Below are 137022 nucleotides of genomic sequence, written 5' to 3' on the forward strand. Positions count from 1 at the left end.
TGCTACAGCATTTACAAAGACACCACCTTAAGTTAGTAGTATGTCACTGATGACTGCTACAGGTACAGACTACATTGGTGGGACTGTTTAGGCTTGGTCACATTTCGGGTGGAACCTCCATGTTTCTACACTTTGGTTTGGTATTTTACATTACAGCACTGTTTATGGGACATTGGTCAAGAAGGGGTTGGCAATGGCTCTTTGAAATCTGAAACCTTGATTTTTCCTTTTCACTCTTTAGGCAACGAAACTATTTCACAAGCCTCGTGTTGAACTCAGTAGCCATAACTGCACTGAGGTGGAGCAGATTTATACACGGTTTCAATTACCATTAGAAATATAAGCATATTTTGTCCCCTGCTCAATTAACAGCCTGTAAAAAAAATTCCAGCAGCTGAATCTAGCTGATGATCCCTGCCCTAGATGTTCCTTTCATTTCTACAGCAAAAGTAATCATTAAAGTAATCATGACAGACTGAACCAGGGCTGACCCCAGCCTTTTGGAGGCCCTAAGCGAGTGGCATGAAAGATTCACAAATGTCGTGGAACTATAACATTTCAAAGTTGTAAATTCTGCATTGATTATATTGTACACATAGGTCAATAGCGCAATTTTTTAATGCTATCATTTTTTCACAGGACCACCTGGGTATATTACATGTCAAATGAAGGTATACTGAACAAAGTTTCATGCTCTGAAATAAATGTCCCAGAAATTGTCCATACACACAAAAAAACTTATTAAGCTCATATTTTGAGCACAAATGTGTTTACATCCCTGTTAGTGAGCATATCTCCTTTGCCAAGATAATCCATCCACTTGACAGGTGTGGCATATCAAGAAGCTGATTAAACAGTATGATCATTACACAGGTGCACCTTGTGCTGGGGACAATAAAAAACATTTTTTTAAATATATTTCTGACCAACAGATGCATATCTGTATTCCCTGTCATGTGAAATCCATAGATTAGGGCCTAATGAATTTATTTCAATTGACTGATTTCCTCATATGGGGACTGTAACTCAGTAAAATCTTAGACATTGTTGCATGTTGCATTTATATTGTTCATTATAGTGTGCTTGATTCATCTTAGTTTGCTATTTGTGACAACTCCAATGTTTCCATTGTACTATAGATGGTATAAAATACAGTTGATGTCGGAAGTTTACATACACCTTAACCAAACCAAACTCAGTTTTTCACAATTCCTGACATTTAATCCAAGTAAAAGTTCCCCGTCTTAGGTCAGTTAGGATCACCACTTTATTTTAAGAATGTGAAATGTCAGGATAATAGTAGAGAGAATGATGTATTTAATCTTTTCTTTCTTTCATCACATTCCCAGGGTCAGAAGTTTACACACAAATTGTTTAATTAAAACTTCTTATGTCTGGGGGGCAGTATTGAGTAGCTTGGATGAATAAGGTGCCCAGAGTAAACTACCTGCTACTCAGGCCCAGAAGCTAAGATATGCATATTATTAGTAGGTTTGGATAGAAAACACTCTGAAGTTTCTAAAGCGGTTTGAATGATGTCTGTGAGTATAACAGAACTCATATGGCAGGCAAAAACCTGAGAAATAATCCAACCAGGAAGTGGGAAATCTGAGGTTTGTAGTTTTTCAACTCTTTGCCTGTCCAAGATACAGTGTAAATTTGGTCCGATTGCACTTCCTAAGGCTTCCACTAGATGTCAACAGTCTTTAGAACCTTGTTTGAGGCTTCTACTGTGAAGGAAGAGAGAATGAGAGCTTTCAACTAGAGGTCCGGCAGAAGGCCATGAGCTGATCACACATGCGCCCATGAGAGGTAACTGCGTTCCATTGCATTTCTAAAGACAAAGGAATTCTCCAGTTGGAACATTATTGAAGATTTATGATAAAAAACATCCTAAAGATTGATTCTATACATTGTTTGACATGTTTCTACGAACTGTAACGGAACCTTTTGACTTTTCGTCTGGACCTAGTACTCACGCCTCATGAATTTGGATTTGTGAACTAAACGTGCAAACAGAAAGGAGGTATTTGGACATAAATTATGGACTTTATCGAACAAAACAAACATTTATTGTGGAACTGGGATTCCTGGGAGTGCATTGTGATGAAGATCATCAAAGGTAAGTGAATGTTTATAATGCTATTTCTGACTTCTGTTGACTCCACAACATGGAGGGTATCTGTATGGCTTGTTTTTGTGTCTGAGCGCTGTACTCAGATTATTGCATGGTGTACTTTTTCCATAAAGTAGTAAAAAATCTGACACAATGGTTGCATTAAGGAGAAGTATGTCTATAATTCCACGCATAACACTTGTATCTTTTATCAATGTTTATTATGAGTATTTCTGTAAATTGATGTGGCTCTCCGGAAAATTACCGGATGTTTTGGAAGCAAAACATTACTGAGCATAACGCGCCAATGTAAACTCTGATTTTGGGATATAAATATGAACTTTATTGAAAAAACATACATGTATTGTGTAATATGAAGTCCTATGAGTGTCATCTGATGAAGACCATCAAAGGTTAGTGATTAATTCTATCTCTATTTCTGCTTATTGTGACTCCTCTCTTTGGCTGGAAAAATGGTGCTGACCTAACATAATCGTTTGGTGTGCTTGCTCTGTAAAGCCTTTTTGAAATCGGACACTGTGGTGGGATTAACAACACTTTTATCTTTAAAATTTTGTAAAATACTTGTATGTTTAAGGAATTTTTATTACGAGATTTCTTTGGTTTGAATTTGGCGCCCTAGAATTTCACTGGCTGTTGTCATATCGATTCCATTAAGCGGTATTTCAACCGTAAGAAGTTGGTCAAAAGTTTTGGGTAGCCTTCCACAAGCTTCCCACAATAAGTTGGGTGAATTTTGGCCCATTGCTCCTGACAGAGCAGGTGTAACTGAGTCAGGTTTGCAGGTCTTTTTCAGTTCGGCCCACAAATGTTCTATAGGATTGAGGTCAGGGCTTTGTGATGGCCACTCTAATACCTTGACTTTGTTATCCTTAAGCCATTTTGTCATAACTTTGGAAGTATGCTTGGGGTCATTGTCCACTTGGAAGACCCATTTGCGACCAAGCTCTAACTTCCTGACTGATTTTTTGAGATGATGCTTCAATATATCCACAATATATTCCTTTCCTCATGATGCCATCTATTTTGTGAAGTGCACCAGTCCCTCCTACAGCAAAGCACCCCCACGCTTCACGGTTGGGATGGTATTCTTCAGCTTGCAAGCTTCCCCGTTTTTCCTACAAACATAACAATGGTCATTATGGCCAAACTGTTCTATTTTTGTTTCATCAGACCAGAGGATATTTCTCCAAAAAATAAATTTGTACCTGTTTCCTCCAGCATCTTCACGAGGTCCTTTGCTGTTGTTCTGGGATTGATTTGCACTTTTCGCACCAAAGTAGTGGTACCTTCGGGCGTTTGGAAATTGCTCCCAAGGAAGGATGAACCAGACTTGTGGAGGTCTTGGCTTTTTTTAGGTCTTAGCTGATTTCTTTTGATTTCCCCATGATGTCAAGCAAAGAGGCATTGAGATTGAAGTTAGGCCTTGAAATACATTCACAGGTACACCTCCAATTGACTCAAATGATGTCAAATGATGTCAATTATCAGAAGCTTCTAAAGCCATGACATAATTTTCTGGAATTTTCCAAGCTGTTTAAAGGCACAATCAACTTAGTGTAAACTTTTGACCCACTGGAATTGTGATACAGTGAATTATAAATGAAAATATCTGTCTGTAAACAATTGTTGGAAAATTTACTTTTGTCATGCACAAAGCAGATGTCCTAACCGACTTACAAAAACTATAGTTTAACAAGAAATTTGTGGAGTGGTTAAAAATTTGTTTTAATGACTCCAACCTAGTGTATGTAAACTTCCGACTTCAACTGAATACGTGATATGAGTAATGTAAGATATGTAAACATTATTAAAGTGGCCTTCTGGATGGTAGCGGTGTGAACAGGCAGTGGCTCGGGTGGTTGATGTTGTTGATGATATTTTTGTCCTTCCTGTGACATTGGGTGCTGTAGATGTCATGGAGGGCAAGTAGTTTGCTCCCGGTGATGCGTTGTGCAGACCGCACCACCTTATGGAGAGCCTTGCGTCTGTAAAACCTTGTCAGGGTTTTGGGTGACAAGCCAAATTTCTTCAGCCTCCTGAGTTTGAAGAGGCGCTGTTGTGCCATCTTCACCACACTGTCTGTGTAGGTGGACCATTTCAGTTTGTCTGTGATGTGTACGCCGAGGAACTTATAACTTTCCACCTTCTCCACTGCTGCCCTTCGATGTGGTTAGGGTAGTGCTCCCTCTGCTGTTTTCTGAAGTCCACGATCATCTCCTTTGTTTTTTTGATGTTGAGTGAGATGTTGTTTTCCTGACACCACACTCTGAGTGCCCTCACTTCCTCCCTGTAGGCTGTCTCGTCGTTGTTGGTAATCAAGCCCACTATTGTTGTGTCATTTGCAAACTTGATGATTGAGTTGGAGGCATGCATGGCCACGCAGGCATGGGTTAACACGTTTAAATGTTTTTCTCACGTCAACCACGGAGAAGGAGGAGGGGCAGTCCATGTTAGCGGGCCGCGACGGTGGTACTATATTATCCTCAAAGCGGACAAAGAAGGTGTTTAGTTTGTCTGGAAGCGTGACGTCGGTGTTTGTGACGTGACTGGATTTCCTTTTGTAGTCCGTGTTTTCCTGTAGACCCTGCCGCATACGTCTCGTGCCTGAGCCCTTGAATTGCGAATCCACCTTGTCCCTGTACTTGCAGTCGCTTGTTTGATTGTATTGCAGAGGGAATAGCTACACTGTTTATATTCAGACATATTCCCAGACCTCGTTCCATGGTTAAATGCGGTGGATCGCGGCTTTCAGTTTTGCGCGAATGCCACCATCCATCCACAGTTTCTGGTTTTAATAGTCACAGTAAGTACAACATCTCAAATGCACTTCTTTATAAACGCACTCACCGAGTCGGCGTATAGGTCGATGTTGTTTCCTGAGGCTGACCGGAACATATTCCAGTCCGCGTGTTCAAAACAATTTTAAAGCGTGGCTTCCAATTGGTCGGACCAGCGTTGAATGGTTCTCGTCACTGGTACATTCTGTTTTAGATTCTGCCTATAAGACGGAAGGAGCAAGATGGCGTCGTGGTCAGATTTGCTGAAGGGAGGGCGGGGGAGGGCTTTGTATGCATCACAGAAGTTAGAGTAGTAGTGGTTGAGGGTGTTGCGCATGCGCGTAGTGCAATCAATATGCTGGAAGAATTTAGGTAGACTTGTTCTCAAATTTGCTTTGTTAAAATCCGCAGCTACAATAAATGCATCCGCAGGATGTATGGTTTCCAGTATGCATATAGTCCAGTGAAGTTCCTTGATGGCCGTCCTGTTGTCTGCTTGAGGGGGAAGGCACACAGCTGTGAGTGACGAGAATTCTCTTGGTTGGTAAAATGGCCGGCACTTGATTGTAAGGAATTCTAGATCGGGTGAGCAGAAGGACTTGTTCCTGTGTCTTTCTCTTTCTTGTCCTCACCCTCTCTACTTACATCTTCTCCTCCATATCCAGCTTCACACACTCCACCTCGTCATTCCATTTCTCAAATATCTCCACTTTGTTCTCTTTTCTCCCTCTCTTTTGCCTCTCATCATCTTCTTCAATCCCTCCAACTTCTTTCTTCACCTCCACCTTTGCCTTCTCTTCCACATCGGTTTTCATTCTGACCATCTCCTTTCATTTTCTTCTCTCTTATCCAGCCAACCTTTCCACTATTTTATTCCTCTTCAACTTCTCTTTCTCCTTGTCCGACTCAAACTTTTCTCCATTTTATCTTTGTCTATCCAGACCCTTGTCTTTCATAACGACCTCCTCCCGCTTCTTCTCCTCCTTCCTCACACTGTTTGTCTTTCTCTGCATTGCCTCCTCTTTCCTCTCAACCTCTTCCCTCCTAATTTCCTCCTTTGTGCTCTCCTATCCCTAATCCAACACCTCTTTTATTTCGATTTTCTCTCCCGCCTGGATTTTCTCCAGCAGTCCATAGAGAATTCAGTCTTTTTTCATCTCTGCATCCACTCTCAACACTCTCAATTTCTTTCCTCCAGCTCTCTCGTTCCATCTGAGGAGGTAGCTGGAAAAGCAATGAGCATGTGAATTAAGCTTTAAAAGGTAGAGGCACGCTAGTATCAGTGGGGTGATCTGGTTAGCTGATCTGAGGAATCCCAGGTCTGGGAGATGAATATCTAGTGAAATGTGATCTGCTCAATCAGAGGGCTGCAAGCAGGATTATATCTGAGGTGCCACCTGTTGTGTCCTGGAGCACTAAACCCAAAACACTGCCTATTATTTTTATATCACAAACTGCTTCTCAGTTGACCAAAGATGGTTATCTGCTACTACATATTTGGAACTTGCATTACAATGGAAGTATTTAGGACCTAGATTTGTATTCTGAATTGACAACTTAATTTTGGCTTTGTTATAGTTTGGGTTACCCTGCTGCCTTGAAAATAGGTTATGTCAACCGAGGAAATCAAGTTGAGTTTGCAAACTAGATAAACTTCATACCTCACACTATATCAGTGGGATACACTTTTTACAATAGGGTACTATGGGGTTCATAAACATAGAAACTGAGAACTGAACAAGGAGTGACACATCTGGCCACGGTTTTCCAAAAGCATCCCAAGACTAAATTCATCATTAGAACCTTTGTAGGAGCATTGTTCAATCTGAGCCATTTCCCAAAACCACAGTTCCTAAAAGTGCACTGAAACTCTCGATATTTACCAACTGCCTCATAAAACAGCTAAAGTGCATTGTAAGATGTGTTTTTTCCCCCTATGGCGTCACTTTATACACAGAAGATCTCCGCTAAACATAAACAGCTCTATTCTATCTGCCTCTCTGTGACCGTTAACATCAGAACAAAGTTGACCACAAATACAAAGTTGCCAATGTCTTTGCAATTGAACAAGCGAAGGTAAAAAAAAAAAAAAAAACTGTTCTTTCCATGACAGACTGACCAGGTGAATCTAGGTAAAAAGCTATGATCCCTTACTGTCACTTGTAAAAGCCACTTCAAATCAGTGTAGATGAAGGGGATAGATTTTTAAGCCTTGAGAAAGGGATTGTGTGTGCACCATTAAGGGTAAATGGGCAAGACAATATTTAAGTGCCTTTGAACGCGGTATGGCAGTTGGTGCCAAGGTGCAACGGTTTGTGTCAAGAACTGCAACGCTGCTGGGTTTTTCACGCTCAACGGTTTCCCGTGTGTGTCAAGAAAGGACATCCAGCCAACTTGACAACTGTGGGAAGCATTAGTCAATATGGGCCAGCATCCCTGTAGAACAATTGAGTTTGTAATCTATGCCCTGACAAATTTAGGCTTTTCTGAAGGCAAAAGGGGGTGGTGAAAGTCATTAGGACGGTGTTCTTAAGATATTGAAATCAACTTCCCGTTCAGTCAATTTAGTAGTTTGTAGGGTACTGTCTATATTTTGCCTGAATATTTTTCATCATATGTAAAGTGTGCAATGTGCCAAATGAATGAGTAAGCATTAGAATAAGCCGCCTCAATATTTGTAGTCATAAGGTGATGTCTCTCTAGGTGCCGATCCGTCATCAGGATTGTGAAATAATTACAACGTTAACATTAAGATTTGAATGGAGGAATCTGATCAGAGAGCAGCACTGCCTTTCGATCCTATCAGTATCTACATGCTCCAAACGACACTTGGCGAACGCTCTTTCTGCGTGGCGTTTTGGAAAACGCATGTTACATCGTCGGCCGTTGTAGGAACAATGCACGGTTAAAAACATTTGTAAGCCTACGTTGCGTCGCTAAATCAGGGAAATCTAACCCAGCATGTTCTCACTAACACATACCAATATGTGGACTATATTCTAGGTTGACAGAACAAAGTACAGAAACGGAGACAGAGCCTTAAGAAAGAGTAAACGAGACATGTTTATTATTTAAACTATCACTTAAATAAAAAAAGTGCATAGAAAATAAACATGATTAGAAACTTTTCTTTTTACAGTTATGTACAATTGTGTTTCCTAATTATACATTCAACCTTAAGTAGTTTGTGGTTTACTATTGTGGTTCAACTTTCCTTCATTTCTGTGACAGATGAGAGAACACTGATGTACAACTAATAGGGAAAAAATAGTATCATCATTAATCATCATTATTCTCATGGAGTTCAGGAGGAAGTGTTAACAAGACAAAGGTATATTCAAGGCATAAGAAGAGCCGTTTAACCGTTCCCAAGTCCTACCGCCAACTCCCCTTGATGCCACGTCCCTTCTCAGGCTGATAAGTTCTATACACAAGGAACAATTATAAAATTACAAAATACAGTTAAGTATTTTTTTTCAAACTTCTTTCAAGCAGGTTCCCGGCAACTACCTTGACCTGTAAATTCATGGATGTTCCAATACACAAAATAAATAAATAAAAACGGATCATTATCACTTTCTATAAAACAAGACATAAGTACAACCAAAGCTTCCAAAGAGAGAGGGGGGTGGTAAGGGAGACATGGAAGACTGTAAAATAACATTTTGGTGGGATTCGTTTTTTTCCCCCTGGTCTCCACAAACTCAACTCAATTATACCACCATCAAGTAAGCAGTCTAAAATCCCTGTTAAGAATTTACAAATAAAAAAAAAAAAAAAAAAAACATTCACTACAACAATCAAACACAAAAACAAAATGGCTGACTTCAAGAAGTTCACAACCACGTTATACATCTTATCACATAAATACTGTTTCTTTTCGCAAAAAAACAACAAAAAAAGTGAAAGAAACTGCAATGCTCCTGCCAATGGAACATACACAGGCACAGGAAAACTGGTACTGGACATCAATATACAAAGATGATGTACATTAGTTATTTTAAACTGATACTGTAACATAAAACCATTATAGAGTACATTGAACATTGCTATTAACCATTACAAACCTGCTGTTTGCTACTGTAACTAAGTTTGTCTGTTCATTCCGTATATTGTATAGATACTGAAGGTCATGTTACTATTTCTGTTTCGGTATATGTTTTTATGTATATATAGCATAATTACAAGTGAAGGAAAAGGGCCACTGGTGTGACATGGTATTATGGAGTCCAAGAAACAACGGAATCTATCTGCCATTTAAAAACACTTGACTAATGGGTTGTTGTTCACCAAGTACTGAAACGTCACACTTCTGCTATGGATCTGTAGAGGAGTCAGACGGAGCCTTTGGGATTAGTAAAAGGATTACCAAAGCGATCTTTGAAGTCTTAGTTTATTCAGTGTGACCTTCTGACGTTAAACTAGAAAGCCGTCCCTCAATCTTTTTCCCTCTGAAATGAAACAAACAAACTGTCCTGTGAGGTCATCTTCCCCAGTCTTTTTGTGGGTTCTATTTAACTCAAAAACAAAATGTGGTTGATACCAGAAATCACCACAATTCAGTTTTTGTATATACATTCATTAAAGACCTAGCAGCAGAATTCAGCATGACCCTGTGCCTCACCCTAAGGCTAGCCAGGATGGGAGGACAGCGAGAGCTGAACCAAAACTGTATCCCTGAATTAGCTGGCAAAACCCAGGCTGCAAGGAAGTTGAGGAGTGTTCACTGTTGGCCTCCAGAGTGGTCCCTGCACTCTGAACGTCCCTTACACACTTGGGAGAAGGTCGAGCAGAAGTGCACTTTCCTGGGGGCCACAATTCCTAAGGGAGCTTAAACAGCATCTGTGCTTGTGGTTTTTAAAACATAGGAACCCATTGTGTTTACAATGAGTAGAAAGTAATTTCCCATGTTAAGTCAGTGCCTGTCACAAGTGCAATGTGTTGGCAAAGTTATGGTTTTACTTCACAGCCTGGGCAGGGTAAGGGTTGGACAGATTCTGCGACGGCCTTACAAGATATAAAGTCAACAGACTACAAGGAAAAAACGGATTACAAACCAAAAACATAACCAAAAAAAGTCACTGGCCTGAAGTGGCTCGCTATAAGACAACTGGAGCCAGAGTTGCACAAAGCAGCAATTTGGTGAGCTTCGTTCGAGGAAATATATGCCGGTCATCAACCTATCCACTTTTTGTATCCAATGTCCCCATTCTCACCAAAACCGAGACTACTTCTGTCAATCTACTACTGTTACATTTACAAGTCACAGAGTTCTCTAAGCAAGGCGTGCTCAGTTACAACAAACGCAAAGCAAGAGATCAAGTGAGTTGATGAACTCTAACAGGGGTTGCATTGTGGTCAATGGTAAAACGGTGAGCCTCGTCCAACCTTTCCTAAACTTCATCAGCTTCTACAGAGCTTCTAAAAAGCTTTCCACGTGTAGCTTGTCTCATGTAAATGCCACAAACCAAATGCTGGACTTTACGAGGGAGTCGATTAGAAACATAAAACATTGACAGGTATTAACATGAAGGCAACACTACCATGGGGAATCTTGGAGCACTGATGTGGCTCTAGGCGTTAAACCGGGTTATGTCCTTACAGTTTGCGGATTATGGAACGCATTTGATCCCAAAAGGGAGATGTTGCAATTTGTAGAGACATTTTATTTTTTTTAAGCGTGAATTGAATTGCGCACGGTGAAACGCCCAGGTCTGAATGGCCTGGTTGGAGCCTCCGCGTGACGCGTTGAATTAAGGCTGGAAAAAGGTGATATCAGACAGCTATTCCAAAAGATGAGCACTAACAGACTCCAAGGGCATATAATAATGCCATGCTGCTAACATGCAGTCAATGGAAATGTCCTTGATTGACAAATAGAGCTACTGGTGGACTGGGCTCAGTGGGGAGCGACAGCTTCAGTCTTTGGAATCCAAAAAGAAACATTCAGGCTACAAAATGAAATTAACAGCAACGAAAAAACAGCTTTGAAAAACGGCAGCTCAAAAAAACAAAAAAAATGTAGAGACCAAGCATTAGTGTTTGTAAACCTCTATTTCCTACAAAAATGGCAATAAAATAAATAGGATTTCTTAAAAATATAAATACTATTTATAACATTAAGTGCTATTCACTAGTGAGTGCTTTTTAGTCGTTTGTATAGAAAAATATATATTATTTACATTCTCAAAGCAAGCATGATATTTTTCTGCCCATAAAAAAGAGCCAGAAGAGACAAGACTTCAAATGACCCGATTTGAAAAAAAAAAAAAATCCTTTGCAACAGTAATTCATGAAATAGGCCATAATTTCAAACGGGCATAAGGGGAAATCAGATTTAGGGGGATGACGTTTGGTTCTCGTCGCTGTAATTCCGGACTCTGTTCTAACCAAATTTCGAATAAGACGACATAAGGACTGCATACCTGCGACACAAATAGATGGCTCAGTCTATCATTTTTCCTACACAAAACCAACAATAACATTTACTACAGCAAAAAAAAAACAACGAAATAAAAGTTAGTCCCTCAACTGTCAGTCCACCAGAATCTCCGCCTAGCTTGCTAGTCACGGCCACGACAATCTAATGACCGCCGCCCGACTACGTGTCTGACAATGACTCTGTACAAGTACAGTCGCGCTTCACAATAACATACAACTAGAAAATAAATAATCTACAGGCTTCTTTCTTTCCTTCTGTCGTTTCGACCCCGGCTGCCTCTAGTGTTTCTCTTCCTAACACATCTTGCGACTTGTTGCTCTGGACAGGCATAAGAACTATTTACAGTGTCTTTGAATACACAGCGAAGCAGCCCAAGCAAAGCTTTATGTTATTGCGGCTACTCCGAAGGACACACAGGATGCACATTCCGACAGGCAGATGTGTATAAACAGATGAGGCCAAGAGAAAAGCGTCCTCTGATCGGTTCGAATACGTCCTCGTTCTATTTCTAAAATGCAGAGAAAATTCCCTTCCACAAATTGCACTTTGGTGTGTAAAAATGGAAATCTTACAAGGTGGCAATTCTTCTTTTTTTGTGTGTGCACATAATCAATGGATTCTATGCTCACACAGAATTGAGATATCATCTCTAGAAAAATAATGTGAGGTGATGTTAAAATTCAGAACAAACAAGGGAAATTAAAAAAAAAAAAATCTTTTTGAATCATTCAGAGACAGAAAACGTTGAAAATTGCTAATCTTACAGTTACCATTTCCTTTGACTTCTCAGAGTCTGAAAAGTAAACAAAAACAACCAGAGGCACAATAATATTTTTTTCTCTTTCAAAAACATAGCTTGTATCGAACTTAACCCGGTCTGTAACGCGCCTCTTTCTGCACAAGCCATACAGCAAAAAGAGGTCAGTACTGGAAGCATCACTTTGCACTCTAAGACCTGGCATTGCATGGATGGCGCCACGTTAGTCGAGGCGACTGCTTCGGCAGAGTGGGAGAAGGACCGCTAACGCCACTACCATCACACAGCAGCGTGGGGGGGGGGGCTAGTTGAGGAACTTGCGGCACTTCTTGGTTCCGCAGTTGCATGGAAGCTTATTGCCCGGCTCCTCGATGGGGAATTTGTAGTCGTAGGTGAGCTCCTCGCCGCGGTAGATCTTACGCGTGGCGAATATGACGATGTGCTTCTGCCCGTCCACGTTGATGACTCGCGAGTAGCAATTGGGCTCGCACGAGTGGTTGATGAAGCGGGCGGCGTTGCCGTGCACGGTGGCGTCCACCACTTCGTAGTCATCAATGCGGAACATGTAACAGCCAACGCCCTGTAGAGGGAGGGACGGGAGGAGAAGAGAGTGAGACGCCATTGGCTGAGGATTGCATTATCAAATGACGAAAAGATCCTGACTGGTTTAACGATGTTGACACATGAAAACCACATCCAGCAGGGCCCAACATTATAGAACATTCAGACAGAAAATACCTTCATTATGCAGAACGTCCCTCTCGTACAAGCAGAATAAGGACTAGCGCAAGTTCTTTTCATGACATTTCTATCTGCAACGTTCCACAACGTTTGCCCATCGAAAGGGGCCCTGTTCAGACTCGAAGCGAATGATCACAGAGGACTGTGTTCCATTGACGCCTGGCTTCTCTCCCTCACCTTGCCGTCGTAGTACTTCTCCCGTTTGTCGGTGAGGACAGAGCGGATGACGTTGCCCGAGTACTCGATCACCATCTCCCCCACATCGATGCTCCTCTTGCAGAACAGACCTCGGCCGTGTATGGCTGACCTGTGAGGGGAGGACACACAGGGGCTAAGTGACAACTGGTTCAACAAAAGGTTTCCCGCTTTTAAACCCCACTCTCTGGAACAAAGACGTAGCTACAGCAAAGCTAAGGTAGTAGTTCCTCTTCTTGTTAAAAACCATCCCACTGCATTTGGATTTGTATCAGGCGAAACGTCACGGAGCCAGCGTTTTCCTAACCTGAACACCCCCACCGCCTCCTTGGACGTTCTCTTCAGGTGTCGGAACCTCATGGGCATGGGGAGGTCCATGCTGGTGGCCCGGCTGGAAAACAACAGTAGCACAGTGTGTTACAATGAAGGAAGGATGGTCTACTACCACCGTGAAGCTCCAACCGGTGGATACGGGGTATGTGAACAGAAAACCAAGACGACAGACTACAAGTCCATTGTAATGATGATACGGAGAATAAAGAAATAGTCCTCCTGACTTTCTGAAGTAAAAAATAAACTAAAAACAGGAATTGTGTAACGGGGGCGGCGTGACTCACCGAGCAGACTTGAGCTGCACCTCCTCGTCCTCCTCGTGGGGGTTGTACTCGGGAGGCTGGCGGTGCTTGGAGGCCAGGAAGTTGAACATGTCAAACACAGACCTCCTGTGGCGAAGGCAGATGGAGCAGACACACAACTCAATGACGCAGTCTCTCTTAACCCTAGGAAGGACCTCTCCCATATAGGGACTTGAGATTTGTTAACGAAGATGCAGTTATCAGCTCCAAAACATCAGTTAAGAGAGCCTGTGTACAAACAGCTCACTACATTTTAATTGCTGAAGTAGAATGCATAGATCTGAATTTCTTCAACAATCAAAAGAAAACTAAGACTCTGGTCCAGCTAAATAATATAAAAACTTTAGAAGTGCTTCCTGAACTAATCAATAACTAGACATGATTCATCAGGGTCAAGGTCTCCGTCACATGGTCTTCATGACTCAGTGATGACATTAACTTCTTGGTGACAGGGGGGCAGTATTGAGTAGCTTGGATGAATAAGGTGCCCAGAGTAAACTGCCCGCTACTCTGTCCCAGATGCTAATATATGCATATTATTAGTAGTATTGGATAGAAAACACTGAAGTTTCTAAAACGGGTTGAATGATGTCTGTGAGTATAACAGAACTCATATGGCAGGCAAAACCCTGAGAAAAATCCAACCCGGAAGTGGGAAATCTGAGGTTTGTAGTTTTTCAACTCTTTGCCATTCCAATATACAGTGTAAATGGGGTCATATTGCACTTCCTACGGCAAATACTGTACATTTGTCTGCATCCTATGCCTTTATGTGTTGGAAAAGGGCTGTACCTCTGGTGGAGCTCGGCACGGGCCGAGCCATGGGGGTTGATCGGGGGCTTGTCGGCCTCCTCGGGCTTGTGGAAGCGGAAGCGGTAGCTGCGACAGTGCCTGGAACCATACAGCTGCTCCAGCAGGAACACCACGGCATCGTGGAGGACCCCCAGCATCCGCAGACCGTTCACTCCTGAGAGAGAAAGAGAGAAAGAATGAGAGAGAGAGAGAACAAAGGAAGGAGTCGAGTGGTACAGAGGATACAAAGTTAGTGATGAGTGATCATTTCATTCTTCGAAAGAAAAGAACCTGGAATAAACAAAATAAAAATCTGAAATGGTACCTTCAAAGGACAGCTCTTTGAGTCTGGCGTTGGAGCGGGCCTCCTGGACTTTATCTGTCAGGGACTTCCAGGCCTCTGTGGATGAGAGGGAGAAGACACGACAGGTCATTGAAGTACACATGTAGTTCTCTTAATCTGTGCGAGGATTTGGAAATGAGAGATCTTGACTGTTACACATTCACTTCAATAAATGTAGAGCTGTTTTCTACCATTGGGCTTCATAACCATGCTGCATGGAAACACTGAGCAAGAGGATAAGGTCAGGACTTCGGATACCTTCGATACTCTCGCAGCGGATCTGGAAGCCATCGTCGCTGCAGATCTCAAAGATGAGTCCCTTCTTGGGCTTGTGGTCCATGGAAGAGTCCCTGTGGCTGCCCTCCTGGTCAGGGGTGGCCACCAGTAGAGAGCCAGAGGTGGTCTCACCTTTCTCCTCAGGGAACTCACTGGTTTTACTGGTTAGAGCAGGAGAAACATTACTGGTTAGAGCAGGAGAAACATTACCTATTGACATTAATAGTATAGGGGAAAAAATGTAGATTTTTAAAAAACATTTTTTAAATTTTACTAGGCAAGTCAGTTAAGAACCAATTCTTATTTTCAATGACAGCCTAGGAACAGTGGGTTAACTGCCTGTTCAGGGGCAGAACGACAGATTTTGTACCTTGTCAGCTCGGGGATTCGAATTTGCAACCTTTCGGTTACTAGTCCAACACACCACTAGGCTACCCTGCTGCCCCAGATGACAAGCTTGCATGACTTACCTTTTGCAGGCGCCCCTGTCTCTGGGCTTGCCTGTGTCCATGGATTCAGGAGAGACTGGCTCTCTAGAGCTGCAGTGGTAGAGGGAATTCAAATATGGATATGTAGCAGATGCCAACCATAGTATCATAACACACACATGTTGTGAAATCAGTATAGTACTAGTTGATTATTTCATGAGTTCTCTTTTATGTGAGAATCTTACCCAGGAGTGGAGGGTGCTGCCCGGTCTCCTTTCGTCTCCCGAGGAGGCTCTGTCTGCCAACCCTTGTGTTTCTTCCCACTGGCTTTGTCTGGACTCTGCCTCGTCCGCTTGGCTTTCTGCTTCCCTTTCCCAGAGCCCGTAAATGCCGTTGCTGCAGCGCTACACCTCAGCTCTTGTTTCTGCTCTGATGAGGACCTGGATATAGGTATGGTGCTTGAGCTTTGAGAGCGGGAACTCTGGGAGAACACCCCAACTGGATGTCCCTTGCCGGAGTCTTGTGAGACCGGGCTGGGGGCCAGAGCCACAGGGTGTCCACTAGCATTTGGCGGGTGTTGCTGCCGCTGGAAAGCGCTGCTTTCCGGGTCCACCTGCTGGCTTAAGGACATGCTGATGGTCTGATGGGAGGGAATCACACAGATGCTGCTGGCGATGGAGGTCTGGGCGGGGCTGCACAGCTGAGACATCAGAGGTGCTCCAGACTGGAGGAGCATCTGTTGCTCCGGAAGGCCCAGGTTGTGCGGGGTAGCTTTGAAGAGGAGGCTGCTGATGGGTCCCGTGATTTCAGCAGAGCTGAGCACCGGAGTGCTGAGAGAGACAGAGCCTGGCGCAATGAGGCCTCCGGGCCCACTGGGCTGAGCCATGGACACCATGTTCAGCACTGCTGACTGGTTGGGGTTGAGCCCCGAGACAGTGCAGGGCAGCAGGTGGGTGGAGGAGTCGTGGCCCAGGATGCCAGGCTGCCCACTGGGAAGAGGCCTCCTCTGCTGGATGGGCTCAAAGTACATGACTCCTGATTTGGGTCTCTTGATAATGTTGGGGACATTGCGGTGAGAAGTGGCGGAGGCCGTGGTCAGTGTGCCCAGCTCGACCAGTCCGGACTGGGCTATCTGTGGCGAGGACAGGTTGATCAGAGTCATGTTGGGTCTCACCTCAGACGGGGCCAGGGTGGGCTGGCTCCTGGAGCGGGCTAGTTTCTTGGTCTTCCGCGGCTGGAGACGGGAAATGGGTCGCTTCTTGCCGTGTCCAGACACGAGCACGGCTGAGGACGTGGAGATGGAGGCGGCGCTGGACACGATGGTCACGTTGGGGGCCAAGTCGTGCCTCCGTCCGGCCTCGGTCACCAGGATCTGGGGATCATGGGAGGGCACCCCGATCAGGAGGCCGGAGGTGGTGCTGGGAATGCCAGGCTGGAAGCCCGTCTGGGTGGTGCCGGTGAAAGTATGGATCTGAGGGTGATGGGACATGGTGCCCAACACTTTACCCCCAGCAGGAAAGATGGGCTGGGAGGTGGTTATGCCGGTGGTGAGCCCTGTGGTTAGAGTCATGGTATCCATCACTCCTGTTGCGCTGACCGATGGGGTGATCTGGATCTTCTGAGTGACACCATTAGGGAGCGTCTGTAGGACGTAGAGGGGCTGCAGATGCTGGTTGACCACTATGAGTTTTTCCGGGCCTTGTTTTAAATGAGAGGTGGTCTGGACAGCCATGCTGGCCACCTGGGAGGGTCCGGGGCTGACTGAAGATGGAGCAGAGATGTACTTCTGTCCCTGGAGAGGCGGGGTGGGGGAGCTGGGTAGGACGGGGGTCCCAGAGCTCCTGGTCAGATCCTGGTTATCTGCGTCGACCACCTGGCCCAGGGAGGGACTCGTGATATGCTCAAACTGCTCCGGGGTCATGTGGCCTTCTCTTACCTGAGATTCTCTGCTACCTCCACTTCCTTCCTGCTGGCTCTCAGGGGACACACCGGCCCCTCCTCTCTGCTGCTTGTCCTCACCTCCTTTCTCTGCGATGGTTTCGTCAGAGGCTGCCAGGGACAGTATGGTGCGTTCTGAGCCATGGTTCTGGTTATTGACCGTGGGGCTGCGAGTGGTCAGAACAGAGAGGTCAGAGGGCAGCTCCAGAGGCAGACCATATGGCTCTTCGACCGAGATGGACGTGCTCACCCCACTCTCTGCGGGCTCAGCACTGGCCAGTGGCTGAGGGAAGTCCTCGAAGAGGATGTCTTTGCGGCGGTTGACACCCACCCCATAGCCCTCGTCCAGGGAGAGGAGCTCGGAGGAGGAGGCCTCAGGCTGCTGCCCGAGGGCCTGCATGGAGGGGGTGTTGAGGACAAACTCCATGATGTCCGACGGCAGGATGTTGCCGCAGTCGTCACTGTTGTTGTTGTCCGAGTCTGACTTGAGCAGATCAGTGCTAAGTGAGAGCTGGGCCTCCAGGGGGTCCTGTCTCTGGGACGACTTCACCCCACCCAGAGGGAGAGAGCTGTCCTTCTGGCTCTTCCTGCCTTCTCGGCTGTTGTTGCTACTGCTACCGCTGCTCCCACCCCCTCCGCTGCTGTTGTCCACCTCCTTCCCAGAGTCGTGCTCCAGCTTCTCCATGTGCCTCTCTCTGCCCTTCCTCTTTCCTGTGCTCTTGTGGGAAGAGGACGCTGCGGTGGCCGTGGTGGTGGTGTTGGTGGTGCTTGCGCTGGCGTCACTCTCTGAGCTGTCATCAATGCCGTCCAGCTGGCCAATCTGCTGGTGGCTCAGGAGGCTCCGGGTGGGAACTCCATCCACCGCAGCAACAACCCTCTCCTCCTTCTCATCCTTCAGGAAGCACTGCAGCTGAGAGCCCCTCCCCAGGCACTGGTCAATCCCCTCGATTGAGGGCATCACAGGGCCGGGGTTGATGATGGTGCGGGTGAAGTTGTAATAGTATGGATCCTTGTTGGAACACTGGCTGAATCCCCCTTCCTCTTCTTCTCCGCTGTCCCCTGAGGAGGAGTTACTCCTATCGTCTGCCCCGTCCACTTGGCCTTCGGCCGAGCACCTGCCGCCCCCAGCCTTCCTCTTCCCAGGCCCGTCCCCACTGCTGCTGTAGAAAGGGATATCCTCCTCTCCATAGGAGCGCACCCCGTAGAAAGGAGTCAGGCCAAAGAACATGTTGGAGCGGGCCCTGGCGCTGCGCCTTGGGTAACGTCGCTTGGCCGAGCCCGAGCAGTCACTGTCGTCCTCGTGGCGTTTGTCCCCGTCGCCGCCTTCCTCCTCCAGCAAGGCGTGGTCGTCCCTGTCGCTAGTCCCCTCGTCCTCGGTGCAGTGAGCCAGGAGTCGCTTCTCCTCGCGGTCCTCGGGGTGCAGTGGCGGGTTGTTCGACACTGAGCAGGCCGACGGGGAGAAGAGCATGGAGCAGGAGGACCTGCGGTGGGGGGGTCCCTCCAGGCCTACTGGACAGATGGAAGTGGTAGTGCAGGAGTCAGAGGAAGTGCTCACGGTGTTGGTCCCGTTCGGGTCGGTCTTCAGCGGCGTCAGGGACGCCTTGACTATAGCCCGCTTTTTGTCTCTAGCAGCCGCGACTTCGTTGGCTGTTACTCTTGCTTGAACCTGTGAAGCCCTCATGCTTCTCTCCGAGACTATCCTGGGCTGCTTAATGGCCTCTAGGCTGGAGCTGTTCTCAGGACTGGAGAATCTCTCCCTGCTCTTTGAAGATCGTCCTCTTCCCTGATTCTCCAGCTTTTCCACCTCCTGCTTGCCAATGGCTTTGGTGTTGTTACTGAGGTTTGCAGCTTTGCTGTTGCAGTTCTGCGAGGTCGGGGTTGGAGCGTTAGTGGTTTCACCGGTCTCTTTAGCATTGTTGTTGAGCGTGGGGTTCTTGTTGCTGTTCTGAGGGATCTTCTCCCTCTCTTTAGATGCCTCTCGGCTGTCGATTGTTCGGACTTTGGAGTGCTTGTCTTTGGTGGTGGCGGCCGAGTGGCTGGAGGGAACAGGCGGGGTGGCTTGGGAGCTCCGTTTGATGACGTCATCATCGGCCCCCGAAAACCACAGGGGCTTTGTGGCGGCGGCGGCAGGGGCTGGCCCCGACAGATAGTCCTGGGACTGCCTCCCAACGCTTTTGTGGAACAGGGGCTGGGGAGACCCCAATTTCACAGAATCTTTAGAGGCTTGCGCCAAGGTCACACTTCCCTCCTTAGCCGGGTTGCTACTACTACCACCACCACCTCTGTCCTTGGACAGGGTCGTGGTGACACAGTGGCGGGAGAGGAGCGTGACGCCAGCCGACAGGTCAGGGACCTTCCCGCCCTGCTTCCCCTTCTCCGCCTGGGATTTGCTGTTGCTGGCCCTTTGGTGCCCTGTCAGGACACCTGTACCTGGTGGTGGGGAGGTCTGGCTCGCTCCTGCCATCCCTGGGGCCATTGGGGAAAGTTTGGGGTTCTCCCCCACAGCCTGCTTGCAAGGCGCACTTTCTTTCCCACCGTCTGTCTTCATCTCAGAGATGCTGTGGTGGTGGTGTCGGTGTTGACCTCCAGGGCTGGGTGAGCTAGTCTCGCGGCTCTGCGTTCGGACTCCGCCGGCGGGCGGCTTCCCTGTATCCCTTAGACCCAGGTCTCTGGAAGCAGAGGAAGAGGAGAGCACAGGGGGTGGGGTGGAAGAAGAGAGCAGGGCCAATTGGTTCATGGCGGTAGCCACCCCGGCCTGTGGAGGGGAGACTACCTTCTGTCTGGGCTGGGGAGAGAGGGAAGAGGTGCTGTGGCGCCGGGAGCCGATGCTCCTTAGGCTGGAACTCAGAAGGGGGTCCCCCACCGTCACAATCTCATGGGCCGACTGAGAGGATCCGCCTGCAAAACAACATGGACATAAACACATTTTACCATACCGTATGTCTCCACATGTGAATGGGAGTTTACAATGACAGTTTGAGGTAAATGGGGTAAAGAGTTTGAAGATACCTGGGGATGGAAGTGGTCTGGAGCCAGGGGAGCGCTGGCACGGGGGGTAGCTGGGGTGCCTGTTTCGTGTGTAAACTTTAGGAGGATTGGGGCTGGAGGGCAGCAGGGACAGGCGGTTGGAGGGCTTCAGAGAGTCAAAAGGATCGGGCACCGGAGACAGCGCTTTGTCTGTCAATGAAAAGTTTAATGCAATCAATTCTTCAGAATACTGCATTTTGGAGGAAGAGCTTGCAAGTAAGCATTTCACTGTACAGTTTTCTGCCTGCTGTACCCTGTGCACGTGTCAAATAAACATATTGAATGCGTTTACACGCCGGCAACAATCTAGACCAAATGTAGTGCCGCATAAATTTGAATAATTAATAATGTAGTGATGCAGCATTCTGGCTCACACACACACACACACACCTAAAATGGGCGTAAAAGGGCTGTGGGAGATGGTGCGGTTCTCCTCTGGAAGAGCACTCTTCAGGTCAGGCTCCACCACAGTGGGACGACACACCAGGATCCTGCAGGTGTAGACACAACGCTTCCGGGCGTCTAGAGTGCTCCAGTACACCCTGGAACACCTGTGTTGACAGAAACCAGCAAATTGATCAGTCTTCTGTTGCACTGACTACTTCACATAAAAAGACAGGCGCAGCACTGTGTGTACTTACTGGTAGCCGATGGGGAAGAGTTTGCGCTCGCAATCCGAGAGCTCGGTCAGTATTCCAAGGCAATCGATGGTCATGGAGCCTGCGATGGAGGAAAAAAAGAGAAAAAAAAAAGTTAAAGCCCCTAATCCAAGGAGGCCATTCAGAAACATGTTTGTTGGGCCAGCTAGTGTCTCAAAACCCCACGGACGTCCCCTGGCCGTTTCACTACTTTTGGAAAGCCCTGAACTAGCACTGCTCATTCACCTAATTCAAGGACTTGATGATCATTTGAAAAATCAGGTGTGCTGCATAGCGCTGGAATATATGATCAGATAACCCCAGATAACAGCTGGGGGTCCCAGGGAGAGGTTACAGACAGAGTAAGCAGAGCCATATGTAGTGTACGTCGCAAACGGCACCCTAATCTCTATACAAGTACACTACTTTTGACCAGAGCCCTATGATTCCTGGTCAAAAGTAATGCCATAAATAGGAAATAGGGTGCCGTTTGGGACTAGTCCATAGAGATCTCTATATATGGCTGTGAAGGGGGATAATATAAACATACACACCTATCATCATGTGGATGTTCTCCGGCTGAAGGCCGGTCAGGAATTTCCTCCGCATGCTGATCCCTTCCAGGTCCACTAGGATCCTCCGCGTGACCTCGAAGCCAGACTCAGACACCACCTGGGCAAGGAAGTCATGCATTTCAAACGAAGTACCTACAAGTGCGCCCTTCTCCTCCCCATGACCACAGTTTGACCCATGCTGCAGTATGATTGATAGATACGGGCTAATTGCATGCATGTTGTTTTTACCTTTTACCGGTAAGCCAGAGCTTTAAAAAAACAAAACAAAACTGACATTGAATCAACATTTTCATCTGTAAAGTGTTGGTATCTTCTAGATGTTGGTTTGTGTGTGATGCTGCTGGTGGGTAAGGGAGGTGGGCTGGAGAAGATAAGGAAGGAGTTCAGCTTTGCGTCTCACCTCTCCTTTGATGAGGTCCCGGTGGCGCTGGCAGTAGACCTTCTTGTCCTCCAGGAAGACACACTGGCGCTGCCGGGCGCACATGAAGTGGTAGTTTCTGGTGCAGGAGGTCAGGCAGCAGCCCACTGTTGCGCCGGGACGTTGGCAGTTCTCGCAGCGCTGCCGAGAGAAAAACAAACATCACAGGACACTGCCATTAGACATAGATAATCAACAACAACAACTCAAGGTCATTTGAGTAATAATAATTATGATTTTTTTTTAAGACACTTTTGTACATTTAGTATCAAGAGCATGCGTAATTGAAGACAATGTCAAACCTGCTTGTCAAACCTCTCATCCCCAAATCATAGGCATTAATATGGATTTGGTCCCCCCCGTCGCTGCTATACCAGCCTCCACTCTTCTGGGAAGGTTTTCCTCTAAATGTTGGAACATTGCTGCGGGGACTTGCTTCCATTTAGTCACAAGAGCAATAGTGAGGTCAGGCACTGATGTTGGGCGACTAGGCCTGGATCGCAGCCGGTGTTCCAATTCATCCCAAAGGGTGCTTGATGGGGTTGAATTCAGGGCTCTGTCATGTTCAGGGCTCAGTCATGTTCTCCCAGACCAATCTCAACAAACCATTTCTATATGGACCTCGCTTTGTGCACAGGGGCGTTGTCATGTTGAAACAGGAAAGGGGCCTTCCCAAAAGTTGGAACAGAATCGTCTACAATATCATTGTATGCTGTATGCATTAAGATCGCCCTTCACTGGACCTAAGGGGCATAACCATGAACCACTCCTCCACCAAACCTTACAGTTGGCACTATGCATTGGGAAGGTAGTGTTCTCCTGGCATCTGCCAAACCCAGATTTATCCGTTGGACTGTCAGATGGTGAAGCACGATTTATCGCTCCAACTGACGAACTGATGAAAGGTGGCATCCTATGACGGTGCCACGTTGAAAGTCACTGAGCTCTTCAATAAGGCCATTCTACAGCTAATGTTGGTCTATGGAGATTGCATGGTTGTACATTCAATTTTACACACCTGTCAGCAACGCGTGGCTGAAACAGCCAAATCCACTAATTTTAAGGGGTGTCCACATACTAAATTAATACACACAAAAGATGGAATATCCATTTACTAAAAATAAACAGAGCTTTCGCAAAGTATTCAGACCCCTGGACTTTTCCCCCAAACAAATGTACGATAAAACGTAAATGTATTTAAAAAAATGGTTTTCCCCCCTCAATCTACACACAACACCCCATTATGACAAAGCAAAAATAGCTTTTTTTTTTACAAAAGTATTAAGACCCTTATTCAGTATTTTGTTGACGCACCTTTGGCAGCGATTCCAGCCTAGAGTCTTCTTGAGTATGACGCTACAAGCTTGGCACACCTGTACTTGGGGAGTTACTCACAGTCTTCTCTGCAGGTCCTCTCAAGCTCTGTCAGGTTGGATGGGGAGCATTGAAGCACAGCTATTTTCAGGTCTTACCAGGGATGTTTGATCGGGTTCAAGTCCGGGCTCCGGCTGAGCCACAAGAACATTCAAAGACTTGTCCAGAAGCTACTCCTGCGTTGTCTTGGCTGTGTGCTTAGGGTCATTGTCGTGTTGGAAGGTGAACCTTTGCCCCAGTCTGAGATCCTGAGCGCTCTGGAGCAGGTTTTCATTAAACATTTAAATGTTTTATTTTATTTAACCTTTATTAAATAAACTAGGCAAGTCAGTTAAGAAAAAAAATATTAATTTACAATGACTGCCTACTCCATCCAAACCCGGATGACACTGGACCAATTGTGCGCTGCCCTATGGGACTCCCAATCACGGCCGGATGTGATACAGCCTGGATTCGAATCAGGTACTATAGTGACGCCTCTTGCACAGAGTTGCAGTTTTTTAGACCGCTGCGCTACTCAGGAGCCCAAAATCCTTCAAGGATCTCGACATTGCACCGTTCATCTTCGCTGTGATCCTGACTAGCATGTCCCTGCTGCTGAAAAACATCCCCACAGCATGATACTGCCACCACCATGCTTCACCCTTAGGGATGGTGCCAGGTTTCCTCCAGACGTGACGCTTGACATTCAGGCCAAAGAGCTCAATCTTGGTTTCATCAGACCAGAGAATCTTGTTTCTCATGGTCGGAGATACCTTTAGGTGCTTTTTTGCAAACTCCAAATGGGCTGTGCCTTTTACTAAGGCCACTCTACCATAAAGGCCTGATTGGTGGAGAGCTACAGAGATGGTTGTCCTTCTGGAAGGTTCTCAAATCAAATCAAATAAATCAAATGTATTTGTCACATACACATGGTTAGCAGATGTTAATGCGAGTGTAGCGAAATGCTTGTGCTTCTAGTTCCCACAATGCAGTAATAACCAACAAGTAATCTAACTAACAATTCCAAAACTACTGTCTTATACACAAGAATAAAGAATATGTACATAAAGCTATATGAATGAGTGATGGTACAGAGCAGCATAGGCAAGATACAGTAGATGGTAGAGTACAGTATATACATATGAGATGAGTATGTAAACAAAGTGGCATAGTTAAAGTGGCTAGTGATACATGTATTACATAAGGATGCAGTCGATGATAGAGTACAGTATATACATTTACATTTAAGTATATATACGTATACATATGAGATGAATGATGTAGGGTATGTAAACATTATATTAGGTAGCATTGTTTAAAGTGGCTAGTGGTATATTTTACATAATTTCCCATTATTAAAGTGGCTGGAGTTGAGTCAGTGTGTTGGCAGCAGCCACTCAATGTTAGTGGTTGCTGTTTAACAGTCTGATGGCCTTGAGATAGAAGCTGTTTTTCAGTCTCTCGGTCCCAGCTTTGATGCACCTGTACTGACCTCACCTTCTGGATTATAGCGGGGTGAACAGGCAGTGGCTCGGGTGGTTGTTGTCCTTGATGATCTTTATGGCCTTCCTGTAACATCGGGTGGTGTAGGTGTCCTAGAGGGCAGGTAGTTTGCCCCCGGTGATGCGTTGTGCAGGTCTCACTACCCTCTGGAGAGCCTTACGGTTGTGGGCGGAGCAGTTGCCGTACCAGGCGGTGATACAGCCCGCCAGGATGCTCTCGATTGTGCATCTGTAGAAGTTTGTGAGTGCATTTGGTGACAAGCCGAATTTCTTCAGCCTCCTGAGGTTGAAGAGGCGCTGCTGCGCCTTCTTCACGATGCTGTCTGTGTGGGTGGACCAATTCAGTTTGTCTGTGATGTGTATGCCGAGGAACTTAAAACTTACTACCCTCTCCACTACTGTTCCATAGATGTGGATAGGGGGGTGTTCCCTCTGCTGTTTACTAAAGTCCACAATCATCTCCTTAGTTTTGTTGACGTTGAGTGTGAGGTTATGTTCCTGACAACACGCCGAGGGCCCTCACCTCCTCCCTGTAGGCCGTCTCATCGTTGTTGGTAATCAAGCCTACCACTGTTGTGTCGTCCGCAAACTTGATTGAGTTGGAGGCGTGCGTGGCCTCGCAGTCGTGGGTGAACAGGGAGTACAGGAGAGGGCTCAGAACGCACCCTTGTGGGGCCCCAGTGTTGCGGATCAGCGGGGTGGAGATGTTGTTGCCTACCCTCACCACCTGGGGGCGGCCCGTCAGGAAGTCCAGTACCCAGTTGCACAGGGCGGGGGTCGAGACCCAGAGTCTCGAGCTTGATGACGAGCTTGGAGGGTACTATGGTGTTAAATGCCGAGCTGTAGTCGATGAACAGCATTCTCACATAGGTATTCCTCTTGTCCAGATAGGTTAGGGCAGTGCGCAGTGTGGTTGAGATTGCATCGTCTGTGGACCTATTTGGGCGGTAAGCAAATTGGAGTGGGTCGAGGGTGTCAGGTAGGGTGGAGGTGATATGGTCCTTGACTAGTCTCTCAAAGCACTTCATGATGACGGAAGTGAGTGCTACGGGGCGGTAGTCGTTTAGCTCTGTTACCTTAGCTTTCTTGGGAACAGGAACAATGGTGGCCCTCTTGAAGCATCTGGGAACAGCAGACTGAGATAGGGATTGATTGAATATGTCCGTAAACACACCAGCCAGCTGGTCTGCGCATGCTCTGAGGGCGCGGCTGGGGATGCCGTCTGGGCCTGCAGCCTTGCGAGGGTTAACACGTTTAAATGTTTTACTCACCTCGGCTGCAGTGAATGAGAGTCCGCATGTTTTCGTTGCAGGCCGTGTCAGTGGCACTGTATTGTCCTCAAAGCGGGCAAAAAAGTTATTTAGTCTGCCTGGGAGCGAGACATCCTGGTCCGTGACTGGGCTGGTTTTCTTTTTGTAGTCCGTGATTGACTGTAGACCCTGCCACATACCTCGTGTCTGAGCCGTTGAATTGAGATTCTACTTTGTCTCTACTGACGCCTAGCTTGTTTGATAGCCTTGCGGAGGGAATAGCTGCACTGTTTGTATTCGGTCATGTTTCCAGTCACCTTGCCCCGATTAAAAGCAGTGGTTCGCGCTTTCAGTTTCACGCGAATGCTGCCATCAATCCACGGTTTCTGGTTTGGGAACGTTTTAATCGTTGCTATGGGAACGACATCTTCAACGCACGTTCTCATGAACTGGCACACCGAATCAGCGTATTCGTCAATGTTGTTGTCTGACGCAATACGAAACATGTCCCAGTCCACGTGGTGGAAGCAGTCTTGGAGTGTGGAATCAGCTTGGTCGGACAAGCGTTGGACAGACCTCAGCGTGGGAGCTTCTTGTTTTAGTTTCTGTCTGTAGGCAGGGATCAACAAAATGGAGTAGTGGTCAGCTTTTCCGAAAGGAGGGCGGGGCATGGCCTTATATGCGTCACGGAGGTTAGAATAACAATGATCCAAGGTTTTGCCAGCCCTGGTTGCGCAATCGATATGCTGATACAATTTAGGGAGTCTTGTTTTCAGATTAGCCTTGTTAAAATCCCCAGCTACAATGACTGCAGCCTCAGGATATATGGATTCCAGTTTGCAAAGAGTCAAATAAAGTTCGTTCAGTGCCATCGATGTGTCTGCTGGGGGGGGGATATATACGGCTCTGGAGCTCTGTCAGAGTGACCCTAGGGTTCTTGGTCACCTCCCTGACCAAATCCTTTCTCCCCCAATTTTGGCCAGGTGGTCTGCTCTGGGAAGGGTCTTGGTGGCTTCAAACTTATTCAATTTAAGAATGATGGAGGCCACTGTGTTTTTGGGGACCTTCAATACTGAATAAATGTTTTTGGTACCCATCCCCAGAGCTGTGCCTCCACACAATCCTGTCTCGGAGCTCTACGGACAATTCCTTCGACTTCATGGCTTGGTTTTTGCTCTAACCTGCACTGTCAACTGTGGGACCTTCTATAGACAGGTGTGTGCCTTTCCAAATCATGTCCAACCAATTGAGTTTACCATAGGTGGACGCCAATCAAGTTATCAACATCAAAGACGATCAATGCAAACAGGATGTACCCGAGCTCAATTGAGCCTCATAGCAAAGGGTCTGAATACTTTATAAAAGCAAAAGTTTCTAATAACCCGTTTTCGCTTTGTCATTATGGGGTATTGTGTGTAGATTGCAGAGGACTTTTTGTTGTTTTAATCAATTTTATACTAAGGCCGTAAAGTAAAAGAATGTGGAAAAAGCCAAGGGGTCTGAATATTTTCCAAAAGCACTGTACGTCTCGTACAAATAGGTATTTTCGTTTATTAGTCTTACCAACTGTTTCCCTCGGATCACAGCCATGTGGACGTTTTTCAGAGAGCCATCATCATCCTCGAACACCTCGGCTGACCACAGGGCACAGTTCACGTGGGTCCACTCGTTCTGCCCGATGTACAGCAGCCTGCCTCCCTCCTGAAACCAGCCACAAAGAACACGATCAAGAGCTGTACCACGACTAATCGCGACTGCTAAGGTGGTGTTTAGCCCAACTTTGACTTACGTTGGTGTTATCATCTCCGTACTTGAGACACAGCACACACTGGCGGTTGTCACTGACGCCAGGGGGTGGGAGCAGCTCAGGACTGTCTTCACAGCTCAGGTCTGAGAGAGAGACAAGAAAGCAAGCCACAAACACATCATTTCCTGCAACTGAAACAGTATCAAAAAGTGTATCCATTAAATACTTAGTGTAGGTGTGTAACCCAAATGGCACCATGTTCCCTATATAGTATATAGGGAACGGTGCACTACTTTTCTCCCTAGGTGTTGCCCTATAGTTGTGCTGAGCAGACTCACCGTGGAGCATAGGGGGTGTTTGAGGAAGTAGAGGCCGGGGCGGAGGGGGGGAGTAGGGCTCTCCGGGGGTCTTGGGGCAAGGGGCTGGGATAATCTTCTTCCTGAGGGGCTGCCCGGCGCGGGCTATCTCCTCGCGCTCCTGCCACTGGGCATAGTTGTGGTCCAGGGAGGGGGGCAACACAGCGTTGGGGAGGAGGCCACTGCTGCAAGAAAAACAGACCGGTATAGACTCAGACCCGATTTGAATCGTATATAAACGCATCCTTCCGGCCTTCCACTCTTTATTGTTGTTGAATTTTTACCCCTTTTTCATGCTAACCAATTAGTAGCTACTATCTTGTCTCATCGCTACAACTCCCGTACGGGCTCGGGAGAGACGAAGGTTGAAAGTCATGCGTCCTCCGATACACAACCCAACTAGCACTGACGCTAGGCCAATTGTGCGTCGCCCCACAGACCTCCCGGTCACGGCCGGTTACGACAGAGCGATCCCAGAGTCTCTGGTGGCACAGCTGGCGCTGCAGTACAGCGCCCTTAACCACTGCGCCACCCGGGAGGCCGGCCTTCCACTCTTGAAGGGTTAACATTGACTTGGTGAAAGCAAGTTCACACTGCATTGATTTCACCAATTATTGCAATTTAGATCAGTGAATACAGTACTTCAAGAAAGTACAGCAAGAAAATATGAACAGGGTATAACACAGATTGTAATAATTCTCAAACAACTATTATACCGAAAAGCCAGTGCATTTGGTACATTTTCAAGAGCGCAGACAATCCAAAATGTAAATTATAATCTTCTGAACAACTCACTAAAAACTGGGTTTACAACTTTAATTAGCCAAAACACAAAAAAAGACCAAGGTAGCAGATAATGGACCCTATCACATATTTATGTAGTTGGTTCTGTTTAGTAACTAATATATACATTGCATTCGGAAAGTATTCCGTTGCAGCCTTATTCTAAAACTGATTAAAATTGTTTTCCCCCCTTCAATCTACACACAACAACCCATAAAAAAAGTAAATATTACAGAAATATTCAGACCCTTCCCTCAGTACTTTGTTGCAGCACCTTTAGTTGCGCTCCACACTGCCCTTTCCCACCTGGACAAAAGGAACACCTACTTGAGAATGCTATTTATTGACAACAGCTCAGCGTTCAACACCGTAGTGCCTTCAAAGCTCATCACTAAGCTAAGGACCCTGGGACTAAACACCTCCCTCTGCAACTGGATCCTGGACTTCCTGACGACAGGAGAAGGAGGACCAAGCCCGGCCCCCAGTCTCATCGACGGGGCTGTAGTTGAGAGCTGGTTGAGAGCTTCAAGTTCCTTGGTGTCCACATCACCAACAAACTCTCATGGTACAAACACACCAAGACAGTCGTGAAGAGGGCACGACAAAGCCCATTCCCCCTCAGGAGACTGAAAAGATAGGCATGGGTCCTCAGAGCCTCAAAGGTTATACAGCTGCACCATCGAGAGCATCCTGGCTGGTTGCATCAACACCTGGTATGGCAACTGCTCGGACTCTGACCGCAAAGCACTAGAGGGTAGTACATACGGCTCAGTACATCACTGGGGCCAAGCTTCCTGCCATGCAGGCTGTGTCAGAGGAAGGCCCTAAAAATTGTCAAAGACTCCAGCTCCCTTAGTCAAAGATGGTTCTCTCTGCTACAGCACGGCAAGCGGTACCGGAGCGCCAAGTCTTAACAACTTCTACCCCCAAGCCATAAGACTCCTGCCAGCTAATCAAGTGGCTACCCAGACTATTTGCATTGTCCCCCCGCCCCCCCATCCCCTCTTTTAGCACTGCTGCTACTCTCTGGTTCTCTGCCTACATATTAGAGGTCGACCGATTATGATTTTTCAACGCCGATACAGATTATTGGAGGACCTAAAAAAGATACCGATTAGGCGGCCGATTAAAAAAAAAAAAAAAATGAATTTGGAATAATGACAATTACAACAATACTGAATGAACACTTATTTTAACTTAATATAAGTGGTTAAGGGCGCTGTACTGCAGCGCCAGCTGTGCCACCAGAGACTATGGGTTCCCGGCCAGGCTCTGTCGTAACCGGCCGCGACCGGGAGGTCCGTGGGGCGACGCACAATTGGCCTAGCATCGTCCAGGTTAGGAAGGGGTTGGCCGGTAGGGATATCCTTGTCTCATCGCGCACCAGCGACTCCTGTGGCAGGCCGGGCGCAGTGCGCGCTAACCAAGGTGCACAGTGTTTCTTCCGACACATTGGTGCGGCTGGCTTCCGGGTTGGATGCGCGCTGTGTTAAGAAGCAGTTGGGTTGTGTATCGGAGGACGCATGACTTTCAAACTTTGTCTCTCCCGAGCCCGTACGGGAGTTGGAGCAATGAGACAAGATAGTAGCTACTAAACAATTGGATACCACGTAATTGGGGAGAAAACAGGGTCAAATTTAAATAAATGAAGCATGTTCAAGTTGATTTAAATAATGCAAAAATAAAGTGTTGAAGAAAGTAAAAGTGCAATATGTGTCATGGAAGAAAGCTAACGTTTAAGTTCCTTGCTCAGAATACGAGAACATATGAAAGCTGGTGGTTACTTTTAACACAAGTCTTCAATATTCCCAGGTAAGAAGTTTTAGGTTGTAGTTATTATAGGAATTATAGGACTATTTCTCTCTATACCATTTGAATTTCATTGACCTTTGACTATTGGATGTTCTTAAAGGCACTTTAGTATTGCCAGTGGAACAGTATAGCTTTCGTCCCTCTCCTCGCTCCTCCCTGGGCTCGAACCAGGAACACAACGACAACAGCCACCCTTGAAGCAGCGTTACCCATGCAGAGCAAGGGGAATGAGTACTCAAAGCCTCAGAGCGATTGACGTTTGAAACGCTATTAGCCCGCACCCCGCTAACGAGCTTGCCATTTCACATGGTTACACTAGCCTAATCTCGGGAGTTGATAGGCTTGAAGTCATAAACAGCTCAATGTTTGACGCACAACGAAGAGCAGCTGGCAAAACGCACGAAAGTGCTGGTTGAATTAATGCTTACGAGCCTGCTGCTGCCTACCACCGCTCAGTCAGACTGCTCTATCAAATCATAGACTTAGTTATAATATAGTAACACAGAAATACGAGCCTTAGGTCATTAATATGGTCAAATCCGGAAACTATCATCTCGAAAACAAGACGTTTATTCTTTCAGTGAAACACGGAACCGTTCCGTATTTTATCTAAGGGGTGGCATCCATTAGTCTAAATATTCCTGTGACATTGAATGTTGTGTAATGTTATAATTACGTAAAATTCTGGAAAATTAGTTCGCAATGAGCCAGACAGCCCAAACTGTTGCATAGACTCTGCGTGCAATGAACGCAAGAGAAGTGACACAATTTCACCTGGTTAATATTGCCTGCTAACCTGGATTTATTTGAGCTAAATTTGCAGGTTTAAAAATATATACTTCGGTGTATTGATTTTAAGAAAGACTGATGTTCATGGTTAGGTACACATTGGAGCAACGATACGCACCGCATCGATGATATGCAACCCAGGACACGCTAGATAAACTAGTAATATTCACCATGTGTAGTTAACGAGTGATTATGGTTGATATCTTTAAAAAAAATCTAAGTTTAATGCCAGCCAGCTAGCAACTTAACTTGGGTTACTGCATTCGCATAACAGGCAGTCTCCTCGTGGAGTGCAATGAGAGGCAGGTGGTTTGAGCGTTGGACTAGTTAACTTTAAGGTTGCAAGATTGAATCCCCCGAGCTGACAAGGTGAAAATCTGTCGTTCTGCCCCTGAACGAGGCAGTTCACCCACCGTTCCAAGCAGTCATTGAAAATAAGAATGTGTTCTTAACTGACTTGCCGAGTTAAATAAAGATTAAATAAAAGGTGCAAATAAATTGGGGGCAAATCGGTGTCCAAAAACACAGATTTCTGATTGTTATGAAAAATTGAAATCGGCCCCAATTAAAATTGGCCATTCCGGTTAATCGGTCGGTCCGGTTAATCGGCACATCGACTCTGTACAGGTACCCCCAGTATATAGCCTCACTACTGTTATTTTACTCAAGTATTAAAGTAAAAAATATAATTTTTCTTAAAACGGCATTGTTGGTTAAGGGCTTGTACGTAAGCATTTCATTCTAAGGTCAACATCTGTTGTATTCGGCACATGTGAAATGCCATTAGATTAGATTTGATCCCTCCCCTGATTGGAGTAAACTAATGGACAACTACTAAGGCTTCTACATATTATATACATTTTACAGATGCAGTACAGTTTACAATAGTTATGCTGTGTTTGTTTTTAGTCCCATCCTTTTTTCAACTGTGCTGTTTCAAAAGTTCTGAAACTTTCTATTCTTATAGATTTTACATTTTGTGAATTCAAGTAACATCTTTGATAAGAGGGTTATCAGTCAATTGACTGACTTTAAAGAAATTAGCCAACAGGGCTATTTGCAGTTAGTTCCAGGTAAACATTGCAATTCTTCTTCCTGGACCTGCGACCAAAAAGAAGCTGCATACAGACAGTACCAAAACAAAGGATTCTGATCTGGGATGGCTATATCCCATATATCATTACTGCAAGAATTTTGTATAATAATTCAAACTGAAAAATGAAGTTTTGAATCCAGCATTGTTTTGTGTATCAGTTCCAAAACCATATGCCATGAAATCGAAAATCTCTTCAACTCTTTTGCAAACTGTATGGCGCAGCTGTCAATTTTTGGGTCCTTAAATTAAACTAGTATACTTTAATTATCACCATTTTCTTTAGCCAATTTTGGTCATTAATGCAGGGCTGACAGACAAGTTCCTTACTTTCTCCCCCTTCCACCTGCTGGAATTAGTTGGTTGTAATAAGCTAGCTCTTTTACTTACACGGTGAAGCCTTGAATAATGCCCGCTCTGCTGGCTGTTTTTAATACTTTATAAGCCAAGTTGTTGGTAGGGACAGCATCCACTTTGAAAAGCAATGCTTCCCTGAAGCCCTCCTTCCATTGGTGTGCCCCGCAGATTAACGAGTAGACGCCCAATTTGTCCGCCTCATTCTTACAAATGTATTGCACTTTTTCCAAAGTGTTTAATTTACGTTGCTATAGAGGCACACTGGCACGTGTTTATTCAAGCTGGCCAAGCTTTGTGTGGTAGGGTGCAGCAACACTTCCTATGCAACTGCATACTACTATGCCACAACTTGTTTCTTAAATAGTTTTTACCCCGAGTATATGAAGGGTGAGCATGGCTTTTTAATTCCTCACTGTGCAATGCTGACCGCGAGGCTTTGTCGGATTGTTTCCGTAGTTAGGTTTTTTCCCCCAAATCTGCTCTAAAAGTATTATTTAAAAAAATCAAGATGAGTTTTTGATTTGGAAATGTCTTCTTGGGGTGTTCCAAGTTACTATATGCGTTTCTGGCATTGAGAAATAGCTGCTACACGCACTTTAAATATTTAAAATCAACAAAATGGGGTTGGAAGGCAGGACTAAAATCGGTGCTGCTGAAACCGCAGGGCGACCACAGAGGAGTGTTCAAAGCTCATTATGACAAAAGGGACACGGGCTGGCCCCCTTCACACAATGGAAGTGGGAGCATGCACAATTCACGATCTATGGCAAGAAGAGAGCTAAACATTCAGGTGGACTTGGCTCCGAGTGGGTTAGTCAGTGTTTACACAGTCACATAGGGGCCTCCAACACATGGGAGTATCAGACAGTATATTGAAAAGTTAAGTTCACTTAGGATATAAGCTGTATCTTGAGTCATAATCTACTGTAACAATAATTCAGTGTGTCATTTCAACATGAATCATTAATGCGACAGGCAGCATGTGTACCGATCTATTAAGTCTCTTGTGTAATCTCATTGATATGTTGCTGTGCTAAACACTCACTTGGTGGCGAATTTGTGCGTTTCCCAGAATCTGGACTCCTTGACTTTGAACCAAGGGAATACGCGCTCCATTTGCTGCAACAGAGAAGGGGAAAATAGACGTTAAAGACCCACTGCAGTCAAAAACCTGAGTTGCATGTTTTCTACACATTTCTCCACTATGAGGTTGTAGTAATACTGTGAAAATTATGAAAATGCCCTTTTAGTGTAAGAGCAGTTTGAAAAGACCAGCTGAAATGTCAGCCTGTTTTGGTGGGATGGAGTTTTGGCCTTCCATGGTGACGTCGCCATGCGGTAAATTAGTTCATAGACCAATAAGCGTTCCAAACCGCTCTGCCAATAACAGCTCATTTTCAGTTTTCCCTTCCCCACTCAGACCACTGACATTGATAGCCAAATTCTTGCTTGAGAAATTGCCCTTTGCTAAGAGGCTATTTTTATTTCTTTTTTTTTAACCATTTTAATTGAAAAACACAGTAAGGAACTTCAATTGTTAAACAGAAATGATTTAATATGGAGATAAAAAACATACATTGGGCCCTTAAAAAAAAGAAGGTACAGTCTCAGACCTGGGCATTTTTTTTAAATAGTTTAAGAATATAAACTTAAACTGTGTCAAGAGCTTAGCACCACTGTCTTAACATAACCCAAAATGACTCAAATAGAAACAAACAGCTAGAGCTTCATCCCAAATGACACCTTACACCCGACATAGTGCACTACTTTTGAAATCAGGGTGAATACTAGTATACTGAAAAATATAAATGCAACATGTAGGTCCCATATTTCACGAGCTGAAATAAAAGATCAGAAATATTCCATATGCACAAAAAGCTTAATTCTCTCATTGTGCACAAATTTGTTTTTATCCCTGTTAATGAGCATCTCATTTTCAAAGATAATCCATCTACCTGACAGGTGTGGCATATCAAGAAGCTGATTAAAGAGCCATTATCATTACACAGGTGCACCTTGTGCTGGGGGCAATAAAAGGCCATTCTAAAAAATGTGCAATTGTGTCACACAACGCCACAGATGTCTCAAGTTGAGGGAGTGCGCAATCGGCATGCCGACTGCCAGAGAATGCCAGAGAATGGAATTTTTCCCTACTGACTCAAACGTCGTTTCGAAAATTTGGCAGTACGTCCGACTGGCCTCACAACCGCAGAGCAGGTGTATGGCGTCATGTGGTCGAGAGGTTTGCTGATGTCAGCGTTGTGAACAGGAGTGCACCATGGTGGCGGTGCGGTTATGGTACGGGCAGGCAAAAGCTACGGACAACGAACACAATTGCATTTTATCGATGGCAATTTGAATGCACAGAGATACCGTGGCGATATCCTATGGCCCATTGTCGTGCCACAATCAACAGCCTGATCAACTCTATGTGAAGGAGAGGTGTCGCACTGCATGAGGAAAATGGTGATCACACCATATGACTGGTTTTCTGATTCAAGCCCCTACCTTAAAAATAAAAAAAGGTAACTCTGACCAACAGATGCATATCTGTATTCCCAGTTATGTGAAATGTATAGATTAGGGCCTGATGAATTTATTTCAATTTAATGATTTCCTTGAGAGTTAAATAAAGGTTAAATAAAAATTAACTCAGTAAAATCTTAAATTGTTGCATGTTGCATTTATATATTTCTTCAGCATACTACTGAAGTGGAGCCTGAGCAAGCTCGCTGTAGGCCAATTCCTGTTGGCTCTCCTCACCCGGATAAAGAAGGACTTGACCATGCTATTGGCTTTCCTGTTCTCTGGCTGCCCGCCGTCTGAGTTGATGGCCATCTGGATGATCTTCACGACGTCGTCACTGAACTCAAGCTGAAAGGAAGGAGAAAACGCCGCACTGAGTGAGTGACACACTGCCCTCCATCTCATCCCTCTCTCTGACAGTGAACTGCATTTGAACTGAGTGAAGAGAGCTCCCCGGGGGATGAGCATTCATGCCACTACTCAGGTGTCTGTGGATAACGTGACTCTGCACTCATCCAAACATAGCTCCTGTTCTCACACAATGCTGGGCGGATGGGAAGAAAGGATTGAAACGGACTGCGACAACAGTCTGCAAATATAAAAAAAACACTTTTTCGGGGCAGTTGATTGATTGCGTTTTCAAAGTGCCAGGTTGTGAGATCACGTGAGTGGGATGTGATTTTAGACTCACCACAGACTTGTAGCGCCCGGTGGCCAACTTCTTCTCCACCGACTCCAGGTCGAGGGGGGAGTCGTTGGGGGGCTTGACCTCGGTCAGGACCGGGGGGTCGGGCCCCTCGGGGGAGCGACGTGTGGGTAGACTCTCCTCCGTCTCAGGGTTCAACTCAGGTGGCTTCATCACAGCCTAAAGAGAGCGAGAGATGGAGATATAGCGGGGTGGGGGGGGTGGGGACAGTCAAATGACAAAATACATCTGATCCATTTGTCCATTTGCTCTCCTAACACAGACATAGAAAGAAAATATGTACAGTGCCAAGAAAAAGTATGTAAACCCTTTAGAATGATCTGGATTTCTGCATAAATTGGGTCATACAATTTGATCTGATCGTCATCTAAGTCACAACAATAGTCTGCTTAAATTAAAAAACACACATTTTATTTTTCTGGTCTATATTGATTCTACATCATTTAAACATTCACAGTGTAGGTTGGGAAAAGTATGTGAACCCCTTGGCTAATGACCTCTCCAAAAGCTAATTAGAGTCAGGAGTCAGCTAACCTGGAGTCCAATCATTGAGCCGAGATTTGACATGTTGGTTTGAGCTGCCCTGCCATATAAAAAAACAAACAAAAATATTTAAGTTTGCTATTAACAAGAAGCATTGCCTATTGTGAACCATGCCCCGAACAAGAGATATCAGAAGACCTAAGTTTAAGAATTGTTGACTTGCATAAAGCTGGAAAGGGTTACAAAATCTCTAAAAGCCTTGCTGTTTATCAGTCCACAGTAAGACAACTTGTCTATAAATGGAGAAAGTTCAGCACTGTTGCTCCTCTCCCTAAGAGTGGCCGTCCTGATTACTGCAAGAGCACAGCGCAAAATGCTCAATGAAATTAAGAAGAATCCTAGAGTGTCAGCAAAAGACTTACAGAAATTTGTGGAACATGCTAACATCTCTGTTGACAAATCTATGTTATGTAAAACACTATACAAAAATGGTATTCATGGGAGGACACCACGGAAGAAGCCACTGCACGTCTGAAGTTCGCAAAAGAGCATCTGGCAAAATATTCTGTGGACAGATGAAACTAAAGTTGAGTTGTTTGGAAGGAAGGAAAACACTATGTGTGGAGAAAAAGGCACAGCACACCAACATCAAAACCTCATCCCAACTGTAAACTATGGTGGAGGGTGCATCATGGTTTGGGACTGCTTTGCTGCCTCAGCTTGCCATCGACAAAAAATGAATTCCCAAGTTTATCAAGACATTTTGCAGGAGAATGTAAGGCTATCTGTCCTCCAATTGAAGCTCAACAGAAGTTGGGTGATGCAACAGAACAACAACCCAGAACACAGAAGTAAATAAAAACAGAATAAAATACGACTTCTGAAGTGGCCCAGTCAGAGTCCTGACCTCAACCCGATTGAGATGCTGTGGCATGACCTCAAGAGAGGTTCACACCAGACACCCCAAGAATATTACAAAACTGCTTCGGTTCAGAAAAGAGGAATGGTCAAAAAAACCTGACTGTTGTGCAGGTCTGATCTGCAACTACAGAAAACGTTTGTTTGAGGTTATTGCTGCCAAAGGAGGGTCAACCAGTTATTAAATCCAATGGTTCACATACTTTCTCCAACCTGCACTGTGAATGTCTACACGGTGTGTTCAATAAAGACATGAAAACTTAGAAATGTTTGTGTTAATAGTTTAAGCAGACTATTTGTCTATCGTGGTGACTGAAATGTTATATGACCAATTTATGCAGAAGTCCAGGTAATTCCAAAGGGTTGACATACTTTTTGCCACTGTTTAATCTGTTGGGCCAGGTGTTTCTCCCTGGTCATGCGACCAATACAGGACAAACTCTAGGCCCTAGTTATAGCCGACATTCCAGTCCCCAGAGTTTTTCCTGACCCCTGTCACATAAGCAGGAAAAAAAAAAAAACTTGGCTAGGTTACACCCCATAACCAGAGCTTTAAGTCTTTCCCTGGCGAAGTTACATGGTCAGGAAAAACTCCTGGCCCTAAACATGCAACCCGATATCCCCTTCTCTCCTCACCTGTCTGTAGCGGAGCAGGTGCGTGGAGGTGCGGGAGTTGAGCAGCGCGGTGAGTACCCGGCGCACCAGGCCCTGCAGCTCCTTCTCCAGGGCCGTCCTCCACTCGGCCGGCTGGCGCTTCGTACAGCTGGTGCAGGTGTAGGCCACGCTCTCTGGCAGATTGGACAGCAGCTCGTACATCTCGTCTGGTCGTGGGAGACAAGGGAGCAGAGAGGGAGGTTGACTTTTTACACTCATTTATCGGTCAATTCTCAGTATCAAAAAGTGTTGACAACAGATCCATGCCGAGTATGACTGCATAAAGGAATTTTACAGGTGTTTTTGGGTATATCAACAGAAATTGAAATTGATATCAACACATTTAAATATAATAAACCTAAGTAATGAACATATAGCAGCCAAATGAGAGAACAATGCCGGGTTCAAATCTGTATGACATAACAGGGGAGGTGATAAAAAACAGACAGACTGAAAGATGCCATTGTTTCCAGTGAGTCGAGTTGTGAAACAAGAGTGCCCGCTAACCTGTGAGGTTCTCACACTTGGAGTGGACCCAGTGGTCGCACCTCCCACACTGCATCATCTTGCTGTCGTAGTCGTCGTCGTCATAGCACTTATCGCAAAGGGGGCAGAAGTTACCTGGAAAACACAAGTCGTTGGGTCTTAGAAAAAAGAATCTCTCCCCCCAAACCCTACTCAACCCTTCTCATAGTAGAGGAGACAGATGCCAGGGCCGTGTTCTTTAGGGACAAAACTGACTGAAACCAGAAGGGACTACCTGGACTTTGCCGACTAGAAACATTGTTTTCTGTAGCAAAACATTTTATATATCGGTGTGTCTCCTAATGAATGCTTTTGACATTTTCCTTGGTCAATTACAGATGTAGACAGTGAGGCAATAGCCAGAGTACTGTAGAGCTACATCCTTCTACATTACTTGAGACCAGAGGTCTCAATTTGGTCGCATTTGTGACAAAATATTTTGCTGTGCGACCATGAGTTTTATTTTGGGAGCACTGTGTGACTTATCATCTCCCAGAAAAATAGTTGTTGTAATGACAGGGCTTCGATGTATTGTTGTTTCCAAGTGCCCTAGAGAAACTAGCGAGTGCACATTCGTTAGCGTCCTGGTTGAAACACTACTACAGCGAAAACGGCTTGCCTCTAAGCCCAACCAGGTCAAGAGCTGACCCATATTAAATGGTGCAACATTTTTACGTTCCTGTCGCAGCTCGCCGAGACCGCATTACACATTCATAAACTATGTCTTGGGCAGTTCTAAAAGTAGTCACGGGTGGACGTGGTTAACCATTTGTTTACACTTTGGCTAACAACCTGGTTGAGGGGGAGGTGGGGGGAGGCACAGAAAGGAAAAGGGATAGCTTCTTCAGGACGACAATGATTGACAGATCTCTTGCATGTTGTCATCACAAACCTGACGTTTTAAAGAGACAGTACCATTTTCAACGTAATGCATCACAGTAGGAAGAGTTATTTTACACAATGTAGAAACCTAATATTCCACAAAAGACTACTTTCAATGACAGGTATTCATATCAATGTTTAAGCTTTTATAATAAACAAAATATGTATTTACAGTGTTACATATTCATTTCTGGGGCAAAAAAAAAAAAAAGTGCTTCAAAAGTATCTCAAATTTATATAGGCCCAACACAGGCTATCAATTGTGTAAAACAAGATTCTGGGTGTTCCTAAATTCCATGTGGTGCTCCGAACTTTAATTTGGGAGCACCAGTGTAACCAATATAAAATCATCATTTATGGTCCTGCTTGTGACTCACCTTTAGCGAAAAGTTTGGCACAGTCATGACATAGGGAGAAGTCATGTGACCACTGGGCGTCCCAGGCCTTCCCGGGTTTTGTGGCCCCGCAACTCTTACAGCGAACACACTTGGTGCAGATCTGGACACAACGAGGACACAGAGGGAGAATTCATGACAAACTCATTCAATGACAATTAATGGTTCAACAAAAAGGCAGGCAGTTAACCTTACCCTAAACTTCACCACTTTCAATCTATATGCCTCGCCCTAACCTTGTGGGTCTGCTGGCCAGATGTACACTAACAAAAAAACAAACAAATTTTACTGCTTGGATGAGGGAGCAGGAGAAGAATGGCGTGATGCATACCCAGACCCGTTTCTTCTTGGTGGGTCTGGTGGGATGGTTGGGTCCCAGGCACTCGGGGTGATAGCTGTTTCGGCACGTCTCACACTCCAGAAGTTGCTGCTTGGGGAAGAAGAGGTGGAGAGATGCAAGTTAGCAACCTAACTGCCAATCTTGCCTCACTTTGTAATTAGACAAACATTGAAGCTTGAAATGTAAATCTCTCTCTACCTCTTCGTGGAAGACATTGAATAGAGCCAGACATTACAGGGATAATGATATAGCAAGGCTAGACAAGGGGTGGGAAGTTTTCCTCCCAATAGTGCATACCGAAAGGCCTTCATCATGATATTGTTACGGTACGTGTCCCAAATGACATCTTATTCAACATTTAGAGCATTCCGTTTTGACCTGGTCTGGTCAAAACTAGTGCACTAAAAAGGGAACAATTTGGGACACATACTTTATTTGTATGGCTCAAAACCCTGATTAGAATGACAAAGAGGAGTAAAACAGCATGATTAAGTAACTAGTTCTGTAATGAATATTTTCTGAAAAGTCCCCGTGGGATATTGGAAAATACCCCCATCTCAATCTCATAACTCAGGAAGATGAGGGCGTGTCATTATGAGATTTCAAAATAACTTGTTGTTTTAGCTTCGTGAATTTACATTCATGCGTTTCTTTCCACAAGCTGGAGACGACACGTCGACTGACGCTACTGATCTACTTCCTAGAAAATGACCAAACAAACAAATACGCAATCTCAAACCGCTAAATAGCCTTTGTTACTCACTGAAATCATTTGAAAGGGAGAGCCTTACTTTAGTCTTCTGGTGCTGGAGGCCACAGGTGTGGCAGAAACGGCAGCGGCGACAACACCAGTTCTCCCACTGCTCCTCCAGAGGGCGCTCAGTCTCCCCCAAGCAGAAGAGATGGAAGGGCTCGCAGCACACCTGGCAGAAGACAAACTGGAGGAGAAGGAGAGGGAGGGAGGCGTGTCGGTGCAGTTCACAGTCAGTGGGGAGTTCAGTCGGTTCCAAATGAATAAAAATGGGTACTGAAGTGGGATGTGTGGATATAAAAAGGCTGTGTGTGAGAGAGGCATTATTCAGACACTTTGAACTGCCTGAAGACTACCACTATGGGTCTAAACCATGTGGCCTGTGTGCCATCTGAGTGTTTGTTGCTGTATACTACACAGTATATTAGGGTATTTAGATATTCCGACGGTATGATTATCAATACCCTCACTGGGGCGTTCTACACCACTGCTTATAACTAACTATAAGTTAACTAAGATGTGCCAAATAGATTCTATCTAGCTCAGGGCTCCAGCTATGCATTTGGTTTGCCAACTTGCTAGCCAAGTGGTTAGATGGCAAGATCAAGCTTCTTGGTTACAGCAGAGACAATCAATCCCCTCCTGGATCAAGAATCTCCTCCTACCTAAATTGTTTTGGTAATACCGTATACTGTATAGAATCTGTATGTAAATCTGAATACCTTCCAAACCCATTCGTAGCCTTTGATATGTCATAGTGGGCCCGCTGGTGCTGTCCGGTACAACCCTGTGATAGACTAGCAACCTGTCCAGGGGGTGTACCACCATGTTATGTTAGAGGACTAGCTCACTTTATTAAATTGTTCTTTTGAAATAAAGAAGCTCTCCTTTTCCCTCATTTTGAGAGTGAGGCCAACCGGTCCTCACCTTGAGAGAGAGAGAGCTTGCAAGAGGCGCCCGTGACTCACCTCGACGTTGCCACTGCTGGCACAGAGGAAGCAGACGACCCGCGGGGTGATTGGCACGGAGGTGAGGAGGCCGAGGCCGCCCGTGGCCCAGACGTTTTCCACGTCATGGTCCTTCTTAAAATCCACTCTGATTCTGTGCACTCCGTCGCAGGGCACTTTCTGCTTGGCGGTGCCCCCAGTCGAGGGAGTGCTCAGCAAGTTTAAAGTACTGCTCTCAGGTTTGTTGGCCAACGGCTTCTGCTGCTGGGGAGGTAGAGGAGAGGGGTCAGGGATGAAGGCCAAGTGACATGCATGGGACTTATGGAATATAATTGTATATCACTTAATTGCCCATCCAAAGATGGGACATTTATTTGCCTTTGGCAACGCCTTACAAAAACAAATCATGTCATAAAGGGAACTGCAGAATAGGGCTGTGGCGGTCATGGAATTTGGTCAACCGGTTCTTGTCATGCAAAAGATTGCCCGTACACAGTAACTGACCGTTAACAGAAACACATCTAACATTTCCAGGCCTCCACGCCACATACAAGCAGCTGATGCACATCTTTGGAACATCAACATTGAAGAAATTCTAATAAATGTATTTAAAAATGTACACCAAGACAATAAATCCATATTTCTTTTTTAGGCAGGTCTAAAAGAACCATTATGATATGAAGAAACTGCATTTCAGAAGAAGATGAGTTGGCCTACTGTATGTTTTCTGGCTACGCACCATACCGTAGGATGTAGGCTTGTTCATTTAGCAGACAATATATGCTTTCTGCCGGTTCTCATAACTACCTACCTGGTCAAAAGATTTAGAACACCTACTCATTCAAGGGTTTCTTTATTTATACTATTTTCTACATTGTAGAATAATAGTGAAGACATCAAAAACTATGAAATAACACGTATGGAATCATGTAGTAACCAAAAAAGTAAAAAGTTACCAGACTCAGAAATTGCAGCCCAAATAAATGCTTCACAGAGTTCAAGTAACAGACATCTCAACATTAACGGTTCAGGAGGCGGCTATGTGAAGCAGGTCTTCATGGTCTAAGAAGAGACTTGCTTGGGACAAGAAACACGAGCAACAGACATTAGACCGGTGGAATATATCCTTTGGTCTGAAGTCCAAATTTGAGATTTTTGCTTCCAACCGCCGTGTCGTTGTGAGATGCAGAGTAGGGGAACGAATGATCTCCACATGTGGTTCCCACCGTGAAGCATGGAGGTGGTGGTATGACGGTGTGCTTTGCTGATGACACTGTCAGCGATTTATTTAGAATTCAAGGCACACTTAACCAGCATGGCTACCACAGCATTCTGCAGCTAGTAACCAAAAAAAAAAAAAAGTGACAATCAAAATATATTGAACACTTTTTTGGTTACTACATGATTCCATGTGTTATTTCATAGTTGTTAAATTTTCACTATTATTCATCTACAGCGTAGAAAATAGTAAAAATAAAGAAGAATGAGCAGTTGTGTCCAAACTTTTGACTGGTACTGTGTGTGTGTGTGTGTGTGTGTTTTTTCACTCAGTTTCAATCGGCTGTTGAACTTCATCCTTCAAATGAATCATCCCCAGTGAGGTGAGTTTTAAAAGCATAATACTGTTTTGATGATAAGTGTTTGTGATTTTTGATTGCATTTGCATTGATGTCAGAGTGGTTAGATGGCCCCGAGTATCGGGCCATTAGCAACCTGATGGTTGTTAGCGAGTTATGCACTCAGGACTTGCGTTGGTAGTACCTAAGAGGAGATTACCGTGACTCAGGTGTCACATGGAATTTTACTGCGGTCATGACTCATGACTGCCGGTATGGCGGTAAGACAGTCACCGCAACAGCCCTAGTGCAGAACATACCTTCTCTTTTGGTTTGGTGGGTTTAGGTGGTGGTGGGACAGAGCGAGATGCCTGTTTCTTCATTTGTTTCCCTTCGGGTGCTGAGGGGACACAGGTTATAAGAGTACCAACGTTAGCTACTATCCCATTTAGAGCAAATCAGTGCTTTAGACCGCATCAAGAGAGAAACTTATATTATTTAATAGTGTTAACAGTTGGATATACTAACGTGCAAGGGAAAACAGCTATATTCTAGCCATTTCAGAAAGGGGTCATCATAACCATTACAATTGGAGATTTCATGCTATGGCTCCTCCTACCCGTGTCTGTGATGGGCGTGGCTAAGCTCTGCTGCTGGGGCTTCCTCTTGGTTTCTGTGGGCGGAGACTTAGAAGCCCCTGCGCCCTCCTTTTTTGCAGTCCCCTGGGTGGGCTGTGGCCTCTGATGCTGCTGTGGTGGCTGCTGGGGCTGGGGTGTTGGTGGGGAGGGGGAGCTCTGGAGTGAGGAGGACGATGAGGAAGAGAAGGAGGAAGGGGAGGAGGGAGGGGTGGGCTGCTGGGGCTTACGTTCCTTCCTACTAGCAGCACCCGTGGGTGCCGGTGCAGGATGTTTCTGGTCTTGCCCAGGGGCGGTGGTGCAGCTGGGGGCCTGGTCGTTTGGGGGGGTAGGGTTGTCGGCTGGGGGGGACTGCAACTGTGGCGGTGACTGTTTTTGCTTCTCCTCACCTGGCTTCGGGGGAGGGGTTACACTCTTTTTGCGAGGGGGCTCCTCCTTCAAAGGGGGCGGGACCTGTTTGAGACTGGGCTCAGTGCTTGTTGGGCCCTTGACGGGGTGTAATGCTTCCTTTTTGTCAGACAGTTTGTTCTTCTTCTTGTATTTTTTGCCTGAAAATAAAAAATTATACAATCCCATCAATTACACTGAGAACTGTGAATGACAGACAATGTGGCTTTATGCAGACACAGACCTTTCACTTGCTTCTTGAGAAAAATCTTGGAAGGCATCCACTGCAAGTTCTGACACTTTCGGACCCTGCGACAACATACAAGCATTACAGTCAGTCACATCAGTCAAACATTGTGGCGTGAAATGAGTGAGACTGGGATTATCGCTCAACTCAAGTCAACATAACAGGATTCTCAATTTCTCATACACACTTGCAACACTGCTTCTTGATATTGCGGCCCCCGAACTTGGGCTTGTCCAGGCAGTTGGTGCAGACTCCGCAGTCGTCGGGGACCTGGCAGCCGGGACACTGCCTGCAGCGCCGCGACCGCCGCCCTTTCCTGGGCGCCGCCCCTCCCTCCTGGATGATCTTGGTGTGCCTCATCACCGGCTTGATGGGAGGGGACTGGGGCTCCGCCTCCTCTGAGCCCGCCACTGAAGATTTGTCTGGGGGAGGGGGGGGATTCACAGCATAATATGGTGACGGATCGAAAAAAGGTCCCAAATCGAAACAGGTAATCACTCTTGTAATGGGGTGCCAGGCCAGGAACATATGAAACAGAATGAGATACGGCCCTTTATCATCAAACGCCACAACTTTGATTTGTCGGAGGAGCATTTGATTATGCGAGCGGGTCATACGTCATTACAAATATTCAAAAGGGGGCGTGCCCGTTTAACACGGATCTCACCATCATTCCCCATGGAAGACAGGATCTTCTCCCTCTCCTCCCACGGCAAGGCACTGAGAGTGGGCATGTCGTCGGGGAACACGGCCCGGTTGCGGCCCAGGGCCACAGCGGCGCGCCGACACACGTGCTTGATGCGTGGCCCTCGCACCGACGTCTCCGAAGAGTCGCTCTCATGACTCTGGTGGAGTAAAGCCAAAACAAATCTGCACAGTTAAAAGTCACTTCACTGGCTCGAGATAAAGTGGCCGTATTCTGGGTCTGTGTTTCAATTATTATTAAAAAAAAAACACAAAACATCTATGTTAACTCTAAATCAGTCTCTGAAAGGGGCTACTCTGTAATAGGGCTGTCCCAATACCAGTATTGAGAAGCTATGCAGATTCGTGGAAAGGAAGCAAAGCATGAAGCAGACTTCCATTTCTTGAGGAAAATAGTTATGTTGCAGACACATAGCCTGTTATCGCAGTCACATTTTGTTTATTGTCCAAGCTAAAGACTACCATACAATCATTTCCATACAGCAAAGTCTTGAAGCAGAGTTCAGTCTGCTTCAAGTTCTTTTTGTTTTGGTGGAAAAATCAAATCACCATACTGGTATCGTGACAGCCCTAATCTGTAAACCATCATTCTCAAGGCTCTCTTACCAGTTGACGACAGTCCTCTTAAATACATACACATCTTTCGGGGGTGGTTTTTCTAAAGGAGAATATATTTGTGCACGTCTGTCTACATAATGCATAATGTACAACGTGGTTTGGCAGAATTCCCCTTGAATAAACCCCTTTCAGGGACATTCCTGCTATCAAGTTGCAGTCTGTGTTCAAAACACTCAGTGTTATTGATGGCAGCAAACATTCTCAGAATCATGTCAAATGATTTCATTGTGGTTGTGAGGAGATAGCAAATGAAAAGTATCAAAACCCTTTCCGTGTTAAAGTAAACCAACAGAAATAGCCCAAGTCAGCGGAGAAGAGGCTGCGGGGAAGGAAGAGGGGAACTAACCTGAACTTTAGGATGGTCTGGGGATTTCAGCGACTTGCTCTTCTCGATTTTGAACAACTGCGCTTTGGCCTTCTTCAGCAGGCCTGCCACCCGCTTGTCGGCCACAGGCTGCTTCTCGGCGTGCGCCAGCATGGAGCCCAAGGATGGGACCGCCGGGGGCTTCTTGCTGACGGTCTGTCCCGGGGGAAGGCCTGCCTGCTGGGCAGGGACACATGTTGTTTTCTCCTTCTCCCCAAGTTCAGCCTCTGGCCCCCTCTCCGAAGGCCGGGTCTTTTTGGAGGCGCGGCCCTTGGTCAAGATAAGGGGGATAGAGGAGTGGACTGCAGCCCTTTCTACAGGTGATGCCTCTGTACCCGAGTCCACGGGAACAGACTTCTTCCTACCAGGTGTCTTTTTAGGAGCGAGGGAGGTCAGAGACTCCTCCCCTTCCCGCCCCTCCCCGGCAAACAGGCTGGGTGTCCTATTGGGAGAGGCGTCTGGAGTGGACGCCTTGCCTCTCCTCTCCCAATCTTTTCTGCCCTCCCTTTTGTTCTCTTTCTCACGCTCTCTGCTTTTCTCGGTCTCCCTTTCCTTCTCCTTGACAGGAGCAGAGTCCCGGGAAGCAGAGGCGCTCCTCTCTCTCCCTCCTTTCCCAGCACCGCGGCCCGTCTCCTGGGGGCTGGAAGTGAAGAGAGAGAAGAGTTGGGAAGAGGAGCAAGAAGCGGAGTTGCCACCCGTACCACCACCACCAAGGCTCCCGGCTGCTCTATGTCCGTCGGAGGAGGAAGGTCCGTGTGTGGAGTGGCCCAGGGGGCCCGGTGAGAAGGAGCTGAAAGCAGCAGGCGTTAAGGCACTAGTGGGCAGAGAGCTGAGGGAATTACTGGTGCTGCTGGCACCAGTGGAGATGGAGCCTGTCAGCACAGACGGTTCAGAGGGACCTTTTCCGGGCGGGGCCCCTGGCTGGCTGCTCCTCGTGGTCATGGAGTGTGAGGGGGACCGGGGTTGACCTCGCAGGGGTCCCGGGGTCGTCCTCTTCTTGCGTCTCACCGACCGGCCCGACTTGGGGGAGGACTGGAGGGGAGAGAGCGATCCCGGGCTGCTCCCCGATGACGACTGCAGGGTGACCGACTCAAAGATGCGCGAGTGCGCCTCGCTGGGAGTGAAGCGCGGGGCGCGCAGCAGGGGGCTGCGCTTCTGGAGTGGCGACTCGAAGCGGGACGAGGGGTGCTGCTGGTGGTGGTGGTGGTGATGTAGTGGAGAGAACAGGCGGGTGCCCGCCCCTGTCCCACCGCCTGGCGCCGGGTAACCCGCTGAAGCAACCGCCCCGGTACCAGCGCCATGGGGCATTAGACCCACGTCTTGAGCCGTGAGAGGTGGAGGGCGGAAGTTGTCGAAGATAGGCTTGCGGATAAGGCCCTCCTTGGCATACTTAGCGGAGGAGAAGTACTGCTGATCGGTGCGAGACCGAGATGTCCAGCGGAAGGTGGGCTCTCTCAGGATGGACCTGCGCTTGTCCTGCAGGCTGGAGAGCACCAATGACTGGCCCTGGAGAAACAGGTGGGGCAGGATCCAAGGAGAGTGGGGGTGATGCTCCGCTGTGTTGGAGCCTGACTGGGCCTGCTGCGGGGAGCTAAGGAGAGGGGGGGGCGGGGGGGACGAAGACGAGGAGGCGGCGGAGGCGGCTTGTTGAGAGTTGGACATCAAAACTCCCGTGGCCGGGCTGATGATAGCCTTCTTCCCTCCGGTGACCAGGCTGCTTCTTCCCCTTGCCCCAAGGCTGCCCCTGCCCACACCCTGCCCTCTGCGGCCCCTCCGGCCCCGCTCAATCAGAACACGCTGCTCCGGCTCGGGCTCTGACGGATGCCTGGAGGAGTGCAGCATGTCTCCCTCCCTCTCTCCCTGGGAGGATGGGGAGTGGTCTCGCTCGTCGTCATGCTCATCCGGCTCGGACAGGGCCTGAGTGCCCTCCGAAGCCTGGGAGTCGCACGACGAGTCATCCAGACTGGGGCTGCTGGATCGGGACGACTCACCCGACGAGAGCTGGGAGGAGTGCAGGGACACCGCGCTGGAGCCACACGAGGCGACACTGCTGCTGAAGCGCCCATTGCTGGTGCTGTTGTTGCAGCTGTTGTTGAGCAGGCTGGCCGCCACGGCCGTGGCCCTGCTGGGTGTGACAGTGGGAGGTGGGGGAGGGATGGTGTCAACCGGAGCTGCGGTCACAGCTTTAGCAGCGGCGGCGGTGACTGCAGCTGTAGACGCCCGCATGGGGGAGGCCGCCAAAGCGGGATGGGGGGCAGCGACGGGGGGCGGAACAGCATCTAACCGTGCCATCTTCATGTGGGGGTGAGAGGCGCCGAAGCTGCCTTCGTCCTCGATGAAGCGCTTTGGGGTTTTAATGATGCGCAGCGAGACAGTGCTCACCACGGGCATGATGAACTGCCTGATGTTCTTCAGCTGCGTTCTCCTCCTCCTCCGGATGCCTGCCTCCATGGCTGCTGCCCCTTGGCCTCCTATGGCAACCACCTCCTTCTCTAACAGTTTTTTTTTCTGCGCACCTTTCTTGGCGCGCTGAAGCAGCTGCTTGGCGATTGCGGCGTCAGTGCGTTTGGAGGGGGGAACGATGCGCACGGGCTTGATGTGGCGAGGGCTGGTTCTCAGGTTCAGTGGCCTGCCCAGCTTGGAGGGAGAGGATGAGGGGAGCGGGCTAGAGGAGCTGTGGACGTCGGGGCCGTCGTCCTCCTCAGCAAAGTGGGACGCCCTGAGCTTAGACTGCTGTTGAGGAGTGTGGGGGTCCGCATCTCTGTCCCGGCGGACGCTGAAGGACTTTTGTTTGGTTTCCTCTGAACAAGAGGCCTGGGCAGCAGCAGCCTCGGCTTTGAGGCGCTCGGCAGATGGAGGCCGTCCTCGCCTGCGCCGGGGCACGCCGGGCACCGGCACACACTTCCTGGCGATGGCCTTGAGTGGGCTCAGTTTGACCTCCCGCAGCCGCTTCAGTTTGGTCACCTTGGACTCGCGGCTCGCTTTGGGAGGCTTGGCCTCTGTGTCGTGCTGCTGCACGGAGCCCAGGGGCGTTCTCTTTGTGGCTTTCCTCTCCTCGTCTCGGTCCTTGCGGTGTGTAGTTGTGGAGCTGTGCTCCTGCCCCACCTGCCTGCTGTCATTGTCTGTATGGCTGCCGGCCTGCAAACTTCTCTGGGTGCCAGAGGCCGGCGGACGGCCTCTCCTCTTCTCTCCAGAGCCAGGCGGCCTCCCGGGCAGCCGCTTGGCCTTCTCCACAGGCCACTCCTGGCCCTCGGGTTTCCCCGAGGAAGGCGAGGGGGAAGGGCCGGCGCCTGCAGGCCCTTTCTGTGCAGTCAGGGCCCGCGGGGGTCGGCCTCTGGGCTTCTTCTCCTGCGTGGGAGTAACTGGTACAAAACAAAAATAATGGGTTTCAAATAAGTGGGGCTACTTCTACTACTTTTGCGAGAGAGATATATACACACACACACAGAACTAAAAGTATGTGGACACCTACTTGTCAAACATCTCATTCCAATATCTTGGGCATTAAAAGGAGGTTCTGCTCAGCGACTTTCTCTATTCAACCTGACAGAGCTTGAGAGGGTCTGCAGAGAAGAATGGGAGAAACTCCCAAAATACAGGTGTGCCAAACTTGTAGTGTCATACCCAAGAAGACTCGAGGCTGTAATCGCTGCCAAAAGGAGCTTCAAAGTACAGAGTAAAGGGTCTGAATGCATGTGTAAATGCGGTATCAGTTAATTTTTTTATAAAATGTGCAAAAATGTCTAAAAACCTGTTTCGCTTCATCATTATGGGGTATTGTGTAAATTCCCAAGGATTTAAAAAATATATACATTTTAGAATAAGGCTGTAACGTAAGAAAATGTTGAAAAAGTAAAAGGGGTCTTTATACTTTCCGAATGCACTGTATACACACACACACAAAAGTATGTGGACACCGCTTCAAATTAGTGGGTTCGGCAATAATGGCTCAGCCACGAAATGGTAGGCCACACAAGCTCACAGAATGGGACTGCCAAGTGCTGAAGCGTGCAAAAATCAACTGTCTTCGGTTGCAACACTCACTACCAAGTCGCAAACTGCTTCTGGAAGCAGCATCAGCACAAGAACTGTTCGTCGAAAGCTTCATGAAATGAAATTTTCCATGGCCGAGCAGCCACACACAAGCCTAAGATCACCATGTGCAATGCAAAGCGTCGGCTGGAGTGGTGTAAAGCATCGCCGCCATTGCACTCTGGAGGACTGGAAATGCGTTCTCTGGAGTGATGAGTCACACTTCACCATCTGGTAGTCCGATGGACAAATCTGGGTTTGGCGGATGCGAGGAGACCGCTACCTGCCCGAATGTATAGACACTGACAGTTGTGGGTGCATTGCATGATATATTGTCGTCTCTACCTTCTTGCTGTTGTCCGTGCCCAATAATGTTTGTACCATGTGCTGCTGCCATGTGTTGCTACCATGTTGTCGCTACCATGTTGTCATGTGTTGCTGCCATGCTGTGTTGTCATCTTAGGTATCTTTATGTCGTGTTGTCTCTTGCCATGATGCGTGTTTTGTCCTATATTTTTATTCTAAACCCAGCCCTCGTCCGGGCGGGAAGCTTTTTGGTAGGTCGTCATTGTAAATAATTTATTCTTAACTGACTTTAAAATAAAGGTTAAATAAAATAGAAATAGTGCCAAATGTACAGTTTAGAGGAGGAATATTGGTCTGGGGCTGTTTTTCCATGGTTTGGGCTAGGCCCCTAAACAGTACAGCATACAAAGACATTCTACACAATTCTGTGCTTCCAACTTTGTGGCAACAGTTTTGGGAAGGCCCATTCCTGATTCAGCATGACAACGCCACCGAGAACAAAGCGAGGTCCATACAGAATTTGTTTGTCAAGATCAGTGCGGAAGAACTTGACTGACCTGCACAGAGCCCTGACCTCAACTCCATCAAACACCTTCGGGATGAATTGGAATGTTAACTGTGAGCCAGGCCTAATCGCACAACATCAGTGCCCGACTTCACCAATGCTCTCGTGACTGAATGGAAGCAAGTCCTTGCAGCAAAGTTCCAGCATCTAGCGGAAAGCCTTCCCAGAGGAGTGGCGCAGCAAAGGGGGACCAACTCCATATTAATGCCCATGACTTTGGAATGAGATGTTGGACGAGCAGGCGTCCACATACTTTTGGTCATGTAGTGTACATAAATAAAAACACCTCACCTGCCAACGTCCTCGACTGACTCTGCATTCTTCGGTGTTCACTGACTGCACCAAAGCCTCCAAACGCTCCTTCCTATGGCAGGAAAAGACAAGATGCATGAAATCTGACCAAAACGTTAACACGTTTGTCGAAATACTTCAATAGAATAACAGCATTAAAGTATTGTTTTTTTTAAGGTCAAAGTGATGAATGAATAAACTGATTCAGAATACAAAGCATCCAAAGACAGAATATTCAGGCCTAGCTGTGCACTTCAGTCATCCTGAAACCACTCATAACGAAGATAGTCTAGTCCCCTTAAAAAATACATTAGCGCAAAACATATTTTCTGCTGAATTATCTTAATTTTCATCAGAAGCGCAAAACTATTTGGCTAGGAGCCACACAAGTAAATTAGCTTACAATGAAAAAGCAAGGTACTTGTGCAAAAATGATTCGTGGCCATGATATTTCTAATGTTTATCATTGAAACAATGTATCCAGCTACATTTTCTGTTTGGCTTGAAGTTAATCTGGCATTTTACCTGAGAAAAGTAGGCTACAGCGAGAAAAACAGCAGAGAAATGTAGCTACACAGTCAGAGCGCAGTCTGCTGATATAATGCCTGTTAGTGAATTCCCATCCTGGGGAAGAGCAACTGAAACACAAAATGTGTCTGATGTCAGGCAGTAGTGATGCACCGATATGATATTTTTGGCCGATACCGATATGCTATATTGTCCTTGTCAAAAAAATAATTAATAAATAAATATACAGATAACCGATACTTACAATTTTTGCGGCTTTTTAAGCATTCTAGTACAATTAAATAGCTAACACACACACACACACACACGGACGCAGCGGTCTAAGGCACTGCATCTCAGTGCAAGAGGCATCACTACAGTCCCTGGTTCGAAACCAGGCTGTATCACATCCGGCAGTGACTGGGAGTCCTATAGGGCGGCACATAAATTGGCCCAGCGCCATCCAGACCATCACTGTAAATAAGAATGTGTTAACTGACTTGCCTAATTAAATAAAAAGGTCACACACACACAGACTAACCAAAAGTTATTTTGTCAGAATTTACATAAATCCTCATTACCAGTAAAACATAACCAAATGTATTTCTTTCACTCACTTGCTGTGATGTTTCGTTGTTCATTTGTTTCATTCTCAACCAGGATTTCTATGGAATGCCATTTGGATCTTTGGGTGTCAAAAAAGACACTAGCACAATTTGGCGTGTCAAATAACACGACAAACTGTTTCAGTAGCTATAGTTAGCTAGCTAACTACATAGCTAGGCGTCATCTAAAATAATACTAATTTACAAGACAGTTCTTATTTGGTTAATGGCGGTCGGACAAATCTCTGCGAAGCTAGCCGCAATAAGGATGAGGTACAATAGTGGAATTTGCAGTTAGCCTTCAAAATAAAAGGTATGGCATAATTCTACTATTTGCATCACTGTCAGTTACATACTTTTATTTTGAAGTTAAACCACAAATACCACTATTGTACCTAATCCTTATTGTGGCAAGCTTCACAACACATAACCCGGTCCGGTCGAGCATCACTAGCCAGATGAAGCTAGCTGGCTGGTTATGTTAGCTTGGGAAACAGGGTGAAGTAGCTGACTATTTATTTTCATGAACTGAAGTTCAATTTCAATAGACGAACAACAAGTGGCAACCTAGCTAATACTTTCTCACAAGGATCCCTAAATCATTGCAAAGAATAATGAAAATGACTGCAGGTTCTACTGGTGATTGTTTTCAGGTTGGTTACATTGGTGCTAGCTAGCTACCCCAGCAGTTGTGGTCAAACAAATGATGCTTTATTACCAATGCGGTATTGCAAACACCAGCCACGAACAAACTTTTTTTGTACAGCTTTGACAGTGCTACTATCTTTGACACGCAAAGACCCAAACGGCGTTCCATAGTATGTATGTCGTGAAGCTAATAGCAGTGACGCTATTACTGTGTAACTCCGGTAAGGCAACATCTGAAAAAAAATAGCTCACTTGGTAGTGTATACCGGGTGCCCGACCAGTCGGCGAAAGTCAACATCACCCACGACAGAGAACGGTTGATTGTCAAGGGCAATGAATTCCATTATCTTGGCTTTAATGAATTTCGGCTGAGTTGTCTCGCTGAAAAATGTCTTACCCTTTCAAATGACTGCTCGATCTACACAGCAGACATTGTGGGCTAGGTTAGGAGTCCTGTGTTGCACGTGCCGTTATTATGTTATATAGGTATGCACGGTAGCTTTCACATCGGTTTTTAAAACCTGTTTTGGAGACTAGTTTTTGTTTGGAATTTCAGATGACTGACGTGACCCGTTACTCAGGCCCAGAAACTAGGATATACATATACTTGGTAGCATTGGATAGAAAACTCTGAAGTTTCTAAAACTGTTAAAATAATATCTGTGAGTATAACAGAACTGATTTGGCAAAAGAAAACCGAGGAAAATCAATCCAGTTATTTATTTATTTTGAGGTCACAGGCCATTTCAGTGGTAGCCTATGGGAAATACAAATAGATAGGACCCAGATTGCAGTTTCTATGGCTTCCACTAGATGTCAACAGTCTTTAGAAAGGGTTTCAGGCTCGTTTTTTTTTTTTTTTTTTAAATGAGTAGTTGGAAGAACTACAAGGTGTCTCATTAGAAAAGTAGCCTTGTTGGTGCGTGAATGAAGTGCTCGCTCTTCGTTATTTATCTTCCCTATTGAACATACTATTCTACTACAAACGTACTATAAAACGCCCATTCATTGTGTAGCTGGGACCATTGGGATTGCAAACAGGAAGATCTTCAAAAAGGTAAGTGATTTATTTAATCGCTATTTGTGATTTTGTGACACCTGTGCTGGTTGAGTATTTGTGTGGGGCGCTGTCAGATAATTGCATGGTATGCTTTCGCCGTAAAAGCCTTTTTGAAATCTGACAGTTGGATTAACAAGAAGTTAAGTTTTTAAATTATGTATGACACTTGTATTTTCATGAATATTTAATATTACGATTTTTGTATTTTGAATTTCCCGCTCTGCAATTTTACTGGATGTTGTAGGTGTCCCGCTAGCGGTTCACGCGCCAAAAGAGGTTATTGTCTGCGTTAAAACTAGACATAGGGCCGATACTGATGTGGCATTTTTAGCTAATATCGGCCAATTACGATATCTTTCATCCCTAATAAGAAGCATTTAAGATGAGTTAACAAAAGCAGCAAGATATTTCTTAGGCACTCTTTTTTGCTGTCTGAAAAACACTGAATTCTGCGTTTACAGGGCCCCTGTGAACTAAGGGCTTTTTCGTAGCCTATACCACAAAAGGGAAAATTGCTGAATAAGCCTATTAGCATAGCTAGATAGAGAAGCTACAGATAGATATTTCATCAGATGTATAAAATGTGAAGCATCCGGATAGCGTTTATGGTATGGTAGTAAATATGGTAGTGAGAGGAAGCCCAGTGGCGGGCAGTGGGAGAAGATGGATTTGGGCCGACATTCTGCAAACGTACTTATCGATGAAACATTTGATCTCAATACAGTTCTGTTCCCAAAACTAGAATCGGTTACCAACAGAGTGGACCAGGTTTCGTAGATCTTAGCCTTTGACAAAGTTGCAAAAAATGGCATTGTTTAAAAGGAATGCAAAGGCGAATTGAGTTATTGCACACGCGCACTTCAGAGCAGACGTTCCCCAACAGAAATATGCTATTGTAGGCTAGAACACGCCATCGGATCTAGCTCGTGCCTGGCTCTGCCCACTGTGGCTCATTTGTTCCCATTTGAAACAACAAGCTGTGGCCTACCTTGGTTTAGTTCTAAAATCTTTGGGGAAACATTTAATATAGCATTTGACGGGCACAGGCAGTCAGTCATAAGGCTACACAGATGTATTTAATGATATCTACTGCACCGTTGAGAATTACATTTGTTTCTCTTCACTTTCAGGAAGTACCATCAAAGCACACAGGTATCCATAGCAGCAGTGGTTGCTAGGCTGCCTAACATCTGCTGTGATGTCACCCACTCAGTCAGGTCATCTTTGAGAGGGCCTGATTGGATGACTCATCTCCTGACATAACACACACATTCACTTATTGGGGTACTTATTTTACTTTCCTCTTAAATGTTTCCCTCTTCTAAATTTTGAGGTAAGGCACAGTGAACGAGGCCATCTGTAGGAGTTACCGGAATTCAAAAATTCCAAAGCAACCCAAACAGCATGTTACACATGACTAATAGTGATCTCTCAGTTGACTAGGCTGCATCTCAAATGCCCGTTTAAAACGCTACTTGTGTCAAAAGTAGCACACTAGACAGGGAATAGGGTGTCATATGGGACACAACCCTCGTCTACAACTGTATATGATGGTGAACCTAATCAGTGCAGTCTCTACAGTGGGGTGTGGGATACTTTATATCAGGATATAAACGAGTCACAATCACAGCACCAGGAAGTGTGTCCTTGGATTGATTCAATTAAAGATCCTCTCCGCTCACTTGGAATTGGACAGAAATGGAATATTACTCAGTCTCCAGGACCCTCCATTTGTAATTATGTCTGGGCCACAGGATGAGTGTGTAACAGTAATTATAGAGAAAGCAGATAAAACAGGAGGCAGATGGACTCAATGCCATCCAACACCAAGGTGGGACTCTGCTCATGAACTGCAAAATGCCTGTAAATTTAACAGCAAACTTATATTAGATTGTCAGTTTAACTATCACAAGTATTGTTGTTTATGACAGTCAGCAGTACTGAGCATTAGAGACTTGGACAACTGGGCAAGTTAAGAGGCCAAAGACAACTCATATATGCATGTCAGAAATCACCAAAGTCCTTAGATACCCATCTTTGCTAGGCCTTACCCCCACAGATCATATACAGCCACCCAACCCTAGGGCTGGTGAGATTAATATCGCAACGTTCCCGTGGAAGTCTTTTGTGTGACTCCGTGTCGGAGGAGTGGGGGTGTGTCATTTCATAATCTTTATTTAGAGCAGCATGTGGGGCTGCAGTTTAAGTCCCTTCGGCCCAGTTTGTAGAGCAGCTGCTGTCTAGGAGTCCACACTACAGTTTTAACTCCAACCTGAATAGCACAGCCAACTTGTTAACATCACATTTACTATTAATATAGTGATTAGGACACATTCAGTCCACTGCAATTTAATTTGGCATATAGCCTAGATTTTTGTTTGTGATGACAAGTGTTGATCATTTGCAATATAATAGCAACCTCAAATGACCAGCTTTGCCCTTTTAAAATCATCAATTTTTAAATCATGTTGCCCACCGATACCTGCATTTTTAGATCGATCCATCTCTCACTTCAACTCTGACACTGATTGTCTCTGTGCTGCAGTTCATACAGGCAGTGTTTCTCAGCATCTTCTCAGGCAGGCTGCTAAAGCTGTTGGTTGGTTGCAGGGAACTAAGGGGGGCGGAAAGTGACAAACGCGAGTAGCTCGATGACATCACAGCTCTGCCTCTCTGGCACTCACAAACACTCGTCCTCCCTTCGCGTGAACCACACCGCAAGATGTAAACAGAGCCAAAACACGAGGGGAGGAAGAGGAAAGGGGGATGGGCAGAAAAGGAGGATGTGTGTGTGTGTAAGTTTGTGTGTAAAAGGGGGAGGTGGGGGGCAGCATCTTGACCACCTGGTACAGCAACTGAGCCTGTGCATGTCTCCAGGGGGACTGCAAGGATGAAAAGGGGTTGGGGTTGAACACGCTCGCACAGAAGCAAGCTAAATCCCAATCTAAACAAGCCTCCCACACACTAAAAGCCTCCCACTCCCCGTGCAGCCAGCCATGCGCTACAGAGGCACACACTCACTCCGCGCCCACAGGCAACCCGGGGAGAGCAGCATGCTGCGAAACCAAAAAGGCTTATGGGCTCACTTGCAGGACAGGGAGCCACCTGCTACGGCTAGGACAGGGGAAGACAGGTAGCCTTGCGGTTAAGAACATTGTGCCAGTAACCGAAAGGTCGCTGGTTCGAATCCCCGAGCTGACTAGGTGAAGAAAAAAAAGGGGGGGGAAAAAAGGTCTGTGCTCTTGAGCAAGGCCATAATTGATTTTGTAGACACTACAAAAAAAACAAATAAAAATGTAGAATGTACAGTCGGGGAGAAAGGGGATGAAAGGCAGCATGCATAGCCTAGTCGGAAGGCTCTTGTTAGAAGAGGGTGACAAAGGCTTTTGTCGTCTACGCAGACTCCACATTTTCTTACTCCTGCTTGTGTTTGTTTCCCATCCACAACATGCTAATTTGAACCTACATTTCCACATCATGAATTGCCTCGTCTTTCCTCAGATTAGCTAAAACAGAGCAACAAGTCCAATTCAATGCGGAGATGTTCATGTTCCTGTCTGCTAGTTGGGCCTGTCCCTTGCAAGCACATAACTATCAGAGCGGATGTAAAAGTGGTTTAAAGTATTCGGTTTTGCATCACTAGCAAGTGGGTGTATGTGGGCGAGGTGAGAAGCCCAAAGTAACTGTTCTTGAATCAGAAGAAAACACTAGTTAGCTCTATTCAGCTAACGCTTTATAAAATGTATTCACCTACTTTTAACATCTGTCATTTTAAAACACCAGGCAGAGAAGTACCAGCAAGTAGCTCCCTTTAAAACACAGAGTAAATGAGAGTCACTGAGGGCTGCTCCGCTCTGCTCTTCAGGACTGCTGATGCGCCACACACACACACATGGCTGCCTGCCATCCCTGTAACCCCATATATCCACATCATGTAGTGCAACTGATCATTAACTCTCAGCCCTGGCATATTTGAAAGCTGTAGAATTCAACTTGGAAGTTTGGAGCTATCTAAATGCCTAGAGAACCTTAAGTCCCCCTTTAATTACTAGCATTGTTAAAAGTTTAAACTTTGACGCTTCCCCCAGAATTCTAAATCATTTCATACTGTATAATTATCTGTCGAGACATCTGCCTTTTGAAGTTTCAGAGAGTCCTTGTACATCACTGCGCTAAACCCCGAGTGAATATCGAGAGGTGTCAGGGGGAAATAAGTATGCCAAGAGACTTGCTTTGCAGTTTGAAAATTCTGAACGTGGTCAGGGAATAAGATTACGAGCACAGGGAGAACTCAATCTGTGTTTATTTAACAATTGCGATTGATGCAATGAATGGAGGGCAGGAAAAACCGCATGATATTTTGTACTACGCAACTGTATTATTAAAATAACAAAACAAAAAAAAAAAAATCAGCAAAGGTCTGGAGCTGAGTACAGACAAATGTGCCTCCTGATCGTATTCTCATGATAGTAATTTGGAGCAGCCTTCCCTCAAAATCCACACTGATACCTCTGAGCAGCCGAATGAAGAACTAGAGGCTTCACTCCGATTTACTATGGATACTTCTCCCCTCCTTTGAATCTCAATCGAGGAGGAGATCATACTGTATTGTATATGCCCTTCCGGTGGCACATTCCTAATAAAAGGCCACTGGGGAATTCTGGTCAGATTGCTCTGGCCAATGACTGATTTTTAAATTTTATTTAGGCAAGTCAGTTAAGAACAAATTCTTATTTACAATGACTTCCTAAACCAGCCAAACCCAGACTATGCTGGGCCAATTGCGGGTTGTGATACAGCCTGGATTCGAACCAGGGTGTCTGTAGTGATGCCTCTAACACCGAGATGCAGTGCCTTAGACCGCTGCGCCCATCGGGAGTCTCGGAAGAATTCAAAAAAAAAAAAAAAGGGAATTCTGAGTGTCCCACTAAAGATTGATATTCGTCTCTCTCGGGTGCCAAAATACCGGGTAAAAAAAACAGATACTGCTAGAATTGATGGCTCATGTTCCCAACACCTCACACCCACAGTGGCAGAGAGAGGCATCTCCGACCAGCACCCTAATCAAAACAAAGCTGAAGTCGCCTCCTGCGAGGTGTAATAAGGGGCATAAAGTATGGGGGACCAACCCCACACACAATTGATGGCTTTCTCACAGCCCTGAAAGCAGAGGTGAAAACCCTTTGGCCGCCTGCTAGAGCAGAATAAAGCAGTGGATGGGAGGGTCTGTGACTAATTCTCCTCCCAGCGTAGTCCCTAGGGGAGGAGGCTTCGCTCTTCACCCTTTGATATCAGTGCCTGTGCTCTTTCAGCCGTCTGCACTTCATGAAAGCTGGAATAAAAGCAGACAAAGCTTCCTGCTTGGATCCACGCACTGTCTCGGGGACGGGAGCTCCGCCATATAAATAGGGCAAACACCTGCTGGACCCCTTCCGCCCAAACAACATTTAGCAAAAACCAGTGAGGCAAAGCATTCAGTTTGCTAACAGCTATTCAGCTGCACTTGTGTGAGGGATTGACATCGGTCTTAAATCGGAGTCAAGCGAGAGGGGTTTGATTCTAAAGACAAAACAAAAGTGAGTCTGATTTTTGTTAAAGGCCAAACAAATGTCCCCAAAAAAGACACCTTTGGCAGATGGGCGCTTAAATAGACAACCATCATTTGGCTGGATCAATAAACATTTAAATACCCAATTCAATAGCCTACAAATGCTGCAATTTGAACAACAATGGTCTACAAGCCCTCTTTTGAGGGATCCCAAAAGGCTTGGCTAATCTATTCCAAAGTGGCAGCTGTCAGAAGAAAAGTTGAGCTCAGACGGCCCCTGTGTGGCTGAAGTGGATTTGGGTCTGCTTGGAAGGCGGGGCTCAGTGTCCGGCTGCTCCATGAGCTCAGCAGGCTGCGATGAGCCAGAACAATCCTGCCCAGGCGCAACAGCCACTGAATGAAATCACAATGCTGTGTCTGCAACATCCATGAGTGGCAAGTTACACTGGGATTTTGGCCGTATGTCCCCACCGCATCCCAGCGTGTTTTCCCAAGCTCTTTGTGTGTCTTGGGATAGAGGGGGACATGTTGATCTGCCTTCCTATTTAAAAAAAAAAGTGTTAGTCCAGACAGAGGGACTCATTTCTATAGCACTGGCCAACATCAAAGTAGATTATATTAACCTTTCGGCTAATCTACTAGTGATGGTAGGAGACTGTAAACACACACAGGACAGAATCAGTGTTTCCAGATACCGCAATAGTTCTTATGATAAGGGGCTTATTGAAAAATCACACATGAGGGAGTGAGGGACTGGAGAAACCTCAAAATATATTTTCTTAACATCAAACCTGAATTACCCCAATAAGTACTCTAATATAACAGTACATCTTACAACGTTGATAAAGTGTTGAGTTACCCTCCACGTCCGATTCTACTACAACACTAGGGTCTACTCCCACTGCATTGAACGCGTGCTCATCATGAAAAAATAAAGATGGTAGTTCGCTAAACCCGAACACACCCCCACATCACAAGGTCCGACAACACAAAAAAAAAGGCTCGTTATTGTAGCTCGCTAGCCTACCGTCAGTACTTAGAAAGATGGAATTCGGAGGAGCACACATCAAACACACATGACACTGGCGAACCATTCTCAGCCCAACAAAAAAAATTGTAGTTCGCTAGCACTTCATCAGATGTCCACAATGCCGACATTATTTTGATACTACGCACTGTGTGAAGACGGGGAAAAACATGTCCACCTCCCATTTTCCTATGGATCAGCAATAGCTAGCTACCGTGGCGTAGTGCGTAGCATGGTAACGTTAGGTTCATGAGCTAAACACTTAGCCAAATGTGCGAGTCTTACTACAAAAGCTCAAATCCATCACTTAGCGAGCTACCCCGACCATTAGCCATACCCAAATATCTAAATCGACAATGTTGTTTCTAACTATTGTAGCGTCTACCTAGCAACTTTAGAAGCGTGGATCAAGGCAGAAAGACGAATAGTAGCTAGCTGATCATTTAGGCAAGGTAAATAGCCTCGTTCGATGGTTAGCATTGAACTGACACCTCGCAGCAAGCTATGGATAACGACAGCTTCTTGAACTCTTCGATATACTATAGGTGTTTAATGTTAAGCTAGTCAATGTTTGCAAAATAAAGTGTCTAACGTTCCTAGGTTATTGCAATTCAAATGAGTGGAGTATAATTAACGTTTGGTAGCTAGATGCCTTAGCAAGAATCAAAAACATGAAGTTCAGGTTAACTTGTCCTCCCTAAATTGACATGTTTTGTTTTCAAACAGGAACCTCGCTCGCTAACCGGGAGGTCCCATGCTACAGTGTTATTCAATGTAACACTAGCATCACAGAAATGTACCAAAGACTGAGCCAACGTTAGCTAAAGTTAGCATGTTACTGTATCACACTGGCTCGTAGGACCTGATCCTGAACTCTGAAGAGTTGATGGTGAGATATGATGAGGCTCTATCCCCACAAGGCACCACTCCACAACTAAGCCAACAATGGCCGCTAACCAGATACTGTAGCTTTATATCACATCCCTCTATTTTCACCTCTGTGGCAATGTTAGACAACTAGACAGACAATAATGAATTCACTTTGGCCAAATTTTGTCTAGAAAGTCACCAGGCTACTTTTAACTATTCACAACATCAGCACCGTTGGTGCTACTCAGCTAGCTACTGATCCTAAACGGGCTTCCTTGTTGTGACTTGTATGGTGAATCACTGTGAAAGGGATAACTTAACGTTAGTAACAGCACATGGATTGAAGCATGTTGATGGGCTTGATACCCAGTGTGGGGATCAAGGCCAAACAAAAAGTTAACTAATCTGCGATGACAAGTTGAGTCACACTCCTAACACCGAATACGGAGGCAGCAACATAACTCCTTGGTACTATACCATTGCTAGCGCGTGTTCGACACTTCATGTTACACTTCTCATTGCAGCTATTTCACGTTAGCAAGCTAGCTAACAACCAACCACAATCAAGTTGGTCTTTCACTTACCTCCCCGCTGCTTGAACCACTCGACTCTCCCAAAACATCCCGAAATTTCTGCAGGTTGCAACCGATAGCAGATGAGACCTGTAACGCAGCATCAAAGCCGGGTCCGAGCCCAGCCGTGTTAGGGTGGGTCCCTGTGCTACTTCGAAGGGAGGCAGTGACCCGGATTCGGCCCGCTCTCCTCCCGGTGCCTAAGTTGCTGCTCCCTCCGGGCCGAGCGGGGAACCGCCACCGACAGCTGTGCGCCATTTTACACTCTGCCTGTCTGCCCTAAGATCAGAGAGCTCAGTGGGCGTAGCCCTAAACCAGCGTTTCACATAACCCCCGCACCCTTCACCACGGTGAAAAACATCCGTATCCATGTTGCGGGGTGGAGATAAAGTGGCCCCGAATATGCATTTATTCAATGTTCCTAGTCAAAAAGCGTATAGCCATAGCATAGCTAAACATGTTCCAGGGCCGTGTCCGGAAAAACACCTAACAGTCCTAAGCTACTGATGCTTGATCCATCTCAGAGAACCGATTAAATTCCTAATTATATGATCCATCCAACGCAAGCCCACATGAAAGATGTGTAGCTGCCAGCCAACTAGAAAGCCACGAACTCGCAGTCAAACAGAGCAGAGAAGTCGTAGCTAGCTAACGAACAGCTAATAGCTAGCTAACGCTGATATTCACAACTATGCCAATAGATACATATATTACATTTAGTCGACAAATCCCAAATGGCAGACTGGAAATTAAAGTATCTAACGTTAGCTAGCTAGACCGTGTCTTACAACGTGACGTGGTAGAACTCGCTAGCTAGCCACATTTTAACGTTAGTTCAAAAGTGTAGACTGGCAAAAAAAATAGATACGTTATCTTAATTAAACAATGATTGAAACAACTAGCTAGGTAATTGACCAAATACAAAATATAACTGCGACTACACATACAAGTGGTTGAATTTCTATCAGGAAGTAGGTTGGCTTAAGGTTTTATTTATTTAATTGCGCCATAAACAACCTGATATGAGCAGAAGGAACGTGGTCATATATGGGTCGGACATCGATCGCGATTGGTGCCAAAATCATGAAAACGCAAAGCATAAATTGCTTACTTTCATAAATCCTACAAGACAGTCACTAACACTGTTTTTGGTCTGTTATTAAACTTTTAATTACAATTGGAAGTGTTAAAATTGCAATGCACCTGCAATTGTACCTGAAACACACTACATTCTGAAATACTTAATTTACACAAATTTACAGTCTTTCTTTAATGATAGTTAATTTATCATTTATTTGTATAACAGTTACTTCAACTATATTTACACTATAACCTGATCACCTGTATAACACAATATTATGTAATATATGATTTCTTATTTCAGATGTCAGAAACACAAACACTGCAGTTAAAAATAAATCAAATTAAACATATTTTAACTATTTTTCAGAAACAAATTGCACTTTCATCTCAGCTACTTAAATCAATTAGAAGCCATACCCTTCCAGATTTTTTGAAAACTACAGGTTCACTAACAGTGAAATGCTTACTATGGGTCCTTCCCAACAATGCAGAGGGAAACATTAAAAGAGAAATAATAGAATAATAGACAAATAATAGCACAAGGATAAATACACAATGAGTAACAATAACTTGGCAATATACACAGGGTACCCAAACCGAGTCATTGAGTAATTGAGGTAGAAACGTACATCATGCTGTGTGGATGTTTTTCAGTGGCAGGCAGTGGGAGACTAGTCAGGATCGAAGGAAAGATGAACGGAGCAAAGTCAAACCAATTAAAATCCAATTGTATTTGTCACATGCGCTGAATAAAACAGGTGTAGACCTTACAGTGAAATGCTTACTTACAAGCCCTTAACCAACAATGCAGTTTTAAGAAAATATTTTTTATATGCATGGATAACAGAGTTGCAGCAGTGTTCCAGAGGGGAGGGGGGGGGGGCTAATACAAATAGTCTGGGTAGCCATTTGATTAGCTGTTCAGGAGTCTTATGGTTTGGAGGTAGAAGCTATTTAGGAGCCTCTTGGACCTAGACTTGGCACTCTGGTACAGCTTGCCGTGTGGTAGCAGAGAGGACAGTCTATGACTAGGATGGCTGGAGTCTTTGACAATTTTTAGGACCTTCCTCTGACACAGCCTGATATAGAGGTCCTGGGTGGCAGGAAGCTTGGCCCCAGTGATGTACTGGGCTGTATGCACTACCCTCTGGAGGCCGAGCATTTGCCATACCAGGCAGTGATGCAACCAGTGATGCAACCATGCTCTCGATGGTGCAGCTGTAAAACATTTTGAGAATCTGAGGACCCATGCCAAATCTTTTCAGTCTCCTGAGGGGGAAAAGGTTTTGTCGTGCAGGAGTGGCTTCAGTGTGTGTTGATTTATAAAAAAGAATCACATCTACATAAATATTCAGACTCTTTACTCAGTACTTTGTTGAAGCACCTTTGGCAGTGATTACAGCATCGAGTCTTCTTCGGTATGACGCAACAAGCTTGGCACACCTGTATTTGAGGAGTATCTCCCATTCTTCTCTGCAGATTCTCTAAAGCTCTGTTAGTTTAGATTGGGAGCGTTGCTGCACATCTAATTTCAGGTCACTCCAGAGCTGTTCGATTGGGTTCAAGTCCGGGCTCTGGCTGGGCAAATCAAGGACATTCAGAGACCTGTCCCAAAGCCACTCCTGCATTGTCTTTGCTGTGTGCTTAGGGTCATTATCCTGTTGGAAGGTGAACCTTCGCCCCAGTCTGAGGTCCTGAACGCTCTGGAGCAAGTTTTCATTAAGGATCTCTCAGTACTTTGCTCCGTTCATCTTTGCCTCAATCCTCTCGTCTCCCAGTCCCTGAAAAACATTCCCACAGCATGATGCTGCCACCACCATGCTTCACCATAGGGATGATGCCAGGTTTCCTCCAGACGTGACGCTTGGCATTCAGGCCAAGGAGTTACATTTTGGTTACATCAGACCAGAGAATCTTGTTTGTCATGGTCTGAGAGTCTTTAGGTGCGCCTTTTGGAAAACTCCAAGCGGGCTGTTATGTGCCTTTTACTGAGGAATGGCTTCCTGCTGCAGAGATGTTTGTCCTTCTGGAAGGTTCTCCCATCTCCACAGGGGAACTCTGGAGCTCTGTCAGAGTGACCATAGGGTTGTTGGTCACCTCCCTGACCAAGGCCCTTCTCCCCCCAATTGCTCAGTTTGGCCGGGCGGCCAGCTCTGGGAAGAGTCTTGGTGGTTCCAAACTTCTTTTAAGAATGATGGAGGCCACTGTGTTCTTGGGGACCTTCAATGCTGCAGAAATGTTTTGGTACCCTTTCCCAGATCTGTGCCTCGACAAAATCCTGTCTCAGAGCGCTACGGACTATTCCTTCGAACCCATGTCTTGGTTTTTGCTCTGACATGCACTGTCAATTGTGGGACCTTGTATAGACAGGTATGTGCCTTTCCAAATAATGACTAATCAATTGACTTTATCACAGGTGGACTCCAATCAAGTTGTAGAAACATCTCAAGGAGCATCAATGGAAACAGGATGCACCTGAGCTCAATTTCAAGTCTCATAGACAAGGGTCTGAAGACAAGGGGTCTGAATACTTTCCAAAGGCACTGTACTTGAATAAAAGAAAGGGGCATGGATCAGTAAACCAGTCACTATCTGGTGTGACCACCATTTGCCTCATGCAGCGTGACAAATCTAATTTGCATAGAATTGATCAAGCTGATTGATTGTGGCCTGTTTAATGTTGTCCCACTCCTCTTCAATGGCTGTGCGATGTTGCTGGATATTGGCGGGAACTGGAACACGCTGTCATACACGTCGATTCAGATTATCCCAAACATGCTCAATGGGTGACATGTCTGGTTTTTTCAGCTTCCAGGAATTGTGTACAGATCCTTGTGAAATGGGGCTGTGCACTAAACGTGATGGCGGCGAATGAATGGCACACCGATGAGCCTCAGAATCTCCTCACGGTATCTCTGTGCATTCAAATTGTCATTGATAAAATGCAATTGTGTTCATTGTCCATAGTTTACACCATCCCATACCATTACCTCACCGCCACCATGGGGCACTCTGTTCACAACGTTGACATCAGCAAACCCACTCGTATGCTCAGCACAGTTGAAACTGGGATTCATCCGCGAAGAGCACGCTTCTCCAGCGTGCCAGTGGCCATCAAAGGTGAGCCCACTGAAGTCAGTTACGATGCCAAACTGCAGTCAGGTCAAGACCCTGGTGAGGACGACAAGCATGCAGATGAGCATCCCTGAGATGGTTTCTGACAGTTTGTGCAGAAATTCTTGGGTTGTGCAAACCCACAGCTTCATCAGCTGTCCGGGTATCTGGTCTCAGACCATTCCCCAGGTGAAGAAGCCGGATGTGGAGGTTCTGGGCTGGCACGGTTACACATGGTCTGCGGCTGTGAGGCCGGTTGGACGTACTGCCAAATTCTCTAAAACTACCTTGGAAGCAGAGAATTGAACATTCAAAAGGAGAAATGCTCACTAACAGTGATGTAAACAAATTTGTGCTCATTAAACATGGGACAAACACTTTGCATGTTGTGTTTATATTTCTGTTCAGTGTAATTGGATAGTGTTGGTTGGTAAAAACTTTGTTCAGTTCCTAATACACCATACAATTAGCATTATGTTATGTTAACTTTAGTACTTACTGAATGATTATTGGAAATAAATGAGTTATTGCCTGTTATTAGGCTACTGGAAGAAGTAATGCAAAAGATTGATACTGTAACACAAAGCTTTTTATTTATTAGTCATACTGTACATTCAAAATACATTGACAGTTAAAATCTTGCATTATAATTTCACTCTGGTAATCATCAAGTTAGTAGATACACCACATACAAATGCATGCTATCAAATGGGTATTCTCTCACACGTGTTCTACTAATTTCTTCGGCAAATCACACTTTACTTTGCATTAAGTCTCAAATTCCAAACAAGAGCAACTCGCACAAGTTACAAACTGCTTTGTCAATAACCAATAGCAAGTGACACCCAAACTCCTACATTGTCTATATCATCTCTTGTTTAGGATTTAAGACATATCTGTTGACAGCGCATTTGATACCATAAATGCAACAAAGACAATATAATAACTTGAAAAATGTCTGGTCGATGAAATTAAAGCAAGGCTGGTGGTTTTAGGCACCGATTCTTTAAATTAAGATTGGTTAGCCCACATTTTATTACATGGGTATTATATGCTTGCATAAGACATTATTTCAATTGTAAATGCTAAATAACGTTAGATAATGTTGTTTAGGTTCGTAGTGCATATTGACCTTAGGGTTACTATAGAGACACGGGGCAATTAATAAGACATATGACATTTTCTTGTTCTGAAGTCCATGTTCAGTATACTTTGCCTACTTTTAAAATATAAAACATTTGGCAGAGCTGTTGTCCAGTTAGACCAGTGGTTCTGACCAGACTGCAACCACTAATGGTAAACAGCATATTCTCTGAAGCAGGGGGCAACATTCTAAAACCACCATAGGGCACATGAATGTAGCAGTGCAACTCGGTTTTCAATTGCACCACTACCTGCTCTCTTGACAGTTTTTGAGACATGGGATCTTCCATTGACCAGTGAGGGTATTTGAGTGATGTGTGCTGCATGAGAGGGAGAAACCAAAGTCTCACGTGGTTTGAAGTCCGAAGCTTGAAGGCAAGCACACATGGATGAGTCATAGTTGAGCATACTACTGCCGGTAAGGAGGTGAGGGAAGGTATGGTACAATCATAGTTTGTTTGAGAAGATCCCAGGGCTAGCCACTAGGGCCCATCTGCAGCCGCTCCTGCTTATGCTGGGCCAGCCACTGTAAGATCTGTTGCTTCAGCTCCTCGTTGGGCCGGATCTGATCCATTGTGAGTGGACTGCGGTTGAATGGGTCTGTCTGATCACTGTAGGGAAATGAAAATTGATACTCAATATCGTACAAAAAAACCGTGATCTCGGGCCGTATGTTTCAAGCCGCTCAAAGTAAGACTGCTGATTTAGAACCAGTTTTGCCTTTTAGATAACAATGAATAAGACTACACAGACAGGGGGGGGACCTGATCCTGGATCAGCACTCCTATTCTGAGATGCTTGATGCATGCAGTCCCTGGAATAAACCAGCAGCACGTAGACATGCTACTCCTAAGGGATCACTCACCTGAGTAAATGCCGTGCTATGGTCGAGCGATCAACCGTGACGTTGGAGGAGGGGAGCAGCACAGGGTCGAGCATCAGTGTGGACATAATGGGGTCCAGGAAGTCATCTGGGGCGTCCGCGTACGTTTCCTCATCCTGCAGCTGTCGGTCTGCATGAGACTAAGACAGGAGACAGGCAGTAGTTATTCATTTAGGGTTATGGTAAGGAGAGGGCATAGTGGTACAGTGTAAGGTGATTTTATACAGATCTAACCTTTATTTTGTCAGCAAGGAGACCGAAACCAACAATAACTTCTCCTGGCTTGTTGATCTTCTTCAGGACTCGGACAGTCTGAGAGAAGAGCGTGGGAGAGTAGGAGCGCCCGTCTTTTGGGACAGTGGCACAGAAATTCTCTTCATCACTGCCAAAGAGAAAACAGACATTGTTAGAGTCACTAGAAACCAAATAGCCACCTTATATGCCACACACGGATTCAAATTGTACTTAAAAAAAAAGGTTGAACTAATGTAGCTATGCTTGCCAGGCACAATTGAACCATCCAAAACATGCAAACACCACCCACCTGGCACTCCAGGCAAACGCTCAAAATATTTGATCGGCTGAAGAAGTACAGATGGAAAAAGCAAGGGAATTTCAACCCAAAACAACTTCTGGGCCTTGTATTAGCCTTGAAATACTGCCTTTTTGAAACGTACCCCAGGTTAAGGTAGATGGTGCAGATATCGGAGACCAGTTGTTGAGGCTTGAAGTCAAACTCGCTGAAGTCTTTCACCTTCAGGGCGCCCATCTTGGGGCCAACCAGGTGCTGCAGGAAGTGGTTGAGCATGGAGATGATCCTCTCGGCCATGAAAGGGTGCACAAAAATACACTTGATCTCTGGGATATCATGGAGAGGGAGAAGCGAGTAGGAGTTTCAATATATTCATATATACAGAGTGTACAAAACACCTGCTCTTTCCATGACAGATTGACCAGGTGAATCCAGGTGAAAGCTATGATCCCTTATTAAATCCACTTCAATCAGTGTAGAAGAAGGGGAGGAGATCGGTTAAATAAGTATTTTTAACCGTTGAGACAAGGATTGTGAATGTGTGCCATTCAGAGGGTGAATGGGCAAGACAAAATATTTAAGTGCCCTTGAACGGGGTATGGTAGTAGGTGCCAAGCACACCAATTTGAGTGTCAAGAACTGCAACGCTGAGCCTCCCAGGTGGCGCAGTGGTCTAAGGCACTGCATCGCAGTGCTAGCTGTGCCACCAGAGATTCTGGGATCGAGCCCAGGCTCTGTCGCAGCGGGCCGCAACCGGGAGGCCCATGGGGCGGCGCACAATTCGCCCAGCATCATCTGGGTTAGGGAGGGTTTGGCCGGCAGGGAAATCCTTGTCTCATCGCATACTAGCCACTCCTGTGGCGGGCCGGGCGCAGTGCACGCTGACCAGGTTGCCAGGTGTACGGTGTTTCCTCCGACACATTGGTGCGGCTGGCTTCCGGGTTGGATGGCCATTGTGTCAAGAAGCAGTGCGGCATGGTTGGGTTGTGTTTTGGAGGACACATGTAGTAGAGGCTGGTGAGGTGAGGACGACTCATAGTAATGGTCGGAATGGAATGGTATAAAACGTATAGAAACCGTGTGCTTAATACCATTCGTTGATTCCATTCCAGGCATTACAATGAGCCCGTCCGCCGATTTAAAGTGTCATCAGCCACTACTGAGATGGATATAAGTCAACATAAGTCAATGCTCGTAATGTCCTTTTCATAAAACGAAGGCTCTCGACCTTCGCCTCTCCTGAGTCCGTACGGGAGTTGCAGCAATGAGACAATTGGAAACCAAGAAATTGGGGAGAAAAAAGGGGGTAAAAAATATAAATAAATTAAAAAGAACTGCAACTCTGCTGGGTTCTTCACGCTCAACAGTTTCCCATGTGTATCAAGAATGGTCCACCACCCAAAGGACATCAAGCCAACTTGACACAACTGTGGGAAGAATTGGAGTCAACATGGGCCAGCATCCCTGTGGAACGCGTTAGACACCTTGTAGAGTCCATGCCCAGACAAATTGAGGCTGTTCTGAGGGCAAAAGGGGGTGTAACTCAATATGAGAAAGGTGTTCCTAATGTTTTGTATCCTCAGTGTACAACACAGTGCCATCAAATATAAAGTATTGCCATTTACCTTAAAAACAGGGCAAACTCTTAATTCTGCTCAATGAATTGGACAATGATGTCTAAAAAAAGTGTGTTTAAATACACAAACACCCATAGTTTGTGTAGCTTTAGGTCGAGACGTATGTCCAAGACATTATCCACTCATTGTTTTCCATTCATCCTCCCTCTCCAACTAACCCGATGTCAGGAAAGCCAGTGTGCCGATGGTCTCGTTGGACATGATGTTATGGAAGCGTGCCAGCTGTCCCAACATCTGCAAACTGGACTCCTTCTCCCTGAGGGCATCAGGAGCCAGGCCCTCCCACTCGCCATGGTCCTTCTCCAGCTGCAGAAGCTTAATCTTGCTCAGGTACTACCACAGAAAAGGACCAGATCAGAGGGAAGTAGTGAGAAAAATGGGACCGAGTTTAAAACGTAGGATCTTCGGATAAACCAGGGAATACACAACTAGATTCAGCCGAGGGCCAATTTCTTCTTCAGCGGATGGTCAGGCGGCCGGAACATAATAATAAATCATTTGTAGACTGCAAATTGACTGCAGTCTACAAATGCAAGAAGCCCAAACAGACACATTTAAACATAATCATTTCAAACCTTGCTTACATTTGTACACGATCACAAATACAATACATTAACTCTCTATTGTGTGTGGGAATACTGTGGAACAGATTTCCAAAATGAAAACCAATTGGAGCTGATTTACGAATGTTTTTACAGTCTTTTCAGTCCCCCAAAAAATGAATAAAAAGATAGATCAGTAGAGGCTGGTGAGGTGAGGACGACTCGTATAGAACGTATAGAAACCGTGTGCTTAATACCATTCGTTGATTCCATTCCAGGCATTACAATGAGCCCTTCCACCGATGTAAAGTGTCATCAGCCACTACTGAGATGGATATAAGTCAAAATAAGTCAATGCTAGGAATGTCCTTTTCATAAAACGAGCAAGAACAGTTTCAGTTTCTCACCTGTATAGCTTCATCGAGTAGGAAAATGGCGTCGTTCATCAGGAGATTCAGATACCGCAGAAAGAGTGGAGGATTCATGGCCTCAAGGTTCTCGGATGCATAAACAGCAAGACTCTGAAGTTAACAACATTCCACATAAGAATTTCGGGGCATTATGGTGCAGAACTAAAAAGCAATAGCCATGTGTTTTTTGCGGTCTTCAATAAAGGACTACTCTAAATGTGGTACCATATAAATAACTGAGAAAAAAAGGGAAACAAGCTTGCCTTAATGCTCTCTCTGTAGTTCTCCTTCCCCCACATGAACTTGAGGATGGGATACATAGGTCTCCTGTAGTTGAACTTCTGTTCAAACTGGTGAGGGTCACCTGAGGAGAAAAGTCAATAACATACAAGTCACATGCATGTACTTGAGCTTCATTACAAAGGTTTAGATTCTAACGCATACATAAACATGTGCGCAAGACAGACACACTAAACCCACCAGTGAACTCAATGTCCACAAACACAGCAATGAGTGCCTCAGCCAGGTGAGGTGCATGGTGGTAGGAGCAGAAGACCCTTTGACGCTGGAACATGATTGGCTGGGCTGTGCCAGCCGACGCCGGTTCCATGTGGGGCATCACCGCCTCCAGCACCTCTGCCAGCTTCGCCCGCAAATGAGGGTTCTTCATCCTGGGTACATGGGTAAAAAGTAACACAATAGGAACATCGATGAGTCCGAATGGTAGACGCATTTACCCCTTAGGAATATCACATCCAGAAGAGTGACTGTTATAACAGCCAACGGCGTTCCACAATTGAGATGTACAATACCCTGAGGACTGTTTACTACCGTTCAAATGTTTTGGGTCACTTAGAAATGTCCTTGCAAAATTAATAGGAAATATAGTCAAGATGTTGACAAGGTTATAAATAATATTTTTTTTATTGAAATAATAATATTGTCCTTCAAACATTGCTTTCGTCAAATAATCCTCGATTTACAGCAATTACAGTCTTGCAGACCTTTGGCATTCTAGTTGTCAATTTGTTGAGGTAATCTGAAGAGATTTCAGCCCATGCTTCCTGAAGCACCTCCCACAAATTGGATTGGCTTCTTACGTACTATACAGTCAAGCTCCTCCCACAACAGCTCAATAGGTTTGAGATGTTACTGTGCTGGCCACTCCATTATAGACAGAACACCAGCTGCGTCTTCCCTAAATAATTAATGCATAGTTTGGAGCTGTGCTTTGGGTCATTGTCCTGTTGTACGTGGAAATTGGCTCCAATTAAGCGCCGTCCACAGGGTATGGCATGACGTTGCAAAATGGAGTGATAGCTTTCCTTCAAGATCCCTTACCCTGTACAAATCTCCCACAACCAAAGCACCCCTGACCATCAAATAGCCCCCACCACGCTTGACAGATGGCGCCAAGCACTGCTCTAGCATCTTTTCATTTCTTCTGCATCTCATAAATGTTCTTCTTTGTGATTCATACACCTCAAATGTTCATTTGTCTGTCCATAACCCTTTTTTACAATCTTCCTTTGTCCAGTGTCTGTGTTCTTTTGCCCATCTTAATCTTTTCTTTTTATTGGCCAGTCTGAGATATGTCTTTTTCTTTGCAACTCTTCCTAGAAGGCCAGCATCCCGGAGTCGCCACTTCACTGTTGACGTTTAGACTGGAGTTTTGCGGGTACTATTTAATGAAGCTGCCAGCTGAGGACTCGAGGCATCGGTTCCTCAAACTAGACACACTAATGTACTTGTCCTCTTGCTCAGTTGTGCACCGGGACCACCCACTCTTTCTATTCTGGTTAGAGCCAGTTTGCGTTGTTCTGTGAAAGGAGTAGTACACAGCGTTGTACGAGTTCTTCAGTTTCTTAGCAATTTCTTGCATGGAATAGCCTTCTTTTCTCAGAACAAGAACAGACTGACGAGTTCCAGAATAAAGTCTGGCCATTTTGAGCCTGTAATCAAACCCACAAATGCTGATGCTCCAGACACTCAACTAGTCTAAAGATGGACAGTTTTATTGCTTCTTTAATCAGAACAACAGTTTTCAGCTGTGCTAACATAATTGCAAAAGGATTTTCTAATGATCAGTCAGCCTTTTAAAATGATAAACTTGGATTAGCTAATACAATGTGCCATTGGAACACAGGAGTAATGGTTGCAGATAATGGGCCTGTGTACGCCTATGTAGATATTCCATGAAAAATCTGCCATTTCCAGCTACAATAATCATTTACAACATTAACAATGTCTACACTGCATTTCTAATCAATTTGATGTTATTTTAAACGGACCAAAAATGAGCTTTTCTTTCAACAAAAAAAAACAAGGAAATGTATAAATGACCCCAAAGTTTTGAAAAGTAGCGTATGTACCAGGATACATGAATATTATGCACAAACATTTGGCCTGGTACTGTGTGTGCGCACGGGTGAACTCAATGCCTCCCCCTCTCTTCCCCCTACCTCTCCACGTTTCCCATGAACACAGTGATGAAGTTGAGGACCTGCTCCAAGCTGTCGGCAGAAGACTCCAGGACCTCGTCGGCGAAGCGGCGGAGGAAGACAAAGAAATCTCCCAAGTTCTCCGCAAAGAACTCTGCAGACGTACAAGAATCCTTTTGATAACCAACCCCTCTTAGTAGTCGTAATAAACTCTCTCCCAGGGGAGGCTGGTGGGAGGGGCTACATGAGGACGGGCTCTTTTTAAATGGCTGGAATGGAGTCAAACACGTTGTTTCTGTGTGTTTGATGTTTCCATTAATTCCATTCCAGCAATAACAATGAGCCCGTCCTCCTATAGTTACTCCCGCCAGCCTCCTCTGCTCTCTACTTGTGTTATTCTCTCACAACTCTTCTATAGCCCTGTCATTGGGCAAATTATTATTATTTTTGCTGTTATTTAGCACAGTGGTTCCCAACCTTTAATGAACCATGGCACATCTTGATGGGATAAAACAATTCTGTGGCACACCTAAAATGGACCTACTAATTAATTTAGTGGTAACGACCCCCATCTTATCTGATCCTTAATCATCTATTTTCCGTGACAAACATTCTTTTATAGATTAAATGGGGATTATTTGAACTATGTTTTTTTATAGTACCTTACTCATGATGACTCATTTGTGTGTACCCCTTTAAGAGGGCCCCGCAATCTGCGCAGGAAAAAAAAAAAAAAAAAAACTTAAAATACTGTAGGTCTTAAGTTTTGAAAGGTTTGAGCTAGAGACGAGCGGTTTTCTGCATTGTAAAGGTGCAACCCCAGCCACAAAGCCATATTCCGTTTGTTTCTATGGCAGAGGCTGTGGTACAGCTAAGACTTGCCTGTGCTAATGGTTCTCACAGGCGAAGTTAAATGATACAAAATGACTTTGCTCGTGATGCCGGCCCCTCAAAAAAGATACAAATGTAAACAGCCTGAGCGAACTGGACTTGAAACAACGATACAGATAAAACCATGTGCCATTCAATGTATTATCTGAGTGGCACTGGTGCTCCCACTCCACAGGTCATGTTTATAAGTGAGTGTTCCAACACAATGATCAAGATTAGGAAGCCATTTACGGCACACCTGGTTGAAAACCACTGATTTAGCGCCTCCATTGTACGCACTGACTGCAGGTCAGCATAAGAGCATCTGTCAAATGACTGAAAACGTGATGTCAAGGTTGATGGCGCAACACTGAAAGGAAAGTTGGAGTTGTTGATGGCCTTTTCTGCTCATGGGGTGATTGGTCTAAGGAAGTAAGTAAACAATCCAGGTTGACGGAAAGCTTCACCTGCAATGACTGTGATACTTGGTTGTCTTTCCTAACTTAGTTAAATACTTTGACTAAGTCGCAAACAAAAAAAAGTCAAAATGACATGCTACCTGGCATGTGACAGAGCAGACTGTTGTGTAGCGGCGGCAGGGGGAAGGAGAGCTGGGCGTGCTCGGGCCCCTGGTTGCTAAGGCCCAGTTGAACCAGGAGTGTGGCACTGGACGCCTGCAGGTTGAGGCAGCACTGCAGCATGCCCGGCTGGGTGGCTGCTGCCTTGGTCGACAGGTAGACCGTCATGAGGCGCTCGAACTGCTCGCGGAGCTGCTCGGCCGCCGGGCCGCCCGTGAGCTGGGCCTCCCGCCACGTACCCTGCAGCCGGTGGAGCGACTGGTTCATCTTCACCATCTGCTCGTGGAGTCTAGGGAGGAGCAAGAAGACACAATACAACTTCCTTAACCATATGTCACAGGGAACAATTGAAATTTGTCAAGGTCCAGTTCACAACGTTAGATACAGTACATATTGCTCAGCTGTTATGAAGGAGAACACTGAGATGTTATCACAAGTCTAGTCCAAGGGCCAGATCGAGCCTTCTCCTGGACTTAAACCCATGCTCAATGGAGAACCACCACTGAGAGGTTTTTTGTGTGTCAAGGAACAAGGCTTAATCTAGGTCAGACAAACAGCACCAAAGGCATTGTGTACTAACATGGTAAATAGAACTTTCTTCATGCACAAACCCAAAACCAAGTAATATACGAATGTTCATCATATGAATACAGCATTGCTAGGTCTGGAGTGTATTCAGTGAGGCGATATGTTCACAAATTTGCAGATAGAAATGCACCGAATAGACCGGACATGATTCCCTATTCTACTTGAAAGACAATCATATCGAGCCTATCCTTTTAATTATATCTAAATGTTCTGTAACGTTGCCAGTTAGTTACCTGTGGAAGCCCAGGTGAAGGGTCATCTGGGTGAGGATGAGGTTCTCAGTGAGGAGGCTGTACGACTGGGCGTACTCCACCGACTGCTGGGGGGGAAGTGGGACGAGACACGTCTCTTTGTCCAGACCTAATGATCAATGAGAAAATGAGGACAGGTTCATATACACTTACATAAAATAGAGAATCAGCTATGTAAAAAGGACATCCAATGATCCATACCCACGTGCACACATATGCAAGAGCGCACATACAAACGTGCACACACACAGACCTCTGGCATGCACGTTGCGGTTTCGCCGCTCCTCCTCGCTGAGCTCCTTGAGGGCGCAGTAGGTGGGGTTAAAGGTGAGCAGCTTGGGCGAGCGCGGCCGGCAGAAGGGCTGGCACAGCTTGAGCAGCGCGGCGCCCAGGTTGAGGAAGAAGGCGTCTGAGGCGTACATCTGGAAGAAGATCTCGGGCATCTGGTTGGCCCAGATCTTGGTGCGCCCGGCGTTGGCCTGCAGGCAGCCGCCCAGCCAGGAGAGCAGCAGGTGGCGCGTCTCACCCGACTGCTGCAGCAGGTTCTTCAGGAGCTGGTGAAGCTTGTCATGGAACTGGCCCATGAACTGGGACGAAAGGAGGACAGGATATGTCAATAATAGATGGGAGCAGTGTATGTGAGCGGAGTAGAGCGTCTGAAATCCAGCTCGTCACTCGCCGGCACTCCAAGTCTTTTCCAACCTCTCCGCTAAAAACGTCTCTGAGCTCACAGAAAAAAAAAAACTGCTGATCCAGATTCGCTACATTTATTAAAATCCCTATATCATTTCAAGGCTACAGCCTGCAAATAAATAAATTGTGAAGCACTTGCGAGTGCGACACAAATGCTGATTGGGACATAAAGCACTCAGCATTTAAAAAACATTTTGTTGTATTAAATCATAAGTCTATAAATTGCATATATAGGCTGTGACTTACTTATAATTAAATACAAATTAAACAAAAAAAATGCCTTCCATACACACAGTGCCAGTCAAAAGTTTGTACACACCTACTCATTCAAGGGTTCCTCTTTATTTGGACTATTTTCTAGGTGTGCCTTGTTAAAAAGTTAATTTGTGTAATTTCTTTCCTTCTCAACGCGTTTCAGCCAATCAAATCAAATTTATTTATATAGCCCTTCGTACATCAGCTGATATCTCAAAGTGCTGTACAGAAACCCAGCCTAAAACCCCAAACAGCAAGCAATGCAGGTGTAGAAGCACGGTGGCTAGGAAAAACTCCCTAGAAAGGCCAAAACCTAGGAAGAAACCTAGAAAGGAACCAGACTATGTGGGGTGGCCAGCCCTCTTCTGGCTGTGCCGGGTGGAGAGTATAACAGAACATGGCCAAGATGTTCAAATGTTCATAAATAACCAGCATGGTCGAATAATAATAAGGCAGAACAGTTGAAACTGGAGCAGCAGCACGGCCAGTTGTGTTGTGACAAGGAAGGGGGGGTAATACAGAAGATAGCCCTATTTGGTAAAAGACCAAGTCCATATTATGGCAAGAACAGCTCAAATAAGCAAAGAGAAAGGACAGTCCACCATTACTTTAAAACATGAAGGTCAGTCAATCTGGAAAATTGTGCAGTTGCAAAAACCATCAAGCGCTGTCTCATGAGGACCGCCACAGGAAAGGAAGACTCAGTTACCTCTGCTGCAGAGTAAAAGTTCATTAGAGTTAATAGCCTCAGAAATTGCAGCCCAAATAAATGCTTCACAGAGTTCAAGTAACAGACACATCAACATCAACTGTTCAGAGGAGACTGCGTGAATCAGGCCTTCATGGTCGAGGTGCTGTAAAGAAACCACTATTAAAAAGGACACCAATAAGAAGAAACTAGCTTGGGCAAAGAAACACGAGCAATGGACATCAGACCGTTGGAAATCTGTGCTTTGGTCCGATGAGTACAAATTCGAGATGTTTGGTTGCAACAACCATGACTTTGTGAAACACAGAGTAAGTGAACAGATTATCTCTGCATGTGTGGTTCACCCCATGAAGCATGGAGGTGGTGGTGTGATGGTGCTTTGCTGGTGACACTGTCTGATTTATTTAGAATTCAAGGCACACTTAATCAGCATGACTACCACAGCATTCTGAAGCAACATACCGTCCCATCTGGTTTGCGCTTTGTGGGACTATCATTTGTTTTTCAACAGGACAATGGCCCAACACACCTCCAGGCTGTGTAAGGGCTATTTGACCAAGAAGGAGAGTGATGGTGTGCCGCATCAGATGACCTGGCCTCCACAATCACCTGACCTCAACCCAATTGAGAAGTTTTGGGATAAGTTGGACTGTGGAGTGAAGGAAAAGCTGCCAAAAAGTGCTCAGCATATGTGGGAACTCCTTCAAGACAGTTGGAAAAGCATTAAACATGAAGCTGGTTGAGAGAATGCAAAGAGTGTGCAAAGCTGTCAAGGCAAAGGGCGGCTACTTAGAAGAATCTCAAATATCTTTTGATTTGTTTAACACTTTTTTGGTTACCAACTGACAGGTGTCTTCACTGACATTTTCAACATGTCCCTGATTGAGTCTGTAATACCAACATGTTTCAAGCAGAAAACCATAGTCCCTGTGCCCAAGAACACAAAGGCAACCTGCCTAAATGACTAAATAACCGTAGCACTCATGTCTGTAGCCATCAAGTGCTTTGAAAGGTTGGTAATAGCTCACATCAACAGCATTATCCCAGAAACCCTAGACCCACTCCAATTTGCATACCACCCAAACAGATCCACAGATGATGCAATCTCTATTGCACTCCTCACTGCCCTTTCCCACCTGGACATAATTCTCACTTATGTGAGAATGCTATTAATTGACAACAGCTCAGCGTTCCAACACCATAGTACCTTCAAAGCTCATCACTAAGCTAAGGATCCTGGGACTAAACACCTCCCTCTGCAACTGGATCCTGGACTTCCTGACGGCCGCCTCCAGGTGGTGAGGGTAGGTAGCAACACATCTGCCACGCTGATCCTCAACGCTGGAGCTCCCCAGGGGTGCATGCTGAGTCCCCTCTTGTACTCTCTGTTCACCCACGACTGCATGGCCAGGCACGAGTCTAACACCATCATTAAGTTTGCAGACGACACAACAGTGGTAGGCCTGATCACCGACAACGACGAGACATCCTATAGGGTGGGAGGTCAGAGACCTGGCCGGGTGGTGCCAGAACAACAACCTATCCCGCAACGTAACCAAGACTAAGGAGATGATTGTGGACTACAGGAAAAGGAGGACCGAGCATACCCCCATTCTCATCGGAGGGGCTGTAGTGGGGCAGGTTGAGAACTTCAAGTTCCTTGGTGTCCACATCACCAACAACCTAACATGGTCCAAGCACACCAAGACAGTCGTGAAGAGTGCATGACAAAGCCTCAGGAAACTAAAATGATTTGGCATGGGTCCTGAGATCCTCAAAAGTTTCTATAGCTGCAACATCGAGAGCATCCTGACCGGTTGCATCACTGCCTGGTACGACAATTGCTCGGCCTTTGACCGCAAGGCACTACAGAGGGTAGTGCGTACGGTCCAGTACATCACTGGGGCTAAGCTGCATGCCATCCAGGACCTCTACACCAGGCGGTATCAGAGGAAGGCCCTAAAAATTGTCAAAGACCCCAGCCACCCCAGTCATAGACTGTTCTCTCCACTACTGCATGGCAAGCGGTACCGGAGTGCCAAGTGTAGAACAAAAAGGCTTCTCAACAGTTTTTACCCCCAAGCCATAAGACTCCTGAACAGGTAATCAAATGTCTACCCGGACTATTTGCATTGTGTGCCCCCCCAACCCCTCTTTCACGCTGCTGCTACTCTCTGTTTATCATATATGCATAGTCACTTTAACTACACATTCATGTACATACTACCTCAATTGGGCCGACCAACCAGTGCTCCCACACATTGGCTAACCGGGCTATCTGCATTGTGTCCCACCACCCCCTCTTTTACGCTACTGCTACGCTCTGTTCATCATATATGCATAGTCACTTTAACGATATCTACATGTACTTACTACTTCAATCAGCCTGACTAACCGGTGTCGGTATGTAGATTCTGTCTCTCACAGTTGAAGTGTACCTATGATAACAATTACAGACCTCTACATGCTTTGTAAGTAGAAAAACCTGCAAAATCGGCAGTGTATCAAATACTTGTTCTCCCCACTGTATCACCAGTTGTACATTTACCGTTAATTCCTATAATTTCTAATCTATAATGTGTTACTTTGGTTAGTAATTTATTTTAATGCATTCAATATTATTCTAGTCTTTCTGTTCTTATTGTAGGAGTGGACACATTGTTTGCAGAGTGCACAACCTATGCTACACTTGTGAGAAACAAGTTTTGGTTTATTTAATTCCATTTACGAGGCTGCCTGGCCTGCACGCAAATGTAAGCATATAAATGTGCACATTTGGGGATCTGATAGTATTTCTGATTGGCTTAACGCACCACCACTAATGACCGTGTGGAGCTTCTCAAAGTAATGTTTTCTTCACCTCAAACGGCATTCCCACAAAGTCTGTTTTTACATTCGAGAGTTCTAATAGCTCCTCAATGTATTTGAAAAATCTTTCCTGCTCTCTCCCTTTCAATGACCACTTAGCATGAAAAGGAAAATAGAATCCTCTGATCCAATGGAAACGTCATAAAACAGGCTTCTTATCCGTGCTCGACTTGGACTGAAATCGGTTCCGGTACTCATTTTGGGTGCGTGTACTGTTTAAATTTAGGTGCAGGAGCTCCACAATACTTTGAAGCTAATATTCTGTAAGACTAACAGGGTTTGAGATGCCGGTACTCAGCTCCAGTGAGCTCCTGCCCAAGTCAAGCATGGCTTCTTATCCCTTGTGCAAATAGCCTACAGCTGTGTATTCGCGAGCACAGTCTAAACCGGACCTAATGTTCAGGTTCCTTGCAGACAGGCCATGTGTAGCCAATGTGATTTATAGGATATTTATTTTTAATCTGGATATTTTCTACCTGCAGGCTGTTGGATTTTATGTAGGTTCTTTTTTACATAGATGGCAATGGCTAAAGAAGTTACTTTTTTAGGTTTGCATCATTTTCATTTAGATTGAGATCATTTTGATTACCCACATGACAATGAATTTGAGATATGAAGACGTTATAAATTACATTCAACTGTTTCATGAACATTTGCATATGAAAACCATACCTGGCACGCAGATCAGTAGAAATTGTAAGATAAATTGGCATTCCACATGAGAAAGGTTGCCGACTCCTTGTGTAGCCTATTACTGGCAAAGCCAGCAGGAGCGGGAGGAGAATAGTTGGGTCAGGTTAAATTATCTCTGGCGCCCTGGATGCATCAAACTGTAAGCTTAAAGCATTAGACAAGCTCAATGCACAGATTTGATTAAAACACACAGGATGTGCTCAATTGATTGGTCGAAAGAACAAGACAACTTTCGGTCGATCAAGATTTTTCAGGGACAGCCTTAAAAAGCTAGGCCTAAAGGTTTTTAAGCAAAATAACCCAATAAAAACGGAAAGCTCCTTGAAAGTAGGAATATGCTAGGCCTATTGGACCAAAATAAATGATGGCCTATTGTATAGATAATAGAACAAAAAAGAAGAACATTTCAGAGATCAGATTTTTACTTCATAAATACTTTGCTACAATGACACACTTAGTTACCTACCCACCTCGTTCCTTTATTTTAGCATGTGCACGTAGTAAGTACACCATCGTGATTCTTTAGTTGTGGACACTACATTACCGCACTCCCTCTCTTGCTCTTCGTCCTCATCTTTGTAAGTCACCTGGATTTATGCACCTGTGTTTTATCAGTTACTTTATGAAAATATTTAGCAAACTCCATGACAGTAGCTTAAGCAAGGGGCTATAGCAGCACCCAATAAGACTACAAATGCATGCTGGGTCGGGCATGCCCCGAGCTCGTGAAGTGAGTGCTACTGAAGCTCTCTCTACTGGAACGAAATTGGAGTGGGTAACACGGGCGATGCTCCAGCCTTTGGGAATCTCGCGCCGTGCTCCAGTGAAATTAGGCACACTCCGCTCACTTAACAACACTGTAACCTACACTTGTTGTTCTACTGGTGTGTTTATATAGATCTTGTGGTGAACTCTCTGGACAAAGCCCCATGTTATGTTGTCAGTGGATCATTTTGGCACGACAGTTCTTGTTTAATTCAGATTTTAAAAAATACCCCTGAATGCTATGATACCCTGTTATTGTCTGAAACCTATTGAAGCGATATTTAAAACAGGGGTGCTCAAACTTCTGGGCTTGGTGGGCTATGTTCATAAGGTTAATAACTTGAATGTGTTTCAAACGACTTAAAGATGCACTATGCAGAAATCCCTCTACCAGTTCGCCTAATTTCAGTTTATGTGACAAAACAAGCAAGTATAGTGTAGCGAATCATTGTACCATCTAAACCACTGCGGAATATATTTTCCATAACCAAAAATACTGTATTTTCAGCTGGTGTACAAAACCAAAAGACGCAAAAATGAAATTTAAGACTGGAAGCATAGAAATAGAGCACATAGAACAAATCTACTGCTTCTTAGACTCGCTTTCAACAAGAATGACATATCTATAACTTTTCTATGTGAATTTTGTTGGCTACCCCAAAAGGTTACATATTGCAGCTTTAAATATGGTGACGGTATTGGAAAGTTCAGGAAAACCTCAGGGAAACTCATCAGGCATTAGTGCCTCTAGCCTTTTGGGGTGGAACAAAACATTTTAGTGCCTGCTTTCTTGGCAGTGGATAATTGCATAATTATTATGCATTTTTAAAGTAAAATCTTCAGCAATTCTTTACATTTTTGCATGCGGTGTAGAGAAAATGTTGCTGTTTTAAAACTAATTACATGCAATTCTACAAATTCTGCCATGGGGTAGAGAGAAAATGTTATAATATCCTGCAATTCTACACATTTTGCTATAAGGTGAATAATTGTTTTTGCAGTTTTAAAGCAAATGTCCTGCTATTCTACACATTGTGTAGCTTAGACTAAGCTAGTGTCTGACCATTGCCAGTAAGCTAGATGTAGGCCTAAGTGGGGTTTTGGAGACACAGAAGAAGACGATAAGGTTCGGGGTCCGTCCCAAATAACATTCAATTCCCTATATATATATAGTTCACTACTTTTGACCAAAGACTCTAGTGCCCTTACCTGGTGTATGTTGGACTCCTGCACCTTCATTTCTTGTGGACTGGAGCGTGAGGGGTTGAGGAAGAAGCCGTGACCCTCCACCACCCCCGGGGTCTTCAGCAGACAAGAGATACTCAACACAGTGCCAAGGAGGGTCTTCTGATACTGAAGCCCATTGCTGGGATCTTTGGGTTGGATGTGCTCCACCAATACCTGGAGGAAGACAATTTGAAGTATATTATATTAGCAAAGAGTAAACTACTTTTGAGATCAAGGTTGTCCATCTCAGACATATGAATGCAGTTGTTGTACAAATAATAATAATAATAATCTTGTTATGAATAGTATAGAATATAATCAAGTAATAATCGTGGTTGTAGAAAACAGTCTAGAGGAGTGATGACGATGCATTACGGCCCCTGACCGTAGCGATGTCTTTTTGGCGGCTGAAGTAGAGGAGCAGGTCCAGGTAGGAGAAAAGCAGCAGCTGGCAGAGATCCAAGTCTTTCACACGGCCTTGGAAGATATCGAGCACGGGACCGATCACCTCGCTGAAGGTGCGCACCTCCTGGTCAGCCAACAGGCCAGCGATCACCTCCTCCACGAACTCCACCACCTCGTCCAGCTCTGCGACGCACAACAGAAAGCACACTTAATGTCAGGGTTTTTCTTGGCTCAAAAAGGGGCTTAGGTATAGAGAAAAAAAACTGTTTCATAGCCCTGTATAGTGCAGAAAAGATGCTGTACTTTACAGAAACAAACGTGTACAGGATTTTTCCTGGCTCAAAAAGGGCTTAGGTATATAGCAGAAAAAAATTACCTGTATATATAGCCTACACAGTTCAGTAAAGTATATTCTCTGTATTGTGCAGGCATCTTTCCCACCCTTTTCTGGACACAAACCACACACATCATCAGGACCTTATATGACAACACACAGCAAAGTGAGGCTATTATGCACTAATAAATACAGATAGACAAGTTCAAACCAGTCTAAACCAGTTCTTTCATCAGCGGGTGCAGACTAGACTAAGTTACAGCACATCCTGTCTTGGGAGGCCTCAACAGTTGATACCTGAGCAGCAAACACCACTTTCTTTGGCTACTGAGATGGAACAGAACCGGAATCCTCAGACAGTCAGGGGGTGGGGCTTTAATAATTGAATGGACTCACGGGCTCCGCCGACTCCCTCTAGCAGCAAATCCAGTAGCTGCTCGTACACGTTCTGTCTGATGTAGATCTCGGGGGTGAGCAGGACCGTGCGCGTGTTGGACACCGTCAGGTTCTTACAGCGCACTGCGTACGACAGCAGCTTCTCCGGTACCTTGGTGACCTGAGGGTGTGTAATGTCAGGAGGGAGCAGGGAGGTTAAGAATGTCACATCATTGTCAGCAATGGAGCACAAACTAAACATGCTTTATTTAGCCTTTATGCAGATTGAAATGATCTGGAAATAAACAGCAGATTTAACCTTTAGACAGGTCATTCATTATGTTCAGTAAGACTATTTACCATGTCACACTATTTCGCTTTACAATGTGCAATGCAGCACGGTTTAGACACAGTGTACAAAACATTAGGAACACTTTTCTCATATTGAGTTACACCCCCCCCCCCTTGCCCTCAGAACAGCCTTAATTTGTCGGGGCATGGACTCTACAAGGTGTCGAAAGCGTTCCACAGGGATGATGGTCCATGTCGACTCCAATGCTTCCCATAGCTGTGTCAAGTTAGTTTGATGTCCTTTGGGTGACGGAGCATTCTTGATACACATGGGAAACTGTTGAGCGTGAAAAACCCAGCAGCGTTGCAGTTCTTGACACACAACCGGTGCGCCTGGCACCTACTACCATTCACCCTCTGAATGACACGCATACACAATCAATTGTCCCAAGGCTTAAAAATCTTTCTTTAACCTGTCTCCCCTTCATCTACACTGATTGAAGTGGATTTAACAAGTGGCATCAACAAGGGATCACAGCTTTCACCTGGATTCACCTGGCAAGTCACGGAAAGAGCAGGTGTTCCTAATGCTTTGTACAGTCCGTGTTTGCCTTTTAAAATTGTCCTACACAGCACACTTTTCCTGACTGAATTATGGCTGGGAATTCGTGGAGAAAGAAATTAGGAATGAGTGTGAGTGCTGTGGTATGTGACCCCCACCTCTTCCTTGGCTCTCTGGTAGCAGGCGTAGAGGAACGGTATGGCGCACTTGTCCCCAGCGTCTCGGTCGGCAGAGAGATTCACAGCGTTACACGAGGTCATGTAGATGAGGTGGTTTCCTGGCTCCAGCATCAATAATCTGTTGAAGAGTGCCTGACATAAAAAATTAAAAATATTTTTAAAAACTTAGCCAACATTCTGTACTATGAACTTCAAGTACTTACTGATCTCTGGTCTCGATGAACTTTGTTCACTATGCATTTTTCACTATTCCATCTTCTTAGAGTAGACAATGCACTTGTATACTTAATAGGCCTAGTCCCCTGACACTTACAAGCCAGTGAGGAACTCGGTATGGGAAGACACAGTACTGTACATGTGGATCTTATGGCATCGAGGTCAACTGAGCTGACCAGCGAACAGTTCGCCACCACCATTGCCAATGTCCAGTCCTATTGTACCTGCTCGATGTTGTCCATGTCCAGCCAGTCTTGACCGTCCATCTCAGCGGCCATTTCCTCCAGGAACACACAGCGTGGAGGAATCCCATTGCCTCCTCTCAGACTGGGGTCACCTGAGGTCAAACAATAGTTCATGTTTTACTTTTCACTTAGAGCAAACAGGGTCATTCATGACTCATTCCAGCGTCTAGTTTATGAGTATTGAGCTGGGGTGAGTCATTTACTGTTTACTGGATGGCCCTGACATGGAATCCTAAAAGAGGCCAGCGGTCCAGCAGCACCAAAGAGCACAAACAGATTAGATTAGATTTAGACTAGAAATGGACAGACAGGGGCTCCGTCATCAGGGCACTTTCATGCCAGTCAGTGAGGGATGATGAGCGGGAAAAGAGGAGGCGGCGGACGGTAATCTGGGACCTGTAGACCCCCTTGATGACACAGCCACTGAGTCAGCCAGTTGGCTGATGCCAAGCCGATCACTCTCTGTCTAATCTAGTACACACAGTGACAGCGTGAAGAAAAGACCGCCAGGAAGGATGGTTCTACTGAATTCCTATGAGTTGAAGAAAGATGTAAGTCACACATTGACCGTGCCCCCAATACAGCACCTCAGATCAATCAACAGAAAACAGAGGGAAATAAAGAAGGCAGTCGGAATGGGGGCCTGGTTATTAAAACAAGGGGATGTTGATGGGTGATTAATCAAGCCATCGCTTGTGTATGGGCACACAAAGGGTTGCCTGGGAAACAGACTGATTTGCTTTAGTTCATACCACTACAGTACATCATATAGACCCAGCCAGGCAACATTAAGGGTTGTTTACATGACAACAAGATTCAGTAAACTAGAAGGGACAAGTGGCATCACGCTGCCGCTCCAATGGAAAAAAGGTGTCCTAAATGAAGAAACACGGTGTAAACGAGCTAATACGCTCCAATCTAACTTCCGGCACTCACTGTTGTCCAAGGTGATGAGGAAGATCCTCTGGATCATGTGGTTGATGTTGAGCTGTTCGCACAGTTCCTGCCGCGACAGGAAGGAGCGGCTGATCTCGGCCACTGAGTCGTCATTGTCCTCGATGCTGTCAGAGTTCTCCGACTCGGACTGACTTCCCTCCGAGTCCTCCGCTGCAATACAAGATAAGCCAGCAAATATAAGAAACCGTATGAGGTCATTGTCAAACGTCAAGCCAGTGAGCGTGCTGCACCATATCAGTGATGTTTAAGTTATACAGACAGGCTATAGCCTATACAAGTAGCACAGTGAACCATGAGAGCAGGAGTGGCCACGTGGTTTGCAGGCCTTCATTCCAACCCAGCACTAAAACACCACCAATTCAGCTAATCAAGGTCCTGCCATGCAGCCAATTAGGTCATGTGTGCTAGAGCTGGGCTGGAGCAAAAGCCTGCGTGCCCTGTAACTCCTCCTTGGGAGGGTAACTCACATGGTGGTTCGCCATGGTGCAAAGGTGGTTTCTGGCCCGATGCAAACTGCTTGGCGTCGGCGAGGGAGCTGAAAAGGGCAGCGAAGGGGTTGCGGGAGATGTTTTGGTTGTTGTTGCCCTGGTCAGTCATCTCACTGGACCATAGACTCCATCAACAGGTGCTGGCACCAGCCTGGACAGAGAGGTACACTGTGGTATGGAACACTGGACTAGGTGAGTTCAAACAGATCTATAGAAGTTGTTTCAAGTGTGTCAGACTCTGAAATCACGAACCTGTTTGCTAACGATCCACTCCTTATATGCTACTCTGTGTCAAGTAGTGCCAAGGAGTGGAATGATAACTCAAACAGACTGGTACCTCTAGGCTAAACCCAGACGGTATGCATTTTCATTCAGGCCAGAGGAATAACAGAAACCCAATGTTCATTTGTGAACAACAGACTGACTGGTTAGCTTATTGACAGGGCTCCACAGTGCTACCTACCATTTTTGGGAGCATAAGATGCCAAATATTTTGCTGTGCTACCTGGAATTTCGGTAGCACCAGTGCCCCAAGAAAAAGATCCCCCAGGTAATAAGTGTTGTATTGAATTCTTTGCTGTCCCTCTGCCCCAGTAGCATGCAAACGTGGTGGCACGGAAAGAAAGGAAAAGGGAGAACTTCTTTAGGAGATGCGCTTCAAAAGCAGCTAGGAATTATATAGGCTATATTTCAATCTTAAAAATGTTTTTTTACTTGTGCTCCTAAACCCTGTATTTTAACATATAAAATGTATTATATAAACCCATTGATTCTTGAAAAGTATAACATAATGCCCCATGAGCTTAGTTCAACTGTCTTACCCCATCTGAAGCCAAAATATGGCTTGTTTTTCCTATGTCTGTAAACAGAGTAAATGTAAACAATCTCTGTATATTCTCAAAACATAGTTAAAACTACAAGGCTGATATCTAGTCTGTCCTTGCAGCCATAGCTCTGTCTATACATTTGAGTGTGGTTATATTTCTCCAGGCCCATCCCTCAACCTTTGATGGAAACTGTGGCGGGACCATTCTTTGTTATTGTTTCAACTGCTGATTGCTGCTGTAATACCTCAAATATTTTTCATTCTGCTCCTAGATATCATTGTGTGCTCCTACATTTTTCAAAATGTAGAGCACGTGTCACAGTAGAGTCCTGATTGAATGCCGATGTTTACTGTTTGACTGAAATAAGGCAGAAGAGCACATGTGTTACAGTACAGAGTCCTGAATTAACGCGGATGTTTACTGTTTGACTGAAATAAGGCAGCATAGACAGACTGCCAACAGATGGACGTCTTCCATCTTACACTTTGATTTTGCATAATGTAAGTACATGATTATCATCGTTATTATGATGATGCGTAGGAAAGGGTCTGTCAACGTCAAGTGGTGGTAGCCTGGACACCTGTAACATGCTAGTTAGTCACATAGCTGGTAAGATTGCAAACTAGCTAGCTTGTACCTGGCTAGCTAATTAACGAGCTGTCAAGTGATGTAACTATATCACAACAAACGAATAAAGTGATGTGTTATTTGAAGGAAGGGCACATAGCTAGCTAGCCACTTGTCTTTCGATAACTCGAATCAATTGCATAATGACTCAATAAGCAAGCTGACAATGTAGCTCGCTAGTCGTCAGTGAATCACCGGTTCCGCTCAAGTAGCTCGCTAGCAAGCAGTCGCCTTATTTAGCTGGCAAGCTAGTTAACTTTAGGCTAGCAGATGGACTGCACATGATCCAGGTAAGTTGTCAAGCCCGCTGTACTTTGTCAGTTACGGGACAAAATTTGACTCTTGACAGATGTCAAACAAAAAAAAGCAGATACTCAAATATCGGAATATTGTCATACCTGAAACAACAGCAGATAACGTGTATTTCAATTAGCTAGAAAAGCTTTCTTTCCTCTGCTTTGGTTCTCGCACCGCTGTGAAGCAGGCAAGAATAACTAAGTACGTCCGGGTCACGGATCGCTTTAATTCTTCACAATAAATGTCCCGTCCTGTATAATTTGTCAATTCATGATAACAACGAAAATGATGGAAAATGTGCACAATTATCGATATATTATATACTAGTTATCATACAAATAATAATATAAAGTATTTCTATAAGATATGTAATTTATTTGTTCAAGCCTAAATGGTCAACAATGTTTTTTGTGTGTGTACTCCTATCATTCATTGCGCCACACAAACTTATCTGTAAATTGTGTCACAAGAACAATCTACTCATGAACACTTATAGTTTCCAAATCCAGAGTTAACTCCCAGAGGAGTGTTGCTGCTCATTTGGTGGCCCTTATAGAGTGGCCCATCAACTTTTAAATCCAATCATTTTTTTGTGCTTTTGTACTTGTCTTTTGTATCAGATTCTACTAATCAGTTTATAAGTAGAAACATGTTTGGTAGAACTGGGATTAAACAAAGGCTTGCACACTTTGTGGTTCCTTAAGAGCAGGTTGGAAAACAGACTGAGCCAGATTTTCCTCTATGTTTTTGCATGTGCTTAATTCCATTCAGTTTTCTTTTTTTATCCTGAAAAACTCCTTAGTCCTTAACAATTACAAGCCTACCCATAAGACCATGCAGCCACCCCCATGCATTAAAAATATGAAGAGTGGTACTCAGTAATGTGTTGTATTGGATTTGCCCCAAACATAATTGCTTTGCCACATTTTTTTCAGAATTACTTTAGTACCTTGTTGCAAACAGGATGCATGTTTTGGAATATATTTATTCTGTATAGGCTGCCTTCTTTTTACTCTGTCGATTAGTTTAGTATTGTGGAGTAACTACAATGTTGTTGACCCATCCTCAGTTTTCTTCTATCACAGCCATTAAACTCTGTAACTGTTTAAAAGTCATCATTGGCCTCTTGGTGAAATCTCTGAGCGGTTTCCTTCTTCTCCGGCAACTGTGTTAGGAAGAACGGTATTGGTATTTTATTAGGATCTCCATTAGCTGTTGTGAAAGCAGCAGCTACTCTTCCTGGGGTACACACAAAACATGAAACATGACATAATGTAGAACATTAATAGATGTTAAAGAACAAGTCAAGGACAGAACTACATAAATTATATTTGTAGTGACTGGGTGTATTGATACACCATCCAAAGTGTAATTAATAACTTCACCATGCTCAAAGGGATATTCAATGTCTGCATCAGTAGGTGCCCTTCTTTGTGAGGTATTGAAAAACCTCCCTGGTCTTTGTGGTTGAATCTGTGTTTTAAATTCACTGCTCGACTGGGGGACCTTACAGATAATTGTATGTGTGGGTTACAGAGATGAGGTAGTCATTCAAAAATCATGTTAAACACTTTTATTGCACACAATGAATCCATGCGATATGTGACTTGTTAAGCAAATTTTTACTCCTGAACTTATTTCGGCTTGCCATAACAAAAGGATGGAATACTTATTGACTGATGACATTTCGGCTCTTAATTTTTAATTAATATGTAAAAAAATAAACATAATTCCACTTTGACATAATGGGGTATTGTGTGTAGGACAGTGATCAAAAATCAAAATGTAATCAATTTTAAATTCAGGATGTAACACAACAAAATGTGAAAAAAGTCAAAGGGTGTCAATACTTTATGAAGGCACTGATTGTTCGATAGGAAATATGTCCGCAAAATTAGCAGCGTCACTGCTGGGGGTGTAAAGTCCGGATTTGGAAACTAAAAGTGCATCTGATTAGAGTGCACCATTATTGCTTAATTTAATACCTTTTTTGGCAGAGCTGAGAATTTATTTTTTTTGCTCGTGCAACAGGCATCTATATCGGTCAACTAATACTAGTAATGGCCCAGAGCACTACTTTTGTGAAAACATTATTATAATTTTGTATATATATTTGTTTTATTAATATTTTTTATTATTCTAATTTTCAAGGGGTACTGCAGCTGATGACCTACACACCCATAATGTCAAAGTGTAATTGTTATTATTATAATCATTATAGATTTTTACAAATTAATAAAAAATGAAGAGCTGAAATGTCTTGAGTCACTAAGTATGCAGTCCCTTTGTTATAACAATCCTAAATAAGTTCAGGAGTAAAAGTTTGCTTAATAAGTTGCATATTAATTTGTAGGGACACACTCTGTGCAATAATATTGTTTAACATTATTTTTGAATGACCACCCCACACATACAATTTTCTGTAAGTTCACTCAGTCGAGGAGTGAATTTCCAACACAGATTCAACAAGGGAGGTTTTCCAATGCCTCAAACAGAAGGGCACCTATTGGTAGAATGGTAAAAAATTAAGCAGACATTGAATATTCCTTTGAGCATGGTGAGGTTATTAATTACACTTTGGACAGTGTTTCAATACACCAAGTCACTAAAAAGATAATTTATGTAGTTCTGTCCTTGATCTGTTGTCTATTAATGTTCTACATTATGTCATGTTTCATGTTTTGTGTGGATCTCAGGAAGAGTAGCTGCTGCTTTCACAACAGCTAATGGAGATCCTAATAAAATACCAATACCGTTCTACCTAACACAGTTGCCGGAGAGGGATTTCACCAAGAGGCCAATGGTGACTTTAAAACAGTTACAGAGTTGAATGGCTGTGATAGGAGAAATCTGAAGATGGGTCAACAACATTGTAGTTACTCCACAATACTAAACTAAGTGAAAAGAAGGAAGCCTATACAAAACAGATATATTCCAAAATATGCATCTGGTTTGCAACAAGGTTATAAATTAATACTGACAAAAAAATTGGCAAAGCAATTCACTTCTTGTCCTGAATATGATGTGTTGTATTGTATTTGCCCTAAACATATTACTGAGTACCAGTCTCAATATTTTCAAGCATAGTGGTGGCTGCATCATGTTATGGGTATGCTTGTAATCATTAAGAACTGGAGAGTTTTTCAGGATAAAAAAAAAATCAACGGAATGGAGCTAAGCACAGGCATAAACCCAGAGGAAAACCTGGTTCAATCCACTTTCCTGTAAGGCATCTAGGTGTGTCAGTTAAGGAGGAGTCAGGCGCAGGACACAGAGATGAGTAATTCACGTAACTTGACTAAAAACAACAAATGTTCCAAGAAGGCAAATAATCAAGCTCACAAATACAGACCAACTTACAACGAACAAACACGCACAAAACCATGGGGGAACCAGAGGGTTAAATAAGGAACATATAATTATGGGAATGGAAACCAGGTATGTACAATGAAAACAAAACAAATGGAAAATGAAAAGTGGATCGGCGGTGGCTAGAAAACTGGTGACGTCGACCGCCGAACGAACAAGGAGAGGGACCAACTTTGGCGGATGTCTTGACATTTCCACTAGACACCAGGAGATGAATTCACCCTTCAGCAGGACAATAACCTAAAACACAAGGCCAAATCTACATGGGAGTTGCTTACCGAGAAGACATTAAATGATCCTGAGTAGCAGAGTTACAGTTTTGACTTAAATCTACTTATGGCAAGACCTGAAAATGGTTGCCTAGCAATGATCAAAAAGCCTCTTTGACAGAGCTTGAATAATTTTGAAAAGAATAATGGGCAAATGTTGCACAATAAAGGTGTGGAAAGCTCTTAAGAGACTTAACTGCAAAGACTCACAGCTGTAATCATTGCCAAAGATGCATCCACTAAACATTGACTAAGGGGTGTGAAAACTGGGTCATTATGGGGTATTGTGTGTAAATGGTTGAGAAAAAAAATCTATGGAATCCATTTTGAAGTCAGCCTGTAACACATCAAAATGTGGAATAAGTCAAGGGGTATGAATACTTTCTGAAGGCGGTGTATGTCCAATATGGAAAAATCAATTGATGGGCCACTGTAAGTGCTGCAAAATGAGCAGCAACACTTCTCTGTGTGTAAAGTTGGTTCGGCACAAAAGCTCTAACAGGTTAAATGATATTTCCTAACATGACTGACTCAACTGCACCCAACTCCTTTCCCACCCCACCCGAAAACCACAAATGAATCCGCCAAAAGGCAAGGATCCACTTTCTCCCAAAATGTACCACCAATTTAATCTTCTGGGATCTTCTTTCCATCTGTGCGGTACAATTAATGACCATAGCAATAAATGCCAAGCAGCCAACCTTACTAAAGCACAAACTGTTTGGGTCACTCTGTATTGGCCTACTACTCACAGGGATCCTCTCAGGCTCCCTCACCCTTTGCCCACCATCCTCTACTTTCCTCACTGCCTCAGCATATGACACATTCTGCACTGCTCTCACCCTTGAAACTGAAATATGTCTCACTCGCACAGGACATTTCTGATCCCTAGCAACATGGCCATCCCCACAATTGAAACACCCCACTTTTTACACTGAAACGACACAGTATTTTGTCCTATGGCCCCCGGCACATATCTCACACCTTGGAATCTCCCTCCTACATACTGCTACAACATTACCATAAACCTGGCACCTGAAACAACATAGTGGATTTGGAACAAAAGCTCTCGCGGGATAACTTATATAGCGCAGCATGACTTCATCCGGCAAACACTCGGCATCAGAAGTCAGGACTGACAGGGTTTCCTCAGTTGCACCAAACGGCGTTCATCACAGACACCAGGGATCCCCAACTTCAATTGATCCACCTTAACACTCAAACCCCACCCCAGTCATCACTTCTTTCAATGGCGCTGGAGAGCAAAGCAGGACACCACTTTCGTCCCTCTGAGCAGCAGACACACAAAAAATCAACACATATCCACCTCTGGATACTTTGACCTAATTGACAAAAGCCAACTCCTTCTTCATGACTTTTTAAGGCATGGATCCACTTTCTCCACTAATCGTACTCCCACCTGTGCTAGAGTCAACTTGGGAATTTTCTCGGAAGCCTTCACCTCACCTGATGACCTGTTCTTGACCCAAAGGAGAGAGTACTCTGTATTTTCCAGTCGGTTTCTGGTTTGTACCTTGCTCCCTTCTTTCCGTCTCGATTCATCTCCGCCATCCACCCTCTTCCTCGCCCGGTCCTCCGACATGTCTTCCATCTCCTTGTGAGACTTCAGGAAACTCACTATCAAGCTTCCTGCTGCTGTCATTCTCCCTTAAGAAACCCACCCACGTTCACATACGGTGAGCTATTGCACTATCCAGGGGGTTATTTCAACAGTCTAAAGAGGTTTCCTCTCCGCATATCCTTGTCTGGACTGATAAAGTAGGCCTCAACTAAATCTAGGGTGAACTAAACCTATACTAAACATCAGATCATTGCAGCAGAAATAGTGACGATGAGGAAATGGCAGGCTGGTGAGCTTGAATTAGCACTCAATGCATGAGTGCGACCTTAGCGATTGCATGACCTCGTCAAGAGGTTAAGATCTCTCTTGGTGTAATGGTAAAGATGTCGAAAGAATCCATGTTAGGTATTTGATTTAATATGAAATTCTGCAAAGGCTAAAGTAGGTCTTGTGTGTGCACTATAGATACTCACTGAATCTAAACCTTAACCTATCAGAATTCAGCTTGTAATGGACGTTTTATAATATTGTGTTGTTTGATGACACAAACAAGGATCAACACAGTACAAGCAGAAAAAAATGTAAATACTCAAAATAAACAAGACATCGTTTTGTCTACACTTGCATAGCTATATACTGTAGATTGAACTAGTTTTATGCAATTGTATGGCTCGTCAAGTGCTTAGTGATAGATCTTTAAACTTTGTGCACCTTGAATCATCGCATACAATAACGATCATAGATTCTCAACTGAGCCTGACTGATGTTTTTCCCATTTTATTTTGTTTATCCTGATTTCACCTTAGAATAAACCTGAACTTCATTATCCCATCATATACACATGAGATATTAATCATTGAAACAGTGTGCAATCTCCTCTGCAAATCCTCCATTGCAAGAAGCAGGTCATAGCATATCTCTAGTCCTGACAAAGAGGACGTGTGAGATTGGGAGATGTGGAGCGAAGGGTGCCCCCAATGGCACCCTTTCACCCCCCCCCCCCCCCATAGGGCCCTGGTCAAAAGTAGTGCACTATATAGGGAATAGGATGGCATTTAGGACACAGCGCAGGCCAAGCATCTATTTCAGTCCTTCTCTTTCAGGTTGCATTTAGAAGTAGAGGGAATAGCTTCACTGATTTCGTCCTGCACTGTGTTATCATTGGGACATGACTGAGTGACTGCAGCTGTTTGTTGTTGATGCTGTGCCAGTGCCAGATCCTCTGTTAGGTGAGATGCCTAATGTTGTCTTCATAACGACTTGGGTCACTTCCATCACAAGAAAGCATCATTCGTTTTCTCTAAAACCTGCAACGTATTAGATTAATAAGTATAATTGATCTCAATCTGTAGTATTAATATTTGTATCTGTATGTGTGTGTGTGAGTGCATGCTTGTGAGTGTTCCTCACCTGAGTGCTGTGGAGTATGACCCCAGGAGTGATTGGAAGCCCATTATGTTTGAGTCTCTCATACCCTGACCTCTCCACAACCAGTAATTTCAAAGACGAGTCGCTCTTCTTTATCAGCATCACGATGTCCTCAAAGTACTCATTCTCTACATTCTGGCCATTTACCTCCACAACGACATCCCCTTCCCACAGCCCAGCCCTATGTCCTGAGCCCTTTACCACCACCTGCAGGACAAAAGAAAACTGTAGCCATAACCGTGCCACTCATTTCTCATACAAACCATCTTAACACCTGCCTTCCTCATTATAGCAATGCATGTGGAAAACAACACAGCAGATCAACATTGGGAACTTTTGATTGATGATAGCTGTTACTCGTTAGCACAAGTTTGATTGGGGATGTTTCAAATTGCCTATTTATGTCAGGAAACAATAATAGAGATTACAACAAAGAAATGAGCGAGAGATCGATGATAAGGGTGTTACGTTGTTGAAGTTCAAAGGAATACCTGGCCTATGAAAGTTCCTGGCTCATGTTGAACACAGCCCAGATTAAACCCAAAGCCTGATTCTTCTCTCTCGAGGACACAGAGTCTTGGACAAGGAAGTGAGCCATGCTCGTTTTTACTCAGCCCATCCTGAATCTCAGTGCAAGGGGACTGTGTCTTCCTCATCCCCTCTCCTTCTGGCAGACTGTCCTCATGGAATAGCAGGGGAGATAGACCCAACTGCGGTAGGGAACAGAATAGACTGTTTTTGACTGGGAAGGTATTTTTAGTTGACATAATTCTTAGACAATCTTGTATTTGGTGTCAGCATTGATCTAAGCAACATCTTAACATAGTCATCATCTTACTGTAATTTCCTTGTGAGGTTAAAAAAAAAAAAAAAAATTCAGGAAAACTCAGAGGATCCTACTGACTACAGTATCCATATTCTAACACCAGAACTCGCATGACTCCTAATTTCCAAACTGCACATGACCTCCGTCCACTTACACACCTGCGTGTAGAAGTCTCTTCCGTGTATGGGCATGGTGGTGAGGCTAACCCGGTTGCCACTCTTCCTCACTGCCCTGACAATATCCTCATGCTCCATGGACTCCGAAGGCTGCCCATTGACTGCCAGCAGCAAGTCTCCATCCTGCATGCCAGCCTCTTCTGCTGGACTCCCCACATCCACCTCACGGAGTAGATGAGCTGGAATCGACAACAAACAATTCAGCTCAGCCAGCAGGTATAATGTTCATGACTTGTTATAAGCATGTATGAGTTTTTCTAATGTCATATTACAAGGTTTGTAATGTCCACAGTATGTATTCTATGCAGCACGTTTTCTACGGACTTAAAATGACTGTCATTTAGTTAGGATCATTAAGAGATGACAATAGGATATTATAAGGTGGTCATATTAGGTGCTTGTAACATGGTCGTGCATACTTACAACAAATGGAAGTTTCTAGCAAAAAAAAGTGCATCGTTAGATGATTTGTGTGTGTGTGTGTGTGTGTGTGTGTGTGTGTGCTGTATGTGTGCATCATTCTCACCAATAGGCCCCCCTGATGTCAACCTCTCTTGTCGTAATAAGAAGCCGTATCCATCTGACCCCTGGACCAGATGCATTGTTGTGGGTCTGTGTGGCAGGTTGTGAGAGCCGGCCATGATCGGCAAGATGGGCAGTTTCCGTCGGACGTAGCTCGCTTCACTTTCTCTGTCGATGACGAGGACGGTCACATGGACGCTACAATTCTTCACCTGAGCAGTACACAGAGATAAACTTGAGGGAGAAGTGAGGAGCATGCTAACACGTGCACACACACACACTCACAGACATACTAAGACACACACACACACATCTGCCATGTGGTTTTTTTTTACCAAGAGCAGTTCCGAGAAGGAGGGTCTGTATGCTTACCATTTTACTGATAGCTGAATGGGTGAGCGTTGATACCATGGCACCGTTGATCCACACCAGTCTATCTCCGTTACGCACCCCTGCCCTCTTTGCAGGACCCTCACTTACTGTGCTCAACATGTATTGACCCTTCTGACCTGGAGAGATAAAAAACGGACACAAACAAACATGTCCACAGAGATCCTCTCTTCGGTAATCAAATCTTATTTGTCACATACGCCGACTACAATAGGTGTAGACTCAACCGTGAAATGCTTACTTATGAGCTCTTTACCAACAAAGCAGAGTTAAAAAGTATGTAAAATAACAGTAAAATAATAATAAAGAGGCTATGTACAAGGTAGTTGAGTTAATTATGTCCGTGTAGGTAGGGGTAAAAGTGACTGGGCAATCAGGATAGATAGTAAATAAAGTAGAAGCAGCGTATGTGATAAGTGTGAAAGTGTGTCTATGTGTGAGTGTACAGTATGTGTGTGGCGTCAATATGCATGTGTGTGTTCTGTGTGTGTTGGCGTATGTACGGTGCCTTCGGAAAGTATTCAGGCCCCTTGACTTTTTCCACATTTTGTTAGGTTCCAGCCCTATTCTAAAATGGATTAAATATTTTTTTCTTCCCTCATCAATCTACACATAATACCCTATAATGACAGAGCATAAACAGGTTTAGACATTTTTGCTAATTTAATACAAATAAAAAAACAGAAATATTACATTTACATAAGTATTAAAACACTTTACTCAGTATTTTGTTGAAGTATCTTTAGCAGATATTACAGCCTCAAGTCTTCTTGGGTATGACGCTACAAGCTTGGCACACCTGTATTTGGAAAGTTTCTCCCATTCTTCTCTGCAGATCATCTCAAACTCTGTCAAGTTGGATGGGGAGTTTTGCTGCACGACTATTTTCAGGTCTCTCCAGAGATGAACGATAGGGTTCAAGTCCGGGCTCTGGCTGGGCCACTCAAGGACATTCAGAGACTTGACCCGAAGCCACTCCTGCGTTGTCTTGGCTGTGTGCTTAGGGTCGTTGAATTGTTGGACGGTGAACCTTCGCACAGTCTGAGATCCTGAGTGCTCTGGAGCAGGTTTTCATCAAGGATCTCTCTGTACTTTGCTCCGTTCATCTATACCTCGATCCTGACTAGTTTCCCAGTCCCTGCCGCTGAAAAACATCCCCACATGGTGTTCTGCCACCACCATGCTTCACTGTAGGAATGGTCCAAGGTTTCCTCCAGACATGACGCTAGGCATTCAGGCCAAAGCGTTTAATCTGGTTTCATCAGACCAGAGAATCTTGTTTCTCATGGTCTGAGACTCTTTAGGTGCCTTTTAGCAAATTCCACGCGGGCTGTCTGAGGAGTGGCTTCCGTCTGGCCCCTCTACCATAAAGGCCTGATTGGTGGAGTGCTGCAGAGATGGTTGTCCTTCTGGAAGATTCTCCCATCTCCACAGAGGAAAAGCCACGCTACAATCCAAAGATTCATAGAAGCCCATCCAGACTCTCTCCAACTACCCAAGGATGTCTGAGTACAAAAATTGGTTAACCACCTAACTGAGGAACTAAATTTAACCTTGCTTAATATCCTAGATACAGTCGCACCCCTAAAGAAAATTGCCATAAGAAACTCGCTCCCTGATATACAGAAAATACCCGAGCGCTGAAGCAAGCTTCCAGAAAATTGGAATGGAAATGGTGCTCCACCGAACTTGAAGTCTTCCGACTAGCTTGGAAAGACAGTGCTGTGCGATATCGAAGAGCCCTCACTGCTGCTCGATCATCCTATTTTTCCAACTTAATTGAGGAGAATAAGAACAATCCAACATTTATTTTTGATACTGTCGCAAAGCGAACTAAAAAGCAGCATTCCCCAAGAGAGGATGGCTTTCACTTCAGCAGTGATAAATTCATGAACTTCTTCCATGAAAAGATCATGATCATTAGAAAGCAAATTACGAACTCCTCTTTAAATCTGCATATTTCTCCAAAGCTCAGTTGTCCTGAGTCTCCACAACACTGCCAAGACCTAGGATCAAGGGAGACACTCCAGTTTTTTAATCCTATATCTCTTGAGACATTCATGAAAATAGTAATGGTCTCTAAACCTTCAAGCTGTTGCGTAGCAACTCACTGCCTTCCTGAAGACAAACAATGTATACGAAACGCTTCAGTCTGGTTTTAGACCCCATCATAGCACTGAGACTGCACTCGAAGGTGGTAAATTACCTTTTAATGGAGTCAGACCAAGGCTCTACATCTGTCCTCGTGCTCCTAGACCTTAGTGCTGCTTTTGACACCATCGATCACCACATTCTTTTGGAGAGATTGGAAACCCAAATTGGTCTACATGGACAAGTTCAGGCCTGGTTTATATCTTATCCGTCGGAAAGATATTTGTTTGTGTCTGTGGATGGTTTTTCCTCTGACAAATCAACTGTAAGTTTCGGTGTTCCTCAAGGTTCCGTTTTAGGACCACTATTGTTTTCACTATATATTTTACCTCTTGGTAATGTCATTCGGAAACATAATGTCAACTTTCACTGCTATACGGATGATACACAGCTGTATATTTTAATGAAACATGGTGAAGCCCCAAAATTGCCCTCCCTGGAAGCCTGTGTTTCAGACATAAGGAAGTGGATGGCGGCAAATGTTCTCCTTTTAAACTCGGACAAAACAGAGATGCTAGTTCTAGGTCCCAAGAAGCAAAGAGATCTTCTGTTTGATCTGACAATTAATATGATGGTTGTACAGTCATCTCAAATAAAACTGTGTAGAACCTCAGCGTTACTCTGAACCCTGATCTGTCTTTTGATGAACATATCAAGACTACTTCAAGGACAGCTTTTTTCCATCCATGTAACATTGCAAAGAGTTTGATTGAGTGGCAAACATCTCATCTCTCGACCGTCTCTCGACTAACCCTAAATCAACCTGGGTTGATAACCTGAGTTCAATTCCACAGTCCGCCGTTTCTCAAATTTGACTCGACCCTTATCTGCCTTCCCGTCTCCTTCGCTCTCCTTCCTACTGTTTAGCAAATCAACTGCCAAAAAAGATTACGGAATGAATAACTCATAGCTACCTTCAATGGGGATGATGCTGATTCCCAGACCTAAGACAGGGTCTCTGGTGATGTGACACAGCCTGGGCCGGGAACATGTCTCCCCTCGGTAAGCCCTGGTCAGAGCCTGGATGTCCAGTCCCTGGGCCAGCACCTCCTTATACTCCTCCCCCTTCAGAACCAGCAGGAACAGCTGCAGCCCACATGCCTGGATTCTCTGCACCACCTGTCAATCAGAGCAGAACATGTAACATGTGGCAGCTTTATGTGCAGAGGACACTGTCGGATGTAACATGTGGCAGCTTTTTGTGCAGAGGACACTGTCGGATGTAGTGTGTGGCAGCTTTATGTGCAGAGGACACTGTCGGATGTAGCGTGTGGCAGCTTTATGTAACGTGTGGCAGCTTTATGTGCAGAGGACACTGTCGGATGTAACGTGTGGCAGCTTTTTGTGCAGAGGACACTGTCGGATGTAACGTGTGGCAGCTTTATGTGCAGAGGACACTGTCGGATGTAGCGTGTGGCAGCTTTTTGTAGCGTGTGGCAGCTTTATGTAGCGTGTGGCAGCTTTATGTGCAGAGGACAATGTCGGATGTAGCGTATGGCAGCTTTATGTAGCGTGTGGCAGCTTTATGTAGCGTGTGGCAGCTTTATGTAGCATGTGGCAGCTTTATGTAGCGTGTGGCAGCTTTATGTAGCGTGTGGCAGCTTTATGTAGCATGTGGCAGCTTTATGTAGCGTGTGGCAGCTTTATTTGCAGAGGACACTGTCGGATGTAGCGTGTGGCAGCTTTATGTAGCGTGTGGCAGCTTTATGTAGCGTGTGGCAGCTTCATGTAGCATGTGGCAGCTTCATGTAGCGTGTGGCAGCTTCATGTAGCGTGTGGCAGCTTCATGTAGCGTGTGGCAGCTTTATTTGCAGAGGACACTGTCGGATGTAGCGTGTGGCAGCTTTATGTAGCGTGTGGCAGCTTTATGTAGCGTGTGGCAGCTTTATGTAGCGTGTGGCAGCTTTATGTAGCGTGTGGCAGCTTTATGTAGCGTGTGGCAGCTTCATGTAGCGTGTGGCAGCTTCATGTAGCGTGTGGCAGCTTCATGTAGCGTGTGGCAGCTTCATGTAGCGTGTGGCAGCTTCATGTAGCGTGTGGCAGCTTTATGTAGCGTGTGGCAGCTTTATGTAGCGTGTGGCAGCTTTATGTAGCGTGTGGCAGCTTCATGTAGCGTGTGGCAGCTTTATTTGCAGAGGACACTGTCGGATGTAGCGTGTGGCAGCTTTATGTAGCGTGTGGCAGCTTTATGTAGCGTGTGGCAGCTTCATGTAGCGTGTGGCAGCTTCATGTAGCGTGTGGCAGCTTCATGTAGCGTGTGGCAGCTTCATGTAGCGTGTGGCAGCTTCATGTAGCGTGTGGCAGCTTTATGTAGCGTGTGGCAGCTTTATGTAGCGTGTGGCAGCTTTATGTAGCGTGTGGCAGCTTTATGTAGCGTGTGGCAGCTTCATGTAGCGTGTGGCAGCTTTATTTGCAGAGGACACTGTCGGATGTAGCGTGTGGCAGCTTTATGTAGCGTGTGGCAGCTTTATGTAGCGTGTGGCAGCTTCATGTAGCGTGTGGCAGCTTCATGTAGCGTGTGGCAGCTTCATGTAGCGTGTGGCAGCTTCATGTAGCGTGTGGCAGCTTTATGTAGCGTGTGGCACTGTCGGAGACATTGTAAGAGAAGAGGTTCTCTCAGATCTCTTAAAGAAGTCTGGTTCTGACCCACATGTGATGAAGCAGACACACATTACGTACAGAACTCACATCTGTGTGCCAAAGCTTTAAGAAACGTGTGCATGGTGATTCCACTGACATAACGGTACGTCTGGTTCTCACCCTCGGGAACTCCATGTTGTCGACAAATTCCTCGTTGACCTCCAGCACACGGTCCCCGTCCTTGAGCCCACTGAGCGCTGCAGGACTCCACGGATCCACCTGGCGGACAACATAGCCCCGGCAGCTCCTCTCCATTCGCAGATGGAAGCCAAAACTCTGGCCCTCTTTGCACTTTATCTGGCACAGGCGGGGTACTGGACTGGGGTCTGGCTCTGGAGGGCAAGACAAAACACTGCCATTGACATAGCATGGGCATTGTGTGTGGATACCTAAAGAAGTCAGGTTTATATTGATTACTATGATTGATGAACTAGTGTTCGTCAGACCATCTTCCATGCGTTGGGAAATTATGGATGATTTTGGATGTGTTCGTTTTCAAACCTTACCCGGGTCGTCTGAGATGATCAAGGCTGGATTGTCGATCCCCTCTTTCGGATTGAAGGTGAATCTTTTGAGAAAGGAAAATAAAAAAGTCAAAGTTTAAACATGAATTGGCTTTAAGGATGTGTGTTAAAGATTCCAAGAACACAGGATGAGATGTTACTATCCGTTGTGCAAGCACTTCCAAGAGTTAATAAACAGTGAACGTGATGAAATTTGGGGAGCGCATTGTCAGTAGTGTACCTTTGGTTCCTAGGGTGTTTCGGCCTTTCACACTATACACCCTCCCCAAAGGCGGCCAGCGACAGGGTGATCAATCCTACGCTTGCGTCCCATTCCCAATTAGTCATAGGAGTTGCCTTGTTGTTGATAGTCAACATCCTATGGGACTATGCATGGCAGGGGCGTCCTCCTCCCTGAGTCAAGCATTGTTGACCGCATACCTCCTGGCCCTCTCACTTCGGGGCCCAGCTGGGGTCTTTCCTCTTCATCCAGAGCCACTGACTGCTGCCTTCTGCCGCCTCTGGTCTCTAAGCAGTCTGGTTGTAGATGTTGCCACAAAACCTCTGCAGCCCACCTCCACTGGTCAGACTTCTGTGTTCCAGCCATGATGCCGTGCTTCGGCAGCTAGATCAGCATAGCGCAGATGTTTTCGCTCATAAGCCTCATCTACTGAGTTTTCCCAGGGTACTGTGAGCTCAATGATGAAGACCTTATTGAGTGAACGGGACCAGAGTACCATGTCAGGTCTTAGGGTGGTGGTTGCGATCTCCGGAGGAAACACAAGTTGCCGGCCAATGTCAGCTAGCATTTTCCAGTCGCGGGCCAAGCGCAGCTGGTCTCGCTCTAATGGTGTAGAGCCGCTCTTCGGTGGTTTAACCCCTTCGCGGACAAAGTTTGTCCGTAAGGAGTGTGATGCTGCTGTGGGTGGTAGGGAGTTGGTGGCAGCTCGCTTGTCCTCCAGGGCGGACGCAAGGTTTTTAAGGACTTGGTTGTGACGCCAAGTGTAGCGTCCTTGGGTGAGGCTTGTTTTACACCCTGTGAGAATGTGCCTGAGGTTGGCTGGCATGGAACAGAGGGCACAGTCCGGATCTTCACCATACCATTGGTGAAGATTAACTGGTGTTGGAAGGACGTCATATGTTGCTCTGATTGAAAAGCTCAACCGCCTCGCTTCCATGGCCCACAGATCCTTCCAGCTGATCTTCCTCTTCTCCACACTGTCCCATCGAGTCCACTGTCCCTGTTTGGCAAGAGAGACTGCCTTGGCCCTCCTTGCAGCCTCCTCCTGATGGCGTACTTCCTGCACTACCATCTTCCGCCGCTCTGGTGCAGTGGCCTTACTCCAAGCAGCACGGCTAGTTAGCCCAAGGCCTCCTCTTCCTTGCTGAACATGACCCACAATGTCAGCATGTCTGAGGGCTGCTGTTGCCTCCTGGACTGCTTTTCCTGGCCTCCATTTGCGCCCAGTTGCCAAGGTCGGCGCGTTGTTGCTCACCACTGGGTCTCGAGATTCATTCAGTGTCATCTGGAGCCTGGTTTTTGCACACTTGAATTCCTCTGTTAGACTGGTGAGGGGCAGCTTGAGGACACCATCTCCATAGAGGCCTATGGTGGTAAGGCATCGTGGAACTCCGAGCCACTTCTTTAAGTAGCCTGTGACTCCTCTTTCCATCTTCTCCACTGTTGAGATTGGAACCTCATACAGTGCTAAGGGCCACAACACCCGGGGTAGGAGACCAAACTGCAGACACCAGGCCTTTAACTTTCCAGGTAGCTGGGTGTTGTCGATGGACTGTAGGCTACTACTGATGTCTTTGCGCAGCTGTTGCACCTGGTCTTTGTCCTTCAGGCTTGCATCATACCACCTTCCAAGGCTTTTTACCGGCTGCTCAGACACTGTTGGGATTTGGTCATCTCCGATGAAGAATTTCAGGTCAGAGAGTACTCCCTTCACAATCGAGATGCTGCGTGACTTGGATGGTTTAATCTTCATACGGGCCCAGCTGATGTTCTCCTCGAGTTTTCTGAGCAGTCTCCTGGTGCATGGGACAGTGGTGGTCAATGTTGTAATGTCGTCCATGTAGGCTCTGAGTGGAGGGAGGCGGAAACCAGAGTCAACTCGCTGTCCACCAGCAACCCATTTTGAGGATCTGATGATAACCTCCATTGCCATTGTGAATGCCAACGGAGAAATGGTACATCCCGCCATTATACCTACATTCAGGCACTGCCATGAAGTGGTGAACTCTGAGGTGGTGAAGCAGAACTGCAGATCCTGGAAGTACGACTTCACCAGGTTTGTGATGGTGTCCGGTATGTGGAAAAATCTGAAGGCAGACCACAGGAGTTCATGGGGCACAGAGCCAAATGCATTGGCGAGGTCGAGGAAGACTACATGGAGGTCCCTTTTCTCCACCTTGGCCATTTGGATCTGGTGCCAGATCATGCTGGAATGTTCCAAGCAGCCAGAGAACCCTGATATTCCTGCCTTCTGTACAGATGTATCGACGTACGCATTCCTTTGCAGGTACTCGGCCATCCTCTGGGCAATGACCCTAAAGAAGATTTTACCCTCGACATTCAATAAGGAGATTGGGCAGAATTGGCTGATGTTCACTGCATCCTTCTCCTTAGGGATCAGGACCCCGCCTGCCCTACGCCACACTTTGGGTATATTGGTATATTCGATAATGTCCTATTTTGTATTATGACAATTGTCTCTAGTCCAATTAGGAGCCATCAAAACAAAAACAAAAAAAACTTACCTTGGAAATTCCATTGCATCCTCAAGACCTAGAAAACTCCCTCAAGTTTGTTTTCTCTGCAGTAATGATTCCAGGAATGACCTTCTCCCTGTGGCTGTGTGTCCTTGGTCCAAACATCCAGGTTACTCATCTCCAAATGAAATCCGGTGCCTTCAGAAAGTAATTAGGCTGTAACACAACAAAATGTGGAATAAGTCAAGGGGTATGAATACTTTCTGTGTGTTCCCCATGCCCTGTCCGGACACAATCAAAGGTGATCATTAGCTCAAATATTTAACGTCTCTCCAGCATCCAGCCCTTCTATTTTTCTATGTTTAGCTGTACAGTAAATGTCCTTACGGATTACTTTGATTAATGAATCGTAGTGAGAGAAAAGAAAACTTGTGACCCGTGTCACAGCATAGCATTTGATAGGCACAGTCAAGTCATTCATTACTTATTACTGTAGTGTCATTCTAAGGTTTGGCTTAGTCTTTCCTCATGAATATCCTAACCTGGCCTAATGACTAATATTAGGATGAGGAGGATACTCACACTCACACGCCCCAGCATGCCAGTCCTTATACAAGCATTTCCATTTCTTATTTGCATACAGAATTCATCCCTTCCCTTCCTGCTCGACTGTCACACACACACACACACACACACACACACACACACACACACACACACACACACACACACACACACACACACACACACACACACACACACACACACACATTCAACCTCTTGGCAAGGAGAGGTCTGTGCAGGCTGTCAGGTTGTATCTGCAGTGTCATGTTCCCAGTTGTCTGCTGACTGTCATTATTCTAGCTGTGGAGGGATCGGACAGCTTTTATCACAGGGCTTTTATTAAAGGAAGGCTGCCTTTTTTCCATTATAGGTAGACCTAGAAAGGACTGGCGATGTTGTATGTTGACTGTCAACATGTTCATTTTGGGTTCAGCAGTCAATGTAGGCTAGCATATTCATGTATGCTGAGGGGGTAGCAGTTAACAAAACATTATTCATCCCAAAAAAAAAACACAAAAATGTACAGTAGAGTCTTCATTTTCATTTTAGAATCAAACAAGTTACTTCGTAGCACTGTCACACAACACAGAAGGCTACCTGTAATCACCAATGATTAAACACACTTAAGAACACACTCACAAGGCTATTGTAATGCAAAATGCTATTTGAATATACAAATCTCATATTGTGCACTCGTTCGAGTTCTGAAGCAAGACCATGCCCTGTGAAATGTAGAAGCATGTCTGTGTCTTGACATAGACAACAATGGAGACTGGTCTTGGGAAAGGCCTTGCTCCAAAATGTATACATTGAACATTATATCCTCTTGTCCTTGTTGTGTGTAGATGTAGAAAAAACAGACTCTTACCCGCGGTGCACCTCGTGGCTGCTGTCTGTCCTTGTGTCTGGACGTCCTCCTGGCTGCCTGAGTTTGTGTGGAGGTGCAAGGTACACAGCAGATTGTGACGTTAAGATTCCTCTGTATGTCAGCATTTGAGACGGTAACTCCTTATTCCTCCACCACAACACTAGGCCTCCTAGGGCTTAATGTTTAGCTAACCTGTGACCAGACCTGGTAACCCATCACAACACTGAACACTCCCCAGGTTTCTTAGATAAGTGCTATCATAAAATGGTTTACGAGCTTAAACAACTTTACGCTGATACCAACAATTTGACAATATTGACTACACTGTTAAGGCCACTGGGGGTCATGGGTGCTACACTGCAGGTGAAAGAATGGTTCAAAACGTTGGTGGTTGATTAGTGGCACAATGAGACGAAAACAGCAATGAGCCTATCTGGAAATTCTATGAGGATCTAGGTTAGCCCTCTGGTTTCAATGTGTTGGTGCGGGGACCATGAGTAGATCATTGTCCATTCTAAACCTGATGTAATTCATGTCAAAATAGACATACTGTAATGACGTTGATTTGGACTTTGAAGTTCATGGGTGATCTTCAATTCATTGAATCAAAGTGCACATTACTTCTCTATATTGTGGCAAGAGCAAAACAGTAATCCTATTGGTCAATAAACTATGATTATTTATTTTTTTGTAAGCAAAGGAGGTTTGATGATGCAGCACAGCACAGCCTGCACTGAATACATTACATGCAACACTTAACGTATTTTCAAGTATCAATCCATGTTGCTCCATTTTATCAAGTGATTGTTCCTAATTAAAACAGCGAAACACTCATTAATGAGCACAAACACAACACATTTCCACACATTGTAACCTACTTGAATATCTCTTAAACACCAACAGACATACTCAAGCAAAAAAATGCGACACCTTCCTACGTAGGCTTGAAAAGGACCCTTTCAGTTTCACACCATTATATGTTATTCAATCAATTTTGCATAGATTTGGCTGTCCCACTTCTCACGTGCTAAAAGTCTTCAAGGCTATGGATACGTGGGCTTATGCTATGGTTGAAAGTGGAAGACTTTGTACATACTGAATACCGCACATTGAACATGACGGCCTCTTCTATGTCGGGTCACCCGCACCACCACATCAGTCAGTCTTCAGGACACCATCACCACCACCATCACCAGGCTTACAGAGGCTCCGGCTTGGCCTTCAATGGCTCAGACTGCTTGGATTATAAAGAGCAGACACTCGTGGAAACTCAACTTTAAGGCCAGTGACTGCTTGGACTACAACGACCAGGCCTCCTGGAGGTTCCAAGTCTTGTGAGGACTACAAAGACCAGGCCTCCTGGAGGTTCCAAGTCTTGTGAGGACTACAAAGACCAGGGGACTCATGTCTTGTGATTGGTTTACTTTGGTTTACTTTTTGTAATTTGGTTTCTTCAATCATAATTTGTTTATTTTTAAAGAGAAAAAAGTATATGAACTTTAAAAAGTAACAGCAATTATAGTTTGGATGGACAGAAGCTCATTGATTGGACTCATTTTTATTATTTTCAAAATGAAATGCAGCCATCATGGTAATTAAATCAATACAACCCACAAATATCCCAAAACAACTTAAATCCCAAAATACTTATATCACCGCTATATTTTTGCAAGTTATAGGCAGGCGTATGCAACATGCATACAAAATAGTTCACACACACACAACGTTCTAAAAGGTACTCAGAATTGTAATCAACAGATGCAGTCAAACAAAATGAAGGATCATGGCTCATGTTAAAATCCCCAAACAATGCTTCTCCATTATTTGGCACTCTCGTCAGTCCTTGTCGGGATCTTCTTCAGTAGCATCTGCAGGGTCTGCCTGATGCCGTTCTCCACCCTGCGGAAGTGCATCGTTTCCCAGAAGCTTGGCGCCTGCTGCCTGCCCCCACTCCAGGTCCCGGGGGAAGATCTGCAGCTGTTCCCAGACAAGTTCCCGCTCCCAGGACGAGGCGTTCTTACTGATGACGCTCAGAATGGGGTGCCAGTCCTCCGAGATGTCTGAGCATTCGGTGACCGAGACCAGCGCCTTCACGTGCTGCCTCGTGCCTCCCTGCTCCAGTGGGACTTCTCGCACGTACAGGGACTGCTTCCCCTCGTTGCTGAGAGGATTCAGGTACAAGCTGTGGAACACAATAGAATTAATGTATACACATAACCTATGTTATGATGAAAAGAAAATAGCCCAAATAAAATACTAAAGAAACCACAGTGGTCGAGTCACGTAAGTTCTTTTTTTAAAATAGGGGTCTGCAGCTGTTGGCCCACGAGCAAAATCTGGCCCCCACAGAATCATTTTATGCCCCACCTTATCCCATTTACTGTAATTCCAGGACATATTGATACGGTAATGATTAGCTTACTGCACAGTGTGGATGCTCAGGTGGTCACTGCAGGCGTACACCAGAGTCAGAGCAGCGTTGTCCCCGATGTTGTTGTAGGCCACGTTGAGCTCCTGCAGGCCAGTGTGCTTGTTGAGCCTCTCGGCAAGCTCGCAGGCCCCTGTATCGCCCATGTGCATCAGGGACAGCAGCCTGAGAGACTGGTTCCCTGGCAGGGTGTCCAGCAGACAGCGAGCCCTGGACTTCAACAGGGGGTTATAACACAGGCTACAGAGGGACAGTCACAGCGCACTGTATCAGCATTCAGACTGGACAAGTGAAGACTGGTTGAAACAGCATATCTGTTAGTTAGACATTAGACCAACACTCATTTGGACAAGTTGTCTATCTTCATACATTAAACATCTTATTTGAAGTGTAATGTGTACAAGTTCTTACATTAGAGAAATTGCCACTTTCTGACCAAAGCAAATGAATAAAGAAGGCAATATTTATTTAAAGCTTTAATTATACTGAAGTTGTAAATTCCATTGATGAGTCAATATTATTATTACAATTGTCTACCTTTTGAGCCATAGAAAAGGCAATAAGGCCATAAACCTGGTAAAGAGTCAGCGTCTTACTGTAGAGAACTAATAGTACTGCTGGGGTTAAGTAGTATATCTTTGAGGAGAATGCAGGACCCCAGGCTATTAAACTGGAGACAACAGAGAGAAAAAAAGCATACACAGCTATCACAAACACATGCCCACACACGTGTTAGCCTGCAAACCACGAACCTCCAGGTACTGTCAATAGAACAATAAAATATAATAAAAAACACAGATTACACTCCTTTTAAACTTGTGAACTCCAGATTAAAAGCTTGAGCACAGATTAAACTCCATGTTGCAGGTCTTGATGAAGTTACACCATGCTTCTTTTTTTTTACAACCACAACCAAAGAGCAGGCCAGGCTCAATAACCTGATAACACTAAAATAGAAAGCTCACACCCTGATCTGTTTCACCTGTCTTTGTACTTGTCTCCACCCCCCTCCAGGTATTTCCCATCTTCCCCATTATCCCCAGTGTATTTATACCTGTGTTCTCTGTTTGTCTGTTGCCAGTTCATTTTGTTTCGTGAAACCTACCAGCAGCTGTTCCCCTGCGCCTGTCTGTTCTTGCGCTTGTTTTCTAGTCCTTCCTGGTTTTGACCTTTCTGCCTGCCCTGAGCCCGCCTACAGTTCTATACCTTGCCCCATCTCACTGGATTATTGACCCCTGCCTGCCCTGACCCTGAGACTGCCTGCTGTTCTGGACCTTTTGCACCCTGTCTGGATTACTGACCTCTGCCTGACTTTGACCCGTCGTTTGCCTGCCCCTGTACTAGAAAATCGACACCGTCTGCATCTGGGTCATACCTGAAACCTGATAGATATGGAGGATTTGGAGTGTTACTGATAAGGCTTTGGGCCAACTTAGATTTACCATCTGTATTCTGAAAATTATAACATAACTCAATGAGGTGAAGTGGGTATAACTTAGTAGGTAAAAATACACTAGTAATATGAGTAATAGGTGTGTATCAAATCAATGTTTATTTGTCACGTGCTCCGAATATCTGACAGTGAAATGCTTACTTACAGGCTCTAACCAACAGTGCAATTTATAAGTTCAAAAAAGGTATTAGGTGAACAATAGATAAGTAAAGAAATAAAAAACAACAGTAAAAAAGACAGTGAAAAATAACAGTAGAGAGGCTATAATAGTAGAGAGGCTATACAGTAGAGAGGCTATAACAGTAAAGAGGCTATAACAGTAGAGAGGCTATACAGTAGAGAGGCTATACAGTAGAGAGGCAATAACAGTAGAGAGGCAATAACAGTAGAGAGGCAATAACAGTAGAGAGGCAATAACAGTAGAGAGGCAATAACAGTAGAGAGGCAATAACAGTAGAGAGGCAATAACAGTAGAGAAGCAATAACAGTAGAGAGGCTATACAGTAGAGAGGCTATACAGTAGAGTGGCAATAACAGTAGAGAGGCTATACAGTAGAGAGGCTATACAGTAGAGAGGCTATAACAGTAGAGAGGCTATAACAGTAGAGAGGCTATAACAGTAGAGAGGCTATAACAGTAGAGAGGCTATAACAGTAGAGAGGCTATACAGTAGAGATGCAATAACAGTAGAGAGGCTATACAGTAGAGAGGCTATACAGTAGAGAGGCTATACAGTAGAGAGGCAATAACAGTAGAGAGGCTATACAGTAGAGATGCAATAACAGTAGAGAGGCTATACAGTAGAGAGGCAATAACAGTACAGGCTATACAGTAGAGAGGCAATAACAGTAGAGATGCAATAACAGTAGAGATGCAATAACAGTAGAGAGGCTATAACAGTAGAGATGCAATAACAGTAGAGAGGCTATACAGTAGAGAGGCTATACGGTAGAGAGGCAATAACAGTAGAGAGGCAATAACAGTAGAGAGGCAATAACAGTAGAGAGGCAATAACAGTAGAGAGGCAATACAGTAGAGAGGCTATAACAGTAGAGAGGCTATAACAGTAGAGAGGCTATAACAGTAGAGAGGCTATACAGTAGAGAGGCTATACAGTAGAGAGGCTATAACAGTAGAGGCTATAACAGTAGAGAGGCTATACAGTAGAGAGGCTATACAGTAGAGAGGCTATACAGTAGAGAGGCTGTACAGTAGAGAGGCTATACAGTAGAGAGGCTATACAGTAGAGGCAATAACAGTAGAGAGGCAATAACAGTAGAGAGGCTATACAGTAGAGAGGCTATACAGTAGAGATGCAATAACAGTAGAGAGGCAATAACAGTAGAGAGGCTATATAGTAGAGAGGCTATACAGTAGAGAGGCAATGACAGTAACGAGGCTATATACAGGCACCGGTTAGTCTGGCTGATTGAGGTAGTATGTACATGTAGGTTAAAGTGACTATGCATATGATAAACAGAGAGTAGCAGCAGCATAAAGGAGGTGTTGGGGTGGCACACAATGCAAATAGTCCGGGTAGCCATTTGATTACCTGTTCAGGAGTCTTATGGCTTGGGGGTAAAAACTGTTGAGAAGACTTTTGGTGCTAGACTTGGCACTCTGGTACCGCTTGCCATACGGTAGTGAAGAGAACAGTCTATGACTGGGGTGGCTGGGGTCTTTGACTATTTTTAGGGCCTTCCTCTGACACCGCCTGGTATAGAGGTCCTGGATGGCAGGCAGCTTAGCCCCAGTGATGTACTGGGCCATACGCACTACCCTCTGTAGTGCCTTACGGTCAGATGCAGAGCAATTTTCATACCAGGCGGTGATGTAACCAGTCAGGATGCTCTCGATGGTGCAGCTGTAGAACTTGTTGAGGATCACTTCAGTCCAGTCGATGTTAATGGGGGCCCTCCTTTTTCTATTGTCCACGATCAGCTCCTTTGTCTTGCTCCCATTGAGAGAGAGGTTGTTGTCTCTGACCTCCCTCCTCTCATTGCTGTCGGTGATAAGGCCTACCACTGTTATGTCATCAGCAAACTTTTTGTTGTTGTTGAATTTTACCTCTTTTTCTCCCCAATTTCGTGGTATCCAATTGTTTTTAGTAGCAACTATCTTGTCTCATCGCTACAACTCCTGTACGGACTCGGGAGAGACGAAGGTTGAAAGTCATGCGTTCTCCGATACACAACTCAACCAAGCCGCACTACTTCTTAACACAGCGCGCATCCAACCCGGAAGCCAGCCACACCAATGCGTCGGAGGAAACACCGTGCACCTGGCAACCTTGGTTAGCGTGCACTGTGCCCGGCCCGCCACAGGAGTCGCTGGTGCGTGATGAGACAAGGATATCCCTACCGGCCAAGCCCTCCCTAACCTGGACGACGCTAGGCCAAATGTGCGTCGCCCCACGGACCCCACGGATATCAATGCATACTGTAGTGGTTTCAGGGGTTGTGTGGTGGATGGAGGGTACATGCCTGCGTGGTTTCTTTGTTTTCTGGCTACCAGGACCACGGACAGCAATGTGAAGTATTCCCCAGAGGCAGGACCATGGACAGCTCAGGGGGAACCTTCTAGACAGCAGCAGAACAGCCACACCTGTCTCCAGTTGTAATCAGAGCCAATCAGAAACAATCAGGGCCTGTGAGTGAGTGAGTGAGTGAGTGAGTGAGTGAGTGAGTGAGTGAGTGAGTGAGAAGAAAGGAACTTATAATTTTCAACACGGACCCCCAAAGACCAAGATTGGAGGACCTTCCACTGGTGATGAAGTGTTTACTTTGTTTGTTTTGAGTTTGGTATAACAGGAATGCTGCCGAAACCTGATAGAATTCAACCGGTTGAACCCTTCACTTGGACTGGTGGTGTGTGTTTGTATGTGTAAACCATGTATTACAAATATCTTTGTGCCGAAACTGCCACAATACACACCAAAAGAAAGCTGCCCAGGGTCCCTGCTCATCTGCGTGAACATGCCTTAGGCATGCTGCAAGGAGGCATGAGGACTGCAGATGTGACCAGGGCAATAAATTGCAATGTCCGTACTGTGAGACGCATAAGACAGCGCTACAGGGAGACAGGACGGACAGCTGATCGTCTTTGCAGTGGCAGACCACGTGTAACAACACCTGCACAGGATTGGTACATCCGAACATCACACCTGTGGGACAGGTACAGGATGGCAACAACAACTGCCCAAAGTAACACCAGGAACGCACAATCCCTCCATCAGTGCTCAGACTGTCCGCAATAGGCTGAGAGAGGCTGGACTGAGGGATTGTAGGCCTGTTGTAAGGCAGGTCCTCACCAGACATCACCGGCAACAACGTTGCCTATGGGCACAAACCCACCGTTGCTGGACCAGACTGGACTGGCAAAAAGTGCTCTTCACTGACGATTCGTGTTTATCGTCAAAGGAATGAGCGTTACACCGAGGCCTGTACTCTGGAGCGGGATCGATTTGGAGGTGGAGGGTCCGTCATGGTCTGGGGTGGTGTGTCACAGCATCATAGAACTGAGCTTGTTGTCATTGCAGGAAATCTCAACGCTGTGCGTTACAGGGAAGACATCCTCCTCCCTCATATGGTACCCTTCCTGCAGGCTCATGCTGACATGACCCTCCAGCATGACAATGCCACCAGCCATACTGCTCGTTCTGTGCGTGATTTCCTGCAAGACAGGAATGTCAGTGTTCTGCCATGGCCAGCAAAGAGCCCGGATCTCAATCCCAATGAGCCCGTCAGGGACCTGTTGGATCGGAGGGTGAGGGCTAGGGCCATTCCCCCCAGAAATGTCAGGGAACTTGCAGGTGCCTTGGTGGAAGAGTGGGGTAACATCTCACAGCAAGAACTGGCAAATCTGGCGCAGTCCATGAGGAGGAGATGCACAGCAGTATTTAATGCAGCTGGTGGCCACACCAAATACTGACTGTTACTTTTGATTTTGACCCCTCCCCCCTTTGTTCAGGAACACATTATTCCATTTCTGTTAGTCATATGTCTGTGGAACTTGTGCAGCTTATGTCTCAGTTGTTGATATTCATACACATATTTACACATGTTAAGTTTGCTAAAAATAAACAGAGTTGACAGTGAGAGGTCGTTTCTTTTTTTGCTGAGTTTAGTTCGAACTGTAAATTTACTCTTGGCAGTACAGTAAATGGCTGTACTCACAGTTCAAGTGTGGTTCATCTCAGAGTTAACAGTAATTTTTCTTCGGTGTACTCGTGTGGGGCCTTGAACCTAGCCTTCTTTCCCTCTTGTCGAGCCTTCTGTATAAGCGGCCACAGTTTCTCCCTGGCATTCTGACCCTGCGGTATCAGAGTCTCTTTGATGCAGAGCTAATTCTCATCCAGAAACTTGCTCCCCTTCGCCATTTTCTAGATGTTCCTGTAGTGGTGCATAGTGAAGTGCAGGATGACATTGCAAGGAGGTCCATCATATGTTTGTTTCCTAAGTTGATGTACCATGTCAATCACATTTCTTAGCTTGTCTTTGATGCACAGAGTCACCTTTCCCAGGATATTGATGACTGCTTCCCTAATGTCCTCTACCTCTCTTACACCTTGGATTTTCAGATTCCACCCGTGAAAGTATCGTTGAAGTTCAGCTACATTCTCAAACAGCTCATTATTTTGGGATTGCAGTTTCTTCAGCTCGTTTTCCTTGTTCTCGCTCACAACTGTGCGAAGCTGACGGACAGTCTCTGATAAATGATCAATCTTCTTTGATGTTTCTCCGGTCGCCCGCTCTATGATGGACACTTTGGAGAACGTGGCGTCTTGTTTATTAGTCAGGGTCTGGACTGCAGAGAGATGTTCAAACATGGAAATGTCCTCTCTCACTGTTTTCTCCGGTGGACATTCTATTGGGATCTGAGGTAGAGGTTGCATGGATCTCGTCCTGGTCTGTCTTGTTCTTTCTCTTGCTTGAGTTTGCTGCATCTTGTGTATCCATGCTGCTCTGGCTCTTGACGTAGCTAGCTAGCATGCCTACAGTCTTCTGTGAGGCTCGGATATTCTATCTTCTGTTGTCTTTCTGTTGTTCTTCCCTTTCAACTTGACAAAAACAAACTCTAAACTTGACATATGTAGCTAAAACAATTTATAGTTAGTTTCTTGCTGTAATATTAGACTGTTAACCACATAACCTTCAAGGTTTCTTGGACAAGAGAGAAAACACACCCTCTCACAGCGACGCCATCTTGGCCCCCAACAGGCTACATTGTTGCTCAATGAAAGATATGTCCAATGGCGAAATACACATATTCCATATAAAACACAAGGATAAAAAGAGCTCAGTCTACTGGTGACAGTGACAGAAAGCCCTGACTACGGTGTCTTTGGAGATACTTTTTTGTACGCATGCACGACAAATAAGAAAAATGTAACGAAATGAAGCATAGCCATTGCCAAGTTTAAGGCAGATCTACTTTTTGAACTTCTTAGGGATCAGCCACATTTTTTACATTTTAGCTTAAAATGACATACCCAAATCTAACTGCTTGAACCAAGGAAATGCATATTCTTAGTACCATTTGAAAGGAAACACTTTGAAGTTTGTGGAAATGTGAAATGAATGTAGGACAATATAGCACAATAGATCTGGTCGAAGAAAATATTTTATTTTTTAAATGAACCTTTATTTAACTAGGCAAGTAAGTACAAATTCTTATTTACAATGATGCCTATAACTGTGAGCCTCCTTATGGGAATCCCAATCACAGCCGGAAGTGATGCAGCCTGGATTCGAACCAGGTACTGCAGTGTGTTAGATGACTGTGCCAGTCGGGTGCCCAATGTGTATTGTATGTTGACTTTGACATGTTGTGGCTTTCGGATTTACAATATAAAAGAATATAAATATAAAGACTGGTATTTCACTTACCAGTCTAAGGTAACGTTAGCAGGTAACGTTAGCGTCCTCTCCTTTAGTTGCTGTCTATTACATTTTTCTGCAAGAATACCATCCAAAATCTGTATACTTGGACTTTGATTTAGCTTTTCCAGTATTAGTAACCATAAGGGTAGGGGGCAGCATTTGGAATTTTGGAAGAAAAGCATGCCCAAATTTAACTGCCTTCTACTCAGGCCCAGAAGATAGGATATGCTTATAATTAGTAGATTTGGATGGAAAACACTCTAACGTTTCCAAAACTGTTAAAATATTGTCTGTGAGTATAACAGAACTGATTTGGCAGGCTAAATCCTGAGAAAAATCCATTCAGGAAGCAGGAATTTTTGTTGTGTAGTTTTCTATTCAATTCCATTACAGTATCCATTGACTTAGGACTCAAATTGCAGTTCCTATGCCTTCCACTAGATGTCAACAGTCTTTAGAAATTGTTTCAGGCTTGTATTCTGAAAAATTAGGAAGTAAGAGCAGTCTGAATGAGTGGACCCTGCCGTGTCACAGAGCTTTTTCATGCGCGCGACCAGAGAGAGTGCCTTTCTTGTTTACCTTTTATATTGACGATGTTATTGTCCGGTTGAAATATTATCGATTATTTAGGCTAAAAACAACGTGAGGATTGAATATAAACATAGTTCGGCATGTTTCTATGAACTTTACGGATACAATTTAGATTTTTTTGTCTGCATTTGAGCCTGTGGATTACTGAAGAAAATGCGAACAAAACGGAGGTTTTCGGATATAAAGAGAGACTTTATCGATCAAAAGGAACATTTATTGAATTAATGAATGTCTGAGTGCAAACATATGAAGATCATCAAAGGTAAGTGATTAATTTTATCTCTCTTTCTGACTTGTGTAACTCTTCTACTTGGCTGGTTACTGTTTGTAATGATTTGTCTGCTGGGCTATGTTCTCAAATAATTGTAAGGTATGCTTTCGCCGTAAAGCATTTTTGAAATCTTTAAACCAATGTAAAATAGTTGTATCTTTTCTGAATTTTTATAATGAGTATTTGGCGCTCTGCAATCTCACTGGATGTTGGCCAGGTGGGACGCTAGCCCTAGAGAGGATAACTCACAGATATGCGTAACGTGCTTCGCCATATTATCGCATGAATGTCCAAAAATTAGTAGCCTCCTGGCGCACAAGGTTAGCTGGACGAATGTGCAACGGATACGAGGTTTCCCCCACACTTTAAAGCCCAGCTCATTGGCTATCTCGCTAGCTTGGTTTGAACACGATTGGCGCTCATTTGACAAAGTTAGTCAATCAAGTGAACACCGCCCGTGTCATCTGCGTGCCATGATGGTGTCGCTCCCTTGCTAAAATTGCTGTCCTATAGGATAAACTACATGTTGAACGATATAGTGAAGTCTGGTTACATTCTAGGGTGTCTGATGAAAAAATACTAATGTAATTTGAATGGTTGAAACAACGTTTAGCGTTAGATTTGACAGATATCTTTCTTTGCAAGTTGAACGAGTGGAAATACAAAATCGATCGTGCATGCTATATGGACATTTTGAGGATATGAAAAAGGATTTTATCCAACAAAACAACACTACATATTATCTCTGGGACCGTTAGGATGACAAATCAGAACAAGATTTCAGAATGTAAGTACACGTTTCACCTTTAGATGGGAATGTATCAAACCTGTCGCGGTGAAAAAAATGTTTTGTTGTTTTGTGCTCTCCTCAAACAATAGCATGGCATTTTTTCGCAGTAAAAGCTACTGTAAATTGGACAATGCAGTTCGATTAACAATAATTTAAGCTTTCAGCCGAAATAAGACACTTATATGTACCAACATTTTGTTGTTTCGCTACATGATTTACAACTGTCCCGTTGACGGGACACCGATCCCGAATAACTTTTTAAAAGGTTACCAAAACATTCATGACTGAGTTGACAATGTTTAATCTTTTAGTAGCCATTAGATAGCATTAGCAACTCTGAATATGTTAGGCTATCGCTTACTTCTCTTTTCAGAAGTCAGGCATCACAACATACCCCCATTACCAACCTTGCAGATGCCAAAATGACTGAGATATTTTGTTGACTCCTCTATCCGGAATGATTTGAATGTTCAAAAACGCTTGTGCGCAAGAAGAAATTATGTAGGCCAGCCCACTTCCCACTTCCTCAGCCTAGCTGACTGTGGTTCTGGTTGTGTCCGTAAGTGTATGCCTGATGCCCATTACCTTTGTACGAGAAAGCATGCCGTAGCCTACTTTGTGTGGCTGGAATCCTGGAAGTTATTGCACTCCTGTAGATCTGAAATAATTGGATGGTGAAACTTACTATATCTCCAATCTTAATTGCCGATAGCGATGCATTTCCGTAAGTGGATGAATTGGTCCAATATAATAATTATTGATTACAATTCTAGAGCGCAATCTCAAACTGCTTCAAAGTCTAAAAACAAACTAGGAATACATAATCCTGAGTAGCCTAACTATAGTTAGTTCAACTAATGGAGGCCAAGTCTTTGCGTGCATTCATCCTCCAAAGATGAAAGGGGCAGGTTCATGGCTTGATCTGAGGAAGGTGGTCAGGGAGATGGTTGATGAAGAGTCTGGTGACGATCATGTAGAGCTTACATAAAGCTGTCCCAGCAGCAGAGCTTTCCTTCAGCACCATGGAGGGAATCCTTACCACTGCTACACCTGGCTATCAGCAGAGCCTTGTCTGGCAGTGATAACAGTTCATTCAGCCTCATCTACTGCCTTTTTAAAAAACATGACTGATATGGCTGACTTGCTTAAACAAATGTGACTTCTACTGATAATTGAGATGTACAAGCTATGGCATAAGGGAAGGACTAGCGGATAAGAGGCAATCCGTAATTTTGATTGAGACATTAATGAGCGAGCTAGGGCAGATGAAGTCAATATAACTATTTGGTCAGCACTTTTGAAATGCACAGCAACAGAATTCAGAACATGGGCCGGTCTTACAGTATTCTCCTTGTACACCAAGTCAGATCTGTAGGATAAATAAAGGGGGCGTATGAGCAGACAATGAAAGCTCTTACAATATTCAAAGATTACATTTCTCTAAAGCAGGACATAGGCCACATGTGCACCACCAAGTCAGAATAGTAGGCTAAATTATGAGGAGGAAAGGGACCAAATTATTAAGGTGAGGCACATGGGCTGCTAACAGCGTACTACACAACATACACTTAGTATTACTTTCTTAACTACTCTCTCCCTGGCATTTTACATAATTTATGCAGCAGCATACAATACAATTTTGGACTCACCTTGTTGTGCTGGGGCCACTTGAACAGGAAGGTGCCGCTGTGATCTTTGTCATGAAAATTTGTCATCAAAGTCTGGCATCCTCTGGATTTATGGTGCTTTCAAGACAACTGGGAACAGAGAAAAACAAGGTTGAATCATGACATCAGTGACCTTCAGATCGGAGCTCTAGAAAGAGGCCAGAGTTCCTGACTTGGAATTCCGAGTTGGATGACCATTCAAAACTTATTTTCCCAGTCGGAGCTCGTTTTTTTCAGAGTTCCCTGTTGCCTTGAACTCACTGAAGTCTGAGATTTCCCAGTTTCCAGTTTCCAGTTGTTTTGAACGCAGCAGAAGTCATGCTGAACTGATAGCATGGCCATGTATTCAACCTTTTCTGGCCCATGGTGTGTTGCGAGTGAATGTTTATCCTTTTAATATTGGAAAATAGACCCTGAAACCCAGACTTGGACCACACACCCTCTCTGCTGAATAGCAGGCTAATGGTTGCTTTGCAAAGTTTGCAGTTAGCCACTGATTCCTTCTGAACCACTCATTGTTACATTTGCGATTTCCAATGGCCGTTTATGTCCAATGGCCATTGAGCACCAATACGTTTTATCTATAATTTCTCTTCATATGACAAGGATTGAAAAGGATTTGCCAGTAGATTGACAACTTGATTCATGATGATGACTGCTCGTTTGACTTGCAAGCTAAGATTTTGAAAGTATGATGTTGACATGATCAGTTCAATCAAAGCTACGGTAGATATAACGTGATTTGACGTCATTTTATCTGTGTCCAATGACCTTGAGCCTTCTTGGATGGGCACATCAATTGTAAATCTATGGCAGTTGACCAACTGACAAGGCATCCTCTTCTCAAAAGCAGTCAACCTGGCTTCAGTTGGGTCATTATAATTCAAAGCAAAGCATTCTGAAATAAATCACACGCTTGCCTTCGGTGAGTTTAGGCAAAGCGGCCACTATAGAATTTGGTTAATATAATGGATCATCTGTGCGTTAGGTTAGGGGTTTAAAAACAGACTGCTGCAACCTGATTGGCTGAATGCAATACGCAACATCCGGGACTAGCATTTAGCCCTTCTAGCATGGTGGTGGAAATTGGTATTTCATAAAGAAGGAATGCTAGATTTCCATTGTTTTGCCTTGTATCCATTATATCGAGTTAAGGAAGAAATCGAAGCCATTGCAGCCAGAATGGAGAACGTTTTGATTACAAACCAGTTGCCAGTGGACAGGAGTGTATTACCGGCTGGGTATATTAAATGAAAACTCCATCCATCCTTTGGGACAATGTCAATAATTAAAAAATACCAAAAGATAGTTTTTGGGTGGAATTTTCCTTCAAGCCCAGACATTTGGAGATCCATAGCACACACTAGTGGCTGCCCAGGCACAGACTATAGTTTTTTTTTAAATTAAGCTCCACTGCTTTTGAGTCGCTAGCAGTCGATACTCATTTAAAAAAAATTATTAAACCTTTACCGTGTACCTATGTTTGTCCTGTGTCGTGGCTAACCTTTCTTTGTTTGCTGAAATCCATACTTTTTATGACCAAATGTCATACTTTTTAATATAAACATTAATCAAATACAACCACTGACTGTTTCCTCATTACTAACCTAATATAGACTCAGCAAAAAAAGAAACGTCCTCTCACTATCAACTCCGTTTATTTTCAGCAAACTTAACATGTGTAGATATTTGTATGAACATAACAAAATTCAACAACTGAGACATAAACTGAACAAGTTCCACAGACCTGTGACTAACAAAAATGAAATAATGTGTCCCTGAACAAAGGGGGGGGAGTCAAAATCAAAAGTAACAGTCCGTATCTGGTGTGGCCACCAGCTGCATTAAGTACTGCAGTGCATCTCCTCCTCATGGATTGCACCAGATTTGCCAGTTTTTGCTGTGAGATGTTACCCCACTCTTCCACCAAGGCACCTGCAAGTTCCCAGACATTTCTGGGTGGAATGGCCCTAGCCCTCACCCTCCGATCCAACCGGTCCCAGACGGGCTCATTGGGATTGAGATCCGGGCTCTTCTCTGGCCATGACAGAACACTGACATTCCTGACTTACAGGAAATCACGCACAGAATGAGCAGTATAACTGGTAGCATTGTCATGCTGGACGGTCATGTCAGCATGAGCCTGCAGGAAGGGTACCAAATGAGGGAGGAGGATGTCTTCCCTGTAACGCACAGCGTTGAGATTGCCTGCAATGACAACAAGCTCAGTCTGATGATGCTGTAACACACCGCCCCAGACCATGACGGACCCTCTACCTCTAAATTGTTCCCGCTCCAGGCCTCGGTGTAACGCTCATTCCTTTGACGATAAACGTGAATCCGACCATCACCCCTGGTGAGACAAAACCGCAACTCGTCAGTGAAGAGCACTTTTTGCCAGTCCATTCTGGTCCAGCGACGGTGGGTTTGTGCCCATAGGCAACGTTGTTGCCGGCGATGTCTGGTGAGGACCTGCCTTACAACAGGCCTACAAGCCCTCAGTCCAGCTTCTCTCAGCCTATTGCGGACAGCCTGAGCACTGATGGAGGGATTGTGCGTTCCTGGTGTAACTCGGGCAGTTGTTGTTGCCATCCTGTACCTGTCCCGCAGGTGTGATGTTCGGATGTACCAATCATGTGCAGGTGTTGTTACACGTGGATTGCCACTGCGAGTGCAATCAGCTGTCCGCCCTGTCTCCCTGTAGCGCTGTCTTGGGTGTCTCCCAGTACGGACATTGCAATTTATTGCCCTGGTCACATCTGCAGTCCTCCAGTGCCTCCTTGCAGCATGCCTAAGGCACATTCATACAGATGAGCAGGGACCCTGGGCATCTTTCTTTTGGTGTTTTTCAGAGTCAGAAAGGCCCCTTTAGTGTCCTAAGGTTTCATAACTGTGACCTTAATTGCCTACCGTCTGTAAGCTGTTAGTGTCTTAACGACCGTTCCACAGGTGCATGTTCATTAATTGTTTATGGTTCATTGAACAAGCATGGGAAACAGTGTTTAAACCCTTTACAATGAAGATCTGTGAATTTTTTTGGATTTTTACTAATTATCTTTGAAAGACAGGGTCCTGAAAAAGGGACGTTTCTTTTTTTGCTGAGTTTAGCAGGCGTAAAAAGACGTCTGAGGAGGGAGCCCGGGACGCCGCGGAGCTGAGCAGATGTTAACAAACCGAGCTCTTCAAATTTAGCCTGTTGTTACCTAAATAACAACGTTGAAACAATATTCTAACATTGGCTGATAAACTGTTAAGTACTTAGCTTCCCAAAGAGCCATGGACCTCCAGCCGAGAGGCAAGAAGGATGACCAGAACTTTGTCTTCCGGCAAGCTTGCTACTCTCCTCTGGGAAATTCGAGATAGTAACAAAGGTCTTACACTGGAAATTGACAAGAAGTTGTCTGAACTCCATTCTTCCATTGACAACCTAAAATCCTCCCTGAGTGATCTCCTTTTGAGAACGACTGAGGCTGAGTTGCGTATTAGCACAGTTGAAGATACCATCACTTGACATGACCAGGTTATGAAACAGCTGCAGAATGACAAACCCTACCTCAAAAACAAGCTAGACCAGATGGAGAACCAGAGCAGACGTAGCAATATCCGTGTGGTGGGATTGAAGGCGGACAGCGAGGGGCGGGACCCGGTCCGTTTCTTCACTCAATGGATCCCTGATGTCCTAGGTATAACCAACTTCACCAAGCCGCTGGAAATCGAACACACCCACAGAACCTCAACAACGAAACAGTTGCCAGATGAGCCCCCACGGGTTGTGCTGATCAGGTTCTTCCATTTCCAGGACAGGGATAAGATACTGCAAATCACAAGAGGCAAAGGGGACATCACCATCAATGGAAAGAGGGTCAGCCTGAATCTGAGCATGGATCTCGCCAGACATCGCAAGCAGTTCAAACCAGTCGTCAAAGCACCGAAGGAGAAGAACATCACCGGCTACTTCATTCACCCTGAGCGGATGAAAGTTCAGTACAATGGCCAAATCCATCTCTTCGACACACCGGGAAAAGTGTTCACTTGTCTCAATGAACTGAACCGTGTTTGATTCACCAAGGTCTATCCATGAGATATTACTCAGTTTATTGTTGTTTTCTTCTTTGTGCTGTCCTGGGACTGTTCTGCTGATGTCTACTTGGAATTTTGATCAGTTTACCCCGCGATTCGGTTGCTACAGTTGATTTGGACATTTTCAACTAGCAGTAACAGTTGTGGCTTCTTTGTGTGATGTATTGTTGTCTCTACCTTCTTGCCCTTTGTGCTGTTGTCTGTGCCCAATAATGTTTGTACCATATTGTGCTGCTACCAAGTTGTGTTGCTACCATGCTGTGTTGTCATGTGTTGATGCCTTGCTATGTTGTTGTCTTAGGTGTCTCTTTATGTAGTGTTGCATTGTCTCTCTTGTTGTGATGTGTGTTTTGTCCTATATTTATATTGTATTTATTGTTAATCCCAGGCCCCGTGTCCGCAGGAGGCCTTTTGCCTTTTGTTTGGCTGTCATTGTAAATAAGAATTTGTTCTTAACTGACTTGCCTAGTTAAATACATGTTAAATAAAAAGCCCTTCTTGTTGCCAGTAATTATTCAGCAATAAGTGTCTATTCCCAATGTTTTCAACATAGAGAGCAAGTAGGTTTTAGCTTATGCAAAGGTTTAGCTTGTAAGAGCAAGATTGAAATCGAGCAACAATGTATCTCTACAACTGTGTTCATGTCTGATTGTTGGGATTGTGGTTTTAGTCCGACAATCAGGGTGGGTGGGTTTTTTCTTCTTCTTTGTTTTCTATGTTTAACGGTGTTTCCTTCCTAAAGAGACACATAGGTCACTTCAGTGTTCAAACTAAAGTTGAAACATTTCCTGACTATTTACATATGAGGGATTAACATTCAGTTACATATTTGAAACCCAACCCATGCTTAATCCACTAAAATATGTCACATTCAACCTAAAAGGACTTAAAAACGGCCCGATTTAAGAGGAAAATAGTCTATACATACCTTAAGAAATTAATGGCTGACATTGTGTTTTTACAAGAAACATCTAAAAGCCAGTGAACACAAGAAATTAATGAGGGAATGGGTAGGACAAGTTTTTGCGTCCTCTTTTAACTCCAAAGCAAGAGGAACTGCAATTTTGATAAGTAGACACATCCCTTTCTGTGTCAGCAACACCATCTCTGATCCCTCTGGAAGGTTTGTTTTGGTGCAGGGGCATATGTTTTCAGAGTCAACAACACCATCTCCGATCCCTCTGGCAGGTTTGTTTTGGTGCAGGGGCATATGTTTTCAGAGTCTTGGACCCTATTGAATATTTATGCTTCTAACTTCGATGACCATATGTTTACTCAGAATGTCTTCCTTCAGGTTGCTCAAGCACCACCAGGATCTCTAACTGGCTGGAGGAGATTTAAATGTTTGTTTAGATACAGTTCTTGATAAACCTCTGATAAACCCTCCCTTCTTACCAAAGCCACCAAGCTCACCATGTCATTCATGAAGGATCTCAATTTACTAGACATCTGAAGGGGACTACTCATTTTATTCACACCCACAGAACACACACACGCATATATCACTTTTTGCTATCAACCCAACTGTTTCATAGAGTGTTAGACACCGATTATCTCCCAAGATTGCTTAGTGACCATTCTCCTCTGGTATTATCAATCTCCATTCCTACCAAGGTAAATGGAGCATGTAGATGGAGACTAAATTCTACACTTCTGAAGCAACCTAATTTTTATGCATTCATCAAAGAGCAGATCAATATTTTTTACTTTGACAAACAAATCCTCCACTCCTGACAGTTTCATTATTTGAGGCACAACAGCTGGTGCACGAAATCGAAGGAAGTCTCTAGATTTTGCTCGCCTGAAGAAGAGTATATTGTGATAAATTGCAGGACACACTACTTGCCTAGAGAGTTCTCAGCTATACTTTTCATGGCTGTTTATTTACCACCACAAACAGATTATGGCACTAAGACTGCACTCAGTAAGCTGTATAAGGAAATAAGCAAATAGGAAACCACTCACCAAGAGGTGGCGCTCCGAGTGGCCGGAAACTTTAATGCAGGGAAACTTAAATCAGTTCTACCAAATCTCTATCAACATGTTAAATGTGCAACCAGAGGGAAAAAAATTCTAGATAACCTGTACTCCACACACGGAGATGCGTACAAAGCTCTCCCTCGTCCTCCATTTTGTAAATCCGACCACAACTCTATCCTCCTGATTCCTGCTTAAAAGCTCAAATTAAATCAGGAAGCACCAGTGACTCGGTCTATAACAAAGTGGTCAGATGAAGCAGATGCTAAACTACAGGACTGTTATCTATCACAGACTGGAACATGTTCCTGGATTCTTCCGATGACACTGAGGAATACACCACATCAGTCACTGGCTTTATCAATAAGTGCATCAAGGACGTCGTCCCCACAGTGACTATACATACATATCCCAACCAGAAGCCATGGATTACAGGCAACATTCGCCCTGAGCTAAAGGGTAGAGCTGTCGCTTTCAAGGTGCGGGACTCTAACCCGGAAGCTTACAAGAAATGCATGAGAGCATCAGCTGTTCCGGACGACTGTATGATCACGCTCGCCGTAGCCGACGTGAGTAAGACCTTTAAACAGGTCAACATTCACAAGGCTGCGGGGCCAGACGGATTACCAGGTGTGCTCCGGGCATGTGCTGACCAACTGCCAGGTGTCTTCACTGACATTTTCAACATGTCCCTGATTGAGTCTGTAATACCAACATGTTTCAAGCAGACCACCATAGTCCCTGTGCCCAAGAACACAAAGGCAACCTGCCTAAATGACTACAGACCCTTAGCACTCATGTCAGTAGCCATGAAGTGCTTTGAAAGGCTGGTCATGGCTCACATCAACAGCATTATCCCAGACACCCTAGACCCACTCCAATTTGCATACCGTCCAAACAGATCCACAGATGATGCAATCTCTATTGCACTCCACACTACCCTTTCCCACCTGGACAAAAGGAACACCTATGTGAGAATGCTATTCATTGACTACAGCTCAGCATTCAACACCATAGTACCCTCAAAGCTCATCACTAAGCTAAGGAACCTGGGACTAAACACCTCCCTCTGCAACTGGATCCTGGACTTGCTGACGGGCCGCCCCCAGGTGGTGAGGGTAGGTAGCAACACATCTGCCACGCTGATCCTCAACACTGGAGCTCCCCAGGGGTGCGTGCTCAGTCTCCTTCTGTACTCCCTGTTCACCCACGACTGCATCACCAGGCACGACTCCAACGCCATCATTAAGTTTGCAGACAACACAACAGTGGTAGGCCTGATCACCGACAACGACGTGGCAGCCTATAGGGAGGAGGTCAGAGACCTGGCCGGGTGGTGCCAGAATAACAGCCTATCCCTCAACGTAACCAAGACTAAGGAGATGATTGTGGACTACAGGAAAAGGAGCACACCCTCATTCTCATCGACGGGGCTGTAGTGGAGCAGGTTGAGAACTTCAAGTTCCTTGGTGTCCACATCAACAACAAACAAGAATGGTCCAAACACACCAAGACAGTCATGAAGAGGGCACGACAAAGCCTGTTCCCCCTCAGGAAACTAAATGATTTGGCATGGGTCCTGAAATCCTCAAAAGGTTCTACAGCTGCAACATTGACAGCATCCTGACCGGTTGCATCACTGCCTGGTATGGCAATTGCTCGGCCTCCAACCTCAAGGCACTTCAGAGGGTAGTGTGTATGGCCCAGTACATCACTGGGACAAAGCTGCCTGCCATCCAGGACCTCTACACCAGGCGGTGTCAGAGGAAGGCCCTAAAAATTGTCAATGACCCCATCCACCCCAGTCATAGACTGTTCTCTCTACTACCGCATGGCAAGCGGTACCGGAGTGCTAAATCTAGGACAAAAAGTCTTCTCAACAGATTTACTCTGCTGCTACTCTCTTTTTATAATATATGCATAGTCACTTTAACTATACATTCATGTACATACTACATCAATTGGCCCGACCAACCAGTGATCCCGCACTTTGGCTAACCAGGCTATCTGCACTGTGTCCCACCACCCGCCAACCCCTATTTTTACACTACTGCTACTCTCTGTTCATCATATATGCATAGTCACTTTAATCATATCTACATGTACATACTACCTCAATAAGCCTGATTAACCGGTGTCTGTATATAGCCTTGCTACTGTTATTTTCAAATGTCTTTTCATTGTTGTTTTATTTCTTGACTTACCCCCCCCACACATACTTTTTTCCACACACACATACTTTTTTCCCACACTATTGGTTAGAGCCTGTAAGGTCTACTACACCTGTTGTATATGACAAATAAACTTTGATTTGATGTGAAAGCCTATCTGTGGGGGCAGATCATTGGCTATGCTAAAGGGTTGAAGAGAAAACACAGTGCCGAACTGAATGTCCTTGAATCTGAAATCTCTGAGCTTGAGAACCTACCAAAGAGGCCCAACTAAAGACCTATACAAGATTTTGGTGAATAAAAAATTGAAGTATAATACTCTGAACACGTATCAAGCTGAGAGAGCCATGACTAAATCAAAACAGCGTTACTACGAGCTTGTAGAGAAAGCACACAAAGTATTGGCATGGCAACTGAAAGCAGAGGAAAGTAAAAGGACAATTAACGCTACAGAAACTCTTACTAATGCGAAATCTTTTGACCCCACTGAAATTAATGATACTTTTAAGAAATATTACGAGGCCTTATACTTCTCAATCAAGCGATGATCTATCAGAGATCGACTCTTTTATCTCTTCCCTCAACGTCCCATGCCTTTCAGAGGAAGACAGAGAGCGCCTCAGTGAACAGTTCTCAATCTCTGAATTGTTGGAGTCCATTAAATCCTTACCATCTAATAAATCTCCTGCGGAGGATGGCTGCCCTCCAGATTTCTGAAAATAATCTAAGGAGCTGTTCGTCCCCTACCTTATGGAAGTACTTAAAAAAAGCCCTGGGAGGACAACTGCTTTCCAAAGTCTTTCTCACAAACTGTGATTACAGTAAATCACAGGAAAGGGAAAAATGTTAAAGTGCGCCTCCTATAGACCAATCTCACTCCTTAATACAGATTGTAAACTGATCACCGAGATGCTATCTAAGAGCCTGGAGTCATGTCCCCCTGTTGGTCTATCCAGATCAGACCGGCTTCATAATTAATAGACCGTCCTCCAAGAATCTCAGAAGGATATTTGATATATCTCACCTTGCTAACAAAAACAAAAAACCTAGTGTCGCAGTCTCCCTCGACGCCAATAAGGCCTTTGATATGGTCTAATTGGCCAATAAGGCCTTTGATATGGTCTAATGGCCAATAAGGCCTTTGATATGGTCTAATTGGCCATATCTCTTTCGCGTCTTGGAAAGGTTTGGTTGAGGCACTGTGTTTGTAAATTTGATCAAAATCACTCTACAAATCTCCTAAAGCTAGGATTGCTACCAATGGGATTACGTCCTCTTCTTTTCCATCTCTATAGGGGAACAGAAAAGGTTGCACAATTAGCCCCCACCTCTTCGTCCTCGCCATCGAACCGCTGGCTGAGACCATTAGAACGTGCCCTGACATACATGGCTTTGAGGTGGGCCCCCATACCCATAAATTATCACTTTTTGCGGACAACCTTATCTTATTTCTAATTTACCCAGAACATTCCCTCTCTCACTTACAGAACATATTAGAGTAGTATAGTTATTTCTCTGAATATATTGTTGAAGTCGGAAGATCACACACACCTTAGCCAAATACATTTAAGCTCAGTTTTAAACTCAGTTTATGCCATCTATTTTGTGAAGTGCACCAGTTCCTCCTGCAGCAAAGCACCCCTCAACATGATGCTGCCATCCCCGTGCTTCACGGTTGGGATGGTGTTCTTTGGCTTGCAAGCCTCCCCTTTTCCTCTAAACATAACGATGGTCATTAGGGTTAAACAGCTCAATTTTTGTTTCATCAGCCCAGAGGACATTTCTCAGAAAAGTAGAATCTTTGTCCCCATGTGCAAACTGTAGTCTTGTTTCTTTATGGCAGTTATGATGCAGTGACTTCCTCCTTGCTGAGTTGACTTTCAGGTTATGTTGATATAGGACTAATTTTACTGTGGATATAGATACTTTTGTACCTGTTTCCTCCAGCATCTTCACAAGGTCCTTTGCTATTGTTCTGTAATTGATTTGCACTTTTCGCACCAAAGTACGTTCATGTCTAGGAGACAGAACGTGTCTCCTTCCTGAGCAGTATGACGGCTGCGTGGTCCCATGGTGTTTATATTTGCGTACTATTGTTTGTACAGATGAACATGGTACCTTCAGGCGTTTGGAAGAAAAAGAAACACACACCTATTTAGGCGAGGTGCTGGCTAGCGGAATAGAAAACTTGAAAATAAAAGAGAGCAGCACACTCTAGGAGCTCAGATGCAAATATTTCATTACCAACGTTTTGACATCCAAGCTGTCTTCATCAGGGTATAATCACAAACACTGTGGAATGACTAGTTTATATAGTGTCAAAAGACACAGGTGTCTGTAATCATGGCCAAGAGTGGCCTAATATCATTGGTTAATTCTCAAATATTAAAATGGCATTCAAAGAACAGCATACAAACCTGTTCGATGCCAATATACATGTTCGATGCCAATATAACGCAGAGACAAAATCGAGTGGCCTGCCTCCAAAAAGTGGGCCGCAACTGAGTAAGTCAAGTTTTTGCACCTAATGGTGCTACGATGCTCTGAGATACGTACTTTTAATTTGCGCTTTGTTTTACCCACATCATTTTTACCACAAGGACAAGTTATAAGATAAATAACTGCCTTAGTGGAGCACATAATAACACCTTTGATTGGGATCGATTTCCCTGTTTGTGGGTGTTTGAAGGATCTACATTTATAAGTGCCATTGCATTGAGCACAGCCATTACACTTGTATTTTCCATCCAGTAGGGGTGCAAATAGAGGTTGTTCAGGAATATCTTGGGGTGGTAAATCAGAGTGTACCAACTGGTCTCTGCGATTTCTGCCCCGCAAGAATATGACCAAGGGAAGATCTGAAAACACATTACCGAGACGATCATCGGATTTTAGAATGTGCCAATGTTTCTGAACGATTCCCTTAATTTGTTCAGAACGCTTTGAATAGCGGGTAGTTAGAACACAAGAATGCATCTTTTTGCGAGACTGACCTTGAAAAAGGTCATGTCTCGTTTTGTTTTGAATTTCCTCAATGGCAATATTAATCTGATCATTTTTGTAGCCCCTCTCCATGAACTTTATTTGCGTCTCAGCCATATTTCTGTCAAAATCTGATTGTTTTTTGCAAATTCTTTTGATTCGACAGAATTGGCTGTAGGAAAAACTATTTTTCAAGGGAAGTGGGTGACAACTATCAGCCCTCAACAAACTGTTACAATCAGTAGGTTTCCTGTGAAGATCAGTGTATAGAACATTATCTTCACACAAGATCAGAAGATCAAGAAAGAGTGTGCGGCTGTCTTTTATTTTCAAACCATCAGGCGTTTGGAAATTGCTCCCAAGGATGAACCAGACTTGTGGAGGTCTACAATCGTTTTTATGAAGTCTTGGCTGATTTCTTTTGATTTTCCCATGATGTCAATTATAGGTACACCTCCAATTGACTCAAATTACGTCAATTAGCCTATCAGAAGCTTCTAAAGCCTTGACATTTCTGGAATTTTCCAAGCTGTTTAAAGGCACAGTCAATTTAGTGTATGTAAACTTCTGTCCCACTGGAATTGTGATACAGTGAATTATATGTGAAATAATCTGTCTGTAAACAATTGTTGTAAAAATGACTTGCGTCAAGCACAAAGTAGATGTCCTAACCGACTTACCAAAACTCTAGTTTGTTAACAAGAAATTTGTGGAGTGGTTGAAAACCAAGTTTTAATGACTCCGACATAAATGTATGTAAACTTCCAACTTCAACTGTAAGGTCAATTTGGATAAAAGCAAAATATTACCGGTCTGTCTTTGACCATCATACCATCAAGCATAAGTTTCCTTTTAGATGGTTTCCTGTGGGCTTCACATATTTGGGAATAATGGTGTATGATAACCTGAACAAGCTCTATAAACTCAATCTGGCCAGCTTGTTGAAAAAGGTGGAGGGTAACCTGTGTAAATGGATGGACGTGCCTCTCACTCTATTGGGTAAAATCTGTGTAATTCAAATGAATGTCCTGCCCAGATTTCTATGTTTGTTTTAATCTCTCCCCATCTCCGTGCCAACAGCATTCTTTTCCTCTCTCGACAAGCTGACCAGACGGTTTATTTGGCACGGCAAAGTCCCTAGCCTGGACAAACTGACCCTTGATTATGGTCAAGCATATTGGACTGTTAGCTGAATAGCTCCATCAGCCAATTTCTTGGGCCACGATACCTATTTTGCCAATTGGACTTGGACCCCTCTGCTACTCAGAACCCTGCTAATCCATCACGACTGGTCTATCGACATCACCGCACGCGGAGGCTAAAACAAACTTTCCGGCTAAAACAAACTTTCCTCCGTCGGAACGTCCATCTAAGGCCCTTCTGCGCCGGCCTGCTAGCTGTCTGAATCGCCGTGTCTCCAGCCAGCCCAACCACACACTGGACCCCTATGATCCCTCGGCTATGCATGCCTTTCCCTAATATCAATATGCCTTGTCCATTACTGTCCTGGTTAGTGATTATTGTCTTAGGATATTGACCACATACCGTCAGTAGAGGATGCCTGGTTATTCTTTAAAAGTGCCTTCCTCACCATCTTAAATAGGCATGCCCCATTCAAAAAATGTAGAACCAGGAACAGATATAGCCCGTGGTTCTCTCCAGACCTGACTGACCTTGACCAGCACAAAAACATCCTGTGGCATTCTGCATTAGCATCAAATAGCCCCCGTGATATGCAACTTTTCAGGGAATTTAGGAACCAATATACACAGGCAGTTAGGAAAGCAAAGGCTAGCTTTTTCAAGCAGAAATGTTCATCCTGTAGCACAAACTCAAAAAAGTTCTGGGAAACTGTATATTCCAAGGAAGAGCACCTCCTCCCAGCTGCCCACTGCACTGAGGCTAGGAAACACTGTCACCACCAATAAATCCACTATAATTGAGAATTTCAATAAGCATTTTACAGCTGGCCATGATTTCCACCTGGCTATCCCTACCCCGATCAACAGCCCTGCACCCCCCACAGCAACTCGCCCAAGCCTCCCCATTTCTCCTTCACCCAAATCCAGATAGCTGATGTTCTGAAAGAGCTGCAAAATCTGGACCACTATAAATCAGCCGGGCTAGACAGTCTGGACCCTTTCTTTCTAAAATTATCTGCCAAATTTGTTGCAACTCCTATTACTAGCCTGTTCAACCTCTCTTTCGTATCGTCTGAGATTCCCAAAGATTGGAAAGCTGCTGCGGTCATCCCCCTCTTCAAAGGGGGAGATACTCTAGACCCAAATTAATATAGACCTGTATCTATGGTCTTCGAAAGCCAAGTTAACAAACAGATTACAAACCATTTCGAATCCCACCGTACCTTCTCCACTATGCAATCTGGTTTCAGAGCTGGTCATGGGTGCACCTCAGCCACGCTCAAGGTCCTAAAAGATATCATAACCTCCATTGATAAGAGACATTACTGTTCAGCTGTATTCATTGACCTGGACAAGGCTTTTGACTCTGTCAATCACCACTGTTGAGTCGGCAGACTTGGTTTCTCAAATTATTGCCTCGCCTGGTTCGCCAACTACTTCTCTGATAGAGTTCAGTGTGTCAAATCGGAGGGCCTGTTGTTCAGGCCTCTGGCAGTCTCTATGGGGGTGCCACAAGGTTCAATTCTCGGGCCGACACTCTTCTCTGTATACATCAATGATGTCGCTCTTGCTGCTGGTGATTCTCTGATCCACATCTACGCAGACAACACCATTCTGTATACTTCTGGCCCTTCTTTGGACAATGTGTTAACTAACCTCCAGACAAGCTTCAATGCCATACAACTCTCCTTCGTTGGCCTCCAATTGCTCTTAAATGCAAGTAAAACTAAATGCATGATATTCAACCGATCGCTGCCTGCACCTGCCCGCCTATCCAGCATCACTACTCTGGACGGTTCTGACTTAGAATATGTGGACAACTACAAATACCTAGGTGTCTGGTTAGACTGTAAACTCTCCTTCCAGACTCACATTAAGCATCTAAAATCGGCTTCCTATTTCGCAACAAAGCATCCTTCACTCATGCTGCCAAACATACCCTCGTAAAACTGACCATCCTACCGATCCTCGACTTCGGCGATGTCATTTACAAAATAGCCTCCAACACTCTACTCAAGAAATTGGATGCAGTCTAACACAGTGTCATCCGTTTTGTCACCAAAACCCCATATACTACCCACCACTGCAACCTGTATGCTCTCATTGGCTGGCCCTCGCTTCATACTCACCACCAAACCCACTGGCTCCAGGTCATCTACAAGTCTTTGCTAGGTAAAGCCCCACCTTATCTCCGCTCGCTGGTCACCATAGCAGCATCCACCCATAGCACGCGCTCCAGCAGGTATATCTCACTGGTCACCCCCAAAGCTAATTCTTCCTTTGGCCGCCTTTCCTTCCAGTTCTTTGCTGCCAATGACTGGAACAAACTGTAAAAATCACTGAAGCTGGAGACTCATCTCACTCACTAGCTTTAAGCACCAGCTGTCAGAGCAGCTCACAGATCACTGCACCTGTACATAGCCCCTCTATAAATAGCCCATCAAACTACCTCATCCCCATACTGTATTTATTTATTTATCTTGCTCCTTTGCATCCCAGTATCTCTACTTGCACGTTCATCTTCTGCACATCTACCATTCCAGTGTTTAATTGCTATATTGTATTTACTTCGCCACCATGGCCTATTTATTGCCTTACCTCCCTTATCCTAACTCATTTGCACACACTGTATATAGACTTTTTCTACTGTATTATTGACTGTATGTTTGTTTATTCCATGTGTAACTCTGTGTTGTTGTATGTGTCGAACTGCTTTGCCTTATCTTGGCCAGGTCGCAGTTGTAAATGAGAACTTGTTCTCAGCTAGCCTACCTGGTGAAATAAAGGTGAAATAAAATAAAAAAATAAAGGGGGCTTAAACCTCCCCAATTTCAGAATGTATTACTGGGCTGCACAGTCTAGATTTCTGGCTCAGAGGTTTGACAATGGTCCTTCTCCCTTATGGTTGAACATTGAAAAGTTTGAGATACATGAGGACACTGGGGTAGAATTGTTTTACAAATGGGACACGAAATCTATATAAAACTACCACAGACAGCCCTTTAATTATACATTCTGTCCTGGCATGGTACAGACTGCACGAGCTGTTCAGACAAGAGGGATTTCTAAAACCCCTCTATGGAACAATAAATTGATTCCTATGTTTTTCCAGAATAGTCACTTTAGAGCATGGTTTGATAAGGGTATCACTCTTCTGGAACATTGCTATGAGGAGGGGATTCTCATGTCCTTGAACAGCTGAAACAGAAGTACCATTTGTCTCACAACTACAAAGTTTCATTAGGATGAATCTCAAGGGACAATGGAACCTACCTAAGATGCCACCTATTGAACAACTCCATGCAGACCAACCACTGTTCAAGACCATTTCCTGTGTTTACAATGCTCTTATGTCAGGACTACCACTGCCTGAGCTAGATAAACCCTGACTTAGATGGGAAAAAGATCTAGGTATTGATCTTGATGAGGGACTATGATCCAGTTTAATTTCTTCCATCAGCATTATATCACCCCATCTAGATTGCACAAGTTCAACCCTGATATCTCCTCCCTATGTTTTAGATGTGGCTCAGTTGAAGGAACATTCCACTTGGCAGTGTTCAAAACGACAAAGTTTTTGGCAAGGGGTATGCGATACCATATGCTCAGTTCATGTGGCTGCATTCCCTTTAAACCCGTAGGTCTGTCTACTGGGTAACT

General features: G+C 44.8%; 3 protein-coding genes across 7 annotated transcripts; all 3 read right to left on the reverse strand.

Annotated features, from left to right (window-relative positions):
• Positions 1–7960: 7960 nt before the first annotated feature.
• kmt2a (lysine (K)-specific methyltransferase 2A) lies at positions 7961–63332 on the reverse strand. 4 transcript variants are annotated; one of them, XM_064984230.1, is made up of 34 exons: positions 62850–63332; positions 52001–52073; positions 46789–50168; positions 45787–45964; positions 45307–45541; positions 45117–45181; positions 44470–45033; positions 44171–44250; positions 42316–42555; positions 41388–41534; positions 40588–40683; positions 40239–40359; positions 38962–39075; positions 38437–38621; positions 36385–36558; positions 35931–36041; positions 34213–34286; positions 28316–28518; positions 28020–28120; positions 27794–27931; positions 22105–22263; positions 21684–21801; positions 21133–21211; positions 20882–21042; positions 20474–20641; positions 15772–20362; positions 15569–15637; positions 15081–15259; positions 14805–14879; positions 14480–14654; positions 13670–13774; positions 13360–13443; positions 13035–13164; positions 7961–12696 (listed from the first exon to the last, which is right to left on the reverse strand). In XM_064984230.1, exons 1-34 carry the CDS (start codon positions 63093–63095, stop codon positions 12421–12423), a joined length of 12894 nt encoding a protein of 4297 aa, XP_064840302.1. In that variant the 5' UTR covers positions 63096–63332; the 3' UTR covers positions 7961–12420. The 4 variants fall into 4 exon arrangements, with proteins under 4 accessions (XP_064840302.1, XP_064840301.1, XP_064840299.1 ...); XM_064984229.1 differs by having other exon boundaries at positions 40588–40686; XM_064984227.1 differs by having other exon boundaries at positions 42316–42558.
• Positions 63333–67607: 4275 nt separating this feature from the next.
• On the reverse strand, positions 67608–90680 carry LOC135552541 (ubiquitin conjugation factor E4 A-like). 2 transcript variants are annotated; one of them, XM_064984231.1, is made up of 20 exons: positions 90024–90680; positions 88151–88322; positions 87663–87833; positions 86706–86818; positions 86245–86397; positions 85255–85414; positions 84505–84707; positions 84102–84293; positions 77163–77496; positions 76892–77018; positions 76052–76359; positions 74644–74776; positions 72662–72852; positions 72445–72545; positions 72179–72292; positions 71388–71562; positions 69738–69918; positions 69295–69442; positions 69043–69200; positions 67608–68788 (listed from the first exon to the last, which is right to left on the reverse strand). In XM_064984231.1, the coding sequence occupies exons 2-20, from the start codon at positions 88278–88280 to the stop codon at positions 68653–68655; spliced, it is 3228 nt and encodes a 1075-aa protein (XP_064840303.1). In that variant the 5' UTR covers positions 88281–88322; positions 90024–90680; the 3' UTR covers positions 67608–68652. The 2 variants fall into 2 exon arrangements, with proteins under 2 accessions (XP_064840303.1, XP_064840304.1); XM_064984232.1 differs by lacking the exons at positions 88151–88322; positions 90024–90680 and having other exon boundaries at positions 86245–86383; positions 87663–87747.
• Positions 90681–95537: 4857 nt separating this feature from the next.
• Positions 95538–108044, reverse strand: nherf4a (NHERF family PDZ scaffold protein 4a). Its single transcript, XM_064984233.1, has 11 exons — positions 107929–108044; positions 106545–106712; positions 103782–103843; positions 103396–103607; positions 101550–101754; positions 98467–98603; positions 98099–98306; positions 97555–97751; positions 97062–97280; positions 96553–96777; positions 95538–96449 (listed from the first exon to the last, which is right to left on the reverse strand). Exons 2-11 carry the CDS (start codon positions 106556–106558, stop codon positions 96417–96419), a joined length of 1512 nt encoding a protein of 503 aa, XP_064840305.1. The 5' UTR covers positions 106559–106712; positions 107929–108044; the 3' UTR covers positions 95538–96416.
• Between the last annotated feature and the right edge of the window lie 28978 nt (positions 108045–137022).

Source organism: Oncorhynchus masou, chromosome 13 (assembly GCF_036934945.1).
Source record: "Oncorhynchus masou masou isolate Uvic2021 chromosome 13, UVic_Omas_1.1, whole genome shotgun sequence".
NCBI lineage: Eukaryota > Metazoa > Chordata > Actinopteri > Salmoniformes > Salmonidae > Oncorhynchus > Oncorhynchus masou.

What these genes read in the sequence shown, in the direction of transcription:
- LOC135552541 (XM_064984231.1), bottom strand. Translation starts at nt 88,280, where the DNA reads ATGACTGACCAGGGCAACAACAACCAAAACATCTCCCGCAACCCCTTC. An exon ending in CCGCAACGTGCATGCCAGAG is followed by an intron (nt 77,019 to 77,162) that starts GTCTGTGTGTGT and finishes ATTGATCATTAG; the next exon opens with GTCTGGACAAAGAGACGTGT. An exon ending in CTTCACCTGGGCTTCCACAG is followed by an intron (nt 76,360 to 76,891) that starts GTAACTAACTGG and finishes GCTCCTCCCTAG; the next exon opens with ACTCCACGAGCAGATGGTGA.
- nherf4a (XM_064984233.1), bottom strand. An exon ending in ACAACATGGAGTTCCCGAGG is followed by an intron (nt 101,755 to 103,395) that starts GTGAGAACCAGA and finishes TCTGATTGACAG; the next exon opens with GTGGTGCAGAGAATCCAGGC. An exon ending in CAGGAACTTTCATAGGCCAG is followed by an intron (nt 96,778 to 97,061) that starts GTATTCCTTTGA and finishes TTTGTCCTGCAG; the next exon opens with GTGGTGGTAAAGGGCTCAGG.
- kmt2a (XM_064984226.1), bottom strand. Translation starts at nt 63,095, where the DNA reads ATGGCGCACAGCTGTCGGTGGCGGTTCCCCGCTCGGCCCGGAGGGAGC. An exon ending in GTGGTTCAAGCAGCGGGGAG is followed by an intron (nt 52,074 to 62,849) that starts GTAAGTGAAAGA and finishes TTCCTGCCATAG; the next exon opens with GAAGGAGCGTTTGGAGGCTT. An exon ending in AACACCCCCTATGCTCCACG is followed by an intron (nt 28,121 to 28,315) that starts GTGAGTCTGCTC and finishes TCTCTCTCTCAG; the next exon opens with ACCTGAGCTGTGAAGACAGT.